Raw genomic sequence first — 144,179 nt, 5'->3', positions numbered from 1 at the left:
TTGTAAGCCATCAGATATGGGTGCAGGGAACAGAACTCCACTCCTCTAGGAGAGCAGTATTTGCTTGTAATGACCGAGCTAGCCCTCCATCCCTATTCCAGGTTTTTAATATGTCTTTAATGTGTTTTCTTTGTTTAGCCTACCATCTTGAGATTCTTATCATGTTAGTTGCATCTCTTTATTTAAACATTTTTACACTTCTTCGGCTGTTGGATTGTTCTGTTAACTATTTATTATTAAAAGATACTTGTTTTTTTAATTTTTTAAATTTTGCATCTTGTACTTTGCATTGGTTGCCCCTTTCCCTGCCTTTTCCTTTCTCTGTTCCCCGTGTAGTATTCCACTTTCACTTTTATATCACAGGAATTCTGATTAGCCTCCCCCCTCACTTTTAATGTCTATTTTCTGTCTTCCCTTGATCCTGGCCCCATTTCTATTTTCCTGACATCTACACACATTTACATAAAAATACATTTGTAAAGCTAAGATTTACAAATGACAGAGAACATGCAATGTTTGTAGTTTTGAGTATGGGTTTTCTTACTATGATATTTTCTAGTTCCATCCATTTTCCTGCAAATTGCATAATTTCATTTTGCTCTTTAAGAAATACCTTTTAACTAAAATACAACTGCATCTCTTCCTTCTTTCCCTTTTTTCCCTCCAACTCTTCATGTGTGTAGGAATTAAGACCTTGGCTAAGAATTCACTTCTCCCCGCTGCCCTCAGGGCAGGCAGCTGTAACCTCAGTAAAACAAAAGACATGTTTTCTAATGAAAAATGCTAATGCTTCTTTGGCTTCCACAACCCTGAAAGTGCCCTAACCGGTCCTTGGAACCTGAGATGACTAACCACCCACTTTGCTTCCCCCTCCTCCATCTGGTGCAGGGGTATATAAGCCAGCCCTCGGAGTAAAAGACAAAATTAATAAGAACCTTCTTTACATCTAGCAAGAGTTCTGTGTTATCAGTCTCAACACCCTCCACAGTAACTCGCCCACCCCCCCCCCACTGTGCAGGTGCAGCAATGTGCCTTTTCCTTACAATCCTCCCATGCTCCCTCACTCTCAAATTAATGGTCTTTTGTCTTTGAGTATTGTTACTTATTTGCATATATATATATATATATATATATATATATATGTACAAATCTATAAGTACACTCTGTTGAGTCCACCTTTTCTTGTTTGTGTGTATGGGGTTTAGGGACTGAACACTAAGTAACCAGTTAGATAGCCCATCCCTGGGAGAGGCTAAACCTTTAGTGTTTTGGAATTTTTTTAATGGGTGAATGAAATTCCATTGTATATACCACATCTTCATTATTCATTCATCATTGTTGGACATCTAGGCTGTTTCCATTTCCTTGTGTGTTTGAAACACACAGGGATGATCTATAATAAGACTAAAGTCCTTTGGACATCTGCTCATTTTAAATGCTTACGTCTTTCAGTCATTCTTGATTCTTACCCATTATACCATCTTTGGGATATTTCTTCTACTAATTGTATTATATATTTGAGCAATGCCTCAAACTTTTTTTTTTAAATAAGTTTTTATTTAAATTAGTAACAACCTTATTTTACTTATCAATCCCACTTCCCTCTCCCTCCCATCCTCCTGGATCCCTCTTTACAGGAAGTCCCTGCTAGATCAAACAACTCTCTCTGACCTCTGTTCTAAGCAGATCTGGAGGAAGCAACTGAGCATCTCTATGACATATTTACAGCTATAGTGACAAAGGTGGGAAAGGCCATACATAAACACAGAAACAGGACTGGCCTCTTTTGGGACCATGGCTGCTTAGTCTTTGTGTCTGTCATTAGAACTGACTTCCTCACCACCAGAGAAAGGGAGACATACCTCATGGTTGCTGTGTAACTCCCAGCTGTGTTGAGGCGCTCAGTGCAGGCTGCAGCAAGCTCCAGACAAGCTCATCCTCCGACTTCTAATGAAGTGTTACAGACCCATAATATATGGGTCTGATGGTTTCATTTCCTGTTTCTTTGCAGCTGACCACACAGAAAAGAAACTGAAACCAAGAAGTAAAACTGATGTCATTTTTTATGAACAAACTAGTTGAAAAAGAGCCAAGCTCTCAGGGTCCAGCTTTTCACTGTGAGAAGTACTGATGTCTTAGATTTGCAACACAGACTGCTTTGAAACCGGAGAAGGAAACTTTCACCTCAGCATTCTGCCTCATATTGCCATACAGCCCATCCTCACTCTCATCACCCTTATGACCCACGGGCCACTGCAAGGAGTAGATTCTACTCCCCAGGCAGGGATTTTCCTCTTATTCATTAACTAAGCTGAAGGTCCCTTCTTTCAGTGATAGATGCACACCCCATGGCCTGGCAGGGATTCCAAATGCAGATGTTGAATGACTGAACACACAATACCAAGCTTGGGCACTGATACCCATCTAACTGCACTGCTATGTTGTGGCTCTCTTGGGGTAAATTACTGCTCGCCTCTGCTTTAGTTTCTCCTGTTTTGAATAGGGAACACTACTGCTACCAGGTCGTCATGGTGATGGACAAATCAGGTGAGTGAATAAATGAAATGCTCTAGAATCATGCCTGGCACCTATTAACTAGTATAATTAGTAATCAAAATCATTGATCAGAAGCCAAAAGCACAAACTTTAGATGTTTGCTTTTTCCAGAGCCTGAAATGGCCTGACATTCCATGACCTGTCATGATCACTGACAATCCTGAGGCAAATAATCCTTAGGACATCCTATATATTTCTGGCTTCCTTGGGATCCACCTTTTGGGGCAACTTGTCAGTCAGCCTGTGCACACCCAGATGTGTGGCAGCTCTCATTTGTGATAAAAAAAAAAAAAAAAAAAAAAAAAAAAAAAAAAAAAAAAAAAACCATCCTTGCCTTTTCCTTATTTATATTTGTGCTGGTTAATTCTGGCACTCTGCTTGTCTTTCTGCCTGTGCCTGTGGAAGTGTTTCCACAAGCAAGATTCTCTCTTACCAAATGTCAGTAGTGTGGCAGAAGGGGGAAGCTGACAATTGCACTCATGATCAACCCTGCTTGACCACTTAAACTTTTGTAATGCTGCCCTCACCCTTGAACACTCCATGAAGATTTACACGCAGACCCCCTTTCTTCAACATTTGAACCCTGACTTCTACCAGGAATTTTCCAGGGGCCTTCCAGGCTTCAGCCCTAGAATGGAGTATCATTATTGATCCTTCTTATTCTCAGGTATTCAGCTACTTGGCCTGAGCAGACCCTGGTTTTCTGAGACCTCTACAGAAGGACAGTCTGCAACTATACAACCTCTGATTATGCCAGGCAACCTGATATAGCCCATTTCGCGAACACTTTGGGAAACTCTGACCCATATAATACCATTTACCCCTTTGTGACACAAGAATCACAGATCATACAGACCCAAGGCCAAATACTGAAAGTAGATCCTCACCTGCCTCATTTCCTTCTGTACTCACAGACAAATCAAAATATTTAAAGGGATCTTCCAAATAAACCTCAATAATTCATGTAGCCAGTTCATAATTGATACAGCCCTGTTCTCTCCACTGTAATGTGTTTGCTGCAGGCCCAAGGGATAAAGCACTGAAACCTCTAACACCATGAGCCAAGACAAATCTTTTCTTTAGTTGGTTGCCTTGGGTATTTTGTTATAACCATAGAAATTTAGCTAACACAGAAGTAAATTCAGCATTATCTCTTTTTGCCATGTTTCAAATGTACCTCCTGAAGTTGGTGTTAGAAACTTGATTTCCCATGTGCCAATGTAGTGAATGGCGTGCCTGATGGGAGTGGAGTGATGAGTAATAGGAGCCAATGACTCAAAATGAATGGATCCATGCTGTTACCATGGGGGCAGGTCTCCCTAGGAGGGCAGTTGCTTCTTGCTCTCTCTTTGAGAGTAAATCACATTGATTGAGACTACCCACCAGGAATGCTCTTGAAAAATGCACTCCCTTCATCTCCTTTGTCCTGGCCTTCTGAACTCTGAGGGAATAAATTTCTAGTCAATGTGCATTATCCAGTCTGTGTCATGCTGATATAAAAGAAAAATGGAGTAAGGGCCTTCTTCTTCTTCTTAAGTGAACCAAGACAGAATAAGGGAATAAGAGAGAGTAACTAGCAAGATAGCAAGAGACAGATTTAGAGATAGATAGATAGATAGATAGATAGATAGATAGATAGATAGATAGATAGAGCAATAAAAGTAAGAGCAGAGAATAATGGAGAATAATGGGAATAGCCAGGTTATAAGAAGGATGAATAGCAAACAGGAGGGAAACCTGTCAACTAGATGGGGTTTAGAGGAGAAGGGAAGGTGAGGAGAAGGGAATGTGAGAAGGGCTTGGATGTTAGCATTGACACTGAAATACATAACAGGTACTGTAACACTGATGGAGCTTAGAGACTATCATGAGCTGATGATGTCATGGGTTCCCTTATGTCCCTCCTGCCAGGTGAGGGAAATGATTCCTGTTGGCAGCTAGGAACTGGTTTCTCAAGTTACCGGGAAATTCTGTTTCATCTAACTAGCAGAAACCCTCCCATAGTACGGGTTGAGCTCATTTCTTGATAGATGAATCACCTTTTGGACCGTAGGGAACTGGAGCTTCCTTTAGACCTGACATCGATGTAACTTAGTTTGAAATAGAATCTTTAAGTAAGTGAGATTAGATGAGGGCTGGAGAGATGGCTCAGCCATTAAAGGCTAGGCTCACAACCAAAAACATGAGATTAGATGAGGTAATAACATCAAAGGGAAAACTGTAATCCAGAAAATAAATCATTACAACAAACATGTCAAGGATAATTTAATGTAGATAGTTAAAAAGCTGTACTGGTTAGGAAAATTGTAATGTGAACAGGTAATTCAAAACATAGCAACACACAATAAGGAATGAAATGCCTGCTGTATGAGCAATATTTTAAGGCCACTTAAAACTTAAAACAGTGACATGTTTTGTAAAAACTCAGAGATCTCAGGTATGTGGCAAAAGAGGTACTTTCACAAGAGAGTTCCTGGAGGATTTGTGATGCAGGCCTTGTAGGAGAGACAAGGTAGGAGCTTTTGACACTAACAGTTGAATGTTACGAATGTTTATACCGAATATTCAGTCAAAGGTATTTGTGTGTGTGTGTGTGTTTGTGTGTGGGCACGCGTGCACGTATGCGCCCATGTGTTTAATGTAAAATGATCCCCTTTTTTCAGGAACTCACTATATAATGCAAGTTAAATTTCGAACTCATAATCCTTCTGCCTTAAATCTGGAGAGCTGGGATCGCAGTCATGCTCCACCATGCCCAGCTTGGCTTGGTGTTTTGATATGTCCACGTGATTGGGCAACAGTTTCCAGTTACTCATGCAAACATTAACCTTGATGCTATCCAGTTTGTGTATGTACATGTGTGTATGTGACTATGTGAGTACATGCATATATGTACATATATGCATGTATGTACATATGTGTATGTTGGGAAAAGCTATGTGTTAGCAAATCAATATATAATGACAGAAAATTAGAAGAACAAGAATCATCAATGTACTCATCATTGAAAGGCATAGTGAAGAGGAACAAAAGAGTCACCGAGTGAGTTTTTTAGAGAATGTAGACTTTGGAGAGCAGAGCCCAGGGTTAGATGGAGCTGGCAGTCTGCTATCCCAACCACCCTGAAGCCCATTGTTTTTAGTAATTAAATAATGTGGAAAAAGTATTTCCCTACAAAATAAATATGGACTAGAAGAGGAGAGAAGATGTGAGGAATAAAGGAGAAGGATGGAGAAGAAAAGAAACCAGGGGGGTGGATGAAAGAAAGGGAAAGGCAGACAAAGCAATTGCAATGTTTACATGTGACAACTGTTATGTCCAAAGGGAAAACTCACAAGCATCCCACGATGGTAGACTCACTGTCCTGGTCCCAGATGACGGTCCTGACTGAGTTCAAGCTGGACTCTTACTGGTGGAGAGATAAAAGCTCCTGGGCAGAATTCCATTTGAACCTGTGGATAGGGTTTTCTGTTGACAAAAGTAACCACTTTCATTATCCTTTCTTGCCTGTGGCAAGGGGGACATTTTACTGTTTCCATATAACTGTGGTTATATATCAAAGCCCATACTAACCTCCAGGTTTCTCTGGTCCCTAGGGCCTGTGACTATCAAAGGTCCCAAGTACCCTGGTCCTTCTCACCTCTTCCACTGTGCTATCTCCCGGACTATTCCAGATATCAGCTCACTCCTCTCTGCAGCGGTTCTACTCTCTACAACAGCACAATTTCCCCCCCTTTGGACTTAACAACACCATCATTATGCTATTCATATAACTGAAATTTTAGTATCAAGGGAAATGTTGATGCAGCATTAAACAAAATGATACAAAGAAGCTAAATATCTTAGTAATCTTCAATTTGGGAAAAAAAATTCATGACTAGTGCATCGTAGTTGTGGCTGATGACAGAGGTACAATATGAATTTTTTCCCTTATGCTCATTTTAGTTTTCAAAGGTTTCTTTAGTGTACTAGTAGTATTTTTACCCTGAGGAAAGTGTCCCATGAATCTAGTTTCTTTTCCTTTTTAAAGAATGTTGATGATTTAAAACAAAACAGCCAGGAGTAGACAAGAGTGGAAAGATGTGGGCATCATCTGATCAAGCCTGGCTTGAGTATGTCAGCCTAGCTTGTATCCTTATCTGGTGGAAATGTGGGGCCAGGACAGAGTCAAACAGACCTGCTCCTTTCTCTGCACTCACACCAGTCATGTTCCTCTTCACTTTCTGTAGGTCACTTTATGGTTGACATTCTACTAGTGTCTACTGAGGACAGACAGGCTGTGTGACTCTGAAAATGCCACGGGACTTAAATACACCTGAGTTCACAGCAAACACTTTCTCTTCTCCACTAAACTGTAGTGAGTATGTAAGCAGGTATCAAAATCCAGAACTCTGGGGGAAAAATGTTGAGGCGTTCAAAGATACTGGATTCAATGTCAAAGAATCAAGTAAAAAAAAAAAAAACAAAAACAAAAAAAAAACCAAAAACATAGGCTTTAAACTGGTCACACAACAGAGGCTGCTCTGCTCTTTGGTTTTTTGGGCAAGGCAGATTTGCTGCTTAGAATTCTGTGGTGACTATAGATTCCTCAGAGAAGGAAACACAGGGCTGTTTTTGATATGAAGTAGAAAATTATCTTGGCAAGAAAAGTCAACCTCCTGTTTCCCATTGAAGGAAATGGATGCTTCAGGAGCTTTGAACTTCCCCATGTGAATCCAACTGGGTCTGAAGGTTTTGGAGAAGTATGGGTAAAGAAGTTTAAGGAAAGGAAACTATGACTACAGGGAGGGGCATAATTATAATTCCAGAGAGCAAGAAATCTAAAAACAGCTGCTTGACATAGCAATGTCAGTAGAACTAGGCCTTTTAGCTGTAGAACCCACCCTCATGGCCACACATACTTGGTAAAGAAGTTTGTAAGTAGCCGTTCCGTAAACTTTTATTGTGCACCTGGAATGGGATTGATTTTTGCCTGGAAACAATTTCACAACTCGAAATGTGTTTTAAATAAGCTGCCTGACATTAGACTTCCCAAAGTCTGATCCAGATTAATAAAATAAATCTGAACTCAGTTTTCATTCTCATCTCTTCAAGTTATTCACTTCCTGTCTGACCCCTGCAGGAACCACCTCAAAGATTCATACAGCTTATACAACATGTCCAAGCAGAGAGGACTACCTTAACTACACGGTCATGAGTTCACTGCATCATTCCCTACTGTGTCCATGTGGCACAGTCCTTCCCTATAGAGGAACAATATTACTTATTTCATAGGGTTCTTCCAAAGCTGAGACTTTCCATCATCAACTACCCAAACACCACTAAGAGAAAAAATCATGTCATCTTTTACATTTTCCTTGTTTACGTTCCACATCATAAGTTCTCGGTTCTTGTGAGTAAAAAAAGTAAAACATGTCTAATTATATTTAATATTATGGGCTGCTTTTTAAGAAACAAATGTTAAATCTGTAAGATTTGACTTGTACTAATGTTATAATTTTTTAAGGAAAAGTGTCCCTGAAGGCCACTTCCTATCTGATTTTCCCCAGGGAATGAGGCAAGCAATTCTAATATTTTCTACAAACATCTAGCCCTCCAGATGTACTTTGATAGCTATTAGTGTTGAGTGTCTGGCCTATGTAGACATGCTGGCTATTAGAGGATACTCAGCGTGTGCTTGCCTTAAGACTCCAGAGTGTCTTTCTTCCAACTGAAGTCTCATTGTATACAATATAAAAAACCTGAGATCAGAATCATACAGAGTGCTATTTCCCCAGAAACCCAAATAGCAAACGGATAATGATAAGCAGCCTTTGCCATTCTCACATTTCCTTTGGAACTGGCAAGAATCTGACCGCTCCCCCACAAGACCATTTAAATGTACAATAAACAACTACAGAATACTAAATAAAAAGTTTTCCAAAAAAGATGATTGTATCTACAAAGAGGAAGATTCAGCTATTGTTTCCCAAATAGAATACTGAACCTCCCTTCAGTGAGAATATCATTAAAGGAGTTTAGGTTAAAAACTTGTACTTATTCTGTAGCAAAAACACAAATGTATCAAGAGAAAATTCATTTTTCTTTCTTAGTTTTTTTTTTTTTTAAAGTATGTTTTTAATTCACCTTACGTACAAACTAGGTGTTGAAGAAAAACTTCCAAACTTCCAGATTACAATTTCTATATGAATATGAGCAATGGCTCTAAGTAGTAGTAGCAACCTACATGAGATGCTTTCTTTGTAGATGATGGAAGCAATGTGGACCAATGCAAAGTAGAAGCATCTGATTTCCAAGTAGGGAACACAGATTCTTATTCAAAAACAACAGTTCTAAGAATTAAGTAAGCCATCAAGCACCTTCTTAATGTGAAAGGCAAAATTCATCATGTGTATGTACATATAGAAAAAAATGGTACTAACCAGGGTCTTAGACATTCACAGAAACTCATGGTACCTTAAAATATCCCCCACGGATGAAAAGGACCATAAACTGCTTTTAAATGTTTCTTAAGTAGAGTAAGGGTTATTTGAACATGAACATGGTCAACCTGGTAAATGAGATGAACTGAATGATTAACTAGAAGGTAGCATATACAACATGGATATGCTGGACAAGGAGATTTATATCTTGGGTGGGACAGAGTTGAATTTTTTTTTTAATTTTACTTAAAATTCTTCATGGTTAAATGGGATTGTTGATACTTAGAATATTTCACTTACTATTTTAGGATCACAGTTGACTTTCAGGTAACTGAATCCATGGACAAATGAAACCGTCACATTATTCCGTATCTCTCGGTTTTCTTTATTGACCAAAATACAGTGTTAAGCTGCCTTGTCACTCCTAGGAACCCACCACTTCCTTACACACTATTGTTCTTAACTTTAACCAAAATTCAACTGTCAATCTTATTCCTTCCTTGGAGATGTGGGTGGGCTGTCTTTCTCAGGATATGGAGAGATTTCCCCATCAGTTTTTTGTTATCAGCCGTGTTTTGGCTTGAAGTCCTGCTACATACACATACATGAAAGTTAAGACTGGACCTTAGGGAAATCTGGAACCTTTTAGCAATGAGTCTTCAGTCTTCCATCTTGTCCTGTTTTCTACCACCTAACACCAAGTTAAAAGATCCATTAATCCTTGATGATGTCTCTTAAACTCAACTCCAAGCTCTTTCTCATAGTCCTCATCCATCTGTTAATTCAGGGCTAAACAAGTCTTTTGAGCTAACTCAGTGTCAGATTAATACCCAGGAAGAATGATGAAGAGGATGATGTGCCATACATAGATAAGCGCAGGAGGACTTAGGGAAGAGCCGGCTTCAGTCATCTTCATAGTACAGGATACTCAAATGGACATGCGGGACTCATGACCAGTATACTTCAAGTGCACTCCAGACCAGTAAAGTTTGTATATTTCTACAACTCACAACTGTTTTCCGGGAACAATCTCCATGATATTTCTAATTAGCCATCTTGTCTTGTATTTTGTACATTCTCCAATAAAGCAAAAGAAAAAAGATCACACACACAAAACCCCTCTTCTATTTCATGTTTTTATAATAAATTAATATGAAACTTTTTGTATTATAATTCATACAATATACAAAAATATTATTTCATTTGTAAAATATTTACAATAATATAAAATTATTGTGACATTTAAATATCATTTAAAATTATAAGTATAAAAGTATATTAGTATATAAGCACTTATTTATTATAAGTATATATTGTGTACGTAAAACAACATAATTGCCATTTTAAAAATGTTAGATATCACATATAATATGTTTCTGCTATATTGTTTTAATCCTAATTAAGAGTACATTTTTTGAAAGTTTGTCATATTTTATGAGATTTCTTGTTTTTTCCAACAACGCATAACTAATTTCTTGAAGCCTCTCTTTATAACTGTACACTTTGGGCTATTATCAAGTCTCCAAGCTCCGACGTAAAATATATCTACGTCTCTCCTGTGTGTTCTGGCCTATTATAGGGGTTATTTGTGATTCGATGGAGAGAAAGTTGAGGAAGGGGCTTGGTAAATTGCAAGCTGGTGGGGAATGTCAGTAGGGCCTCCCTCAGTGCTCTGTGGAGCCTAGAGCTCATCTCCAGGCTTGTTTACAGACCTTCTGGGAGGCATCTGAAATCTGGGAAATTCTTTGACAGTTATCTCTTAAATCGGGGCCAGCTATGCAGAAGACTACTCTTGTGATGTCGATTTAGGAATGTGAACCCAGAAACAGAAACAACCTTGTAAATACTCTCTGATAGAAAGTAAGCTGTGGTGTTCTCTCAGGCTGTGACCCCAAAGGAAAGGAAACTTAAGAGAGAGACAGGACCATGAGAGAGGTTATCAGCATGGCAGCGCAGCATTTCTTGCGCCTCACATTTCTGTAGCATTCTGCTTCCAAATGATCTCCCTAGTGTAGCTGTGAGGCTGGGATGCTCTATGAAATAAACACAAAAACAAGGGCACAGAAACACATGCCGATCTGTATAGGGTAAGTTCTGAGAATAATTAAAGTACAAATAAAAACGGGGAACACTGTAAGACCCTCAGAATGAGGAGTCTTCCAGTTTCGGTCTATACCCCAAGAACTCAATGTCCAGTCCAGCTGCTGCAACAGGCAAGAGGCTTTAATGAACAGGAAACGTTTGCGCAAATGGGCTCCTCCAACAGGCAGGCTAGAGAGAATCCCCCTCCCCCTGGGCCCAGGTGTTTTTAAAGGCTTAGGGAGGGGGTGGAACCCTCTGTCCATTGAGTATGTGACTCTTGGAGGCCGGATGGTCTGCTATGTTGATCAAGAGACCTTAGGGCCTCAGGGTGTGCTAATTAATTTTCTCTGGGCAAACCAGAGTTGCAGCTATCTCTTTGTTTCCTAAGGACCCTATTCACCACCTGCTGACTCACAGGAAAGGAGGGGTAGTGTGAATTCTTGTTTTCTCAGGGCCTTGTGAGAGGAAGTTAGCAAATTCCAAGGAACAGATATTGGTTAGCTTTCCAGGTCAGACCGTCCTTCATTTTCTTTATTTTTTGGTCTTTCATTCCCCCCTTTTTCTCTTGTCAATAGTTCTAATATTAGAACTATGGAAATTAAGAAGCAGCCTCCTCTTGACTCCGGAGGCTCCTGTACTGTTATCTAAGCACCATAATCTGGACAGCACTCATAACAAAAGTAACAATTTTCCAACAGTAAGCAACAAGAGAGAAATAAAAGTGGGCAGTTGTAAGAGGCTGTCCCTGGGTCCTATAACCTGGAGTGGAAAGAAAATTCCATGTGATCAACTGGAACCTGCAGGAGTTCATTAGGATAATCACACCAAGTAAGCTGTACCACTTCCAGACTGCAGGGGACCTGACCTGCAGTTGGACTCTTCTATCCCCAAACTTTCCCTGTGCCATCTTATCAAATCCTAAAACTACCAGTGCCTTATTAGTAAAGCCTCATTTGCAAAGGGAGAGTGCACAACTTCAATCCTTTTGACTGAGGAGCAATTGCGTTGTGAAGATGCCAGTCTGGGTCCTTTATATCCACATCACCTCCATCAACCCCCATGTAAGGGCATTTTCTGGTTCCAGGGATGTCTTTCTCTGAACAATAGAGTGGAAATGACTTGTCAGTCTGTTTCCAGCCTCCTCCACATTGGTGCAGAGGAGAGAGCAGGAAGACCAATGCCTGTTAGTTTTCAATTTCCCAAAGTAGAAACCTGTAGGATTTAATTTCACTTTTCAGTTTCAGATTCCTATTGGTGACTACAAGAGCACATCACAGCTCACAGAGCTGTTTCTACGCCCTTGTCTCAGAGTGTAGTTGGTGAAAAAGTTGACAAGACAGCGGAGAGTCCAGGCAGGGTTCTGAAGAGCCCTATTCTGGTGAAAACCCAGACAACTGCTGCTGCCTTCACAGCAACCATGGGGTGAGGATTTCCCTGCTCTGCAGTTTGAGTGACATTTGTGTGTGGCCAGGTCTGACTGAATCTGTTTATATTCCTTTTGCTTCTGTTTTTGCTGAAGAAAAGGAAACAAGAATGCTAATTGACCTTAGGGTCCAGAGGTTTTGCTTAATGGCAGTAGTGTGGGCATGGGGCTGGATAGATGAAAGGGAGCTTGCTGTAGTATTTAAGACTGTCTCATATGTGTAGTTCAAAATACTTAAGTGAGATTTTAGCATGCATATCTCACTGAGAGACAGTTACCTTTAACACCTATAGGATTGGACAAGGCAATGTTCTACCCACCACCGTAACTCCAAAAAGAAGCCGCTGGTAAGAGTGTCCTCCTTTCCAGCTCCTGACCCCCCAACCCCTCATTGTCCTGGGATGTAGCCAGCAGACCCTAAGATCTCCTGAGATGCTGCTCAAGGTTTCTGCGCGAGGTGCCTTGTTACCTATCCCTGGCTGAATTAACCAATGGACAGGACACATTTTTCTAGCTACCAGGATTAAATAACAAAAACAGAAATATAATTCCTTCTGACAAGAGGTATTTAAGCACCCCCAACAAGATATGCAATATACTTGGCCATATATTATATATGCAACTATATGTACATATGACATATATGTAATGCATATGAAACATGTATTAAATACAAGAAATACTAGGCATCAAATGGGGTCTTATTTATGTGACTGGCTCTGGTTTTTATGTTTGAAATCATCTTTCGGGCTTAAAGCACCAGTCAGTAGAGCTGTTTTGCACTGAAGCTAGTACTTCAGTTAGTATCTCTTGACTTGGGGAATTATTCTAATTATTCTTCTGGTTTTATGCATAGGACCATCTATAGTAAATGAGTATGGAGGAGGCTGAGAAATACTATTGTACGATGAGACAGAATATAGAGATCACAGTGGTGGATGAGTGTGGAGCTAAAGTAACTAGAGGACAAAAGGCTGAAGAGGACCTGTCAGTGACAGTAACAGTCATTGGGTCAGTGACAAGCTGTCCCTGGGTCTCACAGTTCCATCACTCCAGCAGGTGGCTTGGACTGTGGTGTGCACTTGAGTGCCTGCAGTGTGAGGAAGGCTGAGGTCTGCAACTGCACAGGGATCCTGAGCAACCATGTGGGCAGAGGGGTCCTGGCTGCCCTCTGTGCCTGTTGCCCACATGGATGGCTACTGCCTCTAGGCTGCTCAGATTTCCTGCTGCAAGAGTTCAGGCACATGGGCCCTTGTCTCCCCTTTGGGGCACAGTTTCCCAGAAGGATCCTGGTGAGCCTCCCAGTCAAGGCAGATCTCCCTGGACAGCTGGTGACCAGTGTTCAGGAGCTCTGAGCTGCCCTACTAATGGCTTTATCTCCCAAAAGAGGTGGGCACAATCTCTAATTCTAACTCTGTGCTGCTACAGGCAGGGAAAGCAAAGAAAAGCAGGATTGAATCGGATGTCCCTGGGCCATGATTAATCTTCCAACAGAAATTTGTCCGTCATTTCTAAGTGGTGCAGAAAAGGATTACCCATGCATTTGGTTATTTCTGAGAGAGACAGAGATAGAGAGAAACAGGCAGAAACAGAGAGAGAGAGGACAGAAACTTCTTATACTTTTATCTCTTTCTAGCCTGGCTTACCAAATGTTATAGGTAAAGACCTGAATACGGTAACAACTGCCAAACATTCCCAGGGGCACGTTTCAAATATCCAAGTAATTGTGTTTAATGACAGTGAACTAAACCAGGGCCACATCATTATAAACATAAATAGAAACTTTTCATTGCAAAGTAGCAATCTGTTAGAATGGATTAGTCCAAGAAGGACTTGGGCCAAGAGGTCATGACGGTTAGATGATGTGAACAAAGAGCCCTCCCTGTCTCTTCTCCAGGTTGGTACATCAAGGACATTTTGAGCATCCTCTGTCCATTACTTGAAGCCTAGGGAAGGAAGGACTGCCAGTGTTCCTCTGAAAACAGGCTTCGTATATGGTCATTTGTGCTGCTCTCTCAGTGGCCCACATCTCAAGCCACTCTCCAAGAGATCTGAAATGCCATGTGAAAGAGGGGAGGAAGCATCACAATTGCTCCCCTTGGGCATAGAACAGTGCTAGACAGGTGGCTCAGTGGGTAAAGTTTCCCAGGCCAGTGTGAGGATTGCAATCTTGGAGCTATTACTGAGAGAAGAGAGGCAAACCACTTGGCTTTCCTTTTCAAAAAAAAAAAAAAAAAAAAAAAAGCGGGTGAAGACTAGTGCCTGAAGTTGTTATCTGACCTTATGCATGCCTTGGTGTTAGCATCTCTTACACACATGCACGCACGCACACATGCACGCACACACACACAGACACAGACCTCCCCCCAAAAACCCCCCTACACTGGCACACACATACACACACACACACACACACACATACACACACACACAATTTAAATGCCACATGGAGAGAAGGGCTGAGGAAAGAACAGGGTTTAGAAGAGCTCCCTAGATCATACTTAAGTATTGATAAAAATGATTTCTTTGTATGTTTACTTTTTCTTTTTCTTAACCTTCTTTAATGTATTCTTCCAGATAAAATTTTTATTTTTGAGATTTAATTTAATTACATATTTGAGATTATTATTATTTAAATATATTTATCCCTTCCCTTTTTTCTCTTTCTTCCTTGAAATCCCCTTATAATACTCTCCCTGTCTTGTTTGAAATCCAGGCCCTCTTTTGTTCATTGTTATTGCAATAACACACACACACACACACACACACACACACACACACACACACACTTTGAATGCCACATGAAAAAGAAGACTGGGGGAAAAACAGTATAGGAGAGTTTCCTAAAACGTAGTTAGTTATTGATAAAAAACGACTTCTTTTTCCTCCTTGAAATCTCCCAGATCTATTTAAAACCCATGCCCTACTGCAATTGTACACATATACACACAGACACAACACATACACATGCACACTCGGAGTTCATGTCACAGACAGGTAAGGTCACATGACAATGGAGCAGACATGTGGCCCTCTGCAAGTCAGGAAGAGACACTGGCTAGGTGAGGTGCTATATAGGCAGGCAATTTAATCTGAGATTTCTAACTTGCTAAATTACAAAAAAAAGAAAAAAGGTAAAACCAAAAACCAAAGTTCTATTGGGTTAAGTGTGTGTGTCCATAGGATTTTCCTATGGCAGCCTAGGCAGAAGGGCTCAGCCATGCAACTAATGTTTTGTCTCTTGGGTCTTTGTAACCCCATCCCCTGTGGTACATATGCCTTTTTTTTTTACAAGGGTACTCATGCTGACACCATAATGAGTTGATTATTTTAGGTTGATAGTCCAATTCTAAGTTTTCAAATTTGGTTTTATTATTACAAGGTCTTAGGGATATCATACAACTTAAGGGTGATAAACTTTGTTTTAAAAATGTCATTTTTCTATAATAAGGATTACATTGATTCTGTGGGTCTGTCAGGGTATCATCTTCCTGAGAAGCTGAAAATAGGGTACTCTCTTAGGGTACTTAGTCCCATTTTAAAGAATTTAGAAAAGGACTGAAAGGGGGGGGGGCTCCAGGATAATTTATTGCAATTTAAATGGAAATCCCCAGAGCAGGCAAGCTGTCAATCTCAGCAGATACCCTGAAGAAGAGAATACAGAAGAAAAGGGAAGGGGGTGAAATCTGCATGCATATTGGATTGAACCTTCTTGAAGGACAGCCACATGGTATACAAGCAGCTACATGTCAGGGAGGGGATCTTTACAGGAGTAAGAAAGCAGAAGTATGGAGAGAATCGACAGAATAGATAAACCTTTCCAGGTCAGGGCTCAAAAAAGGCAGGCTGGCCCAGCCTAAACTCACAGCAGCTGCTAGGAATTGCACTCTGGGAAGAATAAATTCTGGGGGGAAAAATTTATTAGCTCATGAAAGGGATAAGTTTTCCTCCTATCTCTTTAGCCTGACTGAACGTAAACTTGCCTTTCCAGAGTGGATCATTAGCCAGTTCAATAATCTTCCCAACTAGAAGAGCTCTGAATGGAGGACATGAGGTTAGGTCTCCACCTAGTGGGCCATCTTCTTCCATGAGTTAGGAGGTAACAGCTTTCCCTGCATGGGCCTTTAGTGAACCACATGAATTCTGCCCCACCTCATGAATATGGGTTATAATTCCACTATTTTCTATTTTAATTTGTCTTATATAATTTTAGAATTTTCAGTGTTCATTTTGTATTTATAACTTTTATGTGTTCCTTGGGTAAAATCCACCCTTCTTCAACCTTCTACATTCTCTTGCAGTAACTGATTTTCCACAAATCCCACAACCATTTCTGTGTCATTTTCCACTTCCATTGCATTCTTGAAATGACTAATTACACTGACAATGACAAAGTTTACAGTTGCCAAGGCTAAGAATGTGAGGGGCTTGAGGTTACAGATGTGCCTGCAAGGGTATAGCAGAAAATTGAGGCAATAGTGTTAGAGGAACTGGCATCTGCTGATGGATGTCTGTTTCAAAAGTTTGATTATTAAGGGGACAAATGACAGGTTTCCTTGTGTGGTTGCAACTACCTCAGTTTCCTATCTTGTTCTTTAACTGTAGTTGTATAAGACACGCATACTGAAAGAAGCCAGGTGAAGGAGAGAAATGGGCTCTTCATTGACTGGGAAGGTTCCATGGATCTGTAGTTTCTACAGGTAAAAAGGGAAAACACAATCCTGGCCAAATGTCACATCATTTCAGTCACTGTTCTGTTCCTGTTGCATGCACTAGATGGTCCTCAAGCCAATAATGTCTAGGGAAGTTCTGCATTTAAAACAAACCTCATGCAAAGGGAAATAGGATTTGAGTTAGACAGAAGGTGTCTACACTAAACCAAATTTTATTTCAGGACTCAGTGAGTCCAAGCTCACAGTCAAAACTTCCATTCAGTCAATGGTGTGTAGTAAGATATTCACTTTGTCCGCACCTGTGACACAGACCACACCCATTGGGGGTGGGGACAGGGGCAGATGTTACCTGGGGGAACTAAGTCTGAGGAAGGAGCTCCAGGAGCTCTCTTGCTTGCAGCATGGGGATAGGAGAACATTTAGAGGCTTCATTGGGACCAGGAACCTGCTGGTGTTTATCTGTCTATGTATTTCTCCCTGAATAAACATCTATTCAGCCTATCTGTTTCTCCTGATCCTTATTAAACCTCAATAATGTTGCTATGTTCTGGACTTCCGCTACGCAAGACTGATTTTAATGCAACACAGAAGAGTGTTTTCAGATAGATTATTATTATTTAGTGAGAATGTCACTGAGGGAAAGAAGACAAAGTTCCTATAGGTGCTCAACCTGTGTGTCACCATCCCTCTGGGGGTCACATATCACATATTTACATTATGGTTCACAACAGTAGCAAAATTACAGTATGGAACTGACAATGAAATGATTTTATGTTTGGGGGTCACCACAAGATGAGGAGCTGTATTAGGGGCTGATAGCATTAGAAAGGATGAAAACCACTGTGGTCTTGTAAAAGAGGGACCTGGAAGAGGAGGGCATCAATAGTCCTGAGTGTGTTTTTTATAACATTTGTGGATGGAGGCATGAGGATTGGGTGAAATAACCTGACCAATTGGGAGATTCATGAAGTGTCTAGATGGCTGTCTGTTTCTATTGGACAACCTTAATGAGCACATAGCTAGTGCGCTCTGTTATGGGTAGTACACCTGTAATCTACTATTCCTGGCATTGTAGATGAAATGAAATCCTAATTTGCTCTATGATAATAAGAACTCAGGAGTCAGAAATTGAAGTAAAGACCACAAAAAATTGAAGGAAATCAGACCCTCTCTTCACACTTTCCTGAAACATCTAGCCCTGGAAATTCCCCTAATAGCAATATCACCCAACTTTCTTTCTTTCTTTTTTTTTTTTTTTTTTTTTTTTTTTTTGCTGTCTAGTCACCCTGCAGAGTCTCCCACCAATGTAATGGCTAATCCCTGTTTGGCAATCACTAACTCTGTCTTATTCAAGGTTGCTTTATTGGCACATTGGATTCGCTGTAAGAACAATTCTCCTAACATGGCATGGCCAGGTGAAAACCAAAGTGAGATGATTTAAGCATAGTGGCCACTCTGGTCTCTGGAAGAGACAACTACCAACAGGACCAAGGGCTTTTATGCCTTCTGAGCATGGATATGTCTCAAAGCTTTATGATCTTGGGTCTCTATCCTAACCATGAGTGATTAGAGTCTATATGATGTCCTTGACACCTATAGAAAAGTGAGAAACACTTATGGAGTTTATAATGCAAATCATGTTATACACTTGTGGTCTCACTACATCCCAAAGTCCTGTGTGGAAAATACTAACATTATTCCAATAGCACAGATAGGTATGGTGTGATAGTGAGGCATGAGTGATACACACTTGGTGTAACGACTACGGTTTTTCCGCCTGCCGCCACTGGTCTTGTCCCGCCGCCACGCCGCCAGCCCCAAATAATACACAGAGACTCTGTATTTGATACAATGCTGTTGGCCCGGTTACTTGTTTCTTATCGGCTAGCTCTGCCTTTAATTATTAACCCATTTCTGCTGATCTATGTATTTCTCTTACCAGGGAGCCGGCGGCATACTGCTTTCTCCAGACTCTCCATCTTGACCCCTCCTTACTACTTCCTATTTCCTCCTTGTCTCCTAGTCCCTCCTATCTTCCTTTCCTATTGGCCAACAGTGCTTTATTATTAACCAGTATGAGAAACATATACAGAATGACATCTCCCATCAACTTGGAAAGTGATTGTACTGCTCTATAGGGACAGGAAAATGCATGAAATGTGTATATTCATCTTTAAAATGTAGGGATCCATACATTTTAGCAGAGGACAGCTAAGTTAAGTCACTCTCTAGAACATCCCCCCCAACATAAGTTGCACAGAGATAAAGGGTCAGAGAACAGTCATGCCACTGGTGTCACAAGGCAGAGATCATGTCCCTGTGTTCTGAGACTACTTCTAACATCATACCAGTACCTTGATTATGTCTGAAGTGAAAGTGCAGACTCTGCAATGATTTTTCCTCAATATTCAGTTTTTAAAGCATGGGCTGGTTCTATTAAGGTCAGTTTAAGTGGCATGTGCTTGTACATATAAGGCTCAAAGACAGTGAAAAAAGGGAAATGGGTTTTTAGGGTTCCAAACCTCAAGGCAGGAGTCTATCATGTATGTTTGTGTGTCTATACCTGTGTGACCATGTCCAGTCTTGACTGAAATGATTAACTTACCATTTAAGATTGTAAGGCCAAGGGTGTGCGCATGTCATGCTCACAGAGTCTCTGACAGTTCAAATAAACGAAGCAAGGAGATTGATGTGAAAAAAAAAATGAAAAAACATTCTAAAGGAACAAAATGTCAGACTTTCCAGAAAAGAGAAGGAGGTTGTAAATGTGCTTTTCTGGGTGTCAATTTCTGCTCATTTTTCACATGACAAATCATCCTGCTTCCTTGTCACAGAGACCATGCTGGTGGTGATCATATGAAGGAGAATCTGCTTCAGCTGAGATGTCACTTCACATGGAGACTACTGATTGAAGACCTTGACATACCTGATTTGGAAATGAGAATCTCAGAGGAGGTTGAGTTCCTAGACATCAAGAAGCCAGTGGGGATGCACAACCTGCTGGCCTATGTGAGGCATCTGAAAGGCCAGCATGAGGAAGCCCTGCAGAGCATGAAGGAAGCAGAAGCCTTGATCCAGGGGGAGCAGCTGGACAAGAGAAGCCTGGTGACCTGGGGCAACTGTGCCTGGGTGCATTACCACATGGGTAGCATGGCAGAGGCCCAGACCTACCTGGACAAGGTGGGGAAGACTTGCAAGGAATTTGCAAGTCCCTTCCGCTATAGGATGGACTGTGCCGAGATGGACTGTGAGGAAGGCTGGGCCTTGCTGAAGTGTGGAAGACAGAATTATAGACGAGCCATGGCCTGCTTTGCAAAGGCTCTGGAAGTGGAGCCTGAAAACCCTGAATACAACACTGGCTATGCCGTTGCTGCCTATCGCAAAGACTGGGATGACAATGATATTTCTCTGGAACCCCTCAGGAAGGCTGTCAGTTTAAATCCAGAAGATCCATATCTTAAAGTTTACCTTGCCCTGAAGCTTCAGTGTTCAGGAGCAACAGCTGAAGCAGAAACATATATTGAAGAAGCCCTCAGCAGCACATCCTGCCAAACCTATGTCTTTCGCCATGCAGCTCAGTATTATCGCAGGAAAGGATGCATAGACACAGCTCTTGAACTCCTACACAGGGCCTTGCAGGCATCACCTGCCTCTGGCTACCTCCATTACCAAATAGGGCTCTGCTACAAGCAAGAAATGGTGGAACTGATAACATCCAGAAGCAGGCAGCCAAGAATGCAGGACGATTTGCAGGAATTGGCAGAACAGGCCATTGGTGAATTTCAAAGGACTGTGGAACTGAGGCCCACATTTGAGATGGCTTATGTATACATGGCTTCAGTGCAGGCAGAAATTCACCAATATGAAGAAGCAGAGGCAAATTTCCAGAGGGCACTGAACATGAGGAATGTTGATTGTCACATACAGCAGGATATTCATTTGCGATATGGCCGTTTCCAACAATTTCATCAGAAATCAGAAGACAAGGCGATCATCCACTACTTAAAAGGCCTAAAGATAGGAGAAAAGACCTTTGTCTGGAAAAAACTTCTCACAGCTTTGGAGAAAGTGGCTGAAAGACGTGTTCACCAGAATGTGCAACTTGTGGAGAGCATCGGCCTCCTTGGGTTAGTCCACAAACTGAAAGGGAACATGCAGGACGCCCTGCAGTGTTATGAGAGGGCCCTGAGGCTCACAGGGGAAATGAACCCTGAATTCTGAATGCAGCTCAACTCTGTGAAGCTAATGGACTCATCACTGAGGGTTCCTGCTCTTCTTTCTGATAGCTTTCTCCAGAACTGCATGGCTTGTATCTCAATGTATTTGCTCCTGCCACTGCTTTCCCACCCTCACCATCATGTCTAGAAGGAACTTCTGTCCCAACCATACCTGTTCACTTAATGACCAGGACGGACACTTGCCATGAGTCACAGAAGCCTTTTCCTTATGTCCGTATCTTGGGTACAAAAGTCTTCCATCCTCTGCCTGTCAGTGTGCTGGACAAAGAAGTCTTCTCCAAGGAGGTTTCTTTTTAGGTCATCAGAAACTCTTACTATAGCATAATCTCAGAGCAAAAAAAAAAAATAGTAAAGGAGACTGTTGAAAGCAGGACATGTTTCACTGTAATAAGAATCATAAGTTTGGAGAAAGTAAGCAAAAGGAACTTTCTGGGAACTTACAGACTGAAGAAGACACAAGGATCTTCTTCCAATTTTTCTATGTCACTGCTAATGTGTTATATTTGATGATTTTTCCTCAGCTGAACTATATTAAGCAAAAGTCTTGGGAATCACAAGCCCTTTCTGTGTCAAATGTTGATACAATTCAAATGGATACCCCAGAGCCTACATAAGACCGAACTAGACTCCATTAACATAGGTGACAATGGTACGACTAGGACAATATATAAAGCCACTGGCAGTGGGTCCCAGATCTAACACTCATGCACAAACTAACTTGGTGGATTCCATTCTATATGGAGAGATACCTTGTCCAACCTAGACACAGGGGTGTGGGAATGGAGAGGTGCCTTGGTCCTGCCTCAGTGAGATGATGGGACAGACTTAGTAGATATCGTAGGGGAGGACTTACCCTCTCAGACGAGCAAATGGGAGGTCAGAGGTGAATGAGGGTACCAGGAGGAAAGGAGGGAAGTGGACTGGGATTGGGACATATAAAAATCAATTAAGAAAAGGATTCCTTTTCAGTGTCCTCAAGAAGGCATTGAAATGGGAAAAATTAATACAAGCCTAAAAACGTAGTTAGATTTCAAAGCAAGTATTGGAGAAAACAAACAAACAAACAAAACCAAACATATATATATATATATATATATATATATATATATATATATATATATATATATATGCTCCCCTAGCTTCCTTAAGGCTGCAGATAATGCTGAACAAAGAACTGGATACATGACTACAGGCCTGAGACCAGATAACACACCCTAGCTGTGTCAACATTTCTCTGTTCTAAAGAAGACCAGAAAGCCATGAACTAACTGGTGTGAAATAATTCCTGGCCCGAGAGATAATTAACAAACTTATTTCTCATACAATATCCTGCCTGAACATACACTCCTTGTTTCATCCTCTGTAACCATGGAAGCTTTGTAGTCTCAAGACTTTCAGTCTTTTGAACTTTCCCTTTAACAACTCCTCTCAGCTGGAAGCTGTATTCTGTTTGCTCCCGAGTGTACAGAATCCAGGCAGCTTGCCAATAAAAGAAACCTTTGTACTTACATTTGGTGAGTCGCCTCATCGATGGTGGATTTTATGCGGTCCCTGGAACTGGGCATGACAGCATGGGATAGCAGAACCATAACAGAAGTCTAGTGAGCAAGCAGGAAGGAAAGTTGTGCACACAAAAGCTGGAAGTCGCTTGTGAAAATATGACATTCTACAATACATGGGATAGTAATGGTGACTGATGCTACCTTGGTAGCTGACAGCTGCAATTTCCCTTTAGGGATTATATTTGCTGTGAGCAATTGTCTTTTATTAGAGAAGTAGCACTAACATTCTAGGTATTCACTCCATAATACTTGTTCCTACAAGTGAGGCTATATATAGAAAATATCCTTTTTACTTTATTCTCAAAAAAGGCACCAGAGAAAGGAAATTCCTTTTCACTGGGGCATCAGCAGTAGGAGCTGCAGTCTCAAAATCTCACACTGCATAGCCTTAGTTTTCCTCTTTGATACAGTGCTGAGGAGTCCCCTTTAATCAGTTAACAGCAAATGTTGCAAGTCACATTTACCCCACGAGACCTGAGACACTTGCTTTTCTCAATATCTTATTAGCCTTCCTGGCTGAGACATATGCATGCCCTATTGTCAGAGAATTCTTAAATGTCTATATGGCTATGAAAGCTAGAGGCCTTGTGGGATGGGTGGGATGTCTAGTAAATATTTAGAAGGAAGTTTTGGAGAACTTTTGGAAGGTACCCCTGAGAGAATGGTTAGTACGAGCTTGTAGAGAATTTTTAGTAAGGACTCTGGGAGAGTTTTAAGAAGAACTTTTGAAAGAGAACTTTAAGAGAGAGCCTATAGAAGGAAAATTATTAGAGGGAAGTTTTAAGGAGAAATCCTAGAGAGGTTTGGAGAGAAAACTATTGGGAAGAACATTTTTTTATTTTTTGAACATAGAGCCATGAGAGGAACACATGTATGAGGCAGTTTATTTCCTTTCCCCCCTCAGATCAGACCTTTTTCAGCAAGCCCCAACCTGTCTACTGTAAGCCTCCTGCCCAAATCAATGATATACATTGCTAGGGATGGGCTTTTGGGTCATTAGCCTGACACTTGGGAAAACTGTTAGCTCAAAAAAAAAAAAAAAAAAAAAGGCTCAGCTTCATCATAACTTAAGGTTCTCTCAAGGTTAAATAACACAATTCTTGGGCCTAGGTGTGACTGTTGTGTGTCTTGCCCAGCATTCCACCCTTGTGTTTTTTTCAGCTTACCTCACTGACAGAGCTTAGAAGTACTTCCCCCTGTCCTATGATTCTCTCCCCCCATCACCACCACCCTCCCCCGCCTTCCTGCTGTTCAGCTGTTCTATCAGACTTTTGGATTTTTGTGTTCTTCTTCCTCCCTCACAGTATTGTCTGTGTATTGTTACCCTGACTCTTCATTTACACAGCTGCATGGATGCATCTTCTCCAAGTTGTGTTCTGCCCTACATAGCTATGCAAGGGACAAGCATGGGTGACAAAATTCAAGTGCGTGCACGCACACACATATACCCCACTCACACACACACACACACACACACACACACACACACACACCAAAATCAATGTGCAAAAAAAATTATATTTGCAAATCTAAGGGGGAAACCACTGTGCTTTATGTGTTGAGCATCAGACTGCAACTCCTAAGGCCCCTATTTCTTACCGAATTTGATTGTGTGTACTTAGTCACTACAACTGTTCTACATGTTTCATGATGAAGTATAGAAAAAGTGGTGGACAAAAGTCTCCAAACTCGACTTTTCATAACCTTACAATGGAAACGCCATAGGAAAGATGGAGAAGCAGGTAAGTGAATGTGAATCAGTGGCCTCTTTTGTGCCTTGATTGCTGTAGCCTTAGCAGGACAACAACATGGGGTCACCCACAGTCACCGCTATGCTTTCTTTCAACTGTAATTACCAAAAATGGCACAGGAAATTCTGCAGCCTTGCTAATGGCACAAAAGTACCAGACAATGATATCAAGCTGGGGTTGAGGTTTTGACCTCCAGATGTTAGCTTTACTTTAAAGGTGATAGGTAGCCAGGGCTCTAACACCTACTCTGCCCGTGATTCTGATAGCAGATTTTAAAACAAAAGGGGTGGCTTTAAATAAGTCCTGGGTATTTTGTATATCATACAACTTCACTAACGCTGCATGTTGGACACATGTCAGAATATGTGTGATAGCACTTGTGTGCAACCTCTTGTGAAAAGAGCAAGGGTCATATAAATCTTTTCCCATGTCTTCTTGGGCATTAGGAAGACATTGAGTATTGTCTTCTCTAGAGAGCCACCAAGAACAATGGGTTCAATGTAGAGTTGATACTGTACCTGGGGACCTCTCCACACCCTGGAAATGGACTGTACCACAGCCGAACCCTTGATCAACAGTCTGACAAGTTCAATTTCATAGAGGTTGCTTAGGATCACTGAGTCCCTTGTTCAAACCCAGGTACTCATCACAATCCCCTGAGAATGCCAATTTGTTTAATTGATTGATGATTTGAAACCTCAATTTAAATCAGATTTTGGGATGTATGCAGTTGGGCTGTCCAAGAACCTGGCCAGAATTGATTTAGACTTTTCTCTAAATCATCCTAATGTGTAGCGAGGATTAAAATGCCAGCCTATTGCAATCATTCACTTATGATTCAGGAATACTGGGGTTAGCAGAGTGAAGAAGCCTTTCACAAAAGGTCGGTCTCTTGCAGTTGCTTTGGATGATGAGGATGAATCCGACAACCTACACTGATACTGTTTCTGTTTCTTCCAATTCCCATTTTTCTCTTTTCTATCCATATGTGTACACACACACACACACACACACACACACACACACACACACACACACACGAGCAAATACAAATGCCTGTAGTCACATACCCTTGCATAAAGTTACCTGTTTCTTCTCTCCTTTAACACCATTTGGCCAGCATCATACATGGTTCTATTTATTACAGAGATCCAGGAAGTTCTGAAAGTTCAGCCTGAGCCCCATTGAACCCGAGCCTAAGTCTCACTAAAGGAACATGGCAAGATCCCTTTCATTCCTCTGCTTCCATGAACTCTAGTGATTTTTGAAAATAAAACACTCAATGCATTTCCATAAAAGAACTGAACGCAATTGTGCTCATACATGATTGGCTTTCACACGCATGGACACAGCATTGCCTTTTACCCATAATGTGAGCCTATGATATTTTAGAAGCTGTCCTACTTAATATTTTGTTTCCCACAGCAGCATTCTACCCACTGCAGGACCACTCTGTGGAGCTTAAGTGATAAACAAGGGATAAACTAGCAGGAGAGTGTTAGCAGACAACATACAGCACTCCCTCTGTACAGTTAAGGATCCAAGAAATGCGAACCATCCTATTCCACTGCTCTTCACTTTTTAAACGATACAGAACATAAAAACAGCACCATTTCATGTAGTAAGTGTCAATATTTCCAGTCACAATAAGAGAAGGGACAGAAAGCACCTCTTATTGGAATGACCTCATGGACCACACCCTTCCCTGAAATTGAACTGAAGCTGCAGAACCTGCAGGTAACCGTGTGCAGGAGTTTGAAAGAGCAGGCGGAAAGTCCTGATGAACGAGGCAGCATGTCTGCTGTCACCGTTACACCTGACACTGACTTCTGACACACCGGCCCAAAGTGAGGAGGTTTGTTTGGGAGCTGGCCTCTTCTTCTTGCATGGAAGTTTTGAAATGTGTCTATCTCTTTTGAAGGGTCAGTGACTTCGGTCTCTGAAAATAACTGGCAGTAGACAGAATACCAGGAAAAGGTACAAAGTTATAACTATGCTCAGACAGGGATGGATGTTTCTAAGTATGGCATGATGGGTAAATCTCTAACGTCCTCTAAGGAGATGGAGAGGAGTAGAGCGGATTGATAGATGGGGTGTAGGACACAGTGGGTGTTAATAAACAGAAAGCAGCATATGAAAGCTGATGCTGAGGTTTACTTAGAAATTGTTTACTCAGTAACTTCAGTGAATCCAGGAGACCGACACCCTTGGAGAAGTCTGCTTATATCACCATATTCAGAGTGAGACTTCAGGTTAGGGTAAAAAGCAGCCTGACAACTTTTTGGTTGGTTTTTTTTTTTTTTCTTACGGTTTTTTAAAATTTATTTTGCATACAGTATTCAGCCTGCAGGTATGCTTGCATGCCACAAGAGGGCAGCAGATGCCATACAGATGCTCATGAGCCATAATGTAGCTGTTGGGAATTGAATATAGGACCTTTGGAACAGCAGTCAAGTGCTCTTAACCACTGGGCCATCTCTCTAGCTGTTGGTTATGGTTTGCTGAAAACTAGGGAACTCCAGATGCACTCTCCCCATTAAGCTGGAAGAGTCCACCTGATAGAGTTGTACCTTGATGTGAAGCCTAAATTTCTGCTTGGAGTCTTGCCAGTCCTCTGGTCCTTAAGTTTTGAACACCAGCACCTTCGTTTGTAAACCAGCTTGGTGAGGCACAGTTATGGGTGTCCTGAGGAGCATGGACATCTTCTCTACAAGGAACTCAATTTGGCTGTTAGTCTGTGAAGCACAAACACATTCAAATCTTGCTCAGTCACTGTGTCTAAAGCTCTAGAAAAGCCTATGGTGCAAGTTAACAGTGTCAGATTCTCTGGTGCAAGGCCTCCAGCACTCACCTGAACATTCTATTGAATGGTATACTTGGTCGATTCCCTGTGACTCTCTACCATGAATCCATGCATGAAAATATGGTCAGATAAGACCAGGTATTTCCTCTACTTACTTTATCATCTCAATTATATTGGCTGATGTTCTTTATTGAGGAGATCCTGCTGCATTTATCATTTTTTTAAGAATATGAAAAAAATTTGCCAGGTATAAATCATTCATCACTGTCAGATGGATGTGTGGTTACTGGCAGGTGATGCATTTTTTGGCTCTACCTAGTAGATAAGAGTTTGTAACAACTCCCTCATAATACTCTAGACTTGCTTATGAAATGGAGTCTCCATCAGCCATAGACAGCCTAAAAGCCTAGCCATGGAGTAGCTCAGTGAAAGTAGAGCATGGCCTGAGCTCCACGTGCTTCTGACAGGGTGTCTGTAGGGATGGAGACTGGAGGGAGTCCTTGTTACCTCAGTGCACGTGAAGTTATGCCGGGCAATTATGGTGTGGTTCAAAGGTATTGTGTGTGGGCCCTCCGGGTTTCCTCATTTGTCTCATATCAGGATGTGCAGACAGTTGTCACAGGGCAACATAGATGTTTACATTCAAAGATGGCTCAAGCAGAGACAGATATAACTCAAAGAAAAAACCAATTTTACTTAAGAGCTTTATAAACCTTAGTCCTAGAAACCCTACCATTTTAAAATGCATTATTGCTGTCTGGTTTTGAGGTATGTGACTGGCATGAGAGTTTTTGTGAATGTGAGTGGAGATACCGATACAACATGGCGTATATGTGAATGTAACCATTGCACCCTCTGGGTTGAGGTCTCTCCTTCCACTGTGGATTCTAGAGACTGAACCCAGGAGAGGGTAGGCCTGATACAAAGAATTTTAACACTGACAGGTTCCTAGCTACCTCACTGACACCCACTTCCGGGTTCTTCTTTAACCTCCATCAGGGAAAGTGGCCAAAGGGCCCCCTCCTCCTGTTGGTGTCAGTTGACTGAGGTTAGGGCTGAAACTCTCTGCCCCGGGGGGGGGGACTTCAGGAGGATACAATTACATCAAGGTGATGGCGGTAGATATTGAAGACCCTGTTGATGGCTTTTATATTGGAGGTATGCTGGATGAGCTGCATTTGCAGAGATAGGGATCAATGGCCAGGCTGAGGAACTAGAAACCCAAAGGACTGAGAAAGCAGCTTAACCAGGAAAACCAAAATGAGAGACAAAACCAGGGCTTTTGCAAAGCAATCTGAGTCCCACCTTCTGTGGTTTCCTATAGTGGTCTTAGCCTTTAGGATAGGGTAGCATCAAGGCACTGCATACAACATTCTTTACAGATTCCATGCCTGCTTCTTGTCTATGAGGCTGGGACTGGTGGCAAGAGCCCTTTACAAACACACACCTAAGGAGAAGGTAACAGAGAGCAAGCCTCCATGGCTGTAGGGTCTGGGAAATTGGCCTAGTTAATGAAGGGTTAACTTTAAGGCCTCAGGTAGACTGACAAGCTCTGCAGAGGGAACTGAACTAGAAGATGTCACCTTGTAGCAGTTCATTAGGATAACCACACCAAGCAAGCTGGTATTTACTACTTCCAGACTGCAGGGGACCTGACCTGCAAGTGGACTCTTCTATCTCCAATCTTCCCCTGCACCATCCTATCAAATCCTAAAACTACCAGTGCCTCATGAGTAAAGCCTCACATGCAAGGAGAGAGTGCACAACTTCAGTTCTTTTGACTGAGGAGCCATTGTGTTGTGAAGATGCCAGTCTGGGTCTTTTATGTCCACATCACCTCCATCAACCCCGGTCTAACTGCATCTTCTGATGCCAGGGTTGTCTCTGTCTGGACAGCACAGTAGAACTCACACGTCTGTCTGTTTCAGGGGCTTCTCCCCATCAGTTCAGAGGAGACAGGTGGAAATCCAGCTCTGTTAGTTTTCAGTTTTCCTGAGAAGCCAGCAAGATTTAGTTTCACTTTCCAGTTTCAGTTTCCAACTGATGACAGCAAGAGCACATGACAGCTCACAGAGCTGTTTCCAAGCCCTTGTCTCAGAGTCCAGTTGGTGAGAAAGTTGACAAGACAGCAGAGAGTCCAGGCAGGATTCTGAGGAGCCTTGTCCTAGTGAAAACCGAGACAGCTGCTTCTACCTTCAGAGCAACCATGGGGTAAGGATTTCCCTGCTCTGCAGTTTGTGTGTGGTCAGGTCGGACTGAGTTTGCTTACATTCCCTAGATCTCTCCTGTGGCTTCTGTTTCTGCTGAAGAAATGGGATTGTCTGCAGGGTCCGGGGATTTTGTTTAATGGCAGTAATGTGGGCACGGAGCTGGATACTTTAGTTTGTATTACTGTCTCATACCTGTACTTAAAAATATCTCAGGGAGACTTTAGCATGCTCATCTCACAGAGAGACAGTTAACATTGAGACCTACTGGATTGGACAAGGCATCTACCCACCACTATAGCTCAAAAAACAAGCCTCTGCTAAGGGTGTCCTCCTATCCAGCTCCTGACACCCAGACCCTCATTGTTCTGGAATGTAGACAGCAGACCCTAAGACCTCTTGAGAGGTTTCTGTTCCAGGTGCCTTGTTACCCTACCCTGGATGCATAGGCAATGGACAGGGCATATTTTTTCTGTCCCCCAATAAGAGACACTAACGTGAAAATTCTATTACATTTGTAGAGAGATATTTAAGGCTTTCCCTCCCCAAACTAAATGTACACAGATATATATGTGTGTGTATATTCAAACACACACATATATACATATGCCAGAGAGATACACTAAGCATGGTGGGTGGGGAGTATTATTTATGCAAATGTCCCTGACTTTTATGTTTGAAATTCCTCTTCAGGTTTAAAGTGTCAATCAGTAGAGTTGTTTTCCCTTGGATGTAGTGCTACAGTGAATGTCTCCATACTTTGGCAACTATTTTTATGTCCTTGAGCATAAAACCATATATAGTAAATGTATATGGAGGAGGCTGAGTCATACTGGTCTTTGACAACAGAGATCAAAATGGTAAAAAAAAAAAAACAAAGGAACAAAAATCCAAACCAAAACAAAACAAAAAAAAGAAAACCAAAACAAAACTATAAAATCAAGTTAACTAGAGGGCAGAAGGCAGGAAGACCAGTCAGGTGACAGTCTTGGGCATTGGGGTCAGTGACTAAGCTGTGCCTGGGTCTCCAGTTCCACCAATCCAGCAGATGGCTAGGACTGTAGTGTGCAAAGGTATGCCTGCAGTATGAGGAAGGCTGGAGCTCTGCAAATGGACAGGTTTCCTGAGCAACCATGTGTGCAGAGGGGTCTGGCTGCCCTCTGTGCTCCTGCTGCTGGCTGCTCAGATGCTGCAAGAGCTCATGAACATGGTCCTGTGTCTCCCCCTTTGAGCATAGTTCCCCAGAAGGATCCTGGTGAGCCTGATGAGCCTGGTGAGCCCAATTAAGGCAGATCTCCATGGACAGCAGGTGTCAGGTGGTCAGGAGCTCTGGGCTGCCCTGCCGACGGCTTTATTACCCAAAAGAGGTAGGCAATAGTTTCCTTGACTATGTTGCTACAGTCAGGGGAAGCAAAGAAAGGCAGGACTGAATCTTCTGCGTCTGGGCCATGATTGATCTTTCTTCAGAAATCTGTCCATCATTTCTAAGTTCTCGGGAAGGGAAGAATTACCCATGCATTTGGTGCTTTCAGAGAGAGAGAGACAGAGAATCAAGGAAGGACAAATGTTGGGGTCTCTGCAAATGCCATGGCCAGCAGAGTAACTGTCTCCATTAGACAAGAAGAAAACCTGGTTGAATACTTAGGTGGCCAGTGTTGTTCATACTTCTAGAGTCTGACCTCAAGCAGTGTGTTGTAAGCATACTTAAGCACAGTACAATTTGGAACAAAAAGTTCCCAGGTGTAATACAATCCACTGTATACAAGGGGTCTTAATTACATTGAATCTGAACTCTAAGTACATACCACTTCTTTTGAGAATCTGGGTTGTAGAGATAGGATTCACGAATTATTCAGAAAAGGATCTGGTGTGGTGTCAGTCATACAAATAGCATAGAGGCCATATGGGGTATTAGCCACCTCCCACCTGATTTTGGGAGGTTTGGGGAGGTTCTGGCCATACAGAAAAGGGAAAGGTCACCTAGATTATAGTCATCTGTGGTCCTGCTGTGGGAGCTTAATATGTCCTGGCTCTACAGATAGCATAATCACCAAGTTATTACTGGCTTCTATTCCAAAGCTTCTGGGTGGAAAATCAAGCCACACATTTCTGTTATTGAAGAGACAATACTGCATGTTTATCATCCCTGGTTTCCTCAGTGCTTATTGTTTGGGAAAAAAAATCTTTGTGCTCTGAACTGAAAGAGATGGAGAGAGAAGGAAGAATATACAGAGAGAGACAGGGAGAGATGGAGAGAAAGACAGATAGACAGACAGTCAAAGATTGAGAAAACAAAAATGCCTCGTGCTCTTATCTCTTTTTATCCTGGTTTATCAAATGTTATAGGTAAAGATCTGAATACAGGAACAACTGCCAAACATTCCAGGGGCACTTTTCAAATATGCAAATATTTATGTCCAACATCAATGAATTGGTCCAGGGGCATCTGATTAGAAACAGAAATAACGAGGTTTCATTACAAAACAGTTCTCTTGAAGTAGAATGGACCATTGAGCAGAGGAATCAGCCCAAGGAACACTGGGCCATGAGGCTCATGACTGTTGAGATGGCATGAGCAAAGAGCCCTGTTGTTTCTCCAGGTTGGTGCCTCAAGGACATTTTTAGCATCCTCTGTCCACTACTTGAAGTCTAGGGAAGGAAGGGCTGCCAGTGTTCCTCTGTAACCTGGCTTGGTTCATGGCCATTGATGTGGCTTCCTGTATGGCCCCCAATCTCAAGACACTCTCCTTAAGATCTGAAATGGAATGTGAAAGGAAGAAGGAAGTATCACAAGTGTTTCCCTTGCATACTTAGAACAGTACTGGACAGGTGATTCAGTGAGTAAAAGGTTTGCTTGACCAGCATGAGGATTGCAATCTGGTTGCTATTGCTGACAGAAGGGCTGCAAACCACTTGGTTTGCAGGTGAAGACCAGTGCTTAAAGCTGTCATCTGACCTTCTTAAGCAATGCCTTGGCATTAGCAAGAATCACACACACACAATTGAAATGCTATGTGAAAAGGGGGGGGAGGGGGTATGGAGAACAAGGTTTAGAGAAAGCCCCTAAAAGGAAGTTATTTTCTGGTCACTATGACTGCTTTAAACATTTGTTTTTGCTTTTCCTTAATTACATTTCTCCCTTTCCTTTCCTTTTTCAGGCCCCTCACATACTGCCCTCCCTGTACAGCTTCAAATCCATGGCCTCCTTTTTCATTAATTGTGTTTGAATGCATGTATATATAAACACACACACACACACACACACGCATGTGTGTGTGTGTGTACATATATTCCTAAATATAACATGTCCTTTCTGTAAAATGTTTCTTGGTATGTGTAAGATCAAGGTTTAACATCTGGCATTGGACAACCAATGGCTGTCCTCTTCCCTGGGGAACAAATACCACCTCTCCAACTCCCAGCTGTATTGTTTGTTCATTGTTCTTGGCGTATATTTGAGGCTACAGGGGCTTTTCCAGTTCTGCTCTGGTATGTTTTCTGTTCATTATTGTCATCCTTATTCAGCTCACATTTGGTCACTCATATTAATGAAATTTTCAAAAGAGTTGGAGATTAATTCTACTTCTGGTCTTAGTTAGAGAAATGGCATTCAAAACTAATGAAAAGACTGTGAGAGTCCAAAGTGGAAGTAACATCTATCCATCTATCCCCTTCGTAAGATATGTAGTTCTCTAACACAAAAGCCCCTGTCTGAAAGTAGGTGCTTCCAGATTCTAATTTCTGAGACTTCCTATGTTTGCTGAAAAATTATCACTTTCCTTTTCTTTTTCTGTCTCCCTTTTGCAGAATGCCTTGAGACAAGGTTTCATCTGACATTGATAATTTGCTAATTTTCAGAAAACAAAGTTCTGTTGTGGAAGCCACTGGCCCATAGGATTTTCCTTTTGCAGCCTAGGCAGAAGGACTCAGCCATGCGATCAGTGTTTTGCCTTGGGTCTTTTTGAGACCCCCATCAACTGTGATAACTTTGACTTTCTCTCTGACAGGGGTACTCATGCTGCCATCATATGTGTTGATTATTTTACTTCGTAATGACTACAACTGTATGATATGAAAATCATTTTTATTAGTGGAGCATCTTAGAGACTTTCCTTTTAGCATATAGGTCAGTGACACAAAGTTTCTTTGAGTTCAAGATGCTGCATCTTGTCTTGCAACATCCAAACCTGGTGTTCATGGACCATTACTGGGGGTTTTAGAGAGAAGACTTATTGTAGCATTGAAAGTGTGAACTTAACTGAAAGGAAGAAGACAAAGTTCCTATGGTAGAAGTGTACCCAGAAGTGTTTGGGGGCTGTCAATGGTCCCTGGCACTTTGGTTATGACATTTTCTGTATAGAGGCATGGGAGACAGACAAACTAGTCAGTCCAACTGGCTGACTCATGACATGTCTAGATGGCTATCATTTTCTATTTGTCTACCCTTAAGGGCTCCAAGCCAGACTACTCTTTGAGGGTAAAGACCTAACAGGGTATCACACCTCCTTGGCATCTAAACAAATCAAAGCCACACTCAGCTTATTTAAGCACCATGGCTTCTGTATCTGTAGCACAGACAACAACTAACAGAACCAAGGGCCTTTTTTGTCTTCTGGCCTTGTAACTATTCAAAGCTGCTTGCTGTGGGGTACCTACACAAAACCTGAGAGACTAAATTCTACCTCTTGATCTCAACACTGCTAGAAGTGCAGGAAGCTCCCATGGAATTTATGGTATATTATTGCATGTTATATTTATAGCCTCACTAACCCCCTTACATAATAGAAATGGGGAATACAAATGTCATTCCCATTTCACAGATGAGTATGGTGTGATACTGAGGCATGCAGTGATATACACTTGGGATGTGCTTTTAGTGCTCTATTATTAGGGATCATTACCTTCCTCACAACCTCAGGTCTCTGAGATATAAAATTACTACCTCTTAAAAAATAAGCAGAATGTTCAGTAGAGCATTCTGTCTGAGATAGAAAATTACTACCTCTTAAGAAATAAGCAGAATGTTCAGCAGAGCATTCTGAGACACAGGCTTGCAGTTTTACAGTCAGTTAAAGAATAGCTAACCAGCTCAGGGCTATCCCTCCTGCTGCAGTTTTACAGCCAGTTATAGATTAGCTGAACAATCCAGGGCATTCCTCCACCTGACTTTTTCACCTTGCCTACATGTAAGTGCCCATACCTTGGCCAAGTGCAACAGCTCACGTCCTGCCTACAGTGCTATGTAAGCCTCCCCTAAGAAAATAAAGTTTGTCAGCTTCATCAGAATACTGTCTTGCTGTCCGTTCTTTGAATCCCTTGTTCCACATTCTCTCCTAGGTGTCCCTGGTTCCTCGTTGACTGTCCCCCAGGTCAGGACTCTATAGGAAGACATGGAAAGGCATGAAGTTTGTATAAGAGTGTAAAAAGGAGGGATTACTTGTAACCATAGGAGACGACAGTGAAGTTGGATCACTCCCAAGAAGTCCCCTACCAAATACATTCAGAGATAAAGGGTCTAGAGAACAGTCATGTCGCTGTTTTCCCAAGGCAGAGAGCATGTCATTTTTTCTGAGTTAGCCTACTTCTAATATCATCCCAGCTCCTTCTTCATTTATAAAATGAAAGTACATACCCTGTAATGACTTTTTCTCAATACTAAGTTTTTAAAGCATGGACTGGTTCTATTTATGTTAGCTCAGGTAGCATGTATTGTACATATAGATCTCAAAGGCACTGGGAAATGGGAAATGGGTTTTTAGGATCCCAAACCTCAAGGCAGGAGTCTGTCATGTATGTTTGTGTGTCTATACCTGTGTGACCATGTCCAGTCTTGACTGAAATGATTAAATTACCATCTAAGATTGTAAGTCCAAGTGTGTGCATGTCATGTACATGGAGTCTCTGACAGCTCAAATTAATGGGAAAGGGGGATTGATGTGAAAAGAATGAAAAAATTCTAAAGGAACAAAATATCAGACTTCCCAGAAAATAGAAAGAGGTTGTAAACCTGCTTTTCTGGGTGTCAATTTCTGCTCATTTTTCACATGACAAGCCATCCTGCTTCCTTGTTACAGAGACCATGTTGGTGGTGATCATATGAAGGAGAATCTGCTTCAGCTGAGATGTCACTTCACATGGAGACTACTGATTGAAGACCTTGACATACCTGATTTGGAAATGAGAATCTCAGAGGAGGTTGAATTCCTAGATATCAAGAACCCAGCGGGGATGCACAACCTGCTGGCCTATGTGAGGCATCTGAAAGGCCAGCATGAGGAAGCCCTGCAGAGCATGAAGGAAGCAGAAGCCTTGATCCAGGGGGAGCAGCTGGACAAGAGAAGCCTGGTGACCTGGGGCAACTGTGCCTGGGTGCATTACCACATGGGCAGCATGGCAGAGGCCCAGACCTACCTGGACAAGGTAGAGAAGACTTGCAAGGAATTTGCAAGTCCCTTCCGCTATAGGATGGACTGTGCCGAGATGGACTGTGAGGAAGGCTGGGCCTTGCTGAAGTGTGGAGGACAGAATTATAGACGAGCCATGGCCTGCTTTGCAAAGGCTCTGGAAGTGGAGCCTGAAAACCCTGAATACAACACTGGCTATGCCATTGCTGCCTATCGTGAAGACTTTGATGACAATAATATTTCTCTGGAACCCCTGAGGAAGGCTGTCAGGTTAAATCCAGAAGATCCTTATCTTAAAGTTTATCTTGCCCTGAAGCTTCAGTATGTTGGAGAAATAGCTGAAGCAGAAACACACATTGAAGAAGCCCTCAGCAGCACATCCTGCCAAACATATGTCTTTCGCTATGCAGCCAAGTATTACCGAAGGAAAGGATGCATAGGCAAAGCTCTCCATTTTCTACACAGGGCTTTGCAGGCATCACCTGACTCTGGCTACCTGCATTACCAGATAGGGCTCTGCTACAGGCAACAAATTATCCAACTGAAGATTTCCAGGTACAGGCAGCCCAGAATCCAGGGCAATTTGCAGGAATTGGCAGAACAGGCCATTCGTGCATTTCAACAGACTTTGAAACTGAGGCCTACAGTTGAGATGGCTTATGTTTGCATGGCTGAAGTGCAGGCAGAAATTCACCAATACGAAGACGCAGAGGCAAATTTCCAGAAGGCACTGAACATGAGGAATGTTGATCATCACATACAGCAGGATATTCATTTGCGATATGGCCGTTACCAACAATTTCATCAGAAATCAGAAGATAAGGCGATCACCCACTACTTAAAAGGTCTAAAGATAGAAGAATCATCCTTTGCCTGGAGGAAACTTCTTACAGCTTTGGAAAAAGTGGCTGAAAGACGTGTTCACCAGAATGTGCAACTTGTGGAGAGCATCGGCCTCCTTGGGTTAGTCCACAAACTGAAAGGGAGCATGCTGGATGCCCTGCAGTGTTATGAGAGAGCTCTGAGGCTCACAGGGAAAATGAATCCTGAATTTTGAATGCAGCTCAACTCTGTGAAGCTAATGGACTCATCACTGAGGGTTCCTGCTCTCCTTTCTGATAGCTTTCTCCAGAACTGCATGGCTTGCTGAAATGCCAAGTATCTTAATGCATTTGCTCCTGCCACCTCTCTCAACTCTCATATTCATTGTTAGGTCTAGAAGGACTGTCCATGCCCACTACTCCTAGTCACTTAATGACCATGACTGACTCCTGCTGTTCTGGAGTCCTGTGACTCCATGTTTTTCTTCACGTGTGTTCCTTAGGTAGGAAAGTGTTCCATCCTCTGCCTGCCAGTGTCCTTGACAACAAAGACTATCCAAGAAGGTTTCATTTTAGAGCACCAGAAACTGTTACTACTGTGCAATCTCAGAGCAAGACATCTGAGCAAAGGAGAGAGTTTGAAAGCAGGAGATGTCTCACGTTAGTGGGCACTTATCAGCCAAGAAAACTTTTGGTGTGTTAGAGAAATAGAAGAAAGACCTTCCTTAGGTTGCATATACCGAAAATTACATAAATAACTTTATTCAATATTTGTATGATAAAAATATTCAGTGATAGCAAATTCAGTAACAAATTCAGTATATCTTGCTGGTGACATTTTAAAAGATGAAATTGCATGTTTGTATAGAGTCTTGTTTACCTTTTATTCTCAGCTTGATTTCTGGGGTCATCTGGACAGGCCTACCCCCATCAGACTTGGGTTATGGGCATATTGTGGGGTTTTTTTTGTTTGTTTGTTTTGATTCTTTACTGTTGTAGGCCCCAGCCCATTGTTGTAGGTTTCATCCCTAGGCAGGTCATCTTGACCTGTATAAGATATCTAGCTGTGCATCTTCCAGGAAGTAAGCCAGCAAGCAGAATTTCTTCATGATTCCTACTGTTTTCTGCCTTGACTTCTTGCCCTGAGTTTCTTCCATGATTTATTGTTATCTTTAAGTGTAAGTCAAATAAACATTTTCCCCCAAGTCTTTTTTTAAATGTGGCACTTATCAGAGCAAAAGAAAGCAAATTAGAACACATGCGGTCATGGAAGAGCAAAAGCAATGATTGTAACACTAGCAGGCATGGAGAAAAGGAAGGCATTTTGCCAAGAACTGCTGGTTGCACGAGGCCATGGGAATATACAGCAGTGCCAACTAGTGTCGAACATATCAACCCACCAGATGTATAGTTCCCTGTTGGGAAGCAACATTTGGAAAAGCTGTAGGGTTCCTGACTGTAAATGACTGGTTATGTCTGTCTGTAACTTTCTCAAGTGTCCCTACTACAGCTCCTTAATAAGAACAGTTGTTGAGTTCTTTCCATGGCCTTCTGGTGGTGTTTTTTAGACTTATTAGGCACACATATAGGTGTGTATTGCCAGGAAGATGATTTCTGTTTAACTGTATAATTTTGATGAACAGAAATAATGCTAGGATATTTTATATTACTGAGACTCAGACACAAAGACAGCTTTTTACATGGATAGCTAATTTTAGACTTCAGAACAAATTCAAAGCAAGAGAAGAATATCTGGCTGCTCCTAGAGACAAATATGAGGACTCATTTTCCCAGGTGTTTTGCTAGTTTGAGGTCAGAGCTTGAAGCAACTCCTGTAGACATACATGAACTTTCTGCCCATACTCCCTACCACTCAAGGTTCAGCTAATTAGTTGTTATTGTTAAGTCTTCAATTCCAATGGCATTTTCTGTCTGGGAAAGTGCTACATGAATAGCCAAGTGTTACTCACTGGCTGGTCAATATGACAACCCCAGCCTAAGAGAAAGCATGACTTATCTTGTGTTATTAAAATGGGTCGGGCCCTGAAAATGTAATTTATAATTGTCCAAAGTTTGTCTTTAAGAGGAGGTGTGGTGTTGTAGAAGAGCAGTGGAAGGGTGGAGAGAGACAGTGATGTGGAGGTCCCGGAGAGTTAATTAAAAAGAAGCTGCTGAGTAAAGCAAGGAGAAGGGATGTAGAGTGAATCAGGAAGTTGTGAAGAGAAATTTTTCAGAGAGGATTTGTTTTCAAGATGAAGTTACCACCAGAAAGCATCTGTGTTTTTTTATTTTCCCCTTCAGATAGAAAAAGTCTAATCCTCAGATAGAAAGAATTTTTCCTAATTCCCTCAACACAAACACATTCATGGATTTTTTGCATACTCTGGGTCCTGACTGGAGGCCCCCCACAACTCCAGTTAGTCATAGTCTATGCATATAAACTCTGCCAGGTGTGTGTGTGTGTGTGTGTGTGTGTGTGTAAATGGGAGCAAACTATTTATTTCTATATGACATGAATTGCAAAGTTGATTCATGTCACCATCATCCCTAAGGGACGCATTTATGAACTTTGGAGTATGATGCTAGGGACAGGCTTATCTGGGTCATTCACACAACACCTGTGAAACACACAACTAATACTGTTTTCAGATTTACCCATGATAAGCCAAGAACATGCTTATTAAACACAAGCATGGGAAATAGCTAGTGTACTCCCAGAAGATTCATGTCACTGTTGACTATTCAGTCTATGAATGAAGCGGTAGAGTAAGAGGGGCGAAAGAAGGAAGGGAGAGAGGGTAGAAAGCTTCATTGACAAGCCGGCATCTTGGAAGATAGAAGGTTCTCTCTTTCAAGGACCATTTCTCTTTTGCTCCAGGGGAAAATCTTTTGCATGATTTCTCACAGGAAGATACATAGGTTAAAGAGGGAGCTCCCTCATGTTTCTGTTTCAAACAGGATCATTTTGAAGGGTTATTATTTGAAGATATTATCTTATCTCCTTCACATAGGTCTACAGGCTTGAGGATTCCAACAGGATCTGAAGAAGACATTAGTGATAAAAGTTTGTGGGCATATTAAAGTGAACTGTCTAATGTTTTGTATAGTTTATAAACTGGATTTCCAGCCATCACCCTTCTATGTGAGACGTTTTTCATAGCTTGTAAATAGGAGGAACTTAGGATGGGTGAGTTTGTGTATTCCTGGCTAACATTGGTGTAGAGTTAGTCTCCAGAGCCCTGTTGCAGAATCCCAACAAGTTTTCCTTGGGGGTGGGGGATAGTAGGTTCTATACTAATGACACAGGCATCACGAACAAGTTGAAACAACAAGCTCAGTTTACTCCAGGAAGGGGTAAGCCTTATATACTCTTCAACCCTGTCACAGAGGAGGAGAGCCACTCATTTGGCATCTGCTGAGGTGATTTGGTCACTGTCCATATATCCACATCATCTCTGGTCTGCTGTTATCAAGGCCCTCTGGCAGACCCAGGCTGGTTATCAGGAAATATCAACTGCACCTGCACTTACTATCAGTCTATGCCAACTGTCAGGCCCACAGTTATCCCACAGAGCACAGATTTCAGTGGACAGTGAATCCTCAAGGAACACTCAGTCTTACTAGGAGGAACTTCTGACAATGGGGTCTCCATGGTAGGAATGCTTTTGTGTACTTTCATTCATATATAATCTTAAAAATTAAAAACCAAAACAAAACAGGGTTTTAGCTGGGTGGTGATGGAGCATGTCTTTAATCCAAGCACTTGGGAGGCAGAGACAAGTGGATCTCTGTGAGTTCAAGACCAGCTTGATCCACAGAGTGAGTTCCAGGACTACACACAGAGAAAACAAACAAAACAAAACAAAACAAAACAAAAACAGGGTCTTGCTATGTAGCTTGGTAGCTTGGGTTAGATTTGAACCTGCACTCCTGCCTCAGCCGCCAGAGTCCTGGGTTAAAGGAAAGGAAGGAATGTAAAGCTACGTCTTTATATCTTTACAAAATCCTTTAAAAAGTATTTTTGGTTTAGTAGTGTGTGTGTGTGTGTGTGTGTGTGTGTGTGTGTGTGTGTGTGTACATGCGTGCACAATATGAGCATTTCATGCCATGCATGTGGAGGTCAGAAGGCTATTACCTTCTACCCTGATACTGTTATGCCCAGACCCTGAACCCCCAAAACTGCCAAGAGATCAGATTTGATGCAAAAGCAAAGAGTCTTTTTAATTTGAGTTAACTCAGGTCCTCTGTCCATGCAACACAGTGGGTGAAGTAGGAAGAACCCAGAGCAGCAGTGGGGTAGGGCATATATTGAAGATAGATCAAGGGGGGTGTCTGGGGATCTGCTAGTTGCATAGTAATGGTCTCAGGATTGCCACAACTCTGGGATGGGGGAACCTGTTCTGAGTTGATTGGTCAGCTGCAACTGCAGAAAGGTTGTTATGCCTGGAGGCCATACAAGGGCTGTTGCTACCTACTGCATTCCACTGTTATCAATAAAGTACATCCAACACCTGCCAACTAACTTCTGATTGGTTCCTTACCACATGGAGGGTATCTGCCAGTTTATTCCCAGTAATTAGGGCAAGGTAGGGCAAGGTCAGGGGGCTCAGCACATCCTGCTGAGTGAGGGGCCTACATTTTGCTGGGTCTTTTCTCTGGCCTGTCATGGCTGCCAAAGCAGGGGGCTGGCTGAGGGTCTGGGTCCTCAGTACCATTCACCCTGACAGGACATGGTCTATCATTTCTGCTACTGGGAACTGTAGGTCAGGATCCTACAAGTTTCATGCCAAGTCTGCTTTGCCTGACTCCCATCTTGGTGCAGTATCACTGGGGTTGCAGATCTGTGTCCCCATATCTAGCCCTTGGGCTTGAGCAGCCATGTTTTTAACCCCCATCACTGTGCCACCCACACTGAGGAACATCTCCTTCCTAATACTTATTAGGGGTCCTTTGAGCTCTTTGGTGTTTCACTTGCTCTTCATGTCCTTTGTTATCCAAATTCTTTTCGTTCACAGAATTGTTTGGAGGAAATTTTAATCTTTCTGGGCTAAGTTCCAGGGTAAACACTGCACTGACCAGTCACTCTTGCCCACAGTTTGGACCAGAGAAAAACACAGAAAATAGAAGCTGTAGAAGAATGTGTACCTCTCCATGTATATGGAAGTAAAACCATATGGAAGAAAATGAAATTTAGTAACATTTCCCCATGAGGAAAAAATAATGCAGCATTAAAGCTTTTGTGGTATAATCCTATCCCTCGGGCAAGTAAGAGTGGTTTTCCAGGGTATAAAATATAAATGTATATAAGAATATACATAGATATACATATATATATATATATATATAATTCATTTTAAAAGATTTATTCATTGTTATTTTATGTATATGGGTGTTTGCCTGCATGTATGTTTGTATACCAAATATGCACTTGGTGCCTGCAAAGCCCCAAAGAGGATGTCAACTCCTCTGAAAATAGAATTATAGAGGGTTGTGAGCTGCCATATGGGTGCTAGGAATTGAATGCTGGTCCTCTGCAAGAGTAGCAAACAATCTTAACCACTGAGACATTCCCCTAGACCAAAAGCAGCATCTTTTACATCATGAAACCCACTCATAGGTTTCCAGAACATTAATTATTGAAGCATGGAGTTATACACCACTGTTGAATATCCTACACAATATCACTTATAGCCTATAAGTCCTGGAAGAAATGGTATTCATCTAAATCAGCTTCACTTTGTTTTGTTTTCTTTCCCCCTTTGTTTTGTAGCTGATATGTATGGGTGTTTTTTCCTGCAAGTATATTTTGTAGTGTGTATGTACAGCACTCATGGAGCCAGAGGAGAATGTCAGATTTCCTGGGGATGGAGTGAAAGACAGCTGTGAGCTGACATGGAGCTGCTGAGCCATTTCTCTAGCCCCTGAATCAAAGTTTTGGGGTTTTGTTGTTGTTGTTTGTTAATTGATTAATTAATTTATTTTACTTGTCAGCCTCAGCTTTAAGTTTTTAGCTGGAAGTACTGGAAGTATTGCAACAGGATGACTGACAGGGTCAAATTAAATCATGATTTAAAGGGTTTTGTGTGTGTGTGTGTGTGTGTGTGTGTGTGTGTGTGTGTGTGTGTGTGTGTGTGTAAAACCAGCTGGGTGAGTGCCCCTCTGAGCTTCCTGCTATAATATTATTTCAAATATGGAGTCTTATGTGGTAGTTCAATGTGCATAAATAGTAAGTTCTTGCTTCTTCCTGGTGTGCTTTTGGCCCAAAGTTCAGGTTTTACTTTTTACAAAATTTTGGAGACATTCATTCTTAAATTTGTTGTTCCCTTTCCAAGAGGATTGTCTATAACTGTAAAGAATGTTCTGGAAGAGCTGCTTCTTGTTTCAGGCAGAGTTTAACAGTTACTTAGCTTGCCTGAGAGGGATTTGGGTAACTATGGCATGCAAAGAAAGCTTCATTTTAAAATGACATCACCTGGCTGACATTCCAAAAACTAATGAGAGGACCAACCTTGAGCTCCCCACAAGAACCTCAGAAGAAATTTAAATGGGTTGGATAAAATCTGTCAGAAGGCCTCCATAGTCCTCATCCAGGGCTTTTTCCATCCTCAACATTAAGACAAGTCTTTTGTTGAGAATTACCCATTGTTTGGGGAGTGTGAAGGCAATCTGTGTGGTAACTTTTTCTGGAGAGATGTAAACATCTACTCATACCAAATAAGGCACTATCAACGACCAAACTAATGATTCCACTCAAGTCTTCTTAGAGAGCTGTTGATGTCACTGGGGTTACTTACTGGAGTGTGACACAAAGGTACACCCTCAGCATGGCTGACAACTCACAAAAGTTGTTTCTGTGGACCTACCTGCATCATTTGCCATCTGCACCATTCGGGGACTTACATAGCCTGACACAGGCCTCTCTAATCTCCAAGCAGTTAGAGTTTCCTGAAACTTGCTAAGTTGTGTTGGCTTCTGAGTCTTCTGAATGTCCCTCCTTTCTCTACGGGAGACTACAAAGCATAGCTGTCCTTTTAAAGATCATCTTCCTTACCAAGCACTGATTTTTGCTTGATCCACGCTAACCTTCAGCCTGAGCCTTCTTCCTTTCCTTAGAGAGATGCCAGAACAAAGGAAGCCAACAGCATTTGACTTCTGGCTAGCATTGCTCTTTGCTGTGAAAAACCTTATGTGAGGCAGCTCTTAGGTAAAAGAAGCTCATTTATTCTGTGGTCAGCATTGGTTGTTCATCATCGCTTTCATTTTTCTGGGGTACATTATGTTGATAGTCATAGTTATCATATTTCAATCATCTAGCCTTCCTGGTTCTATAGCTGTGTGATACTGGTAATCTTGGTACATTTTCTCTCTACATTCAAGAGTCTCAATAGACATTTTTCAAGACCTCTCCTGTTTCATTAAGATTTTGTTTGGGGAGCCCAACTCTCAATCCTACCAGAATGAAATGGGAGTAACCATTGAGTAGAGCCTTCCCATCTGCTTTATTTGGGTCCCATTCTGTGTTATGATCGTTCTCTTCTCCAAAATTTCTATTAGAATTAAAGAAGGGGTCTTGCTTGGCCTCTGAACCATCAGAGAATTCAACACAATCTTTCCATTTCACCATAAAAGAATATGTTGTGGATGTCACAGCGTAGATATGGGCTCATGTGGGTCCATTGAAAGAAGATTCAAGGACACATTGATGCAACTGGGTCAATATACGAGGCCAAGATCTAAGTCTAATGCACAAACTGATTTGGTGGAACCCATTCTATATGGAGAGACACCTTGCTCAGCCTACACAGGGGTGTGGGGGTGGAGAAGTGCCTTGGTCCTTACTCAACAAGATGATGGGACAGACTTAGTAAACTTCCTAGAGGAGGTCTTACCCTCTCTGAGGAGCAGATGGGAGAAGGGGGGACTAGGGGGGACTGGAAGAGAGGAGGGAAGGAGAACTGGGATTGGAATGTAAAAAATGAATTAAAATATATATTTTTTAAAGCAGCAGTCTCCTTTGGAACTTGTGGTGTTCCATGAAGAAGGTTCAGTCAGTGCCTAGTTGATCACTGGGTTTGGCTGGCATTTCAAAACTTAATGTCTTCATCTATTGTAAAGAAGGAAGGTTCTACGTAGTTTGCAGCATTCTGTTGAAAATAGCTTTGCTGAAAAGATTTTCTGGCTCGGGAGAAGATACCTGATGAGTTGTCTTGCCATGTAGTCAGACTGGAGTTGTTGATACCAAACTCCCAGTTTTTTCCTATACCGAAAAGGACATCTATAGGGCTTTTCTGGTCTTGCTTCAGGCATCTTGCAGGTCTGTCTGGCTATTGGCCAAAACAATTTTATTCATCAATCAACAAGAAAAAATAAATAAATCTAGCCTCGAAGGACTGAAGTACATTCCCTATGCCCGAGGCATTTTCATTTTTCTCTGTAGCTAGCTCATTGCTGTATGCTTAGAACAACTTGAATGAGGCTTCCAAAAAAAAAAAAAAAAAAAAAAAAAAAAGAAAACAAAAAACAAAAAGCCAAACGGAAAGCCTCCATTCATTAGGTATCACAGTATTTCGGATTTCTTGAACTAAGTTTTGCATAGGCCTTTGTATTCTTCAGAAGTCCCAAGTAAAGTCACAGAGAGGCACAAAAGGTAGCCAGTAAACAAAAGACGTATTAGGCTAGGTGCTAGCTCTCCCAGAGCTAGGCCAAATGTCACCCAGCAGGGAATTAGGACTAGTTGCTATCACTCTGGCACTAGGCTATCAGGATAGTGCTGCAAAAATATACTTGGGAAATTCCTTAATCTTTTTCCCTTACAATAAAAAATATAATTAAATATGCCGTAATAATTAAGTCAACTTTTCTCAAACCTCAAGGCATATTGTGGCCAAGCCACAGTGCCATAGAATACCATCTATTCATTGATCATAGGTCTATAATTATAATCAGACAACTTTCCTAGATGCAGTGCCAGAGGACCCCCATTAAGAAAAGATAACACATTACCCCAATTTGACAATGTGAAAAGAATCACAGCCATATATAGAATGCATTAGTTACTCCTGTGCCCCGATAACAAAACACCTGCCAGAAGCATTTCATATTCAAACTATAACACAGGCTAAATGTAGTCAAGGAAGGGAAGATAGAACAACAGTAACACACACACACACACACACACACACACACACACACACACACACACACACACACACACACCAGAATATGAGAACCACCTGCTTTTTCTTGTCCCTCCACTGAGAGGGTGGGATCGCCAGTAATTTAGAACTAGAGAACACACAGGAAGGGAAGATTTGTAAATTTCCTGCTCATTTTTATTGTGCAATGAGTCTGTAAAAAAATAAAACAGATCTTGGGTGGCAGGGACAGCTAATCCTTAGGGGAAAACCCAGGTAAGAGCAAAATAAAAATCCCACTAAGAATTAAGTCTCAGGGGAAGTGTCTTATGTAAGATTTCACTAGGGCAGTAAAACTTTGTTCCCTATGAAAATGATGTAGATCTTGACACACCTAGCCACTCCTTGGAAACCTTAGCTCTGACTATATAAAGTCACTTCCATGGGGAGGTTTGCCTCAATTCATATAATAAACATATGTGAGCAATTAAAGCACACATCTTCACTTTTTGGAAAGGACACACAGAGGAGTGTCCTTGTCTCTCTAGGTATTGTTGGCTTTTGGTTTGGCTCAGTTGCATAGCTACTGTGAAACACATGGTGACCGTTCCTTAGTCACTGGTTAATCTGAGCAAACAAAAGCTAGCTGTATGTAGCAAAGTTACTCAGCTTGTTGGTAAAGTTGTAAGAAAAATAGTATTTATTTGTCCAAATTCACTCTTCCATTCCTTTCATTCAGGTTCTTAGAGGCTGGTATTTCAAGTACTATAGACCTTTTCAAAATTTCCCTTGGTTATACTGGGTTTGGCTTCCAAACACCACAGTAAGTGGATTCTTTCTCTTTTTTTGCAGTGGGTGATGGGGAGGAAAGAAAGGCATGGTTCCTCTGGCTTTCACAGAACATCCTGGGAATTTTATTACTTTGTTTACTTAAATATTTCTTTTAATTTTTAAGATCATATTATTTAATTACATCATTTCTTCCCTTCCTTTTCTTCCCTTCAAACCCCCCTCTATATTCCACCTCGATCTCTTTCAAGTTGATGGCTTATTTTTTATTGTTATATACATTTATGTACATGTTTATGTGCACATGTATGCACACACACACACACACACACACACACACTCATATTCCTAAACACAAAAGTACAACCTACTCACTCTGTATAATGTTACTTGTATGTATGCTTTCAGGGCTGATCATTTGATCTTTACAATAGTTAGAAGATGGAAACAACCCAAATGTCCTTCAACTAATAAATGTATAATAAAATGTGGCACAAGTATACTATGGAATGCTAGTCAGATATAAAGGAAAATGAATCAAGACAGTGTAAGGATGAAAAAATTTAGCCTAATTCTCCCTAGACTCTGCCCCCTAGCAGTGAGTAGGCAAAAGGTCATTCTTGACTGTTTACCACAGGGCGGTTTACAGACAGCACCTGTGAGTGAATAAGAACAGAAAATGAGCCCTGCCACACTACCCAGAAGCCCTAGCAAAAGCAGACTTCCTGGGCTAAGCGCGGGCTTGGATAGTTCAAATTGATTGGTCCACACTGGATGCCATGAGATATTTGGTTTGTGATGCGCGGGCTTTGTTGTAACCCTATAAAAGCTGTCTGAACCCTGTACAAGGGTTCCCAGTCCTCTACCCCACGAGGAGTATGGCTGTGGACCCCAGTGCACTGGAGTATAAAAGACCTCATGCTTTTGCATCAAGACCGCTTCTCGTGACTTGGGGGGGGGGCGCTTTTCCTGAGTTGGGGTGTGAGGGTCCATGCCCTCCGTGGGACTTTCAACAGAATTAGAAAAGACTGAGTGAGGTAACTCAGACCCAGAAAGAAAAATACTGCATGTTCTCTCTTTGGAGGCTCCTAGCTCCAGTCCATCAGATGTGAGCACATAACCTGCAGTGACAACAGAAACCAGGAAATAAAAAGGGACCATTACCTAAGGGGAGGGGTAGGAGGAGCAGTAGACAGAATAACAGGGTATAGATTATCTGATGGCAGGGAGAAAGAGGACCTCTTTAGGGAAGAAGAGGGAGATAAATAAATAAAGAGGAAGGTAAAATAGTAGTAATTATATCTGAAAAGAAATCATCATAAAGAATTATACCATTAGCTATCACCTCCAATCCAGAATACACATAAGCATGTGGATAGATGTACATATATAGTTTAAATAAAGTTTTTCCACTGGGGCTGACAATGTTCCCTCCAAGACCCAAAGAATATCTAACAAAACCCCCAACATGAGGCATGAGAGACTCTCTTTAAGTTGTTGGCCCAGGTTGACCAAGAGACCCCCCCAAAAGAGTATAGAGTATTGCTATTGCCTTTGGATGTGCCCCAGAGTGGAAGGCAAGTCCCCATTGCTGAAGACACCATGCACTTCAGACACAGGGTCCAGAGGCCCCAGAACTGAAACTGACCCGAGAGCCAATTCCCTGAGAGCTAGCTCTCACGGCAAGGGCCATATCAGTAGGAGAGAAAGAATTTGGACAGAATGGTTAAGATTAGTCACGTTTCATCTTTACTTTTGCCTTCAACAAAAGCCTACATCTTATACTATTCTATTTCTAATACATACATATATTCAAGTGGGAACTTGCAAAAAAGTTGTAGATATTTTCCAAAAATCATTACCTACTCAACGAGCAGAGAAACAATTCCCGTAAGATGGATATTTCTCCTATGGCCAATATTTAGAATTCAAGTTTTCTTTATATGAAATCTGAAGTCAGTTCAACCAGGAGTTATTTACAAACAATAAAAAAAAAAAAAAAAGCCAAGAATACTTTATTTACCAGGGGTAAAATTATTGATTATTTAGAGATTGTCTTTAAAGTCTGTGGTTTAGGAAGATAAATCCCCCCCCCAAAGCACAACATGGCCAATGGGCTTATGGGAGAATATGTGCTTAAAGAATCAGAACATGGCAAGACAGGAAATCAGAGAACAGAGAAGGGCCAGATTCATCTTTTCACTTTACCTCACCCTTAGCATCCTCTTGGCATCACCACTATAAGGATCAAACTTTGAATAACATGAAATCTCTGGGGCTCCACACTCAAAACTGTATCCAAACCATAGCACCCACTATTAGGCTGTATTAGCTGGATATGTATCTTGTCCTCAACCAGACCAAATGTGGTTATAGTGTTCCACTATGAAGTCCCCACTGTGACTAAGTGACCCCTAATGTCCCCCAACTTCACACTTTCACATGTACTCTTCCTGAATCTTAAAATAAGATCTGATTTCATTTCCCTTCCCTCATCTGTGTCCTGCCTCATATCTCTTATCTGTGTTGTGTACATTCATTTTTTCAATTAGGAAAATAAACCAAGAGGACATTTATTAAAGCTATGATTCTCTAGATCCACAAAGGAATTCAGCAAGTCGGGCAGTGTGTGTGTGTGTGTGTGTGTGTGTGTGTGTGTGTGTGTGTGTGTGACAAATGTGAGGTACTACTGTCACCTAGAGGCCAAAAACAAAGATGCAGCCTGAGTATCCACAGCACACATACAGGACAGCTTCCCACAATAAGAAACAAAGTCAGAAGTGTCAAGGTTTAGAAACTCGGACCTACCTCCTTTTTTTTTTTTTTTTTTTTTTTTTTTGGCAGATAGCTCACATCTGAAGCGCTGCTTTGGGAAGACCTACCTGCATTATTGATTTTGTTTTATCTTGATGGAGGGATTGTGGCCTTAACACAGCTGCCGGACGAGAACGTGCCTGTGAACATAGATCGGCCCTTTACCTTCTGAGGTCATACTAAAGAATGTGTGCATGCACCTGAAGTCCATTGATTGGTTGGATTAGCAGGGATTGGTGCCAGAGAGCTTGAGGCCTAGTCAGACAGGGGTACACATATGTACATTTATATATGCCCATACATATGTGACATGTAAGTGAAAGTCGAAGAGAAACTGTCAGGAAGAGTTCTAGAGGGAGGAACAAGAAAGGGTTATGGGAAGAAAGACAGATATTACATGTTTTCTCTCACTTGTGCAATCTCGATTTAATTATACATATGTATGCCCGCATGTGTCCTATCCCTTCTGTTGTAATAAACAGCATTACCAAACACTACTTGCTGAGAAAAGGGTTCGTTTCATTTTACACTTCCCATCCCTGAGGGATGGCAGGAACTCAATACCTGTTAGGAGTGGTTTTCCCGCCAGCCTGGTACCACAGTTGAGCCAGCCCCAAATAACACAACACACAGAGATGATGTATTAGATATAAAGCTGTTGGCCTGTTACTAGTGTTTCTTATTGGCTAGCTCTGTCTTAAATATTAACCCATTTCTATTAATCTAAGTATCTCCATGTATCTTACCAGAGAGAGAGGGTCTGGAGTTCTGCTCTCTAGGTCCTACATGATGAATCTCCTCTTACCCCTCTCCCTGAATCCTCCTTGTCTCCTGGTCCCTCCTATATTGTTTTCCTATTTGCCAACAGTGCTTTATTCATTAACTAATAAGAGAACCATATTTACAGAATGATATCTCTTATAAGGAACCTAAAGGCAGAAATGGAAGAAGAAGCCATGGAGAAATGCTGCTCCCTGGCTTCTCACTCTGAAAGTCTTGCTTACCTGCCTTCTTATACAACTCTGAACCATCTGTCCAGGGTAGGCAGTATCCACAGTGGGTTGAACTCTCCCACCTAAGTCAGTCATTAGTCACAAAAATGCTCCAAGGGCCAATCTAGAAGGAACTGAAGTTCCTTCTTCTCAAATGACTTGGTCCATTTATGAAATCTGTTCTTTTTCCCCTTCCTAGGGAGATCTTGGCATCCCCCCTTGAGCTCTCCTTTTACCTAGTCTCTCTGAGTCTGTGGGTTGTAGCATAGTCAGTATTTATTTTACACCTAATATCCTCTTATGAGTGAATGCATACCATGTTTGTCATCTGTGACTGGGTTACCACATTCAGGATGATTTTTTTTCTAATTCTGTTCATTTGCTTGCAAATTTCTTGATGTAATTATGTTTACAATACAAGCTGAGTAATAATTCATTGTATAAATATACCACATTTTTCTCATCCATTCCTCCCTTGATGGACATCTAGGTTGTTTCCAAGTTCTGTCTATTACAAATAAGGCTGCTATGAATATAGTTGAGCAAGTGTCCTTGTGATATGTTTGAATATCCTTTGGTTTTTGCCAGAGTAGTATAGCTATATCTTGTGGTAGATTGATTCCCAGTTTTCTGAGAAGCCGCCATACTGATGGCCATACAAGTTTACACTCCCACACAATGGAGGAGTGTTCCCCTTGCTTCACATCCTCTCCAGCATGAGCTGTCACTTGTGATGTTTGAGACAGGGTTTCTCTGTGTGGTTTTGAAGCCTGTCCTGGACTAGGCTTTGTAGACCAGGTTGGCCTTAAACTCACCTGCCTCTGCTTCCCAAGTACTGTGCCACCACCACCTGGCTTATCACTTGCGTTTTTTTGATCTTCGGCATTCTGACAGGTGTAAAACAGAATCTCAGAGATGTTTTGATTTGCAATTCCCTGAAAATTAAGGACGCTAAACATTTAAGTATTTCTGGGCCATTTGAGATTCTTATGTTGAGACTCCTCTGCTTAGATCCATACTCCCTTTTTAAATTGGATTGTTTGTTTTTTTGGACTACTATTACTTTTACATATAATCTGGAAACCAGTCCTCTGTCAGATATAGAGTTGGTGAAGGTCTTTTCCCATTCTGTATGCTGTTGTTTTGTCCTATCGATGGTGTCGCTTGCCTTCAGTTTCATGAGATCCCATTTATTAATCATAGCACCTGCTTGATTGGTGTTCTGTTCAGGAAGCTCTCTTGTGTGCCAATGCCTTCAAGGATATTTTCCACTTTCTCTTCTACCAGGCTCAGTGTATCTGATTATATGTTGAGGCCTTTGATTCACTTGAACTTGAGTTTTGTGCAGGGTGATAGATTTGGGTTTATTTACATTTTTCTACATGCTGACATCCAGTTATGCTAGCACCATTGTTGAAGATGCTTTATTTTTTTCCCATCAGCTTCTTTATTGAAAACCAGGTGTCCATAGGTATGTAGATTATGTCTGTGTCTTCAGTTCTGTTCTACTGATCCACCTGTTTGTTTTTATGCCAATACCATGCAGTTTCTATTACTATTGCTCTGTGGTAAAGCTTGAAACCAGGGATGGCGATACCTCTGGAAGTTCTTTTATTGTACAGGATTGTTTTAGCTATCCTGGATTTTTGTTTTTTTGTTTTTGTTTTTCCATATGAAATTGAGTATTGTTCTTTCAAGATCTGTAAAGAATTGTGTTGGGATAATAATGGTGATTGCATTGAATCTGTAGATTGCATTTGGTAAGATAACCATTTTTACTATGAAAATCTTACCCATTCATGAGCATGGGAGATTTTTCCATCTTCTGATATCTTCTCCAATTTCTTTTTTCAAAGACTTGAAGTTCTCATCATTCAGGTCTTTCACTTGCTTGGTTAGAGTTACATCAAAGTATTTTGTATTATTTGAGGCTATTGTGAAGGGTGTTGTTTTCCTTATTTCTTTCCCAGCTCATTTATCATTTGTATATAGAAGGACTACTGATTATTTTTAGTTCATCTTGTACCCAGCCACTTGACTAAAGGTCTTTATCAGTCAGAGGAGCTCCCTGGTAGAATTTTTGGAATCGCTTGTGTATACTATCATATCATTTGTGGATAATGATATTTTGATTTCTTCTTTTCTGATTTGTATCCCTTTTGTTTTCCTTTAATTGTCTTATTGATCTAACTAGATCTTCTATATTGACTAGATAGGAAGAGAATGTCTTGTTCCTGACTTTAGTGGAATTTCTTTAAGTTTCTCTCAAATTTAATTTAATGCTGTCAATCAGTTTGCTTTACATTGCTTTTATTATGTTTAGGTATATCCTTTGTATCTCTGATTTCTCCAAGTCTTATCACGAAGGGGTTTGGATTTTGTCAAAGGACTTTTTGAGGTCTAATGAGATAATCATTTTTTTTCATTCATTTTTGTATTTTTGAAGCATCCCTGCATCTCTTATTCTAGGATGAAGCCTATATGATCATGGTGGTTGATATTTTTGATGTATTCTTGGATTTAGTTTGCCAGTGTTTTATTGAGTAGGTTTTGTAGTTGGTTTTTTGTTTGTTTGTTTTTTGTTTTGTTTTTGCTTTTTTGATTCAGGGTTTCTCTGTGGTTTTTGAGGCTGTCCTGGAACTAGCTCTTGTAGACCAGGCTGGTCACGAACTCACAGAGATCTGCTTGCCTCTGCCTCCCAAGTGCTGGGATTCAAGGCATGCTCCACCACTGCCTGGCTTTATTGAATAGTTTTACAGCAATATTCATGAGTGAAATTGATCTGTAATTCTCTTTCTTTGCTCAGTCTTTGTGTAACTTGAGTATCAGTGTGATTATAGCCTCATAGAAAGAATTTTGGAATATTCTTTCTGTTTCTGTTTTGTGGAATAATCTGAGGAGTATTGGTATTAGCTCTTCTTTGAAAGTCTGATAGAATTCTTTGTTAAAATTGGCTTTTGTTGGTTGGGAGACTTTTAATGTCTGTTTCTATTTCTTTAGGGGTTACTGGACTATTTAAGTTTTTTATCTGATCTTGACTCAACTTCAGTCAGTGTCATTTATCAAGAAATTTGTTCATTTCTTTTAGATTTTTTTTCCCATTTTGTGGAGTATAGGTTTTTGAAGTATGACCTGATGATTCTCTGGATTTTCTCAGTCTGTTGCTATGTACTCCTTTTCACTTCTTCATTTATCAATCTGCTACTTGGTTAGTTTGAATCTTGTTGATTTTCTTAAAAGAACCAACTTTTTGTTTCATTGATTCTTTGTATTGATCTCTTTGTTCCTATTTTATTGATTTCAGCCCTCAGTTTGATTATTTCCTGCCTTATACTTCTTGTGGGTGTGTTTGCTTCTTATTCTAGAGCTTTCAGGTGTGCTGTTAAGTTGCTAGTATTAGATCTCTCCAGCTTGCTTCTTGGGTAAATTTGGTTGGAAAACTCTGAGGTAACATCTGTCTTTCATGTTGAGGTATGTTTCTTATATGTAGCCGAAGGATGGATCCTATTTTTGTATTCATTCTGTTAGTCTGTGTCATTCTATTGGCAAATTAAGTCCATTAATAATGAGATATATTAATGACCATTGATTGTTAATTTCTGTTATTTTGATCTTGTTGTTATTGGTAGAAGTAGCAGGTGTGTGTGTGTGTGTGTGTGTGTGTGTGTGTGTGTGGTGTTTCCCTTCTTTGGGTTTTGCTGCTATGAGATTATCTATTGCCTGTGTTTTTGTGGGTGTTATTAACTTCTGTGGTTGATGTTTTCCTCCTAGTACCTTTTGCAGGGCTGGATTTATGAATAGATGTTTAAATTTGACTTTGTAATGAAGTATCTTGTTTTATATATCCATGATGACTGAAAGTTTCGTTGGGTGTAGTTGTCTTGGCTGGTGTCTGTGGTTTCTTATAGTCCACAAAACATCAGTTCAGGTCCTTCTGGATTTTAGGGTCTTCATTGAGAAGTCAGGTGTTATTCTAATAAATCTGCCTTTATATGTTACTTGGCCTTTTCCCCTTGCTAATTTTAGTATTCTGTTTTTATTCTGTGGGTTAGTGTTTTGATTATTAGGTTATGTGGGTATTTTTTTTTTTTCTGATCCAATCTATTTGGTAGTCTGTAAGCTTCTTACAGCTCTGTAGGCATGCACTTCTTTAGGTTGGGAAAATTTTCTCCTATAATTTTGTTAAATATTTTCTCTGGTTTGTTGTCTGTTTTGTTTTGAGTTGGGATTCTTCTCCTACTTCTATTCCTATTATTCCTAGGTTTGGTCTTTTCACTGTGTCCCAAATTTCCTGGATGTTTTATATTAGGAACTTTTTTAAGATTTAACATTTTCTTTGACCAGTGAATCCTCTGGCATGTCTTCACTGCCTGAGATTCTCTCTTCTAACTCTTGTATTCTGTTGGTGATGCTTGAGTCTATATTCCTGTTTGCTTACCCAATTTTTCCATTTCCAGAATTTCCTCCATTTGTGTGAGAGTTTTAAAATTGGTTCTATTTCCATTTTCCCAGAGAAGGAAGAGTGATGATAGGAGCAAAGTGGTCAAGGGGGAAACCCACAGGATCAGTTGACCTGAGCAAATGGGAGCTCACTGATTCCAGACTGAGAGCTGGGGAGCCTGCATAAGACCAAACTATGTCCCCTGAATGTGGGTGACAGCTGGGGGGGGATTGGGCAGTTTATGGGGCTGCTGGCAGTGGAACCAGTATTTATCCCTAGTGCATAAACTGGCTTTTTGAAGCCTATTCCCTAAGGAGGGATACCTTGGTGAACTAGATGCAGGGGGGAGGGCCTTAGTCTGCCCCAATGATGTGACAGACTTTGATGATCCCCCATGGGAGGCCTCACCCTCTCTGAGGATGGGTGGAGATCAGGGTCAGGAGATGGTGGGGGGAAATGAGAAGATAGGAGGGAGAGGGAACTGGGATTGGTATGTAAAATAAGATTGTTTTAAAAAGAAAAAAAGAGCAGACATGTATTTACAGTATGTTCTGAAACAGTAACTTTAAATTTGTATCAATATACAAAGTATCTTGAACATCTTTAGAAACATTTGTATATTATAACAATAACCTTACATTTATATCAAGGTATAAAAATTCATGCCAGTGTAAAATATTTAAGACTATTAGTTGGTTTTTTTAGTTTAAAAGTAGCTTCAATAATCATTTCCTTATCATTTCTATATCTCCTTTTTTTTTTTTCAGAGAATAAGACCTTTCTGCCCAGCCTGCCAGCTTTCAAAAGGCCACATGGAGACTTCTTATTAATTATTAAATCTCAATGATAGCTTAGGCTTGTTTCTAACTAGCTCTTAATTTAACCTTTTTTTTTTTTTTAAATCTGCATTCTACCATGTGATTTTTTTTTTTAACCTCTAATCCCATTTTAAGTGTCTGACTTGTTCAGCATCTGTCTGGCTTCTCTTGACTTCACCTTTCTTCCCAGTGTTTTCTCTGCCCCAAATCCTGCCTAGCCTTTGGCCATTCAGCTTTTATTAAACCAATCTCAGAGACATATATTTGCAGTGTTCAGAAAAATTATTCTATAACATTTAGCCACCTGGGTCAGTGATGAATATACCCCTAAGCATTGATTCCTGTTTTTGTCTTTGTTGGGTGGTGGTCTGTTTCTTGGTTTCCCTTTCCTCTAAGTGTCTAAGGATTCTGATGGCTTGCGAATCTTCAGGTCCAGTAGGGTGTCTCTGTTGGGGTTTAGGAGATCTGCTGGTCCTCTGGATTCCTAGTAGAGCCTGGTTCCCAGTACAGCAGAAGTTTTCTGCCTGAGCTGGGGTCCCTCGATCTGGCCCATCCTCCATTAAATCTGAAGTCCTCTTCCAAAGTTGTTGGCTGGAGCGAATATGGAACCCAGGGGAGGGCTGTTATCTGGGATTGGTTGGTAGGCTTTAAGGGAGTGTTAATGGGTGGTGGGCCATGTTTCACCTGGGATCTCTAGGACTGGCCCGGCCTCTAGTAAAGCCAAAGTCGTCCTCTGAAGTTGTAGGCCACGATATGGAGCCCAGGGAGAGTGCTGCAGTTTGGGCAGTAATTGTACTTCCACAGTCTCAGAGGAACCACATGTTTTAAAGGAAATCCAATCGCTAAGGTTGTTATAAGCCTGATATAGTATAATAAGCATGATGATTTATGTTTCCTAATTGTCACAAAACCCACTCTCACGTCGATTAGTTTCAGTATTTCACAAAATCTGACTGTTGGCAACTGTTTGAGATTATGCAGCTCATTTTTTGTTTGTTTTTTGAAACAGGGTTTATCTGTGTAGACCCAGTTGTCATGGAACTGACTCTCTAAATCATGCTGGTCTTGAACTCACAGAAGTCCCCCTGCCTCCAGCTCTCAAATGCTGGGATTAAATGCATGTGCCACCACAGCCTGGAGGCATCTCACATTTTAAACTTGATCCTCTATCAACATATTAAATCACTTCATACATTGTAGAGTTCACAATGTGGAAAAAAGGGGCCGGGATGGCATCTTTAGCCAGATAGCTGCACTGTAAGAGGAAGAGGAGAAAGGCAAGATGCAGCCAGCAGAGGATGGAAGACAAGAAATTAGCAACAAATCTCAGGGTTCCTGAGAGGCAGCCTTTCTCAACTGTGGAAGCATTGTGATGTCTCATCATATCCAGCAGGTGGCAGTGCTGCATAACATCTCAATGTTAAAGTGATTTTTTTTTTTTTTTTTTTTTTTTTTTTTAGGCTTTTGAAGCTCCTTTTTTTTTTTTATTTTATTTTTTTTTTTTTTTTTGCTCTTATTCCAGATCCCTCTCCCTCCCTTCCTCCCAAGCCCCCCGACTGCCCTCCCATCCCATTTCCCACCCACATACACACACTCCACAGGGAGGATGATGCCTTCCAAGAGGGGTCAACAAAATCTGTCAAGTCATTTTTATTTTTATTTTTACATCCATCAAGTTTCAGTTATTGATATCTTCTTACCAATTCCTTTCCTTACCACCTTTATTCCATTCTCTAAGCCTGCCTTATATTTAGTTGGGCTTCCTACTATTGGTGTGTTCCATTTAGATGCACTGAGTTAGGAATACCTAACAACGTGGACTTTTAAGAGGCCTAATGCCAACCTTACAGTGGGTCCCAGGTCTCTTCAGCATTATTATTCATTTCTTTCATTTGTTCTTATTCATTATTCATTCACCAAGTACTTTTTGATGACATGATTTGTTCGTTTTTATTATGTATCCATGAACAAATTATTTAAAGTATTGTAATTAGTACTGAAGGTTGGTTAACAATAATACCAAGGCTAGAATGTTCTAGCCTTTTAGATCATTGATTAATGGAAGATGTCATTCTGTATATATGTTTCTCTTATTGGTTAATAAATAGAGCCCTGTTGGCCAAAAGGAAAGCAAGACTAGGAGACAAGGAGGATTCTGGGAGAAGTCAAGATGTAGGCCATGAGAGATTAAGATGTCTGGACTCTCTCTCTCTCTCTCTCTCTCTCTCTCTCTCTCTCTCTCTCTCTCTCTCTCTCTCAATCCAGTAAGACCACGTGGAAATACTTAGATTGATAGAAATGAGTTAATAGCTAAGACAGAGCTAGCCAATAAGAATCTTTAGCCATTGCCAACAGCTTTATAATTAATAGAGTCTCTGTGTGTTATTTTGGGGCTGGTGTAGCTGTGGGGCCAGGCTTGTAGGAAAGTGCTTGTAACAATTGATATTATGTTAATGGCTTCCAAATTAATTATGTCACCTCACCAGGTAGTTTTGATGCCCAGAACTCCAGGCACTGAGCCCAATGGCTAACAAATCATCATACTTCCTATTCTTTGGAAAGCCTGTGGGGCTGGGACATGTGATGGTCTGAATGAGAATGGCCCCCATAGACTCACAGGGAATAGCATTATTGGAGGTGTGGTCTCATTGGAGTAGGTGTGGCCATGTTGGAGGAAGTGTGTCATTAGGGATGGGTTTTGAGGTTTCAAATGTTCAAGCCAGATCCAGTGTTGCTCTCTCTTCCTGCTTCCTACCAATCCAGATGTGGAACTCTGGGCTCCTTCTCCAGTGCCATGTCTGTCTTGTGTGCTGCAATGCTTTTTGCCATGAATATAACGAACTTAACCTCTGAACTTGTGAGCCAGCCCCAATTGAATGTTTCCTTATAAGAGTTGCTTTCTTCAAGGCAATTGAACAATTAAAGGGTGATTAAGATTGGGCAGGGGGGAGGAGGGGAACATGATCTGGAAATAAATACAAACCACCACATGGGGTGTGAGGTGAGACTGGTGCTTTAAAGGTGCTAATAGGAGACACAACAGTGTCTGCTGGAACCTACTCAGGGTGCCACGTAGAGGTTGCCTCTGACTCCCTTCCCCTCACTTTCAGACACTTTTCATGATCCTGCCTGACCTTAGTAACAACATCTCCGGGACCAACAACATCCTCCTTCTTTCCTAGAACCACAGTATCTTAAGCATTGACTAGCAATAATGGGAGCAACAGATATGTTTACTTATTTGTAATTACCCAAAACCCCAAGTAGAGATATCCATGTTGGCATGGGGGAGAAGAAGAAAATTTTCACCCATGCTTCAGGCTCCACACCCACAGGTAGAACAGGGCCCAGTATACTTTGTAAGCAACATGACTCATGAATGGCAATGTACACCCTACCTCTGCCTTCTAGCACTGAACAAGTTATTATGCCAAGTTCAGCTATTTCTGTAACTAAAGAAAACTTGTGATGGTAGCATGTTAACATATTCAACTCATAACATCAAAGGGAAGAATGGCAGCCAGGTCATTATAGATACAACAGGATTAAAATGGAGGACATATAGAAAGTGTTTACTACTCTATATAGTGTTCTATAAAGACTCAATGAAGGATTTAGGGTTTTATGAATCACATTAGCCATGTCTTAATATGATCTGGATAGGCCCCCTCCCCAACCTGTCCAAATCCCTTGTCTAAAGAAAAAAAATTGTTCCAAACATGTGACTATAAATCCATTTTATTTGCCTTTGCTCTAGGAAAACATTAGCCTATATATCTCATCCACTAGTAAAATTCTAATTTAAACAGAGGGGCAAAATGGCACATTGAAAAGTTAGATCAGTTCTTCTTTTTTCCTAGTCAGTTCCAAAGTAAAATGTACAGTTGGATAAACAAATATTTAAGGCATAGAATAGTTCCTCTACAGTTTATTCTTCATTCCATAAAATGTCCCATTCTCATGGATTCCTTAGACTTTGGAACCGTTAAATAGAGGGGGAAAAACAGTAAAAATTTGTATAGGTGCCAAAACTTTAAACTCCAGAGTCTTCATCTTCTCTTACTTGGTGCTTCAAAACTGTTGCTCCCAAAGACCTAGAATGCAAATTTATTGCATGTATAAAGTGAAAAAAAATCTGAAATGTTTTAATATAAAATGTTAAAACCTTTGATCACTATCCTAGTCTTTCATAAACACAATAGAGAAATTACATTATAGAATCACATAAACAAATTTACTATAATCAATGCTTTAAAACATATGACTAAGAGTGCTCTTTTTTTTTAAAGAAATCATTTTTAAGATGGAAAAAATGACATTTAAGGTAAAGTGCTATTCCAAAAAAAGTGTTTCATTTTAACTTTAATTTTTTACAGATATACCCAAGATATCCTTAAAATTGCAGATTACAAAGTGAATGGATTCAAAAACTAAAGTCACAGGATACATAAAGACAGAACATTCACATTCCAGTGAAAAGCTAAAATGGATAGTTTTCCTCATCAAATCAAGCTGGTATCTCGTTATGAAGGCAATATAGTAACACAAACACACGCCAGTTCAAGCAAGGACTCAGCCATCCTAGACTTTTCTCAATGCTTTGTTATTTCTCCCAGCACCATGTCTGGCAAAAGCCACTCTGAAGCCTCATGGGCACAGTAGATTAAATGGCCTTTGAGATCAAAATGTTTCCTTGTGACTTGGATTTAATCTCTTGAATGACAAAGATGCCCCTTTTAATTACATAAGGTGACTTCTTTGCAGATGTAACATGATTGGAGATTCGGAACCCTAAATTCTATTGATTAGAGACAGCTGGAGATAAACTGGGGGTCCTGCCCTTCCTCTTGTTTCTCCACGTTCTCTTCTCCAATCTGGAAAGTCCAAAGTGATTCTAAGTCACAGAAAAGTTGGGTTTTTGAGAATGAACAGAAGCTTCTAAACAAATGAGTCAGGTTTATACCTATGATCCAGAAATGAACAGGGTGAGCACAGAATCCCATTTTTAGAACTGCACTATGATAAGGAAACCCAAACCCTCTTTTGGGAGATGATGACTTTATGACTGGTTTGCAAAGAAAACTCCCACAAGATACCCTGCTGACACAAGGACTCAATTGCTGCTCAATTGGAGTAGTGTCAACATTCTTCTATTCTTAACAGGAATGCGTCTACAGTTCGAATTCAAGGTGGGTACTTGGGCTGTTACTAACATTTCAGAGAAGATGGGGAAGTTGCTCCATCACTCAACGAGTTGTGTTAAATTTGGAGGATGTGGTAGTGACAGAGGAGAGTGGCAAGCACAGACTGAGAGGAGAGCTTCCTGTTTCAGTTAGACAGTTTCAAATGAAATACACTACCAGCCACCCTTTAAAATCCATTCCAACCATAGTGCTTCATGATTAATCAGGCACTCAGAGTGTTGTCTACCTATTGGAAGAGGCAAGCGTTGACCGGGAAACTAATAAAAGATAATCCGTTGTATATTAACCATTGCCGTTCAAAGAGTTTCAAATATTCTTGGCACTCTGTTGAAAAATTGAGGCCCTCTATCATGAACCCAGCTCTGCATCTTCACATTCTGGCCAGCAGCCCAGTACTTCCATTAAAAATGAGAATAATAATAGAGAGACAGGGTCTTTTTTATGACAAAACTATTGCCCAGCGGCCACTGCTTTAGTTATGCCTTAGAGTTACCTTTAATAAAGCTAATTCCATCAACTATGTCCTGACCTCCTTTATGGAGCCAAGTTTTACAGTGAGTACAAATCCTGAATGAGAAAACTCTAGGCTGCTCCAGATTTCTCTGTTATTGGTTATTTCCCCTTATAAATATGCTAGCAAAATAGTATTAACAATTTTATTGGGAGGTGATACTCTGTCAAAATAAAAATGTGAACAATCTGGTGGTCTTGGTTCCAGCAGCCTTGAAGATTCCCAGGGATAAGGCCACGTTGGTCATGTGAGTTTGCAACGTGGCACAGCTGTAGCCATGGATTCCTCGTCTTTCTGATCTAACTCCCTTGCTACAGAGTAAGCCACTGATCCATTGGTCCATAGTGGTAGCTTAGGATCTGATTCTTTGGCCAGGAACCGCAGCTGTGTTCTCTTCATCCTCTTTACAATTCTAGCAAAGCCAAGCAGTACAGAACTAAATATCATAGCAAATCCGCAGAGAAGGAACGCCGCAGTATAGCTGCCTGTTGTGTCCACCAGCCATCCTACAAGAAAGGCAAAAACACATTGTTGAACTAAAAATTCAATTACCAGATTTACCTACTCCCAAATGTAGTCATTTGTCAGGATGATCACAATATACTACAGCACATCGTCATGCCTGTGAACAAAAAGCAGATGGCCTAAATTGCCATGTAGCAACAGAAAAATACATTCTGATTCATTAGGAGAATCCATAAAATAAATTAATAATTGCTATTAAGTAAAGGACTTAGAACAGTCCTCTGTACTCAGTCATCACACAATAGATATTCATGATTATTAACACCATGAAATTTTGTTAAAAAGATTCAAATTTATATTTCAAAGCCTATAATTTAAACATCATTTACATTATTGAAGTCAGGATTATTTACATAGGGTGTTAAGTGAATATGCAAAATGCTAATAGAATTCCCAGATCGAAATAGGCTTCAATGCAGTATCCAGTTGTCAAGGGAAGTCCAATGTCCTTTATTCAAATATCAAGACTTTGGACCATTACTTCTTGGCCTTTTGGCTAAGACCATATGCTGAACATGTTGGTGTGTTTCAAATGCATATACCCAAGGCCACACATCTATGATAGCACATTTGTTGCTGTTGCAACATATTAATCCCAAAAGCTAAGCCAGCCACAAAAAACTGAGGACAGCCATGTTGTTGTGATAGGAAAAATATGGGTCACAAGGATCAGAGAATCAGTGGGGTAAAGCTATACTTTGGCAAGCAGTTACTTTGTAATATACAAGGAACATCTTTGACTTTTTCCCCAAAATATCACTCATGTGACATCAAAATCCACCAGCTTCTCTTTTCAACTACTTCAAACCCACTTGTCAAAATGGTGTGTAAAAAATAATTCACATTCCACTGATGGGAGATGTCATTCTGTAAATATGTTTTCTTATTAGTTAATTAATAAATCCCTGTTGGCCAATAGGAAAGCAAGATAAGTGGGACTAGAAGACAAGGAGGATTCTGGAAGATGGAGTAGGAGGAGTCAAGATGTAGGGCATGAGAGAAGTAAGATGTCTGGACCCTCTCTTCAGTAAGGTAAGACCACATGGAAACAGATTGATAGAAATGAGTTAACAGCTAAGACAGAGCTAGCTAATAAGAAGCTCTAGCCATTGGCAAGCAGCTTTATAACTAATAGAGTCTCTGTGTTATTCTGGGACTGTGGGACCAGACTGGCAGAAAACTGCTTGTAACATTCTACAAAGTTTACCATGATCCATGTTCCCTGCACACATTTTCTTATGGTCTGACTCATGTGTAGATTTCTGTAGGACCAAAGTAGTCACTCTTAAAGTCAACAGACATTTTCCAGCTTCCTTCCATTGCATTAAAATGGAATCTTAATTTCTTCTGTCACAAATCTCTAGCTTACAGTTTCTAACATTTAGTACCAATATTTAGTACATACACGTGGTAAAGCATGAAGAGATCTGTCTGCTGCCCAGCTCTCGGAGCTGCACCATCATGCTACACCTTCTCTGCTTGGCCCACTGCTCCCTTTGAGAAGCTTCTGAATGTGCCTGGCTTACTTACAATTGGGACAAATGTTCCCTTCTTTTACTTCTAGTATGAACTGGAACCAAGATCCTGATTTAGGGGTTTTCTCTTTCCAGGCAAGCCACCATCCTTACTTGGTTAGGAAAAGATTATAAAAGAAGAAAGTGGGTAGGACCATGATACTTTGGTGGCTCTTGAATTCCTATTTGTCTTTCACTCTTCCCTAACTCACTGGATAAACTTGTCCTAGTCGTTGGCATATGAATTGTGTTCATAAGTGTGTGTTTGCTTCATCCACATCAATATGATGACAGTGGCTAGCAAGCTTTCAATGCTTACCTGCAATGGGTGGGCTCACCAAGTATGGCACTGCATGAAGGAAGTACACCACGCCAAGTGCTGATGACAAAGATGTGGTCCCCACTATCTCTGCAGTCACTACTGGGATCAAGGTAACATAGGCTCCATCAAAGTAGCCAAAAGTACAAGAGAAAGGCACAAGAAGGGGGAAACTTTGAAGCATTGGGAGGCACAGATAGCACAGCCCATCTAGTGCCACAGCAAAGAGGTAGCAAACATACCGGTAATTCTTCAAACACCTACGGATGAGAAGAACAATAATGATTATGGGACACACAGGTTCTCTAAAAGACAGTTTGAACCAAGCCGTGAAGTTGTAAGCACTGCAGCTGTTTACACAGGTACCTTCCTATTTGTGTTACCTTCCAACTATTCTTTTCTTTTTAAAGATTAAGCTTTCAAGTGTGTGTGTGTGTGTGTGTGTGTGTGTGTGTGTGTGTGTGTGTGTGATGCACTTGTGCACACACTTACACAAGAGCTGGTTCCCATGGAGACCAGAAGAGGGTATTTATTCCAGTCCTCTGCAAAAGTAGCAAGTGTTCTTTATTACTAGGTCATCTCTCCAGACCCTGTTACACCCTAATTGTTCTACTGGCATGTGTAAATAAATTTATGTCTGTAGGAAGCATAGTGTAATGATACTCTGAAATTAGATATGCACAAGATCGCAACTTCACTACCTGTGTAACTCTAATCTAAAATTCTTTCATCATAAAAGGAGGTTATCTGCTTCAATAATATGTAAAGCTTGTTGTGAAATAACACATAGCATGTCAAGAAGCTACAATTTTCTAGGCATCTACCATATTGAGTTCTTTGAGATGTGGTAGCCATTGGTATAGAGCACATCACAAATGCTCAATAACTCAACTGATCATACATTGCTGAGACTGGAACGTGAAGTCATTAAAACGAAATGCAAGAGTGACAAAGGCCAAGTCTTAATCTGCAGACTTCCCCAATGGCACTTCTACTACATTCCCTATCTACAGTTCCACCCCCTTTCCCTTGATACCGATTCTATGAAAAACCGTATAAATGTCAGCTTTGGCGATTTAAAAATGCTCTCTCCCATTATCCTCTATCCTCTAAATATTGCACTGACCTGTTTGACAGGTGGAGCCCTTGTGCATCTGAGCATCTGGGTTATGGGGTTAGTAAGGAGCAGAGCTAGCACAAGTATTTAAGTCTTGTGCCTAGCCATGCCTCCTTCGGCTTACATGGTGCTTCTGCCTGAGTCATCACTGTGCAGTGGACATCGCCCTTCCTCCTTCCTTTGTTCTTAATTTACAATGTGGAAGTGCTGGGGAGTGGCTCTGTGAGCTTGTCCAGCACAGGAGGGTGCTGGTTTTATCACCAGCCAAGCACAAAACAAGTGGAATCTATCTTAAATATCATATAATTAATAATGCTAGAAGGTGACAGTCAGACCCTGATTAATTACCAAAGCGTAATTTGTGAGACACCTGCCTGATAGATCTCTTAGTTCATAACTCAAATGGAAAGAATTTCTCATCTAGGACACCATTAGAAGTTTGCATTCTTCAATCCAAACAGGTAATTACTTGCTGTAGACTTCCTATAAATTCGTTCTCTAAGCTTACAATATTATGAAGATATTCTTTTCCGGCACTGGGATCTGAATCTGTGGCTAATGTGTGTTATTGTACCTGACCCTCCCACCTGGAATAGATTCAGCTTCCCCTTCAGCTACTAGATGATGGCTGGGATGATTCAAAATAAGTTTACACCGCAGCAGCCAACCAGCAGTTGCCTCAAGGGAGGAACGACTTGCCTTGGGCTGAAATTCAAAATGCCATTGGAACTCTCAGATGTCCTCGCTCTGTGCTGTTTAGACAAACTCATCAACCTAGATTATCTAGAACAAGGGTGGACATCTAGGGTCACATCTAGCTTGTTATCTGTTTGTGTAACTTACCTGCTTTAAATGTTTGGAAACAGGAAAAAAAACCCACACCAATATTTGGTGAAATATATAAAATTTCAAAGTGCATGGATACTCTTCAGCACACAGCTGCTTTTGTGCTGTCATAGCAGCCCTGGGGAGGCATGGGTAAACACCATATGGTCGACAAAACCAAACAAAGTTTACTCTATGTCTCTTTACATAAAAACTTTGCCAAAATCGGATCTATAAGAACCAGCAAGAAGGCTGGCTTCAGATGTGGAAATTACCCTTCACAGGTAAGAGGGTCAGGGAAAACTAGGGCTAGGGGAAACCAGTGGTGTTTTCAAGGATTTTGTATTTTACCTTCTGTCAGTAAGCCATCCAAATGTGATGTTGCCAACAATATCTATCACCCCCAGTATGGACATAAGGAAAGCAGCTTGATGGTGGCTCACTCCAACACTCAGAGCATAAGGCACCAAGTACACAAAGAGAGGGCTGCAACCGTAAGCCATGAACAGAACGGAGACGGCTAACACGACAAAGTCCGACATCAGTAAAAAACCGTATTCCTGTTGCAAAGAGCAGCAAGGACAGGTCTGTGCCCATTCTTTGGTCAAGGATGAATAGGGAGATGCCTGCTTACAGTCTTCTCTCTGCTTTCCATGGTCACAATGCTTCTCTGGACTCGAATGGTCCTCTTTAAGAGTAATCGGACGCATCAAAGCGCCACACACACAGAGATTCAAGACGAACCCTCCAAGAATGAGGAGTGCCCCTCGCCAGGAAAACTGTTCGATAAGGAGCTGAACGACAGGAGCCAGGATGAAGGTGCCGATGCCACTGCCTGACATGGCGATTCCGTACGCCAGAGCTTTCCGCCTGTTGAAATACTTGCCGACCATGGCAATAGCAGGAGAGTAACAAAGTGCAAACCCAAGACCTGGGAGACAGAGAATGCCATGAGCGCTGGTTCACCGTGAGCAGCCAAGAGGGTTGGGGGTGGGGGTGGGGGCGGGGAAGGGGCAAAAACGCTCTTGGAACAGGATGGCTTGGTGTGAAGAGAATCTGATCTTCCAGGAAATCCCTTTAAAACTGTTTGTATACCCAGCTGAAAAATTAGACTTCCTGCCAGTCATGCAAAACTAGCAAAATACAGGACTTACGCGACATTCTTCTTACGAAGAATACACTGAAAGAAATGATTTCTCAAAGAAAAGAAAATGAAGAACTTGGGGGGAAAAGTAGCTATTCAAGCTAAGTTGGAATTTACTAGCAAATCTAGAAAATGCCAAACCAAGAAACTGACTCCTCCCCCCTCCCTCCTCTGCCCTGCCCTCTCTCCCTCCCTCCCCTGCCTGTTTTTTGTGGGTTAAATTAGCTGAATAGTTGCCTCAACTCTTCCCCTCCCTGAGAAGACACAGGTGTCTGTGTCACCTGGATTTGTACAGAAATAGGATGTACGAATCCATGGGGGTTGCAGAATAATTTCACTTAGATGGGATGCATCATAGAATAGGAAACTTTACATAGGAATATGAAACCTGTAAATAAATATACTTCAAGGCCTTAAAAAAATAACAATAATCTCACAAGCCTTTAAAAGCTATCTGGCTTCTATTACCTTAGATTGATTTAGAAAGCATAAAGGGCTTCAAGCCTAGGTTTCAGGGCATGTAGGTTGTCTACTTAAACACCTAAAGACAGCTATGAAATAATGTGCAGCACATCTGAAGACTGATGGTGGCAGAGAAAAGAGGACTAATGGGTTTCCAGATGTGGAACTTTAATGCTAAAACCAGACTAGTTCCTAGTAAAATTAGCCACCAGGTCCCTTGAGTTACTCAGTACATGTTCCTTCCTTGCAGACAGATCCTTACATACAGCCTCACTATGAGGTTACATCCACTGATGGCCTAATTCCTGCTGCACTCATAGTGCAGTACCCAGCAGGAGTGGGTACCACTTTCCATCTGTATCAGTGATTAACAGAATGCCACTTCTGTTCCACCAGCCAACTTCATTCGGATCCTATGCAGCCTCATTAAAGCACAGCTTGTGGAATGTACATGTTCTTCTAGTTCCATAAAATCCATCACGATTTTCTAAAGTGATGTTTCTATAACACTGAGAGAATGTGAAATATGAGAATATCTGTGGCAAGGTACTATCTTTTCCAAATTGAAATTCCCACTTATTGGATAATAATACTCATAATAAAGCCAGGACACCTCAGGATGAACAGTGTTTAGTGTCTTAGCAAAGGCAGATGGAGAATGGCCATTGTTGAAAATATGTACTATTCTGAGTAATTTGTCATTTCTTCTGAGTATAGACTCTCAGGCAACTATAATACCAGAGCGAAAAGTTATTTTTCATCACATGGCTAAATTAATATGGTGAGGCATGCTCACTGGAGTCACATATAAAACTTTGGGTAACTGCTAAGCAGGTAGCCATTAGCCAAGTCAGCTACATTATGCATCTAACAAAATGAATGGTAAAAATCTCTGCTTTGTTTTTGTGCTTGACAACACCTGAACAAGGTGTGTCCAGGCGTGTGGAAGAAAGTGTACTCACCTGTAAGAACTCCCAGGGTGAGGTAGAGATGCTTCAGGCTGGTGGCAAATGATCCCAGGATGAAACCAGTAGAAGCCAGCAAGCCACCCAGCATGATTCCCACTTGACAGGATAAGTGGTTACTGACAACACTCCCAAGTGGAGCTTCAAAGACAACAGACAGGTCAGTAGAAAGGCAGGCTTTGGGGGTACCTTGAAAACACTGTGGTGGTGTACTGACAGAGAAGAAAGCAATCAACCTTTCAAACATCAAGCCCACCCCACCCAGTTTATAACTGGAAATTGACACCCAGGGAGGAGTGACACATTGGAGGTTACATGAACAGGAACAGGTCAGGGGCAGACATGAAATGTCCTGACTTAGATTCACCACTTATTCTTAGCTTCATTCTCTTACAGTCATACTTCCAGGACTAGAGTGTGGTTTATTTTGTTTTTATTTATTTACTTTTATGCATGTTTTTATTTATTTATTATTGTTTATTATGTTTTTATTTGTTTGTATTTATTTACTTTTACATGTATGAGTGTTTGCCTGCATGTATGCCTATGTATCATGTGTATACCTGGTGCCATTTGGAGCCAGATCCCTGAGAACTGGATTTACAGAGGATTGTGAGCTCCCAAGGGGATGCTAGAAACGGAACCCAAGTCCTCTATAAGAGTAGCAAGTGCTCTTAATTGCTCAGCTATCTCTCCAGATCGAAGGTGTTTTTTACATAGAGATCAGATATTTATTTAAATTGCATTCACTTGCTCAAGGATGTTATATACAGTATTGCTTTTATAATGTAACAGTAATTATGATAGTTACCTGAGTTGTTGTAGAACATTTGTTTGCACTGTATGAAGATGTATCACTGTGACTAGTTTAATAAAGAGCCAATAGTTTAGTGGGAGAGAATAGGTGGGACTTCCGGCCAGAGAGAAACTCAGGGTTGGAATCTGGTACAGCAGGAGATACCAGTGAGACTCCGAAGAAGATGGCCATATGATACAGAGGGTAGGTAACTGAGCCACATGGCAGGACATAGGTGAATAAAAACAAGTAAATTTAAGTTATAAGAGCTAGTTGGGGGAAAAGCCGAAGCTAAGGCCAAGCTTTCATAATTGATAATACATCTCTGTGTTATTGGGGAGCTGAAGGTCCTGACAAGAAAGTAGTACTACAATGAATAAATTTTTATTTTGAAGGAGAAAAAAAAATCATAGCATAACCAGTATTTCTAGGAACAACATCAAAAGAGCTGATTCCCTGAATATCTGTTTAATATGATCAGTTTTGTAGACTCACACATGCTACATCCTGGTACTGGCCAGCATCCCCCACCAGTTACAGTTAACTCTGGGAGAGTGGGAAAGAGTAAATCTCTAGAGACTGTGTGGACTTCTCAAGGGTGCTGCTACTATGGTTACTAGAGAGTGAAAACATTTGAGTCATAATCTAAACCAAATTTGATAGAGATGTTACACCAACTTCAATAAGCAAGGTTCACTTCTCTGTTCATCACAGGCCTTCTTCAGGGGATGTCTCAGTGCAGCTATGCAGTCTCTTGTTCATCTCTAAATTCTCACAATGCATAACTTTTGTGAGCAGGGGAATGCATGTAAACAAGTATAGCAAGACTCACAGAACATAAAGTCAGTTTTTTACCCTGCACAGAGCCTACACTGTCATGGTGACTACATTGTTATTGCTCTGTGGAAAATCACAAATACTCTCCAGAAGATAACATTGAGAGGGATGAGTCATACATATCCTCTGAGGCCGGCTGATATGAACACTGTGGCTAACAGCATGGCCCTGAAAATCCAGTGCTAGCTCAAGGACCCCAAGTATTTGGCTTTCTTAATACTTTTAAGTTGAAAAAGTAAGTTTAGTCTTTTCAAGAAATTTTCAGTCTACCCTAGAACCAGAATTACACTTCAACGCAAACGACTGAGTCCTAAAGCTAGACATTTAAAAATAACGGTACTAGTTTGCTTAATTAAAATTATTAACAATGATGAAAAATGTAACAAAATGTATTAACTATAAGTACATATGAGTCAGTACCTAGAATGGATTCAGATGAATTTATCATGAGTTATTGATTAGTACAGTACTTTCCTTTTGTCAATAAAACATAAAATTTTAGGTTTATTATTTCATATTTTGTGTATGGATGTTTTGTCTGTTTGTATGTAAGTACACCACATGTATGATGAGCTCCAACAAAGGCCAAAAGAAGGCAACAGATACCCTGGAACTGGAGTTACAAATGACTTCTGGCTGCCATGTGGGTGATGGGAATTGAACTTAGGTCCTCTGTAAGAGCAGCAAGTGCTTTTAACCACTGGGCCATCTCTTCAGCCACAGATTAAAGTTTCTCAAGAGACAACAGTTCCTAAAGCATTTTATGATTTATCTTAATGAAAGGATAGAATGGGTCCATGCTAGAAATGGATTATTCCAATTTATGTAACATCAGAAATTCAGTAGTAAACAAAGTCAGTAACTTTGGTTCAAAATTTATAAAAAGAAAAGCTTTTCATACTCTATTATAGATGCAATGTCAGTTCCCATGAATTTCTGGAACCCATCCATGTCATAGAGAACATATTTGAGGTTTTATAAATGAAGTTATAACCACAGTGAGTGTGTTTAACTCTTTATCATACACTCCTATCCTTCTGCAATGTTTCTCTTACTAATGAAAAGATGAAATCTGTGAGTTAAATTTGGAACCCTCTGGGAAAGGAACAGAAAGAAAGGCAAGACTTGAGATACGACCCATCACTGCAGGCTCTCATTTAAAGAGACCATATAGAAATGTCTCATGGACCATACCACCCTGAAAGCACTTGATCCCTTTGTCTCTTGGAAGCTAAGCAAGGCTGGTCCCTGTTATTATTTGGAAGAGAATAAAATGGCTTACTGTCCTGTTCAATGTATGCTGGCATGACTGAAAAATGAAAAGGCTGTCAAATTTGGAAGAGGTAAGGCATGTTTACTCTGCCCAGAAACTCCTCTCCAGATCATCACAAGCTCCATGACACTGAGATCCAGATGAACCAAATGATGTTTGTCTTTCCCAATGTATTGATGAACCTTCCATTTGGCTTTAGTCAAGGTCATCAATTCCAAAAGCAGGTTTGTTAGGTTTAACTGAAGATGAGATTGATCTTCTGTCTTAACTAACTTTTAACATTGTCCTTCTACTTAGAAAACTAATAATGAAAACAGTGTCACTTGACTCTGTCAGAAGTCATTGTCATATTCAGTTCCATGGTCTCCAGTAATTGTCACTCCTGTAAATAATACTCACCACAGAGCATTGTCATACAGTCTACGATGGAATGGATCCATGCTGTTTGTGAGTAATCCTGAGCAAAGTATGTCTGGAACTCCACAAAGAAAATGGAGATACATCTGAAAAATACAAAAATTCAAAAGACAAATGAAAATGGAATTGAATCAGAACCTAAAATTGTTGCACTTGGCTGCTGCAATTTCAAAAGATTTAGCTACTGAGCTATAGCTAGTAGGAAAGCAGGAGCTGACCACTGGGGCCATTCTGAGGGACCAGAAAACAAGTGTTCCATCAGCAGAGAGGCTGCTGAAATCATGGTGATAGGAAGATCACTGCTTTAAGAGGAAAAAAAGAAAGCATGTTAAGAACACTGTTTATTGTTAAATATTAATATTTCTCTACTTCTCTAAAGTGATATGTAACTTTAAACTTGAACATGAAGAATAACATAAAAACAAGCCTCAACGCCAGACCATCTAGAGCCTGCCCCCATCTGAGTCTTGGTCCCCCTATGCCCTCTGCTTGAGGTGAGTGTGGATCCAGCTCAGGTCCAACTCCCCTCGACCTCTCCTTGGAACTTCCTGGGTCATCTCTGCATCTTAACCCCCCCCCCCACGCCCTCTGCTTGAGTAGACCCAGCTTGGCACACTGAACCATCCAGAACCTACCCTCATCTCAGTCTTGGTCCCTCTATGTCCTCTGCTTGAGTCTTGGCCCCCTTACACCTCCTATGAGAGAATTCCAAGAAATCTCAGACCATCCAGAGCTACTGACATCGAAGTCCTGTCCCACCTACACCCATGGGAAAAGGATGGTAGAGAAAGAGACCCCCACCTGCACCCACTGGAAGAAGGGATGGGCCAATGCCAGCAGAACACATTCACAGCAGAAAGACAAATATGACACCACCAGAATCTAACACTAACACAACCTGACCATACTAAAGCAGAAGATAATAACCTTAAAAACAACTTTATGAAGATGATAGAGACCCTCAAAGAGGAAATGAGAAAAATCCATTAAAGAAAGGGAAGAAAAAACAAGCCAAAAAATGCAAGAAATCAACAAATCTCTAAAGGAAAGCAAAAAAAAAAAAAAAAAAAAATCAAACACATGAAGGAAACAACTCAAACAGTTCAAGACCTGAAAACTGAAATAGAAACAATAAAAAAAACACAAAGTGAAGGAATACTGGAAATAGAAAAGCAGGGTAAATGATCAGGAACTACAAATACAAGCATAACCAAAAGAATACAAGAGATGGAAGAGAGAATCTCAGGCACTGTAGATAAAGTAGAGGAAATAGATTCATCGACCAAAGAAAAAACCCTTATCACAAAATATGGGACAATGTGAAATGACCAAACCTAAGAATTATAGGCACAGAAGGTGAAGAAGCCAGCTCAAAGGTGTAAAAAACAAATTCAACAAAATCATAGGAGAAAACTTTCCCAACCTGAAGAAGGACATGCCCATGAAAGTATAAGAAGCATACCAAACACCAAATAGACTGGACAAAAAAAAAAGTCCCCTTGCCACATAATAATCAAAGCACCAAACATACAAGTTTTTTTTTTTTTTTTAAAAAAAAGAATATTAAGAGCAACGAAGGAAAAAAGCCAAGTAACATAAAGGCAGACCTGTCAGAATTATACCAGACTTCTCCATGGAACTCTGAAAGCCTGGATAGATGTCCTACAAACACTAAGAGACCACGGATGCCAGCCCAGACTACTATACCCAGCAAAGATTTCAATCACTACAGATGGAGAAAACAAGATATTCCATTCCATGACAAAACCAAATTTACACAATACATATCCATAAATCCAGCTCTACTGAAAGTTCTGGAAGGAAAACTCCAACCCAAGGAAGTTAATTACACTCACAAAAACATAGGCAATAGATAGTTCTGATGGGAGATGTCATTCTGTAAATATGTTTCTCTTATTGGTTAATGAATAAAGCACTGTTGGCCAATACAAAAGCAAGATAGGTGGGATGAGGAGACTAGGAGGAGAGAGGAAGTATTAGGGAGGAGTCAGCATGGAGAGACTGGAGAGAGAAGAACACTGGCTCCTCTCTCCGGTAAAATGAGACCATGTGGAAATACTTAGATTAATGGAAATGGGTTAATATTTAAGACAGAGTTAGCCAATAAGAAACTAGTAACAGACCATTAGAATTATATCTAATACAGAGCCTCTGTGTGTTATTTGGGGCTAGTGCGGTAGTGGGACCAGACCGGAGGGGAAAAACCTACTCATAACATAGTCCCACTTTACCAAAAGTCAGAAAAAGAGGAAAGATTGACCCACAACACCACCACCAAAAACACATCCAATACAAACAAAAATCGACAATCAATGGTCATTAATATCCCTCAATATCAATGGTTTTAACTCACCTATATATAAAAGGACACAGGCTAATAGAATAGATACAAAGACAGAATCCATCCTTCTGCTACATACAAGAAACATACCTCAACTTCAAAGACAGAAATTACCTCAGAGTTAAGGGTTGGAAAAATATTTTTCCAATCAAATGGCCCTAAGAAACATGCCAGTATAGCTATCCTAATATCTAACAAGTTAGACTTCAAGCCAAAATCAATCAAAAGAGATGAAGATGGTCATTTCATATTCATCATAGGAGAAATCCATCAGCACAAAGTCTCAATACTGAACATCTATGCCCCAAATACAAAAGAACCCACATTTGTAAAAGAAATGCTACTAAAACTCAAAGCTCACATAAAACTTCACCCATTCATAGCAGGAGACTTCAACACCCTAGACACTTTCACCACTAGACAGGACCACAAGACAGAAACTTAACAAAGAAACAAAAGAACTAACAGAAGTTATGTCTCAATTGGGTTTAATAGACATCTATAGAGCATTCCATCCCAACACAAAAGAATATAATTTCTTCTCAGCTCCACATGGAACTCTCTCTAAAATCAACCACATACTTAGCAATAAAGCAAACCTCAACAAATATAAAAGAATTGCAATAGTCCCCATGTATCAGATCACCATGCCTTAAAATCACAACACTAATTGCAGAAACCCTACAAACTCATGGAAATTGAACAATGCTCAACTGCACCAATCCTCAGTAAAGGAAGAAATAAAGAAAGAAATCAAAGACTTCTTAGGAGTCAATGAAAATGAAGGCACAACACACCCAAATATATGGGACACTCTAAAAGCAGTACTAAGAGGAAGTTTATAGCACTAAGTGCCCACACAAGAGAATTAACAAAACACCTAAAAGCTCTAGAACAAAATGAAGCAAACTCAGCCAAGAGGAGTAGACACCAGTAAATAATCAAATTGAGGGCTGAAATGAATAAAGAAGAAACAAAGAAAACAATACAAAGAATCAATGAAACAAAGAGTTGGTTCCTCAAGAAAATCAACAAGATAGACAAAACTTTATCCAACCTAACCAAAAGGCAGAGAGAGATCATGCAAATTAACAAAATCAGAAATGAAAAGGGAGACATAACAACAGACACTGAGGAAATCCAGACAATCATCAGGTCATATTTTGAAAGCCTGTACTCCAAAAAATTAGAAAATTTAACAGAAATAGACAATTTTCTGGATAGATATCACTTAGCAAAGTAAACAAAGAACAGATAAGCAGTTTAAATAGACCTGTAACTCCTAATGAAATAGAAGCTGTCATCAAAAGTCTCCCAACCAAAAAAAGCTCAGGGCCATATGGTTTGAATACAGAATTTCACCAGTAATTCAAAGAAAAGCTAATACCAATACTCCTCAAATTGTTCCACACAATAGAAGCAGAAGGATCATCCCCAAATGCTTTCTTACCAGGCTACAATTACCTTGGTGCCAAAACCACACAAAGACACAACTAAACTACAGAACTATAGACCAATCTTCCTCATGAACATTGATGCAAAAATACTCAACAAAATACTGGCATATTGAATCAAAAAACACATCAGAAAAATCATTCATTATCAAGTAGGCTTCATCCCAGAGATGCAGGGATAGTTTAACATATGAAAATCCATCAATGTAATCTACAAATAAACAAACTGAAAAAGAAAAACCACATGATCATCTATCTCACTAGATGCTTAAAAGCCTTCAACAAAATTCAACACCCCTTCATGATAAAGGTCTTGGAGAGATCAGGGATAAAAGGAACATTCTTAAACATAATAAAGACAACATACAGGAAACACACAGCCACCATCAAACTAAATGGAGAAACTCAATGCAATTCTCTAAAATCAGGAACAAGACAAGGTTGTTCATCCTCTCTATATCTGTTCAATATTGTACTTGAAGTTATTGATAGAGAAATACGACAACAAAAGGAGTTCAATGGAGCAACAGAGGCTTCATGTGAACACAGAATCCACATGCTCTATGTGTGTCTGTTACCCTCTGCTGCCCCATGTACACTGAGTGTTGGAGATGTCCCATGAACACATAATTCTGGCTGACCTACAGTCCAAAAGAACTTAGTGAGACTCAAAGCTGGCACAGGGTGAATGCATTGCATCCACAATAGTGAGTGCATGGAAGCAAAAAGGAAAGACCTAATAGCCTAAGAGAGGCCATGCTTTACTTCTACACCAAAACTTGTTCAAAAACAGAAAGAAGCAAAAGTACCCTAAAACTAACAATTCCAGTCACCTGTGGTGAGAATCATGACACAGAGGAAGACGACAAGAGTGTTACTCCTACTTCTGCTCTATTTCAGGGAGCTGAAAATGGCTTCGTGGATAAATGTGCTAAAAGAGCAAACATGAAGACACGAGTTCAGATCCCCAGAACTCATGGAAAAACTGTGGCATAATCTGCCTATAATATCAGTGCTAGGGAGACAGAGCCAGGCAGATCCAGGGCCATCTATGTGCGAGAAAATATGAGTAGATTGTTCATGCACATGTATACACACACACACACACACATCTGTATAAATACACATATACACACATATAAAGATCAGACAGATGATGGATGGATAGATGGATGGATGGATGGATGGATGGATGGATGGATGGATAGATAGATAGAATAGTAGAGGAGGAAGAAGAGAGATTGATATGCAAGTATCAGAATATAGGGGTGTAAGTTGTATCCAGAATTTCCACTGTTCTGATGAAAAGCAAATTTACTTGCATGTACAAGCTATAAAACCTGAGTTATACAGTTACAGTGATTCTATATATGTCAACATTCACATTTGTATTTGAAATTGGCATTGTATAACATAAATGACCAGTAAATTCATAATAATAATTTAACATTCTCCATTTTCTTGGTTAAATAGCACTAAATACCAAAAGAACACTATGAAAATGTGGGTGACTACTCAAGAAAGAGACATACTTTCCCATTATGGTTTTACAATTTTTTTTAAACTGGCTTTTTATTTTTAAACAGAAAGCCTTGCATTTTTATTCATGTTGGGCTCTTTAATTGATTTGCCAATCCTGGTGGTAGAAAAGAGAAATGGGTGTATTATAGGGAGCTAAATAACCAACCCAGAGGCAATGGCATGGAATCTGGCATTCATGCTGTATAACAGAGGACAACGCCTGGAGCAGGGAAGGAAAGAACACAGAGATCAGCAAACAGAGGTCAAGCTGTGATATAACCTAAGGAATCCTTATTCAGGTCCAAAGGATAGGCCTACCTTCTCTCCACCAGTCATTGAACATGATGCCCCATGGGGCACAGGCAGCTTCCTACAGGTGACAGAGAGAAGAGGGCCCTGACAGCTACGGCTGGGTGTTTCTGTATACGTACTATCCAGCTGAGGCCATGCTAATGGCACATCTGGCTAGCAGGATTGCTGCAGCCAAAAGGATGTGAAGAGTAGTCCTTCTTCACCCATTGATTTGAGAATCCAAACAATACTCATAACAGAGCCCACGTGAAGTCAGTAATCATGTTACAAGCTGGAGTATTGAAATGCATGTAGTCACCCTCAACAGCACAGACAATGAACATAAACTGAACTGCCCAGACAGCTGGATGGCTTTCATTTGAATTAATATATTGCAGAACTTCTTAAAAACATGAATTAACTACAACTATATTAAGCTAGTTTTAAATCAGAGCAGCAAGACAAACAAGAGCCCTTCAACCCAGATACAACAAGAATCCATCTGTTGATCTTGCTTCCTTCCCCCAATAGATACTGATCTCCAGAACACTCACTAATAAATTCTGCAAAAGAAACTATCAACAGAGCAGAATGACAACCCATAGAATGGGAGAAAATCCTCACCAGCTGTACTTTAGACACAGGGATAATACTCAGAGTTTACAAAGAACTGCAGAAATTAAACACACACGCGCGCGCGCGCGCGCACACACACACACACACACACACACACACACACACACACACACACACCAAAGTGATAATCAGAAAATGAACTCAGGAATGAGTTTTCAAGTGAAGAAACACAAATGGCCAATAAGTGTTTTTAGAAGTGTTCGATATCCCTAATGGACAGGGAAATGCAAGTTGAAACTGCTTTCCAATACCACCTCATCTCAGCCAATGATCTGACAGCAAATGTCGTGAAGGATATGGGGAAAGAGGAACCCTTGCTCACTGATAGCGATTGTAAATTAGTACAAACATTGTAAAAATTAGTAGGGCATCTCCTCACAAAAAATAAAATAGAACAACCATATGTCCCCTATACTACACCTGGGCATATGCCCTGCAAATTCCATGCCAACCACAGAGATATTTTCACAACCATGTTTATCACTGCTCTACTCACAATAGCAAGGAAATGGAATTAGCAACAGATGAATGAATGATGAAAATGTGGCACACATACACAATGGAATTTCAGCAATAAGGAAATACGAAATTTGCAGGAAATGGGTGGATCTGGAAAAGATAATGTTAAGCAAGGTGACCCAAACTCACAAAGATAAAAGCCTCATGCTTTTTACATGCAGATCCTAGTATGTTAAGCACTTAAGTGTTTATATAAACAGATGAGAGTGTGTGTAAAGCCTAAAACACTTAAAAGGAGATGGAGAGGGGGTAAAAGTAGGTTCTGAGGAAAGACAGAAGGCGAGAAGGACACGTGGACCACAAAAGGAGGATGAGATAGGGGACAGCACACAGGGAAATCAGAGAGGTGGGGGCATGAATGGGGCTGAGAATCACTAAAACACTTCATTGAAATTTCAATCATGATTAAAAAAATACTTATGTACTAAAAGCAATTACAAAACCCTGCAATGTTACCATCAGAAAGGCTTCTGGTTTGGTACTAAAATGTCTATTATATCCTCCTACCTACTCAACTTTCAATATAAATGAAAAACGATTTAACAAATATAGCCTCATTTTCAAAATAATTAAAATTTGTTAAATTACCCATCACCCAGGATTCTGAGCAGAACACTATTGACTTTGGGGCTGGATAAGTCCTTGAGGGATTTGTCATGTGTGGCAGGATGCTTAGTGGCATCTCCAATTTTTGCTCCACATGTCTCCAGACATTGTTAATGAAGCCTTAAGACCAAAATAAGGCTGGCTGATGACAAGTGATCTAATCAAGTTTTCTAGTCCCTCTGCAGAGCCAAACATCCCTTCATGTGTCTCAATCCCCCTTACTGTTCATAACTGATGCCAGAGCCTCCCCCCAAACTGTAGCTCAAAGCATCCTAACTGATGCTTCTGAATCACCCTTGACTGCCTTCATAGCATTCTGCAAACAGTGCCAGAGTTACCTTCTGGAACACAAATCAGATCTTGCCATTTCAAACATTTCAGCTCGATTTATGAGATTCTTTGCCAGTTGGCCCTTTTTGTTTGTGTTCCTTTGTGTCCACTGTTGGACACTTCACTTCAGCCCATACTGACCTTCTTTCTGCCTCTTTCAACACTCCTTGTGCTTTATGCACTTCTAAACATTATTTTCCCCTTGATTCTCCTCTAAGCCTCCTCTTTCAGTCTCAGGCTGTCAGCCAGTCTACACCTCCAGGAAGTTTTCCTTGACTACCCTCTTACTACTTAAGACAGGAATCGATGCTTCTCTTATGTGTCCTCTACATGCTGCATGTCTAGCACAAGGTGTGGCAACTCCCTTTTTGTTTGCTTGTATTGTTCACTAGATGTTGCTCAGTGGCAACAGAAGACATATCTGTCATAACTCACACTAAATCCCAAACATCTAATATAGTATATGTCATATTGTTCAATGAAAGAAGGGGAGGAGACAATGAAAGGAGAGAAAGAATCAGCAGATCAGGTGCAGAAGGTGGCCCTGTGGGAGCAGAGGAGTTGAGCTATTTTAGAATTAGAAACCACAGTCTCTTCCCATCACTAGGTCATTTTGGGGAACTTAGTATCAGTGTGATGTCTCTTGTGACTTTTTTTTAAACCGTGTTTTCCACTTGCTTGTTTCCTGAACTTAATCAACTAGTCACATCAGTGAAACTTTGGGTCTGAAAGTCAAAGACATGAGCTTCACATCTGAACACATGAGTGCCTTAGCCGGAGGTAAAACGTGTAATGGCTGCATCCGTCTTTCCTGGCACTTCGATGATCACGACATTCAGGAAGATGGATTGTGTCATTCAGAAGGAAGAGGACCAAGTTAAAAATGATAAAATAATAAAACAAAAAGAAACAATGTGGTCATATTCCACCTCTTTATAAAGGAGAGAAATGACTGTGGAGCTTTCCAGATGGTGGAAGTTCATGTTGTAAGATTTAAAACCCAGTGGTGATCTTACAGAAATTGAATTCCAACAGGGGCACACATGCATCTGGATTTTGTGGCTGTTGTCTGGAAGGTCTGTGCAATAACAGCAGTCAGGAAAGCAAAACTCTCATTCCAGAGCCACAGCAAGGGGAAAAGTCATTGAGGAAAGTTCCTGATCTCTCAGGGACTCAATTGCATCATCTATAAATCAAGCATTTTTGTAAGCATAATTCACAGAAATCAGAATGATGAGTCTCATGACATCTCTTCAGTCCTTGATAGGGTTTGTTCACAAAAATGTGGGAACAAATCACAGCAAGCATCATCACCGACAACCAAAACTTCTTTCCTAAAGATGACTTGACTCAACTGGTCAACACAGTTGCTGTGACATCTCATCAGTGTCCTAGCTATTGCAAAACTGACTGCTGCTTGGCTTGGTAAAGAGATATCTAGGTTGATTTCGTTAGCTGTTAAGTCAGCTCTAGAACTGATTCACTGGGGCATTATAGCCTACTAGTCAAAATCACTGTCATATACCGTGATTAATGCCGTAATGAGGTGGAAATAAGTATATAAAAACTACTTGAAAGCATACCAACAAGCACAAAGTAAGTGCTCGGTAAAGTTAGCAATCATTTTTTGACACCCAACTGTTCCTAAAAAGTCTTTGAAAAAGCGGCAAAACTCTGAAGAACTCCAGAAATTCATTTCAACTAAGTTGATTTGGACCCAGAAAATCTAGGCAAAACCAAGTCTCAGACCTATGATATTGATTTGTTTGGATATTTAAACAAAATTTTTGCTTCCCAAATATCCACTCATGGTGTCAATGTAGGCATATAATTCATGTAATTGAATTTGAAATGTGATTCTTACATGGACAATGTATTTTCATAAAAAATAAATAATTGATGTGTATTGATAAATTGATGACATAAATAAACAATAATGGCTGCTTTCATGGACTATAGAACTTTAAAATTTGCAAAGCACAAGTCCAGAGCTGAAGTAGGACTTTTTTGGATCATAATTACAGCATTGTTTGTAACGGCAGAATGCAGAAAACTATAGAAAATCTCATTAATAAAAATGTGTCAAATAATTGTGGACACAAGCATATGATAGAATTTTAAGCAACTATTCTTCAGTGAGTTATAACCATGTTTGCTGATATAAAACAATCTCAAGAGAAATTATTAAGGGGGTCAGAACACCTCTTATGATCCTGTATCCAAATAACCCTGCTTATGTCAATAACAAGAACATACATTTGTGTTAGTTCAAGGTTGAGGGAACTTTTTGTTTGCATTTTGAGACTTAACTAAAAATATATTGCTGATACTAGTTTTTAGGCAGTGAAATTGAGTCAGGAAATAATGAAGAAAACGTACTTTATATATTTCCAATGTGTTTGAATGCCGCCATCTGAATGCAAGACATTTTGTTTTGAGATGTATTTTTTAAATAGAAAATCAAAGCATGGTTGTCCTGCAGACACTGATTAGGCATATTACCCTGGCTTGCATTTCTTGTTCTCATTTCTAGTTCTCTTTCTTGCTTCTTGGTTTGTGACCTTTAGATTGCTAGGCTGGTTACATCACACTTTCTCAATTGCCTTTATTCTGCTCAAGTATTCCTCTCTTGGCCTCTCCTGTTGACCCCTGGTACTCTGCCTTGGCTGCCAGTCACAGTCTTCTCCTCTGAGTTCTTACTAAATTCCTGGCAGTTTAGGAGTGGTGAGGAAGGGCAGGCACTGATGCAGGTTGAGACATCTTTATCCTTTATATGGGCTATTTTTTTTTCACCCTTTAAGACTTCAATCTGAGTATAACTTCTATAGAAAGCCTGTCCTAAACTTTCCAGGCCTGAATTTGTCTCAATGCAAATCTTATTTTAAGTCTATATTGACCAAAGTTAATATAATTTTTTGATTACCTACATCATGGGCTTGCAAGATGATCTGTAAATGGGTAGCTTGTCTTTTTTGATAAATAAATTCTACCACCAAATGTCATCAACTTCATATAACTTTGGTCAATATGAATAATTTTATTATCATTTTAGTTAATTATACATGAGACTAACATAAGATAGCAAGTATATCTATGGTTGTAGAAGCTTCTAGTACAGAGTCATGTCTTCAGTGAATGCAAAATAATCATCAATGGAACTGGTTTTAAATTAATTAAAAATGAAACTTAAAAGTATAACCTAAAAGAAATATATGAATCTTTAGCCTTTAGTGGTAGTCAGGGATTCAACACCATGGCAAACATGACAAGCCACCCATTTACTGATGGTCTTCCAAACTCCTGATGTAGGTGATCAACTATATACAGACTCCAAATCAAGTTCTTTTGAAGTTCCAGAAAGTTCAGTGAACATACATATACACACAGTCACTTGTGTGAAATTTTTTGTACAGAAATTGGTGTAATATATTCTATGGCAGATTAACAACAGAACAGACAAGATAGGGGCCCTCTGGAAAACAAATTTAGAGAGATACATCCCTTTGGCACCATGATTTATTATTATTGGCATATAATAATAAACATTATCCTTTGACAGGAGGTTGCCAACTTCAGACTTCCTGTAACCAAGGCATCTAAAAAGTCAGTGTCTGGCCTTAATGGTACTGAAGATAAGCTCAAAGTATATACGGGGCAAAGAAATGTAGTACACCGTGAGTATAGGGTAAGAATTTATTAATATTCTAGAAAGAACAATAGTACAATAATGATTTCTATGAATGTGTGTATGTCTGTGTGTGTGTGTGTGTGTGTGTGTGTGTGTACTTCAAGTGTCTGTAGATGATGAGTGTGTGCACTATGGTCAAAAAAAAAAAAAAAAAAAAAAAACAAGGTAAATTAAGATCCCAGCTTATTTCTGTCCTGGTAGCCATAAATATAGGCAAGTCACGAAGTCCTACCAGTAAGTAGGGATAAATATGCCTATTTGCCTTATTAACAAGGCTCATGTGAAACAATACGATTGACAGAAGAATCTTAGTATTGCAACCAGGAGTACTGTGGGCAGCCTTGTGAGAACACAAATTCCTCATGAAGACTCAGCTACCCAGAATACCTCCTCATAATGCAATAAGCCCTCCTTATAATGCAATAAGCCCACTTCCAGAACTTTCCTCTTATGCAACTAATAGAAGTTTGCATTTATAAGAAGCTACACAGCTATCAGTCTGGGCATCCATTAGCTCCCCCTTGTTCAGGTTACCTGTGTCTGTGGGTTTCTGTAGCCTGGTCTTGTCCCCATTTTCTTATCACTCCTCCCTCTCTGCATTTGGATTCCAGTTTGGCTCAGTGTTTAGCTGTGGGTGTCTGCTTCTGTTTCTATCAGCTACTAGATGAGGACATATGACCAGGATGTATCCCTGGTGCACAAAAGGACTTTGGGAGCACATTCTCCATGGAGGGATACTCCCTTAACCTAGAGGCAGGAGGGAGGGCCTAGTCCCTACTCCAAATGACTTGATGGATTTTGTTGACCTTTCCTGGAAGGCACCACACTCACGTGGAGTGGGGTGGATGGGATGGAAGGGGGGTTGGGGAGCATGGGAGGGAGGGGGAACTGGGATTGATATGTAAAATAAGAAAAAAATAAAAACAGGAAAAAAAGAAGCTACACACACACACACACACACAAAATCCTTTTTAATTATACAGCTCAAACTCAGAATACAGAAGGAAGAAAATCAGACTCAATATAAAATTATTTGAAAAAAATACATAATTTATTAAGACATACAGCCAACAAACCTTAATGGTGGCAAATATCAACACCTACACTACATCTGTTGTCAGACAGGTATCAATATCTTCATTTATGATGTCAAATAAAGTTATTAGTGCAAATACTTTCTTGTACTGTCTAGAATATGCTGTCAGAGAAGTGAAACAGTTCCATTTGAACAAAAGTGGGGAAGGAGCCATCACACACATATCACAAGTATTAGTTCATAAATATGAAGTGAGCTAGCTGAATATTAAGTGTATCAAGCACCATGCCTCTGGGAGAAGGAGGATGAAAGAGTCACTATTTTTTTACATTTGCTTTCAACCTAAAATCCAGCAGCCACCATCACAGCCAAAATACAAAAATTTGAATTCTAGGTTTGATGCTTCCCAGTCTCAATACTTAACAAACAAAAGGGTATAAAAGGATTTTTTGAAGTTTCATAGAGGATATAGACTCTAACCCTATACAAGTTATACTTCAACAAACAAAAAACAAACAAACAACAACAACAAAAAACAAACAAACAAAAAACCCAAGTTTGACTTCAATTATGCTGTGTCACAACCTATTATAAACTTTGTAACTATACTTAAGTCATGGGCATACTTTTCTTTATTCCTATACTTCAAGGTTAAAGATATGTTACACTCTACAGGTTCTTGGTATAGTGTTCCTTATTTATGAGTTATGAATCATAAATATATTTGCCTCCATTATAAAATTGTAATGATTAACACATGTCCTAATTAAAATTTCTTTTCTTTTAATATATAATATTTAAGAAAAATAGAGAAGGATCATCTTTTATATCCCTAGAGCCAACTCAGCTTATGCTAACTTAACCTTCTTGGGTATGCATTTAGCAATTCTTGAAAATCCCTTGAAAACTGATTTCTCTATGAAAACACCATGAAAAAAAATTCTCTTCAAATGGAAAACAATCAGAACAATTCTCATGTTATTTTATATAGGAGCTTGTGTGTTTCACACTAAAAAATAGGTGTAATATGGACAGAAGAAAGAAATAAGTATCACACACTTCCACATTCTGTAGAGGTACTCATGAAAACATATCTGTATTAGATTTTGCCCAACACATTAAAAAACTCCTAAGTGTTCTAATATCAATTATTAGGGACTCTATAGCACTGTAGTATCATAACTTACAAAGCAAAAGATACATGAGCAGACACACACACACACACACGAAATGACACGAGCTCATCCTTAACAAATCAAGAAGAAAGATCTACTTACCTGGTAACTGCGCGGGTGCAGATGGTAACAAGGAAGCAGCCAGCCACTATCATCCAGCCCCAGCCCCCATCTGGAGGGGATGCTGACCTAACTCTTGTTACCTTCGCCATGGTTCAATTCTGGTTTTCTTCTCTTTACAAGTTACTTCAGTAGTACAATATAATCTTGAAAGTTTGCTACCCCGTAACTTCCTGTTGATATTCAAAGTTGGTACAGGATGCTACCTGGCACAGGGGTTATTGGCCATCTAAAGTGAAAACAAGGACATACTTTTATTCCATTGCCATGTCCAAAGATGCTTTTTCACTTGATAAGTAATTACCACTCTCCTATTAATATGATTATTTATAACTATGAATACTGAGACATGGTAAAGACCACTAGCTGTCCTTTTAAAAAAATTCTTTAAATGTAAAAATGCTTTTTCACAATCCTTGAGAAGTTACCATTCCTTCAGAAAATTCTTTATGAGCAAAACCCTAGGAAAATTGCAACAGCAGGTTATGTTAAACCAAAACACACATCTGATGCAATATAAACCTCAAAAAACATTAACACAGGCAATGTGAATAGAGCACCTTAATATTATTTCCGTGACACACCTCCAATTTAAATTCTATGATATATAGGAATACTAGCAAGATCTGATATATACTTACACATCAAAGTATTATATTTATTTCTGAGTTTACAAAATGACAGTACTACAGATGTATAGCAGTTCAAATGTTAAAAGAACCACATAAAATTTTCAAGTATAGCAAGAACCTTACTTTTTCTATCTAGACATTCCTGTATCATGAGAGCATAAACCATCAGTGCTGAAAAGTGGCGGGGGGGGCATCAAGGAGAGAGAATACAGTATGCTTGCTAAAGTGACAATCTTCAGCCAAGTCAAGGGATGAGGCTAGGAAGCATTTCACAGTCCTGGCCTTTTATAGGGATTCAGACACAGGGCAAAGAAGATTTATGTCACAGAAAGGGCTCTGAATATACAACTATATCAGTTCCATCTCCACTAAACACCTATTCTACAAGGCAAAGAGAACAATGCTGCATCCCAACATCTGACTTTATGCTACACCACAGGGCCACATGAATAGCCACTGGCACAAAAACAGACATGTATAGCAATGCAGTATTCAAAAGCACCCAATATTAAACCCACGCAGTTATAGCCACCTGATTTTCATGCAGATGTAGCAATGCACAAGGAAGGGCAGAGTCTCTTCAACAAGTGGTGCTGGGAAAACAGGGTAGCCATATTGAGAACTGTGAAACTGGATATCAACCAATCTAATTCAAATTAAATCAAAGACCTTACTGTAAGACTCCAAAATGACATTATTACCGGGAAACAGGGAAACAAGTTCAAGATAAAGACATAGCAAAGACTTTCTGCAAAGGTCTCCAATAACACAGAGTATAAAACCAGGAGTTGATAAATGGGGTTGCATAAAGTAAAAAAAAAAAAAAAAAAAAGCTTCCGTACAGCACAGGAAATAATCAAGTAAACAGTTCACAAAATGGAAAATGGTACAAAAATATTTGCTAGTTACACATAATATAGAGAATTAATAGTAACATTATATAACCCCCCCAAACACTCCAATCTAAACAATCGAATCATTAAATAGGATAATGGAGTAAACAAGTAGTTTTCAAAAGATGAAGGATTCAACATTTTTAATGCCATCACAAAAAATGCAATTTCAAACTTCATCAAGATTCTTGTCTTGCCCGTGTCAGAACAGCCACCACCAAGAAAACAAAAATTAATCTTGGTGATGATAGAGAAGGAAATTAAGCTGTATACATTGTTGTTGGGAATGTGAGTTAGTCTAGTCAGTCACTATGAGAATCAGTATGGAGAGTCCTCATAAAATAAAGCCAAAATGACTATACCATCCAGCTGTACCACTCGTGGGACCATGCCAAAGGAATGTAAGTCGACACACCATGGAGATACTAGCCCATGAACATTTATTGAACACTGTACACAATAGCCAAGAAATAGAACTAGCCCAGGTATCCATCAGGAGATGAATGGATACAGTAGCTGTGGTAGAAAGTACAAAGATTGCTTGTTTTCTCTCAAGGGATGCAGAAAAATCTATATACATTCCATGAAAGTGGGAGTGGGACCATCCAGAGCAGTGGCTCTCAGCTTTCCTTAATTATGACCCCCCAGCACAGTCCCTCATGTTGTGGTGACTCCCCAACCCTGAGCTTACTTTCAGTGCTTCTTCATAAATACAATTTTACTACTGTTATGAATTGTAATGTAAATAGCTGAGATCTTATATGCGACAGTTCAGACTGTAGTGGGTTCATGACCCACAGGATGAGAACCGCTTGCCTAGGGGAAGAAAGCAGCTAGCAGGAAGGAAGAGGGAGAAAAAAGATGTAGGTACATGATATATTTTGTCTTTATGAACCTTATCATTATGAACAATTAATACATTGTAATACAGTTTACTTTTTAAAACACCTGTTCATAAGGAACATTAACAAAATACAAAATTGTATAAATCCAAGGCTGGAGAGATATTTCAGTCATTAAAGGCAAAGTATCACAACCCAAACACCAAGGGCTTGGTTCTCAGCACTCACATCAAAGCCTCTCTTTCCCACTTCCCTCGCCTTCTTGCTGCGGCACAGTGGCACATGGCCTTAATGAAAGAAAATGACATCTTTTAAAAAAATAAACACAATTGTATAAATCTGAATAAATTTAAGCAATAATCCTCATGCCGTAGTGACACTGTGATAAACAGAGGTCTCCTGTGAGTCAAAGTTATCCTGGTTCACCATAGCTAGCACAAAGATGACTGCAGCACAAAGATGATCATAGCACAGGGTCAACCATAACACAGGAATGACCATAGTGCAAGGACAGCTATAGCACAAGGACTATCCTCGCCAGGACGAGGGAAGGCAAAGCAGCACTTCTGGGAGCATTCAACCCCAACACAGTCCTCCAAGAAAGCACAATCCTTGGAAAGGTTGCTACTCTCCCCCTTTCACAATGGTGGTGCTTTCCTTCGGAGGAGACTCCCCTGATGCTGCTGCATCTGGACACATATGGCAATGGGTATCTCAGGTGACTTTAGATGATACAGTTAGACACCAACTGTGGAGATTTCAAATCATTTCTGTCAAACAGATGTCCACACAGTGCTAAAACATGCAAAGGAAGAGAGGGGACCCTACAATGTTAGAATTATAGTTATTCTTGATCACAAAACAATGCATTCAAATTTCTCTCAAAGCAGGCCAGTTAATAGATCTGTCTTCCAGAAGAAACACACAGGTTCAACACAGTGAATCTAGCTTCCTGGAGACTTTGAAGTAGCCAACCATTCCTATCATATTAACTTGAGCGTTCTTATAAATGATTAACCCATCTGATATTTGCCAAAAAACAGCAAGGAAATCTTTTACTGACTCACCAGTATGTCTAAAACTGTAAACAAACAAAGCACTGCCATCATGCAACTCTTCATTTTACTAATAATCCTCTATTGCATTTTTACATCAACCACAAAAAAATAGTTGTATGTTTATGTGTGTGTGTGTATTATATCAGAAAGATTGTCTCAGTCACAAACTGTATTAAAATGTTCTTCTGAAACTATCCTTTTGAGTACAAATTGGTCCCAATTCACTTCCTCCTCTTGTTGCTTTAAAGAATTTAATCACTTGCAAAAAGGTTGCTAACACTCAGTAACTTTGCTATTAATCTCCACACTTTGGGAGGGGTGTATCTCTTTCCTGTTACCCTCTGCGGAGCTTTCTAAAGTGGCCTCCTTTATCTGTAGAAAACTGACAAATTCATGCACCAGCAGCTAGTTGAAAGGAAACTGGAACCTTGTTTTGGAAGCTCTGAACAGTCGCTTTCCACTGCTTTCCTTCCCCCATGTCTCCTGTTCCCAGTGTCTTTCCCATTAGCAGAATGTTTCCTCTATAAGCTGTGCAGCCATAACAGAGGTAAAGCCCTATGATGGAAAACTGTGGAGAGGGGGATCACAATGACTGTGTCCACGAGGCCCTATTCGGTGGTGTGCCCCTGTCTGAATCACTGCCTGTCTGATACCGTTCCCTAACTTAGAGGAACAGGACACTGAACTACTAAGACCTTGTCTCTAATTCAGGTAGCCAGTTGAGGCAAGTCAGCTTTTTGACTCTGTGACAAATGGCAAATGAGAAAAACAAGTTCAGTGAGGAAAAGTTGATGATGGTTCGTGGTTTTAGTTCATGGTTGGCTAGTTTCATTGCTTAAAAGGCAGAGCCTCCTGTGAGGCAGAACAGTATGGCAGGGAGGGGCAGTAGACCAAACTGGCTCATCTCATGTTGCTCAGGAAGGAAGAGAGGGAGGACAGAGAGAGGGAGAGGGAGAGAGAGAGATGCAGAGACACAGAGAACAGAGACAGACATACAAAGAAAGAGACAGAACATGATGCCCAGTGACATGCTTCCTCCTACTATTTTCTACCTACTAATAGCCCATTCAGCTATGAACACACAATGAATTAAACTATTGATAAAGTTAGCATGCTCATGAGCCAATCACCCCATAAGCACTACTGGCTGGGATCGAGCCCTAAACATATAAACCTCTTTGGAGGATACATCATATCCAAACCAGGACCCTAAACTAAGTGCATCCTTATTATATTGGTCTCCTAGTAGGGTGAACATTGCCTGTAAACTCCAATTTCTTTCATTCTTTGCATTTTAAAATATGGAATTTGTCATCCTGACTTTTTTGAGCATTTATAAAGTATTCTGGTTATTCAGATGATATTTCTGAAATAACTCATAATAAACCACCCCCTTTTCAAACCAGTTTCTCTCAGTGGTCCTTTTCTATCATTAGCACTAAGCCAGGAGCACTAATCTAGAAGGGAGATTAGTCCTTTCTAGAATAGTTATATCTATAGGAAAGAGCCATGGACCATGTTGTGGGGAAATTGCCACCACAGAGAAAGGCAAAGTAGCCACAGGGTGAGATTTTTTTTAAGAAAAAAGTGGCAAATTGCCCACATCTCTCTGAGTGCCACTGGGATGTGAAGAGGTGAAGAGAGAATTACATATTAACTCAGAGGGGAAGCTGTAACAAGAAGGTCATGTCTAACTGTGGGAACACATGGCTTTACTGGGTACTCTGCAGTGGGTTTAAAAAGAAAGAAACAAGGACAGTGTCTACATGTTGTCCCTCCAATCCACTTCATGACATAGATGGTCACTTGTATTTTCAACAGATATGCAGCAGCAAACAGGGGACACAAGTCAAGACCATGTCAAAGAGAAAAGTGACTCTGTGGCAAACACACTAAGCCAAATGGGAGTCATGCCTGATCCTGAAGGACTCTCATAAGAAGACAGGGCATTATTCATGTTCTGGCTGTGTACAAATCAGATTCCCCCAGGAATGGATGTCAATACCTAGACACTAGTAAGAGGAACATTTTACAATGAGATGTAGGAAACCCAAAGGGTGCTTGGTGACCAACTCTGTACAGCTTGTAAGAACTTTGGAAACCAGGAACCTAACAAATATGACCTCCACCATCACTGTGACATAATGTGTTCCCTCCTAAACCAGACACTGCTAAGGGAAAAGCCCAAGAGAGGAGAGAGGCTCCTTACAAGGAGCCAAACCTTAGATGTAGCTGAATAATGCACAAAAAGGAATAGATCAAACTCTTAAAGATAGTTAAAGCTTTTAAAACTGAGATATGATTTACATATACTAAAACACACTTTCTAAAGATTTATTGTTATGAGCACTTTCCCACCTGGCAGGTCCCACCACCCTTCATAGCCCCAAAGAAACTCACAGAGACACTGTATTAGTTATGATACTGTTGGCCAATGTCTAGAGTTTCTTATTGGCTAGCTCTGCTTTATTTATTAACCCATAATTACTAATGCATGTATTTCTACATGGTCTTATCTTTCTGAGAACGCCAGACTCACATGTCCTCTCCTCCTGAGATCATATCTCAACTCTCTGCCTACCTTTCCCAGAATCTCTACCTCTCCTAGTCCCACTTATCTTGCTTTCCTATTGGCCAACAGTGCTTTATATATTAACCAATAAAAGAAACACATTTATAGAATAACATCTCCCATCAATTTATTTTATTATTTATTCATGTGTACATGTGTGTGTGTGCTGTATGGATGAGTACAGTGCTTATGAATGTCAGAAAAGGACATCAGATTCCCTGGAAATGGAGTTACAGACTGGAGTGAGCTGTCACGTGGGTGCTAGGAAATGAAATCTGGTCCTCTGGTAGAACAGACAGTGCTCTTAACTGCTTGAGCCATCTCTCCAGATACCAAAACACAATCATTTTAAAGACTACATTTCAATGTGTTTTGCAAATGTATGCATTTGCCTAAGCACATGACCATAATCAAGACAGAACATTTTACCATCAACTAATGGTCCCATCATACTCCCATGCACTAAACCAAGCATGAGGTTATCACTGATTTGCTTCTGTCAGTATAAATGAATTTGTCTGCTAAAAATTTCATACAGTGGGGCTGGAAAGATGGTACAGAGGTTAAGAGCACTGGCTGCTCTTCCAGAGGTCCAGAGTTCAATTCTCAGCAACCACATGGTGGCTCACAACAATCCACAATGAGATCTGGTACCCTTTTCTGGTGTGCAGGAATACATGCAGGCAGAACACTGTATACATAATAAATCTTGGGTGGGAGGGGAAAGGATTTCATGTAATCTGGTATTTCTTTAGTTCAAAGGCTTAACCTTGAACCACATTCATATTAAGCATGTGTTCTAACACTGAGACACACCTCTAGAACCATCTGATGATGTTTTGAGCTTCATTCTGTTTGTTTTGTTCATAGCTGATTCTATCTCATCGCTCCTTAGTAGTCAATACTATGGACCCATCACAGTTTGTTTATTCATTTGCCTATGTTGGACATTAGTATTGAGTCCAGTTTTAGATCATTATAAATAAAACTGTGAACAATAGTGTACAAGTGTTTTGTGGATATGTGTTCTATTTTCTGCAGTAAATTTCTAGGAATGAAACTGTTGAGTCTTACATAAATATATACCTATAAGAAAAAACATGCAGACTACTTAAGATGGTTGTGTATACTGCCAACAGCATACTGCCTTCCAATTACCTCTCAGTCTTAGCAATAATTGGTATTGAGATACATTTATTTCAACTATCCCAAGTGCATAGCTAATGCTCTCATTTTAGTTCTGATTTGTACTTCCCTAATGACTAATGCTGTTAATTACTTTTCACAAAATAACTATTCATAAATCTTCTTGTATGAAGCACCTATTAAACCACTAAGCTTTACTGAGATAGAAGAATTATTTATTTTAGATATGAATTCATGTACTGCAAACATTTTCTCACTCTTTATGACTTGTTCATTTCTTAGTGCTACATTTTGAAAAACAAAGGTTATTAATTTCAATTAATTGGAATTTATTGTTATTACTTTTACACTTAATTCTATTTTTATGTCAATGGAGAGATGGCTCAGGGTTTAAGAATACTGAGTGCTCTTCCAGGGGACCTGGATTTTTATTTCCAGAACTCACATGACAGCTCACAACCATTTATAACACCAGTTCTAGGGAATCTAAACTTATCTGGTCATGGAAGCCCCACGAACACACATGGAATGCAGATATACATGAAGACAAAATGCTCATACACATATAATAATGATTTTTAAATATTTATTTCAAAGTTAGAGTTAAAATACTATTTTATATGTCCTGAAGAATTAGAAATGTTTAAGAATTAATTTACTATAATATACATATCACATTACTGAAAGGCTAGAAACTACAAATAGCACTGAGAGAAATTTAAGGAGTCCTGAAGACAGAGAAATAGAGAGGTCATGTTTACCTAGAGAGTATCATCCCTTCACAAACTGACTAATAATCCCAATGAAATCCCAATCAAAATACAAATAGTCTCTTTTCAATAAAGAATGGCAAGCAGATTCTAAAATCTGTAAGAAAATGTGAAAGATCTATAAAAGCCAGAAGAATTTTTAAGAGAAAGAAATGGGGCTGGAGATTTGGCTCTGCAGTTAACTGTGCTTGCTGCTCTTGCAGAGGACCTGGGTTCAGGTCGTAGCACCTACATGAGTGGTGCTAGCTCCCACATAGAGTGGTCAGTAACTCTAGTACCAAGGGATCTGGCACCTTCTTCTAGCCTCTACTGGCATCAGGTACACATGTGGTGCCAAGACATGCATGCAGGCCAAACACTAATATACACAAAATAAAAATAAATACTTTTATTAAAAGGGTGAGTGCAGGTTGATGACATGCCAACTTATATTAAAGCCTATTCTAAACCAGAGTAAACAATACCACGTGATGCTGCCAGTTAGATCGTCAGAGCAGAATAGACTAACTCAGTGGGGGAAATAAACCCAGGGCCTTAAATCACACCATCTGCAGAAACTCTGAATGGATAGCAGATATGACCACAAAAGTAAAAACTATAAAACTGCTAGAAGAAAATGGGAAATGATCTTTATCTTTAAAATATGGTGATAGGCATTTATTTTTTTTTTAAAGAAAGGACACAAACAACGAATTTCCCATTCTTACCTTCACTTAAAAATCAGACTTGTGAAAAATTTAGATTTATGACAGAAACAAAGAAATTATAAGATTTCAAAGTAGATTCTATTGCTGCTATTTCTGCACCTTGAAGGCATTCTCTGGGCCTGTAACAGTCATAGTGCTTAGGGTGTTCCATTTGAATCTGGTCTTTCTAGATAGGCCTGTTTGGGTAGAAGCAGGAGGAAGTATCTATACTTGATCTTGGATGTATCCTTTTGGCTTTGTGTCCTGGCATCTGGAGCAGTGCTAGGCTCCATTTGCTAAGTCCAGCTAACTGGAGGTCTCTCATGAATATCCACTAAGGAACACATTGCCTCTCAGTCACATTTTGCACTCATTTTAAACAAGTAAATGTCTGGGTGTACCCCAACCAAGATCCAAGGTTCTTTCAACATTCTGGCCTTTGGCTAGGAAATGCCAAGGGGCTGTGTAAATTAGAGACTATTAAAGGGCAAATTTCCAACTATGTTAGGAGAGAATTTCAGAAGAGCCTCTGAGCCTTTGCATCTATGAAGCAATGTTCAGCTGGTGGCTTTACACACTCTCATCCAGGGGCAAATTCAAATCCAAGGACTGATATGGGAGAAAGTTGAAAACAAAACTTTCTGTTCAATCTGAATAGGCTCTGGCCAGGTCCAGGCTGTTATTGTCAACTTAGAGTCCTTCATGTTAGGTATGTACCTTCAGTTGAACCTGGAGTTGCTTATTTTTGTTGGTTAATGACTTTCCTCATGCATCATGGGGGAAAAATGTTATTCTTGAGTAAAGAAAAACTATTGTTTTGCTCTTCCTTTCTTCCTGTCTGCTTCTCTCTCGTTAGTCCTCAGACAGATCCTAGTAACAAGCAAACAACTACTGACTTCCACCAGAAGGATTTGGATGTCTGTCAGGGACCTTTAGGCACTAAATTGCAACACTGGCCTTTGCAGAAGAAGCTGCCACAGTTTCTCCATTGTGTCTGGTATTTTGAAGCTAGAAATACTTTATATAAAGCCCAGAACAAACACCCTCCTAATCCTCATGGTATTAAACACACAGAAAGGAAAGAACAGGTAAAACTAGTGTTTCCACCAGTACAAAAAGCAAAATATTTTCCCCCACCCCTTCAGCTCCTGATGCACACAGTCTGTGACTCTAGGCAATGCCAGTGTTTACTGCTAAACTGATTATAATATAGTTCAATAGCAAGAACTGGTTCCAGATCTCCATTTTTAACAGTAACAGAGTTCTTTTTTCTCTTATTTGAAGAACTGGAGTAAGTGGGAGCCCTGAGCAGAACCTTCTTTGGGATGTCGTCAATGGTATAGACTGAAGAGGATATTGAGATAAAGATGGCCAAGATAGAGACAGGCATTCCATCCTAACTATAGGCAAAATATCTGGCATGAAGCTGGTGCTTGGTATTTATGCAGTCCAGTGAATAATTTTTCATGTAACTCAATGTTATCCTGCACACTCTCTAACCCCAGTTTACACAGATACAGAATATGGCATTATTAACTCAGATCTCATTATATTAAAGGCATCTCGGTTTCAGAGGAGAGCCTGGGGTTTGAGATATATTGCACAAGCTCCTTCTTTTTGGCACTAGGAAGCCTATTATTGAAGAACAACAGTACAACCTGTCTATACCACATTTCCTGAGTCTGTAATTGCTATGCACCATCATATTATCGAGACAGGAGGGACAGTGAGTCAAATATTTCAGTTAGCTAGAAGTTAACCCTTTGAATTATGGAATATTGTGAGAACCATTGTCTAGAAGCGGGCCCAACTCGGTAGCTGGATGCACATAGTAGCCAATAAGCATTGAACTCCAGCTCTCACGTATGAACATCTTCTCAAATCACATAGGCATGTGGTACAAGGAGCTTGAGAAATGGGTTAAGAATTCACCCATTCTTTCTCTCTTCTTCATAGCCACCGTAGCCAGCCTTCCCAGAACCTAAGTCATGAAGCCCCAAGTGACTACATCTCACTGGGAACACAGGAGTCCAGGCTCCGCCAATTGAGTCGGGGCAAACAAGCCTAGCTTCACTGGCAGGTCTCACATCTCCTTCCTTTTGCAGAGTGGTTAAATAGGAGGATGAGCCTCGGGAGGGCTCACCTGCAGAGCCTGGCACACTGCCCGCTGTCTGCCCCACATTACACAGGCCATCAAATTCCACAGGCCCTCAAGATGTTTATTTTTGTGTTCTGTAGACTCTGTTCACTGCTTGAGCCACAGCAGGTCACACAGAGGTGAAGATGTAGCTGAGCCTGAGAATGGAGTGCACTCACTTTTTTCATTCTTCCTAAGACTCAGAACCTAAGCTTCTTTGTAGAAATGAAGAAGTTAGAAATAATTTTTACAAAACTTTCTTTTTCAGAACTGGCTTGCTTGTCTTTCTTCAGCTCCTTGTAAGAAGGGTTAGAAATGAATCCCTTGATTCTACCTTCTAGTTTCAGACCCGAAATAGGCAGGCTTGTCACAACAAATATCTCAGAACTAGGTCCCAACTGTTTCTGTAGGTGAGTATGATCCATATATTCAAAAGTATGTCATTAGGCAAACTGGAAGTAGTCATTATTATTATTATTAACATAAATTATCTGACGAGATGTATAAAGACATCAGGTAAGGTGACCCTCATATTTTCAAATAAGTTGTATTTTATGGGGCCCACTAAGGCATTTCTATGGATATGAAAATCATGGTGATGTGTAGTACACTGCACTGACTGACAACACTGCACACATGTGTGGATTTTCAGTCCCTGGACTTATTTGTCTCCCAGGCCTGTGGCTTCCAAAGCAGACGCCTCTCTAAGGCAGGATAGCCTTAGAGAATGTGGCTTCTTACTGGTTAACAACATATAAGGTTCAACAGGAAGTGGGAGAAAATTCAACAATGGCACAATTCACAAAGGTATGGGCAGTTGAAAACCCAATAAAGGTGACAGTAACAACCCACAGCTGTTATCATGTGGTGCCCGAGAAGGCACAGGGCGAGAGCAGCTACTGGACCCTTGGTGTGTTAAAGAAGGTCCTGGGGAAAGGGAAGCAGCCACTCTACAACAGGTGACCATCAAACAACGAAGGAAACATATGTGTGCGCCATCCTCCGGGTCCTCCTGCCTGCACAATGCCAGGGTGGGTTTTTTTTTTTTTTTTTTAACCCAGTGAGACCCCAGCTGATGCTGTCCATGCTTCCAGCTTCCAGGGCAGATTGCAGGGTAAAAACTGGATGGTGGGTGAACTGAAGAATCGGTGGAAATGGCTGCACAATAACATCACCCCAAGGCTGGCTAGCCTTGCATGCACTAGGGCTGTGGTGAAGTCTGGAGCTGGGGCTCAGCCTCACACTTAAGCTATACGTCTCTGCAGTTACTGGGTCGGGTCTTTCGGTGTTCTGAATACAGAAGTTACTTATGAGACTGTTCTCCCCATTCTCTCTAAGACATAGGCACTCCCTGGGCTTCAGCCAGCTGTCACCTTCAAACCTCAATCTGTGTTTCTCCTCTTTCGCCAAGCTGCATGTTTCTTATCAATCAGTAAGGTTCTTTGAATGCACCTGTCCAGAGAAGCACCAGCTAGTCATTTCTGGGAATATTTCAACTTTTAAACATTAGTTTAGCTCATCTGAAGTTTTATAAGTGTGTATAATACCTTCTGATTATTCTCTTCCCACACCCTCTCTCATCTCTCCCTCCCCCATCATCCTCTTCTCCTGCTTTCCAGTCCCTTTCCCAGATTTATAATTTTAAAACTAAAAGAACTCCACATTCCTCTAAACAAAATTCTCCTCCCTGAAGAATTCTAAGGGTCCTTCACCTCAGGTATAAAACCATTCAGTGAGGCCTTTAAAGCCATGTCACAAATATATATATATATTTGTGTGTGTGTATATATGTATGTATGTATGTGTGTATATTATAAACACATGAGTACAAGAAAGAAAAGGGAAGGAAGGGAGGGAAGGAGGGAGGAAGGAAGGAAAGTAGGAAGGGAGGGAGGAGGAAGGAAGGGATGGAGGAAGGAAGGAAGGAAAAAGGACTGAAAAACTGTAGCACGGAAGGAAAGCATTTGGTTGGAACAAGCATTCTCAAAGCTCTACAATGTGTCTGAGGGCTTGAATTGTACTGTTTTAAAGAAAAAATAGTCATTCTAAGAGTTCATGAGACAGATGGCTGCAGGAAGTCCCTGGCTGTCCCAAAAGCTACCACCTGGATGGCTGCCTAGGCTACACTCTGAGTCCATGAAGAGGAGGTGACATATTGTCTTGAGATCAATCATGTCCCAAAAGTTTCAAGTTTTTTCCTTAATTTTTAATAGTCTCTCTCTCTCTCTCTCTCTCTCTCTCTCTCTCTCTCTCTCTCTCTCTCTGTGTGTGTGTGTGTGTGTGTGTGTGTGAGAGAGAGAGAGAGAGAGAGAGAGTGTGTGTTTCCCCATCCTAGCTTGAGATGTCTGAAGACCCCGAGAGAGGGTTGAGGTGTCAAGGCATCCAGGGCTTGCCTGTGCATTGACTTGAAGAGGTTCAATAAAAATGCATGCCTTACAAAAATTAAAATAATAAAGTAAGCTTGTATTGTGGCTCACAGATGTAATCTTAGCACTCAGGGCTAAGGCAGGAGGATTGCTATGAGTTCATCCACACTAGAAAATAAAGTCTGTCTAAAACAAAAGTCACAAGACTAAAAAGGCAAGTGGTAGATGGCTCAGTAGGGAAAGGTGCTTGCCATCCAGATCTGATCACTTGACTTTAATCTCTGATAACACAAAGAACCAAGTTCTATGAGTTGTCTTCTTCCCCACATGCATGTCATGACACATATGAGCCTTCCTCCTTCTGACACACACCGTATGAAATACAAACTCAAAAATTTAAAACTTGGCTTGTGATTAGCTATGGCAAGGGATATGTGCATAGATAGATATGTGAGGGCTTGCATGAATAAAATAAAAGGTTTATCCCAGTTTGGTCTTTGACTAAAATCTTCCGAACTGCTTTCCTCTTACAAAGTGATGCAATATTTGGTGAGTAAATAGCACAGAAGGCAAGTCCACTCAGGGACAGCTGCCCGTCACACAATGAGAATGCTATGTTCTCTTAGCATTTTAGGTTCCAATGAGGAAATCACTTTAGTTTCTTTGATAAACTTCTTCAGAAAATGCCGATAATGGGAAAATAGTCTCACTGCAGGCTAAATGATAAGAACAAGTTAATGGTTGAAAGATGCAAATAGGTAAAGGCTCAAATCACACTGAATAGCTCTCCGATTTGTTTTTGGCCTTGAATGGGAAGCAATACTGTCTCTTCCAAGTGCTACAGCAGGCTTCAAGTCTTTAAATAAGATAATCTGAGGAGAGTGAATGAACGTTTTGATTTCTGGCAAATAACCATCTGCAACACTGAAAAAGCACAGTTTAGGTTCTAATCCCTCATGTCTTTAACCCTCACTCTGCATCTAGAAAACACCCACAAATTAAGCAAATTTAACTTACCGAGTCTCATTCCTCAAGATTGATATCAATTAAAACAGCTAAACCAAGGCTAGCAAATGGCCACGATCTATGCTGCCAATCTAATACTATTTCTTCTTAGGTGCACTCCTATGACTTGTGTCCAAAGACTTTTCCTCCTAATTGAATGCTCACAAATTTGGTTTTATGTGTTCCAGCCCCCACTTATAGATAGATGATGGACTTGTCATAAAAGGGAACAGCACAGTCAAACTTATAACCAAAAATGAGAATCGCTAGTTAAGAATCTAACAGTAGAGAAGAATGAGTCAAAAAGAAAAAAGAAAAAGAAAAAAAAAAGACCCAGAAAATTTAACAGCTTAAACCTATTCTTTCTAGAAGGAAACATATCTGGGTGCTTCATAACCCTGACTGCTAAGCTGGGCTGCGGGGGTGACACACTGGTCTAAATTAGTCCACCCATACTGCCTAGCAAAATACCACCTACTGGAGAGCTGAAACAATTGAAACATATTTTCTTACAATTCTGAAGAGCAGATTTTCCATGACTAAAGTTCCAGCTCCTGGTGAGAGTTCTTTTTCTGGTTGAGAGACCGTACCTTCTTCTTCACCTGGCATTCCTTGGAGCATATGCATGGGAAAGAGGAGAAACTTGAATCCCCCAGTGTCTCTTCTTACAGAGTGCTGTGGTTTGAACACAGTTTTTCCTTTGGCACTCATACCTAACTTTAATCCCCATTATGAGCTATTAAAAAAAATGGGGCCAGTTGGGATCTATGAGAAGCAATTAGGGCCTTACCTTCAGGAATGGATTCATCCAGTAATACCATTAATGGCTTAATATCAACATGGGTTACTTCTGGAGTGTGTTTTCTATAAAGCCAGTTTAGTTGGGTCTTTCTTGCACTTTCTGTCTCTCACTACACAGTGCTTTATACTGCCTCAGGACTCAACACACAGGAAACCATCATTAAAATGTAGCTCCTCCATCTTGGCTGTAAGCCAAAATAAACCTCATTTCTTTATAACTTATTGCGCTGGTCAGTTTTGTCAACTTGACACAACCAAGAATCACCTGGGAAGACAGTCTTACTCAGGAATTATCTAGATTAAGTTGGCCTGAAAGCTTGTCCATGGAGGGTTGTCTTGAGTGTTGATGTGGGAAGACCCAGCTCATCATGGATAGCACCATCCCCTAATCAGGGAATCCTGAACAGTATAAAAGCGGAGAAAGCTAGCAAGGGCAAGCGAGGGTGTGTTTACTCTTTGCTCTCAGCTGTGGCTATAATGTGACTAGCTGCTTGAGTTTCTTCCTTGACTTTGACAAAATGATGAACTTGGAATTGTAAACCAAATAAACCCTTTCAGCCCCTATGTTGCCTTTTGTCAGAGTATTTGTCACATCGATATGAATAAAACTAAGGCACTTGCTTTGTCTTAGAAACTGTGCTTTTGGCAATAGAAAACAAACTGAGACATAAGGAAACTTAATTCCATTAGATAAGGAGCCACCCTTAAGACCTCATTTAACGATAATGACTTCCTTGCAGGCACCATCAGCAAATGAAGTCATTCTGAGGGTTAGGGCTTTAGCATATGGGGTTTGAGAGATATAAACATGCAGCCAGTGACAAATTATTTCAGCTCATGAAGTTTGTAAAGTCCCTGCTGGCTGTAGCCTAAAGTCTTAGGGCATTTATATTCACATGCTTACTACAGTGTGGCTTAGGGTAGTAATGAATTTCAAGGTCAGCCCGCCCTAAAGAGGACAGGAAGCCCTGGCCTAATGAAGGGAGTAAATCACTGAGCTGCTGACCAGGACACAATAAATCAAAGCAATTCTCAGAAGCAGAGAGGCATGTTAGGCGTAAGTGCTTAAATGGACTCACCACTTGCCCTTCCCTGGCTTTACACGTGTATGTTTTTATACAGGTTGGCTCATTTAGACCTCACAAGAACCCTCTTTGACACTGTAGATGAGAACACAATTCTGAGACACCCAAATCCCTGCAATTAAACCTCAACTTTGCACTTGGTTAAGTGTCTAGCCCTCTCAGAACCTATTTTTCTCGCCTGCTAAATGAAGACACATGGGCAACTTAAAACTCCAAAAGCTTTTGTAAACAATTATATTTTTTTCATCTCTGGAAATGTGTAAGACCTAAACTATTGAAAGATTTTATCTACTTCCTGGTAGAGTGTTCTTACGTTTTATTGTAGAATGGTTTGTTACCTCATTACAGGGCACTGCTATGGATCAAAACTCCTGCTCCTCAAGCGATAACAAAATACCTACCTCCAAAAATTGCCAGACATTTAAATTCACAAATGTGAGCACTACATAACTAATGTCTGTAAAATCATGCTCTGCTACAGTTGATAAGGGAGACGTGTCTCGGTTCCTGCATTGCTTTTTATCACAACTGTCATTTTATCGATGAGGAAACTGGAACAAAGAGATTCCAAATTGTCTAAGCCACCAGCAGGCAAGTGGTACAGTGGCCATGAACTCCAAAGCTTTTGCCCTAAATCCCTGCTTTGCCATCTTCACAAGTCATTAAGGTCCCATGTAAATAAAACACAATCTGTTTAAGAATGCTTTTAAAAAATGACTTAGGACCTTGCATAGTAGTGCACACTTTAATTCCAACATTCAGAAGGCAGGGAACTCTGTGAACTCAAAGACAGCCTGATCTACATAACAATTCCAAGGCTAGCCAGGGCTACAGTGAAAGCCTGTTTCAAAGAAAGAAAAATAAAAATTATAATAAAATATTTTTAGGATTTTTCTACATCAATTGGAGATATTGTATGTCTTAATGGAAAACAAGCTGAACTTCAAGGGAAATGTAAAATGATCCCTGCCCCTAGGAAAAGGAACCTCTGCCAGGTATGTTTTGCCTCATTAAAGGCACCTCTGTATCCTTATTCATCAGGCCAGGAGTGTACACTCACTCCAAAGGACTGTATTAGGCTAGAGTTTGGAGACTCTGAAGAGCCACATTGTGCTGGAACAAGAAACTAATACAATAAACACCAGTAGTTCCCAATCAGGGGTAATTTGACCCTCAGAGAATATTTGGCAAAATGTAGAGACAAATTTGGTGGTCATAATTGGGGTATGAGTCAGAGTAAAACATGAGTCAGAGAAAAGACAAGCACAATATGTTTATACATAGGAAAACAGAAGCCTAACTAGATTAGCAGGAGCACACTGGAGAAGTCAAAAATTAATTTAAATGGAAACAGTTTTTGTATTTCAGATACTAGTTAGGAGATCTCTTGGTGTCTAGTAGACAGAAGCAAAGAATGCTGATAAACATCCTATAATGCACAGGACATTCCTGGAAAAAGAAGTAATAAGAACTATATGACCCCAAATGTCAGTAGCAACATGATTATGAAACTGAGCTACACCCAGAACAAAAAAGCATGCAACATCAAAGAGGGGGAGAGATGGAAATACCGCATGTTGGCCCCAGTGCCTCCACGGACCCCGATGGATCTGCTCATGATGTCCACTGGCTCTTCCTGCCTCAGACTCCCTGAGACACTTTAAGCCCCTGTTCTTCATGTATGGGAGCCATTCCACAGAACTTCCCTTCTGCCTAACTCTGGGAATGACATAATGTTACCTATACCCAAAAATGCTTGAGTCAGGCTTAGGGGAGATGAGCTCAGATGGCAGGAAGGGAAGAAAGAGGCAGTCAGGTGTCACAGCACCTGTAATGCACATGATTGAGAAGGTATACTTGGGGATGCAGAGAGACAGACAGAGAAAAATGAACAGAAAGAAAACAAATCAGGGTGGAAAAGACCCTAACAAGCCTAGTATATTTGTGAGCAGGAAAAGGAGAAGCCTGAACAGACCCATGCAGATGAACACCAGGAAGCTCAAAATAATCTTGAAAGATGCAACAAGATACATAGTTGTGAAACAGACTTGCACACATGTGAATATACTGACCATAGTTCATCCTTTAAATAATTCAAAGGAATCTGATGGGAAACAGAACCTTTAAGGATTAATTGCAACTTCTAGCTAGGCATGATGGCACATGCATTTAATGTCAGCACTCAGAAATCAGGGACATTTTATTGATCAGTGGTTGACATGGAAGATCCAGATCACTGTGGGTGGTGCCACCCTTGGGCAGGTAGTGCTGGGTAATGTCAAAAAAGCTAGCTAGGCAAGCCATGTAAAGGCAGCCAATGAGCAACATTCTTGGATAGCCTCTGTTACTTTGGCTCCTTCTTTCAAGTTCCTATCCTCATTTCTCTTCATAAGCTGTAAGATGAAAAAACAAAAACAAAAAACAAACAAACAAACAAACAAAACTTTCTTCTCTGAGTTTCTTTTGGTCACAGTGTGCTTATCACAGCAATAAAAAAAGCTAACGAAGACATTCTCTTTCCAGGGTTCCATAGGACTAAACAAACACATTTTATCCCTTTCTGCTCAAACATTCAAATAACTAGACAAGTAAGCAGTCATGTTAGGAGTAGTGTGAAGTTGAAAAGGAATTTGCAACACAAAGAGACACATGAAGGGCCCCTCCTGAAGTGATTTTTATCAAAGCAACTATAACAGTACCACTGGTTCCTGTAATGCCAAAGCTTCTGGTACAGCCCAAGATGAATCTGTCAAACAGTACAGCAAAGTAAACCAGATCTGAACCACACTCCTGAATCCATTTCGGCTGGGCAAACTAAATAAGTGCATATCACACACTTTTCTTAAATAACCACAAAAACAGTAACGTTTAGTATTGAGTTTTTAGTTTTCCAATGTAAAAGTCTACCGGCATTATTAAATAGAAGAAGTGCGCTAAATTAAGCGATCAGATCCACCAGTCCAGCAGCCCAAAGGACATAAAGCCGGTTATCAATAATGACGTGCCTTGTCTCATATATACTGTTATAGAAGTATGACTGGTTCATTGTTTGAAGGTTATTTGGTAGTGTTTATCGAAAGCAGTTAACTTTGAACCCAGTCCCTCCACATGTAGGAATTCTCCATATAGTCACCCTCCCCATCCCCCAATCCTCTGAAGTGTGTACAGAAGTCCATCAGCATGACCTGACATGAAAAGCACTGGACTAAGTTGCCATTATCAGAGAATCAGTGTGTGGGCTTTGATGGATCCAGCAGAGTGGACACACCCAAGCCTGCTTCCTCCTAATGCTCCACTGATAATTAAGAACTGAAAAGAACCTAAGCCACAGGATAAAGAGAACAGGGGGGAAAGGTGATGGCAAATAAGAGATGTCAAAGAAAGTTTGGAAGCAGGGAAGTGAATGAACAGATGGCATCTGACTTACAAAACAAAAACCACTGAGATCCAGAATACAAACTGAGCTACCTCATCCCCAGCTCCTGGCATCCATCCCACAGAGTTACCTTACTGCTTCAGGGGTCTAAATAAATGTGCTTTAACACACACACACACACACACACACACACACACACACACACACACACACACAAACACTTTGAATTTTCTATTAGCTGAGGCTGGCTTTGAACTCCAGCTCCAATCTCTAATCCTGGGTGTTGGCATTCCCAGGTATCTGCCATCATTCCTGAACCCATTTCTATCCCTCCTTGAACAAACACTCAAATAGTAGCAGATAGAAGACAATGAGAAGTGATAAAAGTGACTCAAGTTTCAGATCCCAGAAAAAAAAAATCAATAGTGGAAGAGAGAATTTCTAAAGTATACCGAGTATGGAATGGTCTAAAAATAAAAATACTGGGAAGTTCTAAAAGTTCCAGCCCTTTCCCCTGATAATCAGCTTTCCCTTTCGGAAGAAAACTGGTTCTGGGTGTGTTTATCCTGTAGAAATGTCACAGACTATCTTTGGAAGGAGCAGACAGCTGGGTGAGTTGGGAAAGGTGAAACACCAGACAAAGTAAGTGGGTTATGCTGAATGGTGAAGCGTCCCATCCCTAAACCCATCCACTAGCTACTAAAGACCCAAATAGGTGTAGTGACACTGACCAAGCTGAGAAACAAGATCCTGACATTTGGGAGCATCCGCCAGGAGCTTCGAGCCATTGCTGTGTGGAAGGCTGCTTACTCAACAAAACTTGCCAAACCCTTTGCCTTCTAATAAGCTTGTCAGTGAGCCATTCTAGGATGGAAAGACAGACACAGATCATCAAATAATTAAGAGTTTAATTATTAACATTATTAAGAACCATATTAATCATTAATATAAAATTGGAGAGATGAGTCATGAAAGAAAAGACCTCAGAGAAACAAATATAATTCAAAGCATGAAAGGGTAAGTAAGCATATGAATGAAACAGTTTAAAATATACTGTGTTAATAAGTTCAAGGAATGGGTGGGTAAGGACATTTGTTGCTCTTGCTGGGGATCTGGGTTCAGTTCCTAGCACTCACACTATGGTCCCTACCATCCATAACTCCAGTTCTTAGGGATCCATCATGCTCCTCTGACCTCCAGGGGCACCAGGCACGTCTGTGGGTACACATGTATACATGCTGGCAAAACACATATCCACATAAAGTAAAATAAATCTAAATAGAAATTAAAAATAAATCCAAGGAGACAAATAGATGATACATCAATGAGGAAGAATAGAAACCTACAAAGAAAGAGACATTGGGTCAGCCAGATGGCTTAGCAGGAATGATGACACACAGGTTTGAACACCTGAGTTTAACTCCCCCAACCCATGGTGGCAGCAGATAAGCAACTACCTAATGTTGTCCTCTGACCTACACACACACACACACACACACACACACACACACACACACACAGAGAGAGAGAGAGAGAGAGAGAGAGAGAGAGAGAGAGAGAGAGGTATACACACAGGCATACACATATTACACACATATACAATGATAAAATAAAATTATAAAAATAAAAACATTTGAAAAATAAAAAAGAACCATTAGAATGTGGAACTTAGTGGAATTAGAAGACAAGGTTGAAAAAAAAATGTCCCACAAAATGTGCAAGAGCATAAAGATACATAAGCTATTATAAGTAATAAAAACTTCACAGATTAATTTGGGAAACTCAAAATTCAAGTAATACAATTCACAAGAGCAATTAGGTAATAAACAAGGAAGGAAATGCAATAAAAACTCTATCCTGTCTCGGGTCCAATAAAATTGATACAAAGACACATATCCTCCTATTTCACATTATTGACCAAAATCAACTAAATATGTAAAGCAAAATCATGACAAACACAATGCAAATATGCTGCTTATCCAAGGTTTTGTTTTTAGCAATCTTATGGTCCAAAAACATTAACAGAAATAGCACTCAAAAGGAAGAGGCAGGAGGATATTTGTGAGTTCAAGGGCAATCTGGCCTACAAAGTGAGTTCCAGAACAGCATGGGCTATTACACAGAGAAACTCTGTCTTCAAAAACAAACGGATAAACAACAAAACAACAACAAACCCATAAATAGTAATTCATAAGTCTTAAGTTCCCATTTCTGAGGAGTATGATAGAACTCCACACTGTTCTTTGTTCCCACCAGAATGAGTCATTCCTCTAACTGTGTCCTATCTTGTGGCAATGGAGAAAGCCAATAATCACATAGCCTTTAATTATAGGCTATCATTAGAATTCTTCTGTTTTATTAAATTGTATTGTAAACCTATTGTTTGTGACATTTATAAATTGAACTTTTGGGCATATGTGTAGAAAATATATATATATATATATTCTCTTCTACAGTTTTACAATAGGAGTCTTGGAAATATTCTCATGGAGGTGGAGAATTCCTGGATCTCTGGTGGCTAAAAAGAATGGGAAGAATTCTAAAACAGGAATCAAAGACCTTCAACGATAAAGGAAATAACTGCTATATTTGACTACATTGAAGTCAATAACTATGTTCATTGAAGAGCATTTAAAAAACAAAAACAAAAAACAAGGTCTCATATACGCCAAGCTGGCCTCAAGCTTGCTATGGAGCTAAGGGTAACCTGGAATTTATGATATTCCTGCTTCCACCTATCAAGTGTAGTTGTGAAAGGCATGCACCACCATGCTCTTAGGACTGCTGAATCAAATGCAAGGCTTTGTGCAAGCTAGACAAGAATTCTATCAACTTCCAGGTCCTGAAGGATGTGGAGACAGAGTGGGAGAATGTATCTGCAGTATAGGTAACCAGCAAAAAACTTCCGCCAAGAATACAGGAGGAACATCTAGTAAGCATCAAAGGTCTCGTGCATATCTAGCCACAGCAAAGGAAACCAAGGAATCCCAAGAAAGGATTAACTACATGAAAATACGCTTCATGAGAGGACCTCATTTGTAGTCACAAAAGTATCAGTTGCAAAGGCAAGAAGAGGCAAGCTCTGTGTTGTGTAAGTGTAATCGCAGCATCAGGAGGCTAAGTCAACAAGTTCATTCAGCCTGGGCGTGTTAACCAGGCACTGCCTCTGCCATAATATAATACAATACAGAGAAGTTTATACTCTAATGTAAACAAACTGCTGTAATTAATATTGGATCATTATTGATTCATCAAATCATAACAAATTTATCACACTTATACCTAGCATTAATAATTAAGGAAAGTGTGGGTGACCAAGAAGAGTATATGGGGACCCTGCATCTTCTAACTTGACGTGCTAAGAATGAGCGACCATGAGTGCTCACCCTATAGGACATTTTCCTCACCATTTCCACCCCAAGGCTCAGAGAACACTGAGGAGCAGAAGCGAGAAAGAATGAGGCTGAGGATGTAGAGAAGTGCTTTGGAATGCCGTCTCCTTGACATGCCCTGACTATTGCACATACCTGTACAGATATAAAGCTAACCAAACTTCCAGCATGGCTAGAGGAGGTGCTCATGAGGCCCCAACCTTACTGGGGTGTATTTTCATTGAAAGCTGCTGAGAGATGCAGCATCATAGCATCATTCTTCCTTGGAGCTGTGGTTACTGGTAAGTTGCTCCTGCTCCAGGAGATGCTCCACACCCATGGATATGGGCAACATTAATTGGACTCAAGGCATTGTAAAAAAGACAAAAGAAAAAGGAGGAGGAGGAAGAGGTAGTTGGGGTGGGAGGGAGCATGAAGTTGGGAGGGGGATGTCTTGGGAAGGATCCAGGGGCAGCTGGGGGAAGGGAATGGAGGTAGCTATGATGTTATTTCATTATATGTGTCTATCAAAGTCTCAAGGAATAAAGACTTAAATATAAATAATTTAAAAATAAAAGTGTCTTTAAAAGATAAAGTCTATTAATTAAATGCTCATGCTCACAGTGGGAAAGCCCCCTCCCCCAGAGACACACCAGACTGATAAACAGTCATTTTGAAGAGCAGGAATAGCAAACATTAGGAAAGATATGAAGGCAGGGATACTTTCATATGCTGTCAATGGAAGTTAAACTTTATGCAATTATTTTTTAAAACTGCCAGTGCCCATAAAAGTTAAAGATGGGGATTGCACATGATCTCTGCTATGCCAAGAGAAATGAATACACAAATGCACCAGTCCACATGTGTGAGAAATGTGTGACAAAACCCTTGACACCTCCAGTGCTATTAAACATCATTAAATAAGGGTCATTGCACATATCGGGAGTCAGACAGACAGACAGACAGACAGACACACACACACACACTAGCAGCTCACCCAAGGTCACATGGATGTTAGACTCTTGGGTGACTAGGCACTGTGTCTCCACAAATACCACCAGTGTTGGAATTCACACAGAGCAGCTGTTCTCTCCATTCCTCATAGAGAAACTGTGACTTTAAGACTAACTTCTTAATTCTTAGGACAGCTATGGTGTTGTTGATTGTTTTTTACACTTTTACACTTTGGAGGGTCCACCACCCAGCTCCCAAATAAATCACACATAGGGGCTTATTCTTACTTATAAATGCCTGGCCTGAGTTTGGCTTATTCCTAGTCAGCTTTTCTGAAATTATCCCGTCTACCTTTTGCTTCTAAGCTTTTACCCCTTTCTGTTTCTACACATCTTTTCTTTTATTCTTACTGCATGGCTGGCAGTGTGGCTGGCCCATTCTTTTCTCACTTCTTGATCTTCTCCTCCTAGATTTCTCCTTTTACTCATTCTCTCTGCCTGCTAGTCCCGCCTATCCTTTCTCCTGGCTTAGTATTGGCCATTCAGCTCTTTATTTGACACCTTAGCTATTTTAGACAGGCAAAGTAACACAGCTTCACAGAGTTAAACAAAAGCAACGTAAAGAAATGCAACATTTTTTTGCATCATTAAACAAATGTTCCATAGCATAAACAAATGTAACACATCTTAAAATAATATTCCACAATAGTATGGTGACAAAGACATCAAGTTACAGAGAAGGCAGTACTAATTCATTGGACAGTACATTACTGCTTAAAGCTTTAATAATTTCCTAACCCAAGCTCCCTGTGGTCAGAGTGCCTTGAATGTTCTGACCTTTCTGATCCTCAAACATTACCTCCTATCACTATACTCCACGTCAGTGAAACGGCTTTCCAGGTAGTCATTCCGTTCTCAGAAAATGCCAACCTCATTTCTTCATCACGCTCTCATGCTTGCTCTGCCTTTTCTTCTGAGAACCAGCGCTTTGTGCCAGTCGGGTCTCCACTTACGTGTCTCTGAGTCACTTTCTGGGCCATTGAGATGACTCAGTGGGCAAAGGAGATGGCCCCACAAGCCTGGTAACCTGAGCTTGATTGTCAGAACCCAGGTAATGATGGAAATAGAGAACTCTCTCCACATTTGAGCACACACACACACACACACACACACACACACACACACACACCACACCACACCATGCACACAAACACCTACAACAAGAACAGTAACAGTACTAATAAATTAAAAAGAAGCAATTTTAGCATCTCTGAGAATCCCCACAATTATATGACACCTCTATCCCCAATCCTTAGTAATCCTGGATGAAATAAAGTTTTTCACTCGTTTCACCACACACCTGTCATGATTTGTCCCATTCACTAATGTGTTTACCTATTAATCTTCAGACTGCTGATTTAAACTCCAGAAGGAAGAGAATTCCTCTGCAGGAATTAAAGGAAATAAGGGACACTTCCTTTACATATGACAAATCCTACTGAATTATATAACATATCAAAGGACTTATTTTTTGTGTAACTGGCTTCTATAATTTTGCATTATTTTCATTTATTTTTAAAATATTCTGTTCAACCAATGAGCCTTTATCTAGCATCATTATGTAAACACAGACTTGTTTGATTTTGGAAAAATTAAAAAAAAAAAAAACAGAAGCAACTCCTCCTGACAAAAGAGAAAATTCATATAAGTTAATAATATCTAAACCTCAGTGGTTAGTTCAGTCCCACTCCAAAGCATGCAAGGTCTCTACAATACTGACCTCTGTCCCCACTGACCTGTAAAAAATGCTCTCTTTGAGGCTTTTTGCCTCCTGTGTGGACAGTCAGCTTGAAGGAAATGGAGCATGAAACGATTACACATTATGAGGTGGAGAGAAAAGGCAATATCTAGTAAGGGTGTGACAATATGCATTCCTAAATCTACATAAATCAAAGGCATAGACCACTGGTCACAGGTGGTGACCTGAAGACAACCTTGGAACCAGATAGGTCAAGGCACATAAGTGTGTTCTCTAGTATATGGTGAGGCTACATACAACCTAATAAACCCACCAATTTTGAAAATACCATTCACTCAAGTGGCTGGAGGGTCAGGTCCATGGCTAAGTTCTTTCCTACCATGAAAAAGGAGATACAAAGACAGGAAGGAAGATAAAGAAATGGGAGGTAGGGAGGAGAGGATAGAGTGAGAGCAAAAAATACCACACGCCAAAAATATCGCCTGAACTACCTCATACTCAGAGGTTTTAGCCTACCTTAGGTTGTTTAGCCTTCAGCTGGCCAAAATAATCTAGCAACAGAGCCTACTTCATAATCAAGTGTTCAGTGTCTCATGTGTACAAACACATGGGCATTGTGTGTGCTGGTAACACAGAAACCCAATACACTGTGGAGTATAAATTACTCCCCCTCATAATCATGTGACTGGCTGGGAGCTGTGTCTCACCATCATTAGGCTGTCTTACTGAGTATTGCTAGCCTGAAAAAAAAAAAAGATTAAAACTCAAAATTTGAATGATAGTGTCTACCAAATACACACACACACACACACACATCACTTTAGCACTATTTCCCAAGTTTAAAAATAATCTTAAGTTTTGTTAGTTTATTTTTTGTTGCTGTGATAAAATACTCTGGCAAAAGCAACTTAAGGGGACAAAGGGTCTAATTCAGCTCCATTCCATCACAACAGAGAAGGCCAAGCACCAGGAGCTCAAAGTGGCTGATCACATTGTGTCCGCAGAAGAAGGCAGTGAAGGCAGGGTGGTGCTCGGCTCACTCCCTCTAGTCTTAGAGTCTAGGCTCTCCTGCTTAGGGAATGATGCCACCTACAGTAGGTAGTCTTCAGATCTTATTAACATAATGAAGACAGTCGTCCACAGACAAGTTGAGGGGCCCAGCTCCCAGGTGATTTTGGATTCTGTCAGATTGACAATTCACACTAACCACTGAGTAAGTCAAACATCTTCATAAATGGAGGACCCACTGTGATTGGTGAGCAAACCTCCACAGTTAAATTGGCAAGGCTGATGTCAGTGGTGTGTGCTGTGTCCCCTCCACATCTGCGTCACTAAGGCCTGTTCTAGCCAGGACTACTGTGACAGGGAGGAACAGGATGCCTGAAAATCGAGTCATGGAGTTAGGCAAGTCACTGTGCCAGAAAGTTGGAATCAAAGAAGGAAGGGGACAGAAAACCAACCCTGCAAGCTTCTATATGGAAATTCTGTGAAATCTGGACCCAGGGGGAAAATGCCGAGGAGATATAAAATGATTTTTAAAAAATGGAGATGAACTTCATCTCCCCATTGCAACATGCCCTTCCATTGCAACTCCCTGCCTGGAAGCAGTCGCCAGCCTTCACTTCTTCCCTCATCTGGACAGAGGCAATGTGGTCGGTCACACGAGACCCAAGAGCCCAAGCTCAGGGAGTGTCCACAGTCTCCTTTCTACTGCTTCAGATTCTTGATCCTCAGATTAAGCCAGACAAAAGTATATGCCAACAACAGTAACAGAAGCAAATGCACGCTCCAGAAAAATGCCCCTAAAGACTGATTAAAGTGGATAGTCTCTTATTTTGTTATAAAATAGCCCTTGACCAGCTGTACCTAATATCTGAGACATCAAACTCCCTAACCATGAAAAACAAAACCTTCTAACCCACCGGCTCAGCCTGCACATAAGTCCAATGACTACAAGACTAACTGGATATATGAATGAATGGGATAGTCTTTACTTTTTTAAGGTAGTAACTAGCTCCATGAAAATGCTTCCTGCACCCCCTCCCCTTTTTCTGTAAGTTGCTCTGTCTTGGCTGCCTTTGAAGTGGAGATAAGCACTTGCTGTGGGCTTTAAAGACTACTGGAAAATTACAGACCACGCCGTTTCACAGAACAGGAAGTGCACTTCCCTTCTACTTGCAGTCAACTACAGTGACCTGACAACCTTGGTAAGTGAACAAACGGAAAAGGAGAAAGTTTTGTGCTGAACACAGAGAAGGGGTGGGGATGTTCAAGGTGGCAGAGAGGCAAGTGTGGGGACAAGAACCACTGCCAGGAAGCCCTGGTTCTGCGTCACAGCACAGAGGGACGCCCAGCATCAGGCCCCCAAGCACTGGAGCATCCGAGGCTAGCCTTGGCACGAGCAATGTTAAGCAAGCTTAAATCCAATGCAGGTTGGGCTGTATGAAAGGGCTCTGCCAGAGTAAAGGGGAATGACCATCAACTTGGGAAGGAAGGCAGCTTGAGTCCCAATTCAGAACACTCGCCATGGCCCTGTTATAAATGTCTAAGGCAGGACAAGGAGAAAATGGGGTAAAAAAGACAGTAACAATAAGCTGCGTCCCCCCCCCACATACTTAAACTGGTAAAGTGTCACTATCTGTAGGAAATATTTCAGAGAATTTATTTGCTTATTCATTTACTTATTTATCTCCATACAAAAAATTGTAACATTGTACCCATTTCAATGGCTATTGTAAGAGCAAAAGAAAGAAATAATGTGTTGACATGGATGTAGAGGAATTGGAACCCTGGTGTCATTCTGGTAATATTGTTAAGTGATGTGGCCTCTGTGGAAAACTCTGTGATATGTCCTCAAGATGTTACAAAGAGAATTACCAGAGAATCCAGCAATTTCCCTCCAATAATTAGAAGCAAGCACTCAAAGCATTATGGGTACACCCATGCTCACTATTGCTCTATAATCCCACTTGCCCAGTAGTGGAAGCAACCCAACCTGAAATGAATGTCTATTGACCGGCGAATGGATAAGCAGAATGTGTTCTATACTCATTATGCAATAAATAACATCAAGCTTTAAGAGGAAGGGAATTCTGACATATGTTACCGTACAAATGGAGCATGGAGGCACGATGCTAAGTGGAAAGGGCTGTGTGAGTCCCGTGATGTGGCGTGTCTGAAGTCGAAGTCAAACATACAGGTGGTAGAATGCCAACAGCTTTAGAGAGGGGAGAATGGGGCTGGTGTGTGGTGTTTCCATTTGGAAACATAACAAGGGTGTAGAGATGGATACTGACAAGGGATGTGCAACAGTGTGGGTCTGTTCCTGACATAATAAAAAAAAACTATGCTTGGTTCCTGCCTTGGTTTCCTGGAACACAGCTCCTAAAACACTCGAAATTTTAAGAAAATATAAAGGTCTTGGGAAACTTAAGTGTCTTCTTGTATGCTAATGAGTTGACCGCTGGTTGGGGACTTGGGGGGAGGGCGAGGTATGCTCCAAATGAAACTGAGTGCCAGATGAATTGGTGGGTTGGAATGTACTGCGTTGATACCTCACCCCTAACTCTGGAAAGAGAGAAGGTCTGGACAGTGGCTTGCTGACTAGAGACAAATGATTTAATCTGCCATGTCTAAGTGATCACACCTCCATAAAATCTTAGAAAGCAAGGCTTCAGACAGCGTCTCGGGAGGAGGAAACACAAAAATGCACCCACATCCCAGTAGAGAGGTGCAGCCCCACATCTTCCTGGGGAAGCTCCTGCTGCAAGTTATCTTTTCAACTGCTTTTCATCCTTTGAGTAAATGATTTCGTAGTCAAGTAAGTCATATTCCTAAATTCTGTGAGCTGTTCTAGCACACGATCAAAGGTGAGAAGCTCAGAACCCCTTGATTTGCAACCAGACTGCTCACAATGTAGATGAAAAGCTGTACTTGCCATCAGCATCCCTTATGCAGCAGTTTTCACTTGAGTTCAAATCCTCCATGATGTTACAAAGGAAGAGAAACAACAGGACATTCTAACAGGAGGTGAAATATCCCATCCTGCAGGGAAGCTTATTAACCTCAGGAAGTAAAGACTAAGGACGGACGCTCTCAGATAACGCTCAGATAAGCTGAGCTGTCTAGAAGAGGCTCAGTGGAGTCACCTGAAAGAAATAGAAGATCAGCCAAGCTGTCCAGGAAAATGAAACAGAGACCAGCAGAGCTGCCTGTGTTTTAGGAAGGAGCTCAGACCAACTGAACTACTTTAGAAAGGACACTTCAGCCTGTTGAGCAGACAGCAGGATGTGCAGTGTGCTCCAGGCTTCCAGCTTTTATGAAGTGTTAATTCACACTGGGGTGGGCTTTTGGTGATGCAACTGTCTAGTCATTTCTGCTACCCCCCCACCAAAAAACCCTCCCGGTTCACCAATGGGGACTCTGGTGGTATCTGTACTTTGGTTTGTTGTGGGTTTCCTCTCTGGGGTGAGTAGACTTTCCTTCACATCTCCCTAGGAATAGTGTCACACAGCAGCATTGAGTGTGTGTAAACCTGTGGTGCTCACACTTATTCTTTGGTCACCTTTCTATGTCAAGGTAGATAAAGTCAGAGCTAAGTTTAATTGCAGGATACCCAGTGCTTAATTTTTCTGTTTAATATAACATTGTTGATATATTTCCATGTTCATAATGCATTCTATCTGATCATCTTCAAAGTTACAAATTATTTAATTTCCATGTTGCTGTATAGCCAGGCTGCCTATGACATTTCTCTGAAAAGGGTAATATGTGAGTCATTCATATGACATGTGAGGACACAGTCCTGACACACCATGCTACATCTTTAATATCCTTCCCTTGGACTCACTATGGTCATTCACAGATGTTCTAAAAATCTGATACTGAAATAAGAAAACACTTACACATGTGATGTCTTAATAACTAATAGCAAGTGTAATGATTAGTGCTGAACAGTAAATATTTATAAAATGACGGTACACCTTGAAACTTACTATGGAAGAGCAGGTGTTTTTAAGTATTTCTAACTGAATGTGACAAGGTCTATAAAAGCTGAGAGTGATACTGAGCACTAGGGCAACAGGCTTGCTCTTTAGTGTGCCAGCCAGATCAAGGCATACTAACAATAAGTCCTGAGTAACTCCAATGAAAGCACTTGGTGCAGGAGTATCCAGTTAAATGAGTCCTAAAGCCAGTCTTTTGAGTGATCTCCTCTTTTGATGGTTTCCAAAATATAATAATAATAAGCCTATTTAAAAATAACAGAATCAAGCTGATTTGAATAAGGTATGTACCCTCCAAAACTCATTAATACTTAACCCTTTCTTTGAGGTCATAAGGGGACAGAGGCCTACTTTGACTATTGTAACACAAGCTGTAGTAGATCTTAATGATAAAAGCCTAGAGTCAGGTATCGGTGGGGGGGGGGGTGGAATGCTGAGAGATCAGAGAGACAAAGGAGCAAACCACAGCCTACTCAATGTCCCAGCTGAAAGGAGACTGAGCTCCTGTATCCACATACCACATCACTTTCTCTCTCCATCCAGCCATACATATCACACTGTCTGTCTACAGAGACCTCTATGGTTAACTAGTGGCTAGCTCCATCTGGCTAGAGTAGTTCTGGTTAGAGTAGTCTGTGAGACTGGATCATCTCAGCTAGCCACCTCAAAATTGTCCTGAGCAATTACAGTCCAAAGACGATCTTTAGGTGGAGTTTTTGGCTTAGTGATGTTATCATAGTCCTGGTGGAATCATTATTGTGGGGCCCCATCATCCTTTTGGAGACTTCAAAGGTTGCTGTTGGGCATCGTCATGGTTCACTGCAGAAAACTTAAACATTTTAAATGTCATATGCAGCATTCTCAAAGAGATTAAAGGATCAAAATTTTATGTACCTCCAGAGTAAAAAATTTAATTCCTAGTTACCTGAAACCCAAAATCACATACAGGAAGTTAAATAAAGCCTTTGCTAGAATTAATTAGTACTCTATATAATAATCATTAATATCATGACAAAAGTTAATATATATACATATACATCTTATAAATTTTGAGACAATATTTATATCTTAAGAAAAGCTTCAAAGACTCAAAATAGAACCAAAGGATTATGAGATTGGTGGCAATAAAACAGTCCCTTAATTGTGGTTTTTCCTCTGTCCCATATAAGGTGGCTTTTCTGACATAAGACAGAGACTTTGGATTTTACTTTAACAAACATGTTTGCGTTTAGAGAAGGAAAGAACCACACTCCAACTCCAAAGCTAGCTTTAAGTTTTAATTGGACTGGGACAACAAAAAGAATTTGCTTTGTATGTCTGTAGAGAAGCAGAAACAAACATTTGTGGAAAATTACGAAATTTTGTACTGTTGGAGATGTGATATACTAATAGGACAATTTACTCTTTCTTGGAACACTTTTTTGTTGTTTTTTGTTGTTGTTGTTGTTTTTTGTTTTGTTTTGTTATATGATTTCTCCTTTTTAATTCAGGTGTCTCACTTGTCCAGTGGTCTTCAGATTCCTTAGCTGATGCCTTCATTCTCCCAAAAAGACAAAACCAAAACTCTTCCCCAACCCTAATTTTGGGGGAGGCTCCCTTATGGCAAGTTATATCTGATCATATGAAAAGCATTCGTTAGTTTTGAAGTTAGTTTAGATTGAATGGCCATGCTGTTTGCTTGTCACCTCTTCTAATCAAGGGGTGTCTCTTGTTCAAATCCAATCTTTATCAATTTTGAATGGTACCCATAGCTTTTCTTCTCCCATGGAAACAAAAGCAAAACTCCTTTGCCAGTGTAACACATATCCTGGTTTCCATTCTAAGGTCAGCACATCTTTAAAGTATATAGGCTGATTTAACTAAGTATTTGTTTCCCATTATCCACTGTCTCTCCATGTGTGTCATTCCTTTCTCATTAGCAATCAGAAAATTCAAAGTTAATAAGGAATTATGCAGTCTATTCCTGGATGTCTTTATTACCCATTTCTGTTATTTAGCATATCCTTTAGAGTTTGATTCAATCTTTCTATAGCTGCTTGCTCTGTAGGATTGTGCGGTATACCTGTAATATGTTATATAATAAAATAAGCAAAAAAGTTTCATTTTAGTAGAGACATATGCTGGATCATTGTCAGTCTTAATTTGTACAGGTATTCCCACGGTGGCCATAACTTCTAGCAAATATGTGATTATAGAGTTAGCCTTTTCAGAACTCAGTGCAGTTGCCCATTGAAATCCTGAATAGATATCAAGGGTGTGGTGTATATATTTTAATTTTTCAAATTCTATAAAATTAAAAACATCCATCTGCCAGATTCCAATCCTCTGAGTACCCTCTGAGTTATTTCCTGCTGGTAGTGGAGTTTGGTTGTATAAAGAACAAATAGGACATTTCCTTATAATTTCCTTGGCTTATTGCCAAGGGATGGAAAAGGTTTAATCACACCTTTGCTATTAACATTGTTTTGTGTGTGTGTGTGTGTGTGTGTGTGTGTGTGTGCGTGTGCGTGTGTGTGTGTGTGTGTGTGTGTGTGTGAAATTCTGAGGCCTCCAACACATTTCCTACCAATAGTTGATCAATTTCTTCATTACCTTGTATTAGAGGGCCTGGCATACCTCTATGGGATTGGATGTGTAGTTTATACATATAGGATAAATCTTATTCCTAATTATTTCCTGTAAATAAATGATAAAGTCAATTCTGTATCATCTTGTATAAATTCATCAGTTTCAATATGCAAAACAAAATTTTCTGCATATTGTGAATCAGTAACTATGTGGAAAGGTTCTATACAATCCATTAATACCATGTGAATAGCATATAATTTTGACTTTTGGAGAGAACCATAAGGGCTTTGAGCCACTTTACTTAAATTTTCTGATTTGTATCCTGCCTTTCCTAATTTATAAAATTATAAAATATAGGGTCTCCAGATATTGGTGTACTTGGTACAATGAGAGGAAGGATCCAGTTAGTTCTCTTTATAAATTGAATTCTCTTGCTTTGGCGATATTTGTTGTTAATTTCTCCCAAAAGTTTATTGCAAGCTCTTTGCCAAGGTTCACTTTCTGGCAGTAATTTGTTAATTTTATCATTAGTAAAAGGTACTACAATTTCTGCTGGTTCTATTAATGCTAATTGATAAAGTCTCAATTTTCCTTTTAGAATGAATACAGAGACTTTTTCCACATAAGTTTCTTTTTCTTTTTTTTTTTTTTACTCTGTTTATGTGGTAAAACAATCCACTCTAAGATAATATCTTCCCTCCACAGTAATATTCCTATAGGAGAATGTTAGAGTAAAATAACCAAAATGCGATCAAGCTTTGGGTCCAATCAACCCACATGTGCATCCTGTAATTTCTTTTCCACCATCTACATTTGAGTCAGCTAATAAAATATTGTCCTTATAATGGTAAACTATAGGTTGAGGAAATTGCTTATGTATTATTTTCAATGGCTGACTTACAAAATATTGGTACAGCATAGGGCTATTTAACATTCCATTTGAGAGAATCTTTCATTGATATCTCTTAAGAGGTTGAGAATTACTTTACATAGGCACCATGAAGGCAAATTTTTCTCTGTATTTTTCTTGTAAAGGTTTAGTGAATAAGCAATCTTTTAAATCAGTAACTATAGGAGGCCATCCTTTAGGCAATAGAGAAGGCAAAGGAATTCCAGACTATAGAGAGTCCATTGGCTGAATCACTTTATTAACAGCTCTTAGATTTGTTACCATTCTCCATTTCCCAGATTTCTTTTTAACAACAAATACAGGAGAATTCCAAGGGTTGGTTGATTCCTCAGTATGCAGGGCATTTAGTTGTTCCTGTACCAGCTATTTTAAGGCCTGCAGTTCCTCTGTTGTTAAAGGCCACTGCTTAACCCATATAGATTTTTCTGTCAACTACTTTAAAGGTAGGGCTGTTGGTGCCTTTGAAAGATAGGCAGCTATTTGTGCCCTGTTCTTGTACAACCTGAATGGCTGGTGATTGTCCTTTATAATACCTCCTAATATTTTCCCCAGAAATTTATGTTAATTTATGGTTTGTTTCTGAGATTGGAGAAATGTTAGTTTGAGTACTCCATTGCTATAACCAATCATGTCCCCATTAGTGCACTGCTAAGTTAGCCACATGGGGCGTTAATTTTCCTCTCTGTCCTTCTGACCCTATATATTTGACCCATCTTGTGCTGTGTTTTACCTAAGATAAAGTTCCAATCCCTAAAAGCTAAATTTACCTCCTGAGGAGGTCTGTGGTATTTTGTGACATAAACAGATCACATACATAAGTAAATTAGAATAAATCTGCGTTTAAATGTAGACAATTGAGAACTTCTGCTAGTTGAACTGGATTAGATACCAAGAGAAAGCTAGGATTCACAGGCTATGTTTTACCTCTAAAAGATTCATGTGCCACAGTAAACCAAGATCTACAGTGGGTGTTGATATATTATTTATGATTTATTAAAACTTACCTGAGGATTCAGAAAGCAAAGTCAACCTCAAGAAATAGAGATCAGACAGTGGTGATCCATACTTTTAATCCCAGCAGCCATAGAGCTAGGCAATGGTGCTACATGCCTTTAATTCTAGGACTCAGGATTAATAGGTAGATGGGTATCTGTTAGTTCAAGGCCACACTGACTACACAAAATTGACCCAGTCTTAAAGAGAAACAGCTCACACAAAGATGATCTCAGTACCTGGGATCACAGGCCTTTAATCTCAGCAGTATGGAGGTATAAAAAGCAAAGGGTCTCATATGAAGCAATTAGTCGCTAGCAGTCTGAGTGAATCCATGGAGCAGTGAAGTCAGGAGCAGCTTGAGGATTGTCCCTTTGGTCTGAGCTGAAGTGGAGATAAGAGCCATCGGCTGGTTGCTTTGCTTTTCTGATCTTCAGCTTGAAGCTTGAACCCCAATACCAGTCTCTGGGTCTTTTGTGTGTGTGTGTGTGTGTGTGTGTGTGTGTGTGTGTGCCTGTTATAACAGTGTTGGCAGTTAGCTATTATGATATGGGACCTAGTGGAAGATAATTACGTACCAGGGCACTTACTACATTCACAAGGGGTTAATTCTCATATATTGGAATTGAGATTCCATCAGACTACATTAGTTATCACAAGGGGGGGGGTTTCAAAGTGAGACCACCCCACACACTTGAATATTCCTTCTTCCCCTTGCCCTTCCATTCTACCTTGTAGTGCAATCTGAGGTACTCTATCACACTCAAATATACATACCATTTCCTTTATAAATCTCCCAGTCTAAGTATTTTGTTACAATAAAACAAAAGTGACAAAGATACAGTATGTACACCTGGAGGATGGAGTATAGCTGGCTACTGAAATCCTCAACAACAGCTCTTGTCAGACTTTCACTAAAGAACACCTCGGATTCAGTAAGATAGAGCCTGAATCCACACTTCTGGAAAGTGCCAAGGGAATCTTCTGTTGGTCTATGGAAAGCACACATTAAGGAGCAAGGTGCCCTTAGGGTTGACAGAAGAGGGAGATTCGGCTGTCAGTAACTTCCATTTCTAAGGGAGACTTGGGGAAAGCTGTATGGAAATTGAGGAAAATCTAGCCAGAAAGGTAAAGAAACACACAGAGCAGGCACCACTAAAGTCAAAGACAGGAGTGACCCTTGAGGAAGACTGCAGCTCTCACTGTCTGCTCAGGCTGTTATAGAAAACCACCAGAGGTGGCAGCTCAAACAGCAGAGCTTCCTCTCCACTATTCTGGGGGCTAGAAGCCTAACTGAAGGGTCCAGCATGGAGCCCTGGTGACGGATCTCATCCCAGCTTGCCTTCTCCATGAGCTCATATCCCCTCCTTTCCCATGTGCTCAGTGGAAAGAGATGCTTCTCTTCCTCTCCTCAGAAGTACATTAATCTTATTGTGAGCCTCCACTCCATGACCTTGTCTAAGCAGAATCACTTCCCAAAGGCCCTGTCCAAATACCATCACACTGTGGAGTGGTAAATAAAAGTGCAGGAAGATGTTGACCTGGATCAACATAGCACTAGACCCAAACCAGAAAAAGCAAAATGGGATCACTGGTCGTCACATTCCACATCAATAAGCAAAACTAAGTTGTTTTGTTTGTTTTTTTTTTTTTTTTTTTTTTTTTTGGCCCACACAAGGGAATCCCCTCAGCTTTGATATATACACAATAAATAATTCAGAACCAGACACGCATGCTTGTGGTCCCAGCATTTGGACACAGACACAGGATCTTGAGTTTGGACTCAGCTGGGACTACAAAGCAAGATATTGTCTGGAAAAAGTCAGGGACTGGCCCATATTGTGCCCTGGTAGAGTGCATGAAGAGTTGTAAGAGACCCTGGGCTTGACCCCACACTCAAATACATGCACATAGGTAACTTTGAAACAGCCAATTTGCTCTTTGCTCTGATACTGTTTTCTTAAAACCCTTTCTGAACACATGTTCTATTTTATGGAATATGATGCTGTCTGATTCTAGTGTCACAAATGAAGCCAATTAAGAGCACTTAAATATAAAGCCACGTCACTTAAATTTGTTGTCATTTTTACTTTTGACAGTGGATAAGACTTAAACAGAAGTTTCTGGAGACAGTTCCCAATGGTGTCCACTGAGTTGTTTTGTTTTTCAAATTAACTTTTATTTGAAATTACTCTTCCTCACATGTATTTTAGGATTCTATACTATGCAATAACTCATAAAACCAATAACCCAATACAAAAATTTCTAACAGAAAGTTATACAATTGTTCTAGGTGATAAATAAAGGTTGTCCTTCAGTGATTAAGAGAATACTTAAGTTTCTGTAAATTTAACACAAAAATCACACTAAGTTTATAAGGTTTAACATGTAACTTCAACTATAACATGCTTTATAGGCATCTACAAGCTTTTAGTTCCTAAAAGATGTCTTGATTTTTTTAGGTTCAGAGTCAACATTCTTCATATAGCTTCAAACTTTCTACACTCAACTATGACTGTTCTATGCCACCCCAGACAAACTTGACATGACTGATCTAAAGTGTTATTTATCTTCCCCCAAAGAAGGTTAAAAAGCAGTTTGTCTTAACTGAAGATTTCTAATAATAGGACATCTACTACACTATCCATCACAAAAGCTTTCAAAAGAACATTTCTTTCCTCCTAGTAGGGAGTTAATCCCATGTAAAGGCAAAGAAGAACCACAAAGTGTAACAGTAGGTTCCTCTTTACTCAGATGTTGAATGACTTAAATGCCAATTACACCTTTAAGAGTATAACAAAGGGGGAAAACTAATGGGAGATGTCATTCTGTAACTATGTTTCTCGTATTGGTTAATGAATAAAGCACCATTGGCCAATAGGAAAGCAAGATAGGTGGGACAAGGAGGCAAGAAGGTTTCAGGGAGAGGTAGGGAGATTCAACATGTGGGATGAAAAGAGCAGACCTCTGGGCCCTCTCTCTGGTAAGATGAGACCACGTGGAAACACTTAAATTAATAGAAATGGGTTAATATTTAAGACAGAGCTAGCCAATAAGAAATGCTAGTAAGAGGCCAACAGCTTTATATCTAATACAATTCTCTGTATGTTATTTGGGGCTGGCATAGCACTGGGACCAGGCTGTCTGCCAGGAAAACCTGCTCGTAACAGAAAACAGCAACACAACTGGCCACACTATAGATTAAATAAACCAAGGGTTTTTGTTTTGAGGACTGGGAAGCATTGAAAGCTCAGAAATTCAGAATCGAAAAACAAAGGAAAGTAATTGGCCATAACTGTTTCATTATTAATAGCGTCTTCTTGAGTGTGACCTGTAGCGACAGTAATAAGGAGAAGGTAACCTTCTTCTGTACCGGTAATCATAATCTTCCACCTATAACCCCAGTACTCGGGAGGCAGAGATTGGTGGATCTCTGTGAGTTTGAGGCCAGACTGGTCTACAGAGCTAGTTCCAGGTCAGGCTCTAAAGCAGTACAGTCCACCGAGTTTTATAGAGATACCAAGAAACATGCTAGATGTTTGGCCCAGGGATGAGGGGCACATGGATGGCCCAAGGCCATTTCTGTAGCATACACAATACAATCTCTGGGCCTCTTAGCTATCTGTAGTGAGAAATTCCCCACATTAAGGAGTGAGTCCATAGTCTGGCAGAATTCATGCGCTCCAGGTACACATCTGAAGATGCTTTTGACACAGGAGCCCACATGACAAATATTCACTCCCTTAGTACTCACCTATATGCTAGAAACCTGAAAACTTTCCAAGGCATGGAAGACTAAAGCAGGAGTACCAGAGACAGTGAGTGCATACCAATCACCTCTCTCTCAACACTAGTCAATATGGCCTCCTTCTGCAACCCAGCAGAAGCCCCATTCACTAAAGAAGATAAATAAGGACACTAATATTGCTTGCTCCCCATTTTCCTAAAAGGAGCTCAAAGAAATATACAGCTTCTAAATCCACACTCTCAAGCCCTGTTGTAGAAAGCCCTGCTTGGGCACTTTAGACTTTAGACCTCCTCAGTTTCCATTCTCTACCTATACACCTTAGAGTCACAAAACACAGTACTCTCTTCCCCATGTCCTGGTCATGCTCTGTGCTCCATGTCACTGTGTTCTTCCTGACATGCGAGAACCCATTCTTTTCCCTTTCTGTTGTCATACCTAACATATTTGGTGTTTAAAATAGGTGTCACATTATATGCAGTGTGGTCCCAACTATGATTTTTAAAACATCTATTCAGGGAATTGTGGTGATAGGTCAGTAAGTAAAAACTTAAGAGAATGAGAGACCAAGTTTGGTACCTAGAATCCACATTTCAAACAACAACAAAAAGCCAGCAGTGGGAAGGTAGAGACATTTGGATTCCTGGGGCTCACTGGCCAGCCAGCCTAGCCTATTCCAGCAATTCCCAGACCATGAAAGGCCCTGTCTCCAAAAACAGGGTAAAGAGCATCAAGGAAAGGCAGTTGAGGTAGGTTTCCCTCTAGCCTCAGATGCATGTGCACACACAGAAACATGTGCACACACACAAACGTGTTCATACTTCACAGGTGCACACAGACACACACACACACACACACACAGTTACATAGGAATAATGGCAGGTCCTATCTCTGATTTTCCATTGCTACAAAGCGTTGGCATCAACATTTCTTGGGTTGGGCATGTAGGAAGAATTAGTGAGGCACCCCAGGACCTGATGAAAGGATTGCACGAAACATCAAGTCTTTTCCCATCCACCACAGCTCAAAAAAAATCCCATATACAATCTGTATCAGCAAAAACTTGGAAGCTCCTACTTCATGTTTCCCACCAAATTACTCATAAATTGTTTCAGAATATAGCAAGTGTCCCAGTGTGAGATCCAGAGCGATGAATGGAAAGCAGATGTGTCTGTGAGGAAAGCCTCCAGGGAGTCTGTGAGCATAAGCTCAGAGCCCCAGAAGAAACTCACACTAAGGGAAAGATGAGTCAAGATGTACAATTTTAGCTTCTGCCTAAAACTTGAAGGATTAATGGGAAGGATTTGATATGGGCTATGTTTGCTTAAAGTCTAAAATAGCTGAGCCATTAACACACACACACACACACACACACACACTATTTTTTATAATAAATGCAAGGGAAATGGAGGGTAGGTTAGATGGTATCAGAACAACTCAAATTTTCTGGAAATATTTTTGATCCCGGTAATATAAAGTACTATCGAAAGAGAAAATGCACAGTCCAACAATGACATTATAAATGTAAGGTGTTCATCTTTTAAAGTCACTCATGGACCAATTAGACACCTAGACATAAGAAACAAAGATAAGCACTTTGATCTAGCTAGTCTTATGGGAAGACTATCTTAAGAATATAAACCAAATATGAACTGAATTTACATCATAATGGCATTTAAAGCAAGGCAATTTGCAACAAAACAACTCTGTTCTTTATTTCCTAACATGATACCTCACTGATGCCTCTCCACCACGAAGTCTAATTTAAGAGAGACTCCTTTATGATGTTCAAAAATAAGAGAAACACATAAGGGAGGGTAAGCCCGTAAGCCTTTAATCCTAGACAAAGTAATACAAACATCTAAGGAGTACGGGGTGGCGGGGGGAGGGGCGGGGGCACATGGCGGGGAGAAACTGTCTTCTCCAGAGAAAAGCACACCAACTTGATATCCAATAACCCATAGATAAATAGATAGATAGATAGATAGATAGATAGATAGATAGATATGGAAGGAGAAAATGATAAATGATGTAATTATCATCTCAAAATAAAAAATTTCTCTTCCATCCCAAAAGGACAAAAAAAAAAAAAAAAAAAAAAGGGAAAAGTTCACATTTGAAGAAATTAAAGAAAGAAAAGCTTTTTAAAAGCATTCTGTGTGTGATGCACACACACAGAAAGAAATATGCAGACATACACTCTTACCCATTCACTATACACATACATACATGCATAATCACTTATATATAACACACATACAAATACACATAGACACACACTCATACATATATACACATCATACACAAAACACACATACACTCGTGGACATACACACACAAGAACACACATACATACACAGAAAGACACACATACATACAAGGCTGATCAAACCTCATGCTCATGTCTGTGGACTTCTTTCTGTCACGGGCTCTAAGGGACTGTAATCACTTAAAATGGCTAATTAAGAATTATGGGAGCCAGGAATGGCACATACCTTTAGTCCCAGCACTTGAGAGGCCAAGGAAGGAAAGTCATGAGTTCACAGACAGCCTGGGCTACTTACCAAAACCCTGTCATCAGAAAGGGAAAAAATGTTGGACTCTTGTGTGTCCTGCAGGTATGGGCTCTCTTAAAGAACAGTGACCCAATTCATACTGATGACTTGAGTAAAATATTTCCTGGAGCTTCCATGACAGGCTTCTCAGCTGAGGAGTCATAAAGACATGACCTCTCTCTGCATGCACTGGGAATATCCTGTCTTCACACTGTTGCGGGCATCTCAGATACATGAAAGAATGAAATCAATATGCTCTGGGGAAGGGCCTGATGATGACAGGCCCAGACCTTCTCCTGAGTTTCTCAACAGGAGAGGGAACAGAATCCAGACCAAGCCCAGGTTTCTGCTGCTTGCATCCCCAAACATCCCACCTGACAAATTTTCTCTTCATTTCCAGTAGGTGTCACGGTCTGTATCTACACATCAGCTCCATTGCCTCCCATGAGGGGCTTTGCATCCTCAGATCAAACCTAACTCTCAGAATCCCACTTGGGCAGAAAGGGAGACCATGGGATGGCCAGCTGCACAGATGGAACACATACTGCTGATTTCCCACCACGAGGCTAACTATAGAAGCAGAGGACAGCACTGTGTGACACTGAAGCTTCTGGCCCTTCTCCCATGACCCCTGCCTCCACATGTCATAACAGCTCCACAGCTGGAAGCTGGACGGTCTTCAGCTGCCTCTCTACCCAGGGAGCATCATGATGAACATTTTCAGGAGAAAGAAAAATACTGAAAAGGAGGAAGAGAGAGATTTCGTCGGAATAGGGCCCCCTTTTAGAGGAATAATGTTTGGCTAAAGGACCCCAGATTACCTGTGAAATATGTTGTATAGCCAATGCAGTACTCCCAGGTCTTCTCCAAAGACTAGAGTTCAAGACGCAAGCTACTCAACTGTTCTTCAAAGAGAGGCTAGCTAATCTGTACGTCTTTCCTGCTAGCTATCCATGACTAAACTGCAGCATTCTTAAATCCAGCCCCAAGATCTACCAAGAATGATGTCCCAATGACAGAGAGACTGTATCACCCATCCTATACCTCTGAGGTCACAGTTTAACTGTGTCTCATAAGATTTACCTTCAGCCCATCTCCACCATGCATAGGTAAGCCATACTGCAAACCTATTGCCAGATTCACTAATCCTCCTGGAATCTAACCTTCTATTTTCCTCAGCTCTCAAGCTATGTAATTCCCACTGTGTTGTTTCAGCTTTCCTTAAGTTCATAAGGATCTTGCTTCCTGCCCCTCTCCCTCCCATCCTATTAGCTGGTCTTCTTTTCTCTTCTTAGAGGCTAGACTTCAGGATGGACCATTCCTCTTGCTCGTGCTGTCACCTTGTATTAGTTGCTTGTGACAAAATACCTGACATAACAGATTAATGAAGGATGGATTATTTTGGCTCATGGTCCCATGATATACAGTCCATCATGGCAGGAAAGTTGCAGCAAGGAAAGGCAGCTTGTCATACTGCATCCTCAGTCAGGAAGTGGGGATCCATTCCTGCTCTGCTCACCTCACTTCCCCCTTTTAATTCAGTTCAGGACTCCATTGAGTGTGAGTCTTCCAAACTTAATGATCCTAGTATAGGTAATTTCTCACAGACATACCCAGAGACACCCCCACACACAATGATTCTGAATTCTACCAAGTTGACAATCAAGATGAACTCTGACACACACACACCAACCCCTGGTTTGCCATCAATTAAAATATTTCCAACCTTTCTTTCCCTGTAACTGGTAAGGCAAGTTTGGCTACCAAAAAATCTCCCAGATTTACAGATTATGAATTACAGCAGAAGCCAATCACTGTGTGTCCTGACTCAGCAAGCACACTGCAGCCATTTCTTAGATGTTCTTGTTTGAAATCCTAAGTGCATTCCATTTCAGCAGTATAGACAGCAGCACGTCAGGAGTTCTGTGTTCTGGATTCTACCGATTACACTCTCAGACAAGTAGCTGAACCTACTTTAATTCAAAGTTAAGGTAATGATTTCCTCTCCACAGGGATGTCATGAGAGTTTAACAACTTACATATGTAAAAATTATTCAACAATGTTTGGAGTACAGAAAGTGTCTAAAACATGTCTGTTGCTATTAGGTAGAAGAGCGGAGGCCTGTAGGGGTTTCCTCCATTTCCTCTTCTTTGGCTTATTCAAATCCATGGGTACCCTCTTCTCTTCATGTCACAGAGAATGATTTGACTTTTGATATTTGATCTCTTTTTTCTATGTTCTGAACTTGGACATTTTCCTGGAATTCTTTAGGCTGCAAGTTCACTCGGGAATCTGTCTTCTTACAGGAAGAAGAAGAAAGGATGGAGAGGACAGAGCTGAGGAATGCTCCCTGGAGCCTGGTCCTCTTCTCTGGCTACTGTTATTCTCTCCCCTTCTGGAGTCTTAGCCTCTTTTGTAGCTGTGCACAGCCTCTCCCTTCCCTCCGCCCTCCCACCTCTGTGGAAAAGCTTTTGCTTCCTGCCTTCCCTAAGTGCTACCCAGGCTGTTTATGGCTTTACCCCCATGACCCCTTATGTCCACTGGGTAAATCTGTCATTATTCACTAGCTGACATTTCTGTAGTGCTACACCCATCTCTCTCCTTATTGAAAAACTGCCTTCCTGAAATCCATGAGAGAAGTCTCTCCTACTTATCCTTCCACCTACAGAGCCCACCTCTTCCTTTCCTGTGCTCAATTCCTCTTCTTCTGGCCACTCATGCTGGATTACTTATTCAACAGACAAATTCAACATCTAACCACAAGTCAAGGAACTAAGTCTGTTTTCTGTTGCTATAACACGCTACCACAGACTAGGAGAAGTATAAAAAAAGAAAGTCCAGTTTAGTTCACAGCTGCGGTTCACAGCTGCATTTGGTGATGGCTTCCTTGATGGCAGAATCCTGAGGCAGTTTAGAGCATCACATGGTAAAGACAGAATATGGTATGTGACCTAGCCAAACTATGACAGAGCCACTCTAGAGACAACTCCCTCATCCATTAATCCATTGATTACATGATAGATGAATCACTTCATGAAGGCAGAATCACTACTTGGAGAAACCATGTGGTTCACCACTCTATATCTCATGACAGGTGTAATTTCAGCATCATCGTTGGGGACAAGCCATGCTCAAGTCACAGCAGGCACCACGACAGTTAATAAAGCCTATTAAGTGGGAGCCCTGAAATCCTCATTCCTTACACAGACATGGTACACATATACAAAGAGTGCCCTCCAAAGTTCTACTACATTGACACTATAAATAAGACATAATCCTTGCCCTCACACTTGACTCAATGGAAAGGGTCAACATATGGCTAGATAGTATTTCTTTTAAAAGTGTACTGGGCAGTGGTGGCTCATGCCTTTTATCCCAGCACTGAGGAGGCAGAGAAAGGCAGATCTCTGTCAGTTTAAGGATAGTCTGGCTTATATGTTGAGTTTCAGGATGGCCGGGGCTGTTACCCAGAGAAACACTCTCTCTCTCTCTCTCTCTCTCTCTCTCTCTCTCTCTCTCTCTCTCTCTCTCTCTCTCTCTCAAAAAAAAAAAAAATGTAATGGCCAAGACATGGCCTGGATACAGTAGGGGCACAGCTTTGTAATTCTCTTCCACTCTCTTTTGTGTTTTTCCCAGATAATCACAATCAGGTATGTGATTTTAACTGGCTTCCTTGGCAAATGCCTACCATCTCTACTACATGCCCTGCAGAACACTGAGCACCACGAATATCAATACAAAGATAAGTGTTACTGTGAATCATTGACCTTATTTCCCCTCTGCCCAAGTTCAACAGACTCCTACTTCATCTCCCTGCTGGGCTTCCCTAAAACCCTCATCCAGAGTTATTGGTCTGAGGCATAGGTTCATTTTATCACCCCTACATCTGTTAAAGAAGCTGGACATGGTGGCACATAACTTTAACCCCAGCACTCAAGAAGCAGAGGCAGGTGGATCTCTGTGGGCTATACATAGTGAGTTCCACGACAGTGAGAGACTCTGTCCAAAAAGGGGGGAAAAAGAGGTTAAAAAGGAGGGGGGAGGGGGAAGAAGGAAGGAAGGAAGGAGCAAAATGGAAAGATGAAAGATGGTTTGATTATGCAAGACTCTCTAAGCAGGCTCCTGTCTCTTCTTTGGTTTTTCTAGGACCCTAGCTATGAGCCCTGCATGTGAGCCTCACAGCATCAATATGAAGAACTAGATGCACTTTCACTCGGTGTGTGCTTTTCCATCCCAGTGCCTTTGTACAAGATACCCCTCATGTCGAGATTATCTCCCACTGAAAGCTACATGTCCTTAATGGTTTAATCCTCAAAGGCTATCTGAAGTGCCCTGGGCCCTAAACACCCACACCAGAAAATGGGAGGCTGGTGAGTCATGAACATTGCTTAACCTGGCTGTGTCCTAAGGTAGAGGCCTGCCTAAGGGCCATCAGCCTGAGCACAGACCGCTTCTAGGTATGGTGGTGGAGAAGGTTTATTGTGGGTAAAAGGGAGAGCACAACCAGAAGAAGGGACATCCGGGAGAGTACATGATCCTGAGCCATGTGAGGAGAGTGGGGAGGGGAAGGGAAAGGGAAGAGGGAGGAACCAGCTGCAGCAGCCAGGAGGACCAAAAGACAGTAGACAAAAGACCGGGTAACCAAAATGGCTGGATTATACAGGGTAAGGCAGCTGGCAGGACAGCCCAGCCTAGGGCTGGAGAATTTAGGGGGGCGGGCAATGTTAGCGACCAAGGGAGGCAGTGAGAATCATAGTAGCCATGTGGGTGTTGGTTTGTTAAATAGGCACCATACCCATTTGTTCCAGGGTTTGAGACTTAACACTGTTCATCTACATATGCATTAGCAAACATGATCCAACTCTTTTTGACAGTCATACACACGTATGTGGGAAAATAAAAGACTAAAAAGTTAATTAAGTGTGGTGATTTATGCCTATAATACTTGTACCGAGGGGGTTAAAACATGCAGATTGCCTCAAACTATTTGAGGCTGACATTCTAGGGCATCCTGGGCTACAGAGTAAGATCTTTGGTTGGTTGGAACCTCCAACTTATTCCTGCTTAATATGGAAGACACACTCTCTCTCTCTCTCTTTCCTCCTTCCCCATCTCTCCAAACTGTGCCCTCTCAGAGAATCTCCAACAAATAAAAGGCACCAAAAAGCCCAGTTTTGCATTCTTGGGCTACTGCAGCTTCCTCCCCTGAAGTTGCCAGCCACCCAAGTCCCGCCTAAAGCGGTCAGCTTTCGACCATACTTGGGCATAAACACAGCTTGTGACAGACATATCATCACCACCCCTGCGGCCACCATCTACAGGCTATATAACCTTGATGCTTTAGTTGGGGCTGAGTGGATTCTCCTTTGCCCATTGCTGGGACTGGAGAACTCAACCAGGAGTTGTTTTGCTCAAATAAACCTGCTCTTTTATTTTTTCAATTGGGTTTGATCTGGCTTACTGCATTGGTGGAGAAAACCTATTATCATGTTACAGAAAACCTGTTCATCTTGTCTCAAAACTTATAACTAAAAGTCAAATTCATTGACCAAACTTTTTCATTAAATTAGCATGAGGAAAGAGAAAGGTACCCAGTTTAGCCTAGCTATCACCCGGAATTTTATATTTGAACCATTCCATTTGTCTTCATAAACACTTTCTCATAAGATATTTCTCTCGCACAGAACCTCTATACTTAATTATTCCAAATATGTGCTTGTTGTCCTGAATATCCAACTGATCACTGGCTATCTCTTCCACCAGACCCCAATTTACAGTCACTAATACTAAAGTCTCCCCAACATTTTTCAACACAGATACCCATTAGCACCTAGAAGCAGGTGGGAACCCAAACCAAACTGCAGAAACGCACAAAAAAGCAGAAATGGAAACAGCGGCCCAGTTGTTGATAATTTGTTTCAGCTGAGAGGCTCCTTGTTCAAGAAACATCTTACTCGGAAGCTCAGTGTGTTAAAGTGGGAATAACACCCCTTCTCAGGCTGTAAAGGGTCCCCAGAAAGAAGCCTAAGACTTGAAGCCAGACTAAATCCCCTACCTACCCAGGCTCCAGAGTCCCTGCCAATTCCCAAACAGTCTGCAAAAGACTGTTCAAAAATTACCAGTCAAGATCCATGAAGATATTACTTCTTATGTTTTATTGATTCACTGTGTATATGTGGGGGCACCTGTGTACCGTGTGCATACATGGAAGTCAGAGGACAACCTTCTCCGCTTCTATCATGTGATTCCAAGGAGCAAGCTCAGATCACCAGGCCTGGCAGCAAGTGCCTTTACCTGCTGAGCCATCTCACCAGTCCCAAGATATACATTACCTTTCAATTAAAAATAACACTATCCGCTCTTCTCAGTTGTTATATTCATTTGTTTTGTCTGTTGGCATCAAGAATCAAACCCTGGGCCTCACATGCTGGGCATGCATTCTGCCACTGAGTCACATCCCAAGCCCCAAGGTTAGGGCTACGTAGTTTGATTAGCAAGTTTTTGTTTGTTTTCCACGTTCTGTGTTAATCACCTCAGCACATTTCTCAAAGACAGTAAGCCCTAAGGACAAGTGCAACCTAAAATTAATCAAACTTTGGTAATCAATCATGAAGGACAATATTTAAACTACTGCCTTTCTCTTGTAAGAACCCAATATGTCTTCTGTATATAAAAGTACTATATTTTGAAAAGCTATTTTGACATAGCCAAGTAAAAGAGAAGGCATGCAGAAATAAGTTTGAAACTCAAATAATTTAAAGAAATATATAGCAAAAGTCAGGAATGGTGGTAGATACCTGTTATCCTAACACTAAGGAAATGGAGGCAGAAGTTAGAAGCTCAAGGCTAACCTGGGCTACACAGTGACTTGGCAGACAACCTAAGCTCAGCCAGCCTTAATATTATAGAAAACCAAGTAGAAGAGTGGAAAGAGGGAGAGAGGGAAGGGGGAGGGAGAAATATTTTAAAGGTTGCTTAGAAGAAGCAATTATTACAAAGGACAAATCATTAGTCCCAAAATTACACTTGTGTGAAAACAGTTACCAAAACCATGTAAAAGAAGGATGGCCAATTAATTGGTTGATAAACTATGATTATACCATTTGGTGGGTGCCAGGATTGAGTGAAGATTGCCCCTGCCTCCAAAGTTTATGGGACCTCACTGTGTCGGTATTAAGAGGGGGCAGAACCACTAAGAGGTGGACCTGATGGAAGGTATCTAGGTCACAGAGAGTCCTTGGAAAGGATTGACGCTTGTCTTGTGAAGTGAGTTAGCTTTGAGTGATCTAGCTTATCACCTCAGTCATTCTCCAGCTTCCTTCCTGCATCCCTAGATGACCTCTCCATCTTGCATGCATTCCCACCATGATACCATCCTTGATGATGCAATATAGCCAGGTAGACCCTACCAGAGGCTGAATAGATGTTTCCTGATCTTGGACTTTCAGGCTCCAAAACTGTCAACTCAATCAACCTTTTTTTTCTTTATGAAGTATCCAGCTTCAGTTATTTTATAGTAATAGACGAACTGACTGGGATAGTTAATTTGTAGTTCTGCTCTTATTTAAAACTAGGCTTAATGAATTCCGCAGAGGAGGAAAATCCTTTCCACCACTGAGCAAGGTTTCCCACATACTGAACAGGCACTCTGTAGAGAAAAGGAACTTTTGAAGAAAAAATATTTCATTTTTATCAGACATGTTTAAAAGATACCCCAAAGGATATATTTAGAAAATAACATAGCAACTATTTATGAAGAAGTGTAAGATATATAACCATGATCCTTCAACCCTGGATACACATAATCCTTTCACAGGACTTTTGTAAGTTTCTGATGCCCTTACCTTACTCCAGACCTACTTAATGGAAAGATTTTAGGGAAGGGGCATTCAATTTTCATTCCTTCTGGGTGATTTAATGTGTAGACAGCAATGAGAACCACTGACATAGAGATCTGAGTCAACACACATGAGTGTTGAGAGTCAACCAGAACAAGCCACTCCTATAGGTTAGGCCTGTGAATTTGAATTTCTCATTTGTAAGAACTGAATGAAAACAGTTAAGACTAGATTTGATAGCTGTCTAGCTGAACTTCTCTTTCTTGGATCATTGTGAGAACAAGTTTACACATCTTGATGGGTTACTCCTTGTCCCACAAAGTGACTGATTGGAAGTTCCAGATTTAGGGAGCTGGAATCGCCATTTCAAGAAACACAGCTGGTTTCAATAGATAAATATGATCTCATTTCCATGGAAAGTATTTCATCGAATGAAGCAGAGTTGCTAAAACAATACTAGTTGTGCCCAAAATAAGTAGTTGCACTCTTGGTTTGTAATAGGTCAAATAATCCATGAAATGGTGGACTGCTCTCAAGAATGTATTGAGGAATGTGAGGGTTTGGGGTAGTAAGTTTTAAGGGTTTGTGTAGTTAACATAGTGTCTTGCTGTTCTGTGTACACACTCAAATCAGGGGGTCAGCACCCAGGGTTTGGAGAGAAACACACTGACTTTTATGGTGATTTAGAAGTCTGAAGATTGTGTCAGGTCTCCCATATAATCTCCAGTGCACAATTCTGTATCCATAAGAGGCCAATAAACAGGAAAGCCTCATGCTGATGCCAAACACATGAGCTATTCTCAGAATATACTGAGAAAACTCAGAATCTGAAACTAGAAGCTGTCAACTGAAGCAACCAGAAGCCACTAGAACAAAGCAGAAGAATGGGTAGATACATCTTGAGCATCTTGTCATCTTGTTCAACTTTTATTTGCATAAATGTACAGTAATTCCCCGGTCTTTGGATATAGAGTCATGATTGGTGCTCTGTGTCATGTTTCTTGGTTAAACCACACACACACACACACACACACACACACACACACACACACACACACACACACACACATTATTGCTCTATTTCTTTCAAAAGCAGAGTGGAGCCTTAAAGAAACTTGTAAAAAAAAAAATAGCTGAGTAGAAAATCGTAAGTAGTTTTATTATACTTCCCTAATATTATATAGATGACTACTCTATGTCTAAATTATAATTTTTCGTGTTGGTTTTTTTTAAGCTTTAGGATCTTTTATTGTACATGTGTGTTCATGTTTGTGCAGGTACACATGTGTGGGGATGTGGAGGCTGGCTGGAGGACAACTATGGCTCCATTCCCCGGATACCACTGAACATTTTCTTTCAGACAGGGGTCTCTCACTAGTCTAGAACTCACCAAGTGTGGAAACTGGCTGCTCAGTAAGCCTCAGTGGCCCACCTGTCTTTTCCTACCCAGCACTTGGATTATAGTAGAACATACTACCACCACACACACACACACACACACACACACACACCCCTTTTTTTTTTTTTTTTTTTTGCAGTGGCAATGGGGATTTGTGTTACAACACATGTTTGCAAACCAAGTGCTTTACCAACCAAATCATCTCCCAGGTCTTTTTCTTTTTAAATTGGGGTGGAATCAACAGAACAGATACTCCAACTTGATCATTTTGATTTTCTTGTTCTTACCAAGGATTGAGCCTTAGGCATGCCAAGCAAATGCTCCATTAAGCTATGTGCCTGGCTCCAACTTAGCCATTTTCAAGTGTTGGCTTTAGTATAATTGTAATCTCTGCAAGCAGCTTCATTATCTAAATTCAGACTCAAGAAGCCAGTCTCTCTGAGTTCCCCCACCTCCTTCTCCTGGCTAGCACTAGTGTCTACATTACTCTTAATGAATCTGCTTCTCTGAACATGTGGAGTCTTATGTTGTGTAGTCACAGATCATGTATTGATGTTTTTTCAATGTGTTTAATTTTCTTGGGCTGTTATAAACTGAACAGAGGTCTAGGAGTTAGACGTTTGATCACTAAAGTAACAGAAGGTGGTGGAACCATTGAGGAGTGGGGTCTTATAGGATATCTTTAGGTTACTGGAGATGTTTTTTGAAGAGTATTGTGACATTCTACCCATCCTGTATTTTGGCTTCTATAATATGAACAGTTTTCTTGCCGTGTATTCTCAGTTGACTACAATGCACACCCAAACTAAGACACACATCAGTGGGTCTACTCCATCTTGGACTATAATCTACAAAACTTGTAACCCATGCCAAACCTTTCTTTTTAAAAGTTAATTATCTCAGGTAGTACATTATAATAAAGTAAAGATGAGTAACATATGGGTCTGTGCATCAATAAACTTATTTTGTGGCAATAGTTTTCTTTATTTACCACTTGACATTAGTCAAGAAATATTTAATTTAATTGCAAAATCACAGTATTAAATGCAGCTAGCATACACAGGACTGAGACTAAAGAGCACTGTTAGTATGTGCATAAACTATAAAGAGCATAACATACCAGCTTACAACAGTGATATTCTGGAGTAATCTCAATGCTTCAGCCAATAACCAGTTTGTATTTCCAATGGAAACAAGAACACTGTTAGCCCAAGTTGATTTAGTGTTGCTCAATACTCCACTACTACCCAGGACAGGGAAAAAGTACACAGCAGGGTACAAAAGGGATGTATTTGTCTGTCTTCAAAATGAAGCAAATGGGCCAGGTCTGGTGACAAACGCCCTCAATTCTAGCATTTCAGGTGGATTTCTGTGAGTTCAAGGTCAGCCTTGTCTACATAGAAAATTCCAGGCCAGGCCAGCATACATAGTAAAACCTTGTCTCCAAAGAAGCGAAAACAAAAACAGTGAGGGATCTTATGCAGGTTGTTACAACACCATATATGCAACTCCCTGTGATGTCTAGAAAACACCTATTCCTTGTGGTTATCCACCACCTTTGTCTCTGACATTCTTTCTTCTCTCTCCTCTTCCAAGATGTTTCCTGAGCCTTTGGAGAAGGGCTATAGTATAAATATCCCATTTGGGGCTGAGTACTGCATAAGATCAAACTGACAAAATTCCAACATGAAGGGGAGATGTGGACATGAAGTACCACTCCTACTTGGGGATCTATAGGGGGGGTTTCTTTAATGGTATGACCCCAGGTAGATTGAGTAGCTACCACTCCAGTGGATGGTTTCATACTCAAGACTATATAGATAGTACAAATTGGACTCCATATACATATATATATGTATATATGTATATATGTATGTATATGTGTATGCATATATAAATATGTATATATACATACATATATCAAAACATCAGATACTGTGGTATTTCATAAAAACCACATTTAAATAGTGCACTATTAGTTAATAAGTTTTCCTGCTATCCTTTGATGTAGATAAAATTAAAAACAGAAACTGAGAGAGTTAAACATGAGGCTCTGGAGTTGGAATCTCCAGCACCAGGTAAAAGCAGAATATAGCAACATCTGTATGTAACCAGCACAATGGGAACTGGAGACAGGCAGCCTGGAGCTTGGTGATCAGCCAGTCTAGCCTAAATGGCAAGCTCCAAATCTGTGAGAAACACTGCCTCAAGTAAATGAATCAATCAATATTGTAGAGAGTAAAGAAGACATGCTGCTATCAATGTCTGGTCTCCACCCACAGTTGCATGCGCAAGCTCACCCGTACAAACATATACAACCCCCCCACACACACACACACTAGTACATGGAATCTTTTTTTGTGCTCAAATCCTCCTACGTTTTCAACTGTGATTTGGTTTTTCTCAAGTAAATTTCATCACAGCAATGGGTGAGTTTTTAGATAGTCATGAAAGATACTCACTCTTAAGAAAATAGCTTCTAGTTTGACAACTTTTAGAAGAAAATCAAATTATTAAGTGAATAAAAAAATATCCTCAAACACTACAATGAACACTTTTGGGGGGGGGGGGGTTTATACTACCAAAGACCTGCCAAGTTCATTTAGATAAGTCATTATTAAAAACAACAAACATGCCTGAGCTTGCAAACTGTGCTGTTTGAAGAAAATGCAACTTTGAGAATTAGAGAATGCCTTAAGCAGGAATGTGTGTAATTCAAAGAGAAAAACTACCATGGCAACAGGTTTACCAATAAGTCATGTGACTGTGTAGCCAAAGTCATTTCATAAACATCAAAGCCACTGGGAGAATTCTTTGTTTCCTGTGATTATAAGATCAACAAGATGATTGGATAAGAAGACAGACAGAACATTTGCATTTGTTTCCCTTCTGAACATAAAATTGAAATTTTCTTCCACCTGGCTAACAAAAATCCCAGGGAAACTTTTGATACATGAATTTCAAGTTCTTCAGAGCCAAAGTCCTCTGGTTTGGTGCTGATACCCACCAAATGCCCAAAACAGCCCTGAGCATATAGTTGATGCTCAATAGATACCTATTATATTGAACTAAACTGAAAGATATGCAATATGCTGCAATGATATTAGCTAAGTCAGTCCACAATTTTAATATTTAAGCCATGTCTTCTGTTCCAGATCATTGTGTTGCTTGTCACAAATCTCCAGGCCACATTTCTCAAAACAGCTCCGCATTGCAAATCACTCACACCATGTCCTCATCACTAGCCACTTATCACCAGAGGGAGCACAGAATCAAGACTCCAAGAAGTAGGGTTGGAAGCTTACACCTACTTGTCTTCATTATTCCTTATGGTAATGCATCTGACAAGTATCAATACACTCATCTTGATATGGGAAAAAATTTAAATATTACTTAAAATTAAGGATGTTTCCTTGCTTCCTGTTTTCCATCCTTTTGTTACTCCCTTAGAATCATCTTCCATTTCCTTCATTTTTTTGAGACAGGTTCTTTCTATGTAGCCTTTGGTAGCCTAACAGTCACTACGTATTTCAGGCTGACTTTGAACTCACAACAATCCTCCGCCTGCATCTCTGGTGTGCTGGAATTACAGCATGTGCCATCATACCAGGCTTAAGGATTCCTACTGTTAACAATTACACAACAAAGGCAGTTTGACTAAATTACCTCTCATCTATTTCAGATCCCTCCCAGTTTAAAAACAGATGAGTAAAAATCAAGGATAGGAAAATTATATGCTTGGGCCATTCTAGTCATGGGGGATGGGGGTTGTTGTTGTTAAAATACCTAGAGGCAGAGTGCCCTGAAAACTGACCTGGGAGAGAGTGAAAAAGCTTGAATGTCAATGTTGGTTCCCATGTACACACTTGAAGCTATGTATTTTGCTAACTGGTGCAGACATAGATCTGAGCTTCCCAAACTGTTTAACAATTTGAATCTAGTAGATTCTCTAAAACTTCTTTCAACTCTATGTAATCATGTAAGTGATTGAGTCCAGTCACTCAGTAACTGATCCACTGTTCATACTTTCCAGTCATAGGCTGGGCATCATGAGTGGCTAGGACACCATACGCCCTAGAGTAGTGTAACTTTGGAGGGAAGAAGAATTACACAGCCAGCAGCTGCAGATTTCAAAAGCCAGTGAACCCAGATACCTGTAGCCGCAGGGTCTTCCTGCACTTGGCAAGCTTGAAGGGTTTTTCCTCCCATCTGGGCTAGGCCAGCAGGGCCCCTGGAATGCCCACATAGCTCTCAGCAAAGCTAGGAAGAACCAACAAGAGGCCAGACAAAATGCAAGCAGAGTGGTTCAGAATGCTGAATCACCAATTTACACTAGATCAGTGATTCTGAGATCCGCAGGTTGAGAACTTCTGCTTTGGGGCAAGGAACGACTGGAGAAATTAAGTTTAATTCATTTCAAACACGGAAAGCTGGTGTTTTGAGTAGACCACTCAGGAGCAACAAACACTTTAGGAGCAGGTTAGGGTTATAAAGTAAGAAGACTGACAATCAAGGGGGAAAGGCAGTCTGTCTTGCCTGGGAAATGTGCACCTGGAAACTGCAGGACACAGATCAAAGCCCTTCTCTCCAGCCACCTGCCCAGAAACTCAGCGGGACACCTCAGGACTTAGGACAAGTGGCCAGGCGCTTTCTTTCTAAACTCAACAGGTGGCCAGACTTAGGGTCTAGACACTGTGCGTAACTGGGACAGACGTAGAATAGAGCACCCAGGGTCCTTCCCGAGGTCTAGGTCCAACCCTGTCGCCCTACCTTGACGCTGGTGTCACCTGTACTACCGAATCAAAAGTGGGAAGAGCAGCAGCCGAGCTTTCCGCACTGGGACAGCGTCGGGACTAGGGGCGCGCTCCACAGCCTTCTACCGGTCCCAGCCCGCCCGCCGGCCCGCATCCCGGGACCCGCGGGTCCTCACCTCATGGGGACAGCTGCAGCGCTGGCCTTGGCTCGCCCACATACCCCCTGAGCGGCGGCCCTTTCCCCGGCCCCAGGCGTCTGGTGGTGGCCGAGGGGCGGGGAGCGCACTGGGCGGAGGCGCCGCAGGGGCCGGGGCCGCGGGGAGCGCCTGCCGGACAGTGTCGCTGGAGTGATCCCACTGCCCCGCCCCCAAGAAGCAAGGCCCTGAGCCACGCCAGCCCCGAGGGTGACTCTGCCCAGTCGGAGAAGAATCATTGTCCCGGGATTCGCTCTGCGCTGGGGGCTCGGCCACGCGTGAGGGGCACGAGGAGGAGGGGCACCTCCAGGTTATGTAATGCTTCAGCTGAGAAGCGAGTCAGCTTGCCTTAGACTACAGGACTCTTTCCTGAATGGCCTGGGTGCCTCAGACTACACTAAAGGAAGAGGCTGGGTGTTCTCAAAAAGACTGCTTCCCTGCAGGGTCAAAGGGCAGAAGGTTTACAAAGTCTGCATCTGCGTCTGTATCCAGCAGGGAAGAGAACCCTGCCAGCGAGCTGGTCCGACTTTTTCCACTGATCAGTCAGTTAATTACAAGCATCCGAGGACCTGAGTTCCACTCGCCCGCAAAGCCCATGACTTTGGGCGATCAACTTAACTGAGTCGCAGTTTCATCTGTAAAATAAAAAATATCGTTGCTTTACTCTCTTGCTGAGAGAATAAGGTGTAGGTGCCAGGTGCGGTAACAGTCGGGGTAAAACCTGAAGAGGGACTGCCCCTGACCTCCAGGAGACCAATGTGCACAGCAGGTTCCTGGCTAGCCATCCTATCAGAAATTCTCCTAGACCAAAGCAGGATCTCTGAACTGACAGGGTCCCATGCTCCTGCTTTTCACACTGTCCCTTGGATTGACTGACACAAGCTAGGTTAGATATGCAAACCCCCAAATCTGTCTTCTTTTCAACAAAAATCCCCCATGGTTCTGATGAATGTCAAAAAATGAAAAGAAATTAAGCTTTCAGAAAACTTGAGAATAACAGGAAGTCACTGATTGATAATAGGCAATATTCTGCTTTGGGTTTGTTGCTGTTTGGGCATGGAGGTTCAGGTGCTTTTTCTTTTTTTTTTTTTTTTTTTTTGAATAGGAGGTACCATGTGGTCCAAGCTGGCCTTAACTCTCAGTTCTCCTACCTTCAGGGCCCCAGTGCTGAGATTTTAGGGATGCTCTGGCAATTTAAAAACAAGCCAGGAGGAGGAGGATGTGGCTCCATCCTAGAGTGTGTCTGATCGATATTTCTGAAGCTCTACGTTGCACAAAACCCAGCAGATTCAAGACCCTTCTCAGCTTGTCCCTTTGTGTTGTATGTTTGTTTCCCTTTCTGTTGACCTCCCGACACTATAACTATAAATTGGAATTTAAGCACTATTTTCACTTGCATGAACTCTAGTTTAGGTCTGAGGGATTGGTAAATGTGTGTTTGAAACACACACAAGAAGGAGACTTCATTAGCATTGAAAGTGAGCTTACAAATGCAGGGGCACCAATGAGCCTGAAGCCTCATCTATGAAAGTCCTTAGGTCAAAGGCTTGGAAACCCTGTCTTTGAGAAAAATACTTCTCCCAGTTAAACACTGTTTCTAGTGGCAAATCAGTCTTATCTTCATTTAAGTGACATAGGACAACCAGTTCTTTTGAAAACCTTTGGAGAATAGAACAAATCTTCAGACTTCTTTCTAAGTCACGGCTCACAGGACCTCTAACAAAGCCCAGAGCTATTATTTATTGGTTTAAGAGCTATGTCTCTGTTGTTTTATCCTTGATGTTATTCAGATTTTGTTTGCCTGACTGCTCTCTGGCAGAGGGAGTTTTAACCTTTGAGAGTTTAGTAATTGGGGGTGTAATGGTACATGCCAACAATTCCAGCAATCTGGAGGCTAAGGCATGTAGGGGATGGTGAGTTTGAATCCAGCCTGGGCTCCATAACAAGACCTCTGTCCTTGAAAAGACGAACAAGAGCCATAAAGATAGACAGCAAATGAAGCTGAATTGATTCCTGGGATTAAGGGAAAGAATTACTGACTGTCCCAAGTTGTTCTCTGACCTCCACAAAATATACACAAAATAAATAAATACATGAAAATAATAATGTTCTGCAAGCAAGGCTGTGATGTGGCTCACTTGATTGAGTGCTACCTGGCATACACAAAGCCCTGGGCTCATCAAACTTGCACTGGGCACTAAAACTAAAGCATGGACCAAAGGATGGTACCCTTGCTCTCATTAAGCTCTTTCTAGTCTAGAGGGCAAGGACCACTGGGGGAAAAAAATAACATCATATAGTGATAAGTCTGCTAGAATAAAGAAAGTAGGACGCGAGGATAGAAGACTTACAAGGTGATGTGCACAAGGGAGATCTCTCATAAGAGAACATTTGACCCCCAAACTTGAATAATATAGCCAGGGAATCAAGGATGGATATCTAGAGTGAAAATGTTGGCAGAAACAAGTAGTACAATGGTCTCATAATGCTGCCTGTGACATCGCAGTGCTGTACTGTGCTGCTGTAGTGCTCCATTTTTACATGACAATGCTGTATTTTGAGGTCACTAAGTAGTGCTTTGCTATCACCATCACCATGCTCCTTTGTGCTCCACTGTGCTCCACATGCACCAGTGCTCCACTGTGATGTCACAGCACTTCATTATGAGGTAGCAATGCTCAGCTGTAGCATGGCAATGCTTCGTTAAGATACCACAATGCCGCGCGTGCCATCACAACGCTTCATTGTGACCTCATAGTACTCCGTTATGGAATCACGAGGTTCCACTGTCACATGACAATTCTCTGTTGTGCTAACATCGTGCTGTCTTGTAACATCACAGCTCAGTTTGGCCTTAGAGTGTTCCGCTGCAAACATCTCAATGCTTCTCTATGGCATCACGGTGCTCTATGGTGCTAGCACAATTTGTCTTGTATCATCACAATGCTGCATGTGATATCCCCTGCGGCTCCATGACAACAAAATAAAGCAAAAAGTGTTCAGTGACTGTGGGCTGCTGGTAAGTGTAACAGGAATAGGCAGAGCTTCATATGTAAAGCCACTTCCTAGGGGTTTCCCCTTTCAGGCTGTTGAAGCTGCTGCTGATATATAGGTGTAAGCCACATGGACAGGAGGTTGGACAGAGGAAAGGAATCTCCTTTTTCTTAAGTTTAGGAGTTGGAGTTTCTGA

General features: G+C 40.7%; 4 protein-coding genes across 5 annotated transcripts in view; 2 read left to right on the top strand and 2 right to left on the bottom strand.

Annotated features, from left to right (window-relative positions):
- Positions 1 to 1,959, bottom strand: part of LOC127233453 (interferon-induced protein with tetratricopeptide repeats 2) — a 5,275-nt gene extending 3,316 nt beyond the window's left edge. The window contains exon 1 of the mRNA XM_051199938.1: positions 1,863 to 1,959. Coding sequence (XP_051055895.1) covers positions 1,863 to 1,867 — 5 coding nt within the window. The 5' untranslated portion in view covers positions 1,868 to 1,959. The remainder of the gene's footprint in view (positions 1 to 1,862) is intronic.
- Positions 1,960 to 12,322: 10,363 nt separating this feature from the next.
- Positions 12,323 to 22,463, top strand: LOC127233433 (interferon-induced protein with tetratricopeptide repeats 1-like). The gene is made up of 2 exons (XM_051199912.1): positions 12,323 to 12,482; positions 19,991 to 22,463. Exons 1-2 carry the CDS (start codon positions 12,478 to 12,480, stop codon positions 21,375 to 21,377), a joined length of 1,392 nt encoding a protein of 463 aa, XP_051055869.1. The 5' UTR covers positions 12,323 to 12,477; the 3' UTR covers positions 21,378 to 22,463.
- Positions 22,464 to 29,625: 7,162 nt separating this feature from the next.
- LOC127233415 (interferon-induced protein with tetratricopeptide repeats 1) lies at positions 29,626 to 38,147 on the top strand. Its single transcript, XM_051199893.1, has 2 exons — positions 29,626 to 29,721; positions 35,792 to 38,147. Exons 1-2 carry the CDS (start codon positions 29,717 to 29,719, stop codon positions 37,176 to 37,178), a joined length of 1,392 nt encoding a protein of 463 aa, XP_051055850.1. The 5' UTR covers positions 29,626 to 29,716; the 3' UTR covers positions 37,179 to 38,147.
- Positions 38,148 to 59,650: 21,503 nt separating this feature from the next.
- Positions 59,651 to 141,156, bottom strand: Slc16a12 (solute carrier family 16 member 12). Of its 2 annotated transcripts, none has more exons than XM_051199763.1 (7): positions 140,972 to 141,156; positions 85,560 to 85,806; positions 71,822 to 71,925; positions 68,514 to 68,657; positions 66,297 to 66,876; positions 64,004 to 64,263; positions 59,651 to 62,151 (listed from the first exon to the last, which is right to left on the bottom strand). In XM_051199763.1, the coding sequence occupies exons 2-7, from the start codon at positions 85,667 to 85,669 to the stop codon at positions 61,889 to 61,891; spliced, it is 1,461 nt and encodes a 486-aa protein (XP_051055720.1). In that variant the 5' UTR covers positions 85,670 to 85,806; positions 140,972 to 141,156; the 3' UTR covers positions 59,651 to 61,888. The 2 variants fall into 2 exon arrangements, with proteins under 2 accessions (XP_051055720.1, XP_051055721.1); XM_051199764.1 differs by lacking the exon at positions 140,972 to 141,156 and adding an exon at positions 140,812 to 140,938.
- Positions 141,157 to 144,179: the final 3,023 nt, after the last annotated feature.

This window comes from Phodopus roborovskii, unplaced genomic scaffold (assembly GCF_943737965.1).
Source record: "Phodopus roborovskii unplaced genomic scaffold, PHOROB, whole genome shotgun sequence".
Classification (NCBI taxonomy): domain Eukaryota; kingdom Metazoa; phylum Chordata; class Mammalia; order Rodentia; family Cricetidae; genus Phodopus; species Phodopus roborovskii.
Note: the sequence above shows the minus strand (reverse complement) of the source record. Positions and strands in the feature narration are given on the sequence as shown.

What these genes read in the sequence shown, in the direction of transcription:
- Slc16a12 (XM_051199763.1), bottom strand. Translation starts at nt 85,669, where the DNA reads ATGGCGAAGGTAACAAGAGTTAGGTCAGCATCCCCTCCAGATGGGGGC. An exon ending in CACCCTGGGAGTTCTTACAG is followed by an intron (nt 66,877 to 68,513) that starts GTGAGTACACTT and finishes TCTGTCTCCCAG; the next exon opens with GTCTTGGGTTTGCACTTTGT. An exon ending in GGTGAGCCCACCCATTGCAG is followed by an intron (nt 62,152 to 64,003) that starts GTAAGCATTGAA and finishes CCTTTCTTGTAG; the next exon opens with GATGGCTGGTGGACACAACA.